The sequence below is a fragment of the Hyperoodon ampullatus genome (assembly GCF_949752795.1).
Source record: "Hyperoodon ampullatus genome assembly, chromosome: 14".
NCBI classification, from domain to species: Eukaryota; Metazoa; Chordata; class Mammalia; order Artiodactyla; family Ziphiidae; genus Hyperoodon; species Hyperoodon ampullatus.
The window spans coordinates 76,776,712-76,899,633 of record NC_136927.1 but is presented as its reverse complement, the minus strand read 5'-3'; the positions used below and the strand labels follow the sequence as shown (position 1 = coordinate 76,899,633).

Here is a 122,922-nt window from a genome sequence, read left to right as displayed (position 1 = left end):
CTACTTGCTCTGCTTTTCTAGTCACAGCACCTCCTGTCCCCCGAAGACACCCAAGTTTGAGAACCCTGTTCCTACTCTTAGAGGTGATATTGTAGGAGGTGGTGGGAACCCGCTGATTGGTTCTCAGACCAATGGTCCATCCTATCCTGGGTGCACCACCCTTTGATCAAACAGATCAGTGATGAAAACTTGCCTTTGCATCAGCTTTAGGAAAAAAAAAAAAAAGATCAAAAAGAAAAATTGCCTGGAAACTTCTATTATGATGACAAGTATTATTATTAATATTAGGTCCTGTTTATTGAGGACCCTCTAAATGCCTGTGACAGGAACAGTAGATATAGTATTTCTACTTTTCACGGCATCTCTGCAAAGAGAGGATGGTTATGCCCTCTTTATAGTTGAGGAAATGGGCTCAGAGAGGTGAAATGACTTGCCCAGAGTCACACAGCTTGTAAGCTGATAGAATTTTGCTGATAGAATTTTGCAAACAGACTTACTGTCCCAGTAGCAAATGCTAGATGGGCGGCTCTGTGCTCTTTGAGCTCAGTGGGGTGGTGGAGTGGCAGTTCTGTTTGGCATCAGAGAGCTGACAGAGCCAGAGACACCCATGGGTGGATGCATCTCATGCGCTCTGGACACACATACACACACATAGCTAGGTCCCTGTAGCTTTAGCTGGAGCGAGAAGAGAGGACCTGAGATCTCTGAATGTTCCAGGGGCTAGTCTCTTCTCAGAGCGGCACCAGGGCTTGGGGGCTTCCCCGGCCCTCAGCCTCCAGGCGGCCCCAGGATTCCCAGAGAGGCACTGTGATTGGCAGGAGGCGGGATATCCCCAGGGAAACCCATCTTCACGCCTGGGTGACCCCCACTGCCTCCTGCTTCTTAACTCTGCAGGAAATCAGGGCTGGCAGCCTCCTGTGGGAGGACGGAGCCGGTTTCCATGGCAACCCTCAGCTGCCTCATCCTTCCTGGCTTGGAAGGGAAGGGAGGAGGTCGGCAGAAATAGCTCCAGGAAGATCTCTTGTACGTGGCTGCTACCCTGATGTGCTGGGGAAAAGCCCTTCTGATTTCCCCCTTCCAAATCAGGGCTGCTTTGTCACTGAGACTAGATTCTCACCTGTGTTCAAAGAAGGGCCTTTTCCCTTTAAAGGTGACACCTCCTTGGAGCCACAATCATTAGGAAGAGACGATTCTCCCACCAGGCAGCTCCAGCTGGTATCAGAGATATTGAAGTACAGCTTGGGAGACAATGCTTTAAACCCACCTTTGTTTCAATCTTTATTATTTTTTCTTTCTTCTTTTAAAAAATATAAGCTATAGAGAAAAGAGGGAGCGATGAGTGGGTTAGCTCCTTGCTACAGGTTATTTAGGAAGGTACCCAGATGTCATTGTATTTCTTCATACCTTGCTTTAGAATCACAAAATTGCAGGACCTATGTCACAAATACTCTTAGGTTGACATAATGGAGCGTTTCTTTACCATCATCGTGACTACTATTTTTTGCTGTATTTTGTATTGTTATTTACCAGATATTTTCCTTTAAACAGTCTCATTTTTTAAACTTAAATTTGTTTAAAAAGGGGACTTTTTTTCCTCTGCCGGTAACAACATGTATCGCTTGCTGCCAGAAATAGAAAGTGACTGAAAAAGAAATCTGCTGGGGAGGGGTCCTCTGTGCTGGTGTCACCAAGGCTTGGAGCCTGAGCTCCGTCTCTTCTCTGTTACAAAATGAAACAAACACATGTTTGAGTGGCGTTAAGGCCACGCCAGCACCACCCTGAGACTCTGTCCATGACAGTCACGGGGTGGGGGGAAGGGAGAAAAAGAGGAGTAAGCTGCCCACCACATGGGTGTGCATTACGCCTGGTGCGAGGGCTGCCCAGGGTCATCTCCTGCCACCAGTGGGTCCCGCCCACAGTAAGCTGGGGACATCCCACCTGCCCATTCTCCAGATGGAAAAACAAGCTTGGAGAGTTGAATCGTCTGGCTCAGCGTCACTGATTTGGATGTTTGTTGTTTCTTTTGTTTGTTTGTTTGTTTGTTGTTTCTTAAAGATGGTGTTTCGTGAGTAGCAGTGATTATTCCACCTTGCTGTTTTAACAAAGATTTCTATTTTTATATAATATTGTCGAGTCGAAATGTGCTGAAATACATTAAATCACCCTTGTTTGTGGAACTGCCTCTGAGTGTGATTCAGATTGAGAGTTGGCTGTGTCCAGAATAGCGAGGTTAGCGCCTGGGAAGGGAGCACAGAGTCCGTATGTGCCTGGCTCTGGGACAGGGCCTTTCATGGACAGAAGTCACACATCCAGCCACCCTCCAGACCATATATTATCATCTCCATTTTTACAAAGGAGGAAACTGAGGGTCAGAAAGTGAAGTGGCTGGCCCAGGATCTCGTGGTTAATAAGTAGTAGACACGGGATTCAAATGCAGGCCTCCCTGCTTCCTGAGACCGTGTTCAGGATCTTTCTATCAACAATCCTCCTGATGGCAGAGGAGGGACTGGGTGCCCTTAGCGGATCTTGGGGAAGAGGCTCACAACCCAAAGTAAGGCAAGCAAAAAAGTGTCTTACAAGTTCACTAAACGTTACCTATCCTTCATGCAGATATATGCATTTATTTTAATATTAAAAAGAAGAGATTTTTTTTTTTTTTGCCACACCGCACAGCATGCAGGATCTTAGTTCCCTGACTAGGGTTAGAACCCAAGCCCCTGGCAGTGGAAGCTCGGAGTCCTAACCACTGGACCACCAGGGAATTCCCAGGAAGAAATGAATTATATTAGCTTTGGGAAAAATTGAAAAGGGAAAATCGTTTTTTTCTCTCAAATCTTTGAGTAAAAATAATGTCCTGGCACTTCTCTGGTGGTCCAGTGGTTAAGACCTGTGCTTCCACTGGAGGGGGCACAGGTTCCATCCCTGGTCTGGGAACTAAGATCCTGCACGCCGCTCAGCTTGGCCAAAAAAAAAAAAAAAAAAAATGTCCAGAGGCAAATGTCCTTCATCTGTGGGGGGCCATGGAGGCACAAAGTAACACAGCAACATTTTATACATTAAAATGTTTACACTCAACACAGCAGACATTTCTTTCTCGTGCAGATGCAGGAGATCAGAGGTGGTGTGGCATCTCCACAGTCACCAGGCCTCTTCCTTTGGTCCCTCCAGCATCTGTAACCAGTGCTTTCCACCTCAGGGACCAGTGTGGCTGCTTGAGCTCCAGCCATTTTGTCCACATTCCAGCCAGCAGGAAGGGGAGAGAAGGAAAGAGGAGAAAAACCTGTTTCTATCCCATTGGTCACAATTTAGTCACATGATACTCCTTTCTGCATAGGAGGCTGGGAAATGTAGTCTTTCTCTCCAGGAGACCAATATGTGCCTGCAGAAGGGCACTGCACCCCAGCTTGACAAGTGCTGCATTATGCTCTCCTGTTTACCAGTCATGGTCTGAGCCACACGCAGGGCCAAAGGGACAACACTTGGCTTCTCTGAGCCATTGACTTTCTATCAGAGGTCTGCAGCTCCAGGACTTTGACCTTTCAGACCCCTGCACTATAAAAGTCAAGAGAAAGACTCCAGAGTTTTATTTTGCCAGGTAAGGACATTAAGAAATACATTTGTCATTTGCTTCCACTGTCAATCTATGAAAGGACATTTGAATACCCCTAACACAGAAAGGTAGGTTCCATATCAGAATTAATACAACCACTCAAGAGTTGGTATTAAACAGCTCCAAAGTGGAAACAACCCAAATGTCCATCAACTGATGAGTGGATAAACACAATGTGGTATATTCATACAATGAAATACTGTTTGTCAACGAAAAGGAATGAGGTACTGGTACATGGTACAATATAGATGAATCTTGAAAACATATTCTGAGCGAAAGAAGCCAGTCACAAAAAGCTACATATTGTATGGCTCCATTTATGTGAAATGTCCAGAATCGGTAAATCAATAATGCAGAAAGTAGGTTAGCAGTTTCGAGGGGTTAAGGGGTGGGAGGTATGGGGAGAAATAACGAGTGACTACTAAAAGGTATGAGGGGCTTGTCATGTATTGTGCCCAGTTTGGAGGCTCTGAGCACAGCAGAAACGGAGACCTCAGAGGTTCTAAAACAGCCTTTTACATCCTGAAGTTAAAAATCAGATCAACTACTTCTTTGCTTAAAACCCGTCAGTGCTCTTGCTATAACATCCAAAAACCTCCAGACAGCCTCACCTACACAGTTTTTCTCTCCTCTGTTTTTCTTTCCTACTCCTTTTCAGCCCATTCTTGCCCTCATACACTCTGCCCTGGCCACCCCTGCCGTCTTCCATCTCCTTCAACCCTCCCACCTGCCCCAGGGCCTTTGCACCTGCTCTCCCTTCTATATTTATGGTTTGGTGATCACTCTGACTTAAGACTCATCAGCATCATCACTCTCTCAGGAGGTTCTTGGGCTGAAATCACTGCCTCTCCTCCCCATTATTCTTATTCTCACACTTTTACTTATTTCCTTCACATTGAGTATCAATATTAGATTATTTTTAAATGTCTCTGGTATGTCTTCCATTTAAATGGGAGCTCCAGGAAAGCAGGTTGGTTTCACCACTGTTGGATTCCCAACATGCAACCTAAGCTTGGCACCTCATAGGTGCTTGGGAAATATAAGTGCTAATAAGTGAATGAATGGCCTTTTTCTCATCTTGGGAGAGATTGTGATTTATCCTGGACAATGAGGAGTCATAAAGCATTATAAGCAGGGGAGTGATGTGGTCAGACTTGTGCCTTTAAAGGTCAGCCCTGGTTGCAGCAGGGACGTTGGATTCAAGGAAGTATAAGATGAGGGAAGGGAGATGAGAGAGGAGGCAGATGAGGTCAGGACAGAGTGGACAAGGGCGATGGAAAGGAAGTAGGAGAGTGATCAGTCTCCAAAGGGCAGGAGGGCTGGATTTAATGATATCTTAGGAGAATCGGTTAATTAGCTCTTGATCTCTGTGGCTTTTATTTCCTCCTTTTGCTGACTCACTCCTTTTCTACTGCATCTTGGAGTTCCCAGGCTTTTCTGTGGGGAAGAAGTATTAGTTTACCTGTAATTGCTCTGTTGGAAGCCCATGCCTCAGTCCATCCTCACCCTGTATTTCATCACTGTTTGACCACAGACCCTGGAAGCCAGTGGCTTTGGCAAAGTCCAGGCCATGAAGGGGCTCAATGGACTACGTGCACGTTTACCTATCTCCCTCTGTGGGGACCCTCTGGTCGTGTCCACATTTCCTCCCAGGGAAGGAGCTCAAGAGACCATGCCACAGCTTAGCACAGAGCATTATGTGTAGTAAACACTCCAAAATATTAGGTGGTGGATGGGTGGGAATGGCTGAGAAAGTGGGTAGAGTGGCTGGGTGGGTGGGTGAATGGTGGGTAGATGCATGAATATTTGGGCTGGATGAGTGATTGGGTGGTGGGATGAATGCGTATGTAGCTGCATGGGTGGGTAGATAGTAGGTGGATGAGTGATTAGGTGGGTAAGTAATTGGGCATATGGATGGATGGATGGATGGATAGATTGATCGATCGATGGATAGATGGACGAGTGAATGGGTAGATAGACAGGTGGATGGAAAGACAGATGGTATATGGATGGGTAGATGGCTGGATAATGAGAGATGGGTGAATGAGTGGGTAGAAAGATGGATAGTGGATAGAATATGTGAATGAATGGGAAGAAAGATGGATGAGTGAATAAGTGAGTGCATGGATTGATGGGTGAGTGGGTAGATAAATGGGTGGGTGTATAGTTGGATAGTTTGGTGGCTGAGTATATGGATGGATGAATGGGTGGTTGGGTTGATGGGTAGGTGATGAGCAAAAGATGAAAATAAAAATGCAAATTGTTTGGGTTGGTCAGAAAATCAGGCTCACACACTTTCCAGGAACCTGGGCCAGGAACCCCAGGGCTTGATAAAGGTTATCAGGCTACATTGAAAAAGTACTAGAATCAGACATCTGGTCACTCAAAGACCATCCAACAGCTAATAGGTACAGTGCCTGGCATATAGTAACTGCTTAATCAATGTTAGCTGTTGTTATTGTGGTTGTTAGTGTGGTTACTAAAGTTATATTAATGTGTACTTGCTAGTGTTATGTATGGTGCTAAGCACTTCCCATGCCTTATCTCATTAGTCCCACCAGCAACCCTGGGAGGTAGATTCTATCATTGACCCCATTTTACTCATGATTATGATTATTTTTATTGGGTTTTATTATTATTATTGGGGCAAAAGAGAAACGGGCAAAAAGATTGGAGTCCAAGCTGCTAGAAAAATCCCTGGGGCTACTGGAACTGTATCTGGGCAAGGCCACAGCATAGAGCAGTTGTCCTGAGTGACAGCCACTCAGAGGTGTCAATTATATCCCTTGAGCCTTTGGGTGCCCTCATAACTGAAAACAATGATTCCTTCCCAAGGGTCTGTGGGTAGAGGGGAGAAGGGATTAATTAGTTTTGCTCAGTGCCCAGCAGCGCTGAGAAACCTGAGTAGGATACTCGGTGGGATTATAAATAAGTGATGCCTGGTGTTACAGAGTCCAAGAAAAAAAATCTGACTTCAAGCGGACATGTCTCTTGCCAGCCCAGCTTAGACGGGGATTCACTTGTATTTACATGGATGAATTGGGCTGACTTGACCTCATTCAGCCTCGGAGAAAACTCTCAACACCTCTCAGTGGGAAGTCTGCCGAGAGGGCCTGAACAGAAGATGGTTTGTGACCTAGTGCTGGTACTTGGCTGCCTACTTACTGGTGACCATCAGGATACTTACTGCACCTCTTTTTTTTTTTTTTTTTTTTGCGGTACGCGGGCATCTCACTGTTGTGGCCTCTCCCGTTGTGGAGCACAGGCTCCGGACGCACAGGCTCAGCGGCCATGGCTCACGGGCCCAGCCGCTCCGCGGCATGTGGGATCTTCCAGGACCGGGGCACGAACCTGTGTCCCCTGCATCAGCAGGCGGACTCTCAACCACTGTGCCACCAGGGAAGTCCCTTACTGCACCTCTTGATGAGCTTTTTAGTTTTCCCATCTGTAGAATGAGATGGTTATACTTGAACTCTTAATGCAAGGCTCCTTCTCCATAGAACATTCTAAGTTTTATTACTCTTTTTGCACTGTTTCCTATAAGTACATTATAAGGAGATGATAAACTCCTGGTTAGTGGAGAGAGAATTGAATCACTTGGGCTCTTTGGGACTTAAATGACAAAATCACAACACAATCTGGCTTAGGTAAGAAGGGGTATTTACTAGTTCCCATAAGTGGAAAACCCAGAGGTACTGCCTTCAGGCATGGCTGGATCCAGGAGCTCTAATGACATTGACAGGACTCAGTATCTCAGTCTCTGGGCTCTATATTCCCTTCTATTGGCTTTATTTCTAGATAGTCTCTCTGCTTATGATGGTGGAAAATTCTAAGAAATGAAGACCAGGTGCTTTCAAATAATTTATAGTCTTTTCATTTAGAACATAAAATTTCTAAATTGGGCACTCTGCAGAGCCTGGGGAAACAGAGAGCGGCAAGCCAACTTCTTTGGACTTCCTTGGCCTTTGTGTGCAACAAGCATGAAATTAAATTTATACCAAGGCCAGGAAAGTAACATAAATAAGAAAAGGGTCTTGAGTGAGGAATATTAGGCAGAGGTGGAGACTGTAGCATAATAGAGAGCACATCCTGCCTAAAGGGGGTGGCTGTGATTCAAGGCCAGCCACTCCTCTTGTGCCAGCTGTAATTGCCATGTTACACAGGAATGTGGGCCAGTTTTAATCAGTTCCTCTAATTTTTCAAGAGAAGACAGAAATCCAGATTTTCATGGAAATCCCTCTGATATTTAAATATTAACTAAAAAAAAAAAAAATCTGTGATGGCCACACAACAAAAGTCTGCAGATAACCAGCTCATGACCTCTGCTATTTAGCATAGGAGATTGCCCAGAGGACTTGAACACTGCTTACATACTAACGATTTCTTTTAAAAAGATGTATACAAATATCAGTTTAGCTGACTTGAGACTATGAATCATCTCAGAGGGTCTCCTCATGAAAGGCTTGGAGTCAGAGAGGGGGCCCATAAGAGAACTCTTTGCCAGTTTTATTTCTTATATACCTTGCCCCCACCCTCACCAATAGGATTGGATACTCCTGGAGTCAGAGGTGTGTCTTATTCATAAGTTTCTTATATACCTTCATATAAGAGGATTTCTTTATTAATTCAATAAATATTTATTGAGCATTTACTCTGTACCTGGCATTGTGCTGGGCACTATGGGAACAGTGTGGCAGACACTGTTGGTTGCCTACCCAACTTTAATCTTCACTTCTTCCTTGTTAAATAAACTTCAATTTTGTAAGGGAAGTAATTAGTCTAGCCCTATAGGGTGAATCTTATTTTCTTTGACAGTGATTGGTATAGGAGTGGCCATGTGACCCATGACATGGAACTTGGCAGAGATTTTTTTTGGGGGTGGGGGAGGATAAAAGGAGAATTATTTTTGGCCACCTTAGCCATCTCCTTTCTGCCTTTGAATATGGTTTTATGGAGACTTATGCCTGGAGTGGTGGCAACTATTTTGTGAATATGAGGCAACAAGCTTGGGACAAAAAGCCAATATATTGAAGAAGACAGAGAAAAAAAAAATGGAAGAAGCCTGGGTCCTTAATAACATAGTTGAGCTGCTTAATCAACTCTCCTACCACCCTCTTCCTAAATTTTTATGTGAGATAACTAAATATTCTTATTCTTTAAACTCCTGTTAGTAAAGTATTCTGTTACTTGAGATGAGCAAGACAGACCACCTCCTGCCCTTGGGTAACCTACAATCTATCAGATAATGAGAGCTAGCAATGAGTACATGCTTTCTATAAATTCCTTATAATAATTTCCATCCTCCTTTTACACAGAAGAAAAAAATTGAGCCTCAGAGAGGTTAAACCACTTGCCCAAGGTCATTTTGCAAAAAATGGCACCAATCATTCTTACTCCAGAACTCACTCTTTGAGCCACTAGCAACACTTACTTCCTTCTTAAGTTTGCACTGAATCCTTTGCACTGAGTAAATGTATGAACAAGTAGTAGGAACAGGGCTTTTGCATAAAAGTTACAGAACTGTTTGCACTATCTGCACTTCTAACATCCAATTGTACACAGATGTTCTTTATCTGAATCTGGAGCCAGAGCCAGAACTTTGCAGGAATTGGGCCACCTGGAGTGACAAATCTGAATGACATGGAATATCTAGCACTAGCCTCGGACTTGGGGAGGACTCTCCCCTGTCAGAGCACTGTAGCTATGAAATTGCCCAGCTATTCCCACCACTATCATCCCAGTCCAAACCCCATTATCTCTGGCCTGGACAATTGCAGAAGTCTCATGATGGGTCTTCCTGCTGCTACCTTATGTCCCCCAGATTCCATAATGCACACAGCAGCTGGAAGAATCACTTTGAAATATATACCAGCACATGGAACTTCTCTGCTTAAAACTCTATCATGGCTTCCCATCACAATTAAAAAAACTCAAAAACATTCCTTAACCTTGAGAATAAAATCCCCAAAGGGCTCTGCCTGGCCTGGTTCCATCCACTTCTCTAACTTCCTTTCCCAAGCTCATTTCTATCTTAGGGCTTTTGCTTGTTTTGTTTCCCCTGCCTGTACCTGCATCCTCAGGACTTCACATGGTTGTCTTCTCCCTGCCCTCAGATTCTTGCCTTAGATATATCACCCCCCTCCAGGAAGCCTTTCCTGCCTGACCACCCTATCTAAAGTTGCTGATACCTCTCCCAGTCATGCTCTATCACTTCCTCTCACTTACTTTTCTTCATGGCATTTAACACAATTCAAATGATCTGGTTTATTTTTTTACTTGTTTATTAATTGTATCCCCCACCAGAATATAAGTCCATGAGTGGAGAGACGGCCTGTTTTATTCTTACTGTATTTCCAGTGTTCAGAGTAGTACCTGGCACATAGTAGGTGCTCACTAATTACTGGTTGAGAGAATAGCATTTCCAGACTGGGAAATACCTTTGCCTTCTATTAAATTAATCTAAGGCTTCTCAACCTTGGCACCATTGACATTCAGAGCTGGAGAATTCTTTATTGTGGGGCTTCAACCTGTGCATTGGAGGATGTTTAGCAGCATCCCTGGCCTCTACCTACAAGATGATGGCATCTTGGACACGGATCATGATGATGGAGGTGACGAGAAATGAACAGATTAAAATATATAATAATATTATGTGCAACTCCATGGAAATGAATTCCTTAATTTTAGAAATGAAGGAAAGGGCCAGATGGGGAAGGATCTTACTTTAGGGCACTGTGGCTTGCTTTTCTCCTCCAGAACAAGGGGCTCACCGCTGTGTCCACAGCATCTATTTACTTATCATGCAGTAAATATGTATGTGAAAGCATAAATGAGTAAACATGGGGCCCAACTATGGCATCCTTAGGGAGGCCTTGCTCACTTCTCTAGGTAAATCCTTCAGTTTTTTATTCATTTCTGGAGTTTATTTGATCGATTCTGTCTCCCCCACTGGACACGGGGCTCCAGGGGAGGACGTATTCTTTGTTGACCCTGGCATAGGGTCTGGCAGACAGGAAGCTCTCAATAACCAGCTGTCCAAAGTGACATGAATGAATGATTGAATCACCAGGCTTTATAAGCTAGCTCACCCTTCACTCTCTCTTCCTGTCACCTTGCTTTATTTTTCTTCTTAGCAGTTATCACCAGCTGCCACACTGGATATTTATTTGTTGATGTATCCATTGCTCACCTTCCCCTACTAGAATCTAGAATTCCGTTCTAGAATTAGATTTTAGAATCTAGAATGGAAGCTCATGAAAGCAAGGGCTATTTAAAATTGCAATCTTCTCCCCCTACCCCTGCCTCTATCCCTCTCCTCTGCTTCATTATCCCACTGTGCTTATCACCGTCTGACATATTCTTTGACTTTCTTGGTTTTGGTCTGTTTCCAACCAGCTCCACAAGGGCTGGACGTTTGCGTTTGGTTCACAGCTATATCTCGGACGCTTATCTTTGTGCCTTGCACACAGTAGGCGCTCAAGCCACGTAGTTGACCGGATGAAGGAAGCCGGGATTGAGAGGCAGGCAGTGGAGGTAGCCCAGGTGGGAAGGGCCAAACCGCTAGGCGCGCTTCCTTCGCCCAAGACCCCAGCCCGCCCCGAGCCTCACCAACTGGCTGGCCCGGGCAGGCAGGAGTTAAGCGGCGCGCACGCTTCCGACCCGCAGGTGGCGCCGTCCCGCCTCGGTGCCCGACTCTGGGCGCTCAGAAGTGCGGGACAGAATCGCAGCGAGCGCGGAGCCGAAGCTCAGCCCCGACTTGTTGATCTCGCCCAAGCAGCCGCCACCGCTGCCGCGGGAGCAGGAGAAGGAGGAGGAGGCGGCGCCGCCCGAATCCGGTCTTGCCACCCGCGCCCCCAGCGCCCGTCCGCGCCCCCAGCCTCGGAGAGCGCGCTCCGGCCCCGCAGCGCCTGCTGCTCCGGCGCGTCGCCTGCCCGTCCGGCGTAGGCCGGGCCCAGCCCGGCCCCGGGTCCGCCGCTGCCCGCGGGCGGGGGCGCCCGGGCGACCGCGGCGATGCGCGGTCCCTGGCCCCGGGAGACGGCCACCCTGGGGGTGAGTGTTGGGGCTCGCGGCGGGGGCGCAGGGGGACGCAGGAGGGGGTCTCGCCTGCCGCGGTTCGGCCTGTTGGTCCACGCAGGCTCCGCGGTTTCAGGCTGGGGGCTGGGGTGGGTGAAGGGCCTGGGCCCGGGGAGGTGCGCGATCCGCATTCTGGGCTGAGGGGTTAGGGCGTGAGCTTCACATGCCTGGGGGCTCAGAGGAGCCCCTGAAATCCCCAGTGCGCGGAGGGAGGAGGGCTCGTTTTGAAAAGGCCAGAAAATTCAGCTCACTTCCCCGCCTCCCACCTCCCCCATCCCTTCCCTTCCAAGCCCCGGGAAAGGCGCAGAACCCGGAGTTATAAAAAGCCACCGCAGGAGAGGAGCGAGGAGGAGGCGGCGGAGGAGGAGGAAGAGGAGGAGGGGGCGGGGAAGGAGCGAGGGGAGGACGAACCAGGTGCATCTCCAGGACTCTGCTCCCCCCTCCTGCCATGGGGCAGGGGGCGCAGAGGGAGGGGCGGGACCCCGCGCAGAGCTTGGCTTTGCGTCTTCAGGGTTCACCTCGTTGCCGGAGAGACCTCAAGAGATGCTCCCGTGGCTTGGGGAGAGGGGTCGCTTCAGGACAGCGGGGCTTCATGACCACCCCGTCTGTTGTGACCGACAGGTGGGCACCTGAAACCCTCCGGAATTCCTCCCGATCTTTAAAGGTTTAGAAAAAGCAATCCCGCTGCCACCCCCAAGCCCTCAAATCCTAATTATCTCGGAGCGGGGGAAGGAAAAGATGAGCAGTTTAAAAAAAAAAAAAAGTTTTCTCATGCAGCTCCCCTCTTCTCCCCATTGCGGGGCCAGGTCGAGGACTGGACGGGGAGACCTAGGGAGAAGCGAGTTTCAGCACTCGAAGGGGCGGACAGCGCCCCAGGCGGCCGGGTCGGGTCCCGGCAGCAGAAGCCCGGGGTAGGGCCTCCTGGGCCCCCGGGGCGCCTCTTGGGGACCCTCTCCCCGCCCCGAAGGGCGGCCCCTCCCTCCAGCCACGGGGTGGGGCGGGCTTCAGCACCGGCGCGAAGGACAGCGCCCAGCCTTTCTGCCGGCCTGAGCGGCTTAAGCGCCGGGAAGGTCAAGGCCGGCTGGGGCCCGGGTGGAGAGGTGGGGAGGGGCCGCGCACAGCTCCCTGTTTGCTGACCTGCGTCTGCTTTCTGCCCCGCAGCCGTCGGGATGGAGGTGAGAAGACGGCCGTGACGCGCGCCCGCGCGGCCCCCTGCACCCCCAGCAGCCCACAGCGCTCCCTGCCCCCCTCCCCCGCGGCGGCTGGCCTTGCCCTCCAGTGACAGCGGCCTGGGGGGGCAGGGGGGGCGGGGGCGGCCGGACCAGCGATGCCGGCGGGCATGACGAAGCATGGCTCACGCTCCACCAGCTCGCTGCCACCCGAGCCCATGGAGATCGTGCGCAGCAAGGCGTGCTCGAGGCGCGTCCGCCTCAACGTCGGTGGGCTGGCGCACGAGGTGCTCTGGCGCACCCTGGACCGCCTGCCCCGCACGCGGCTGGGCAAGCTGCGCGACTGCAACACGCACGACTCGCTGCTGGAGGTGTGCGATGACTACAGCCTCGACGACAATGAGTACTTCTTCGACCGCCACCCGGGCGCCTTCACCTCCATCCTCAACTTCTACCGCACCGGACGGCTGCACATGATGGAGGAGATGTGCGCGCTCAGCTTCAGCCAAGAGCTCGACTACTGGGGCATCGACGAAATCTACCTGGAGTCCTGCTGCCAGGCCCGCTACCACCAGAAGAAGGAGCAGATGAATGAGGAGCTCAAGCGCGAGGCAGAAACCCTACGGGAGCGGGAGGGTGAGGAGTTCGATAACACGTGCTGCGCCGAGAAGAGGAAAAAGCTCTGGGACTTACTGGAGAAGCCCAATTCCTCCGTGGCCGCCAAGGTGAGTGTGAAATCTAGGGGCTGCTGGGCTGGGGCATTCAGCCTGTGTCCCCAGATCGAGGACCACGGCTGGGGGACTCTGGCTTAGTTCCCAAATGTGAAGACCAGAAAAGAGGAAGGGCTATGGCTGAGATGTCAGAGGTGAGGACGAACAACCCCGTCAGACTGTTCCTCTGTGGCACTGGCCACCTCATCCTTTTATCATTCAATAATTTATACCCCAACTTTGTGGGAGAAAAGGATTTACAGAGACTTATGAAAACCCACAGCAAGAGAATGGACACTGCAAATAAAAAGGGCACAGAGAGACAATAAAGCTTTGGGATGGACTAGAGTTGAGTTTGGTCTATTCTACATAATGCTCCCTTGTGGAGGCCCAGACCCGGGCTGGAGGGGGGTGACCCTGCAATTTTAATACTTATCCCTATATTTATAACCTCATTTTGCCCCAAGAAGGGAATGAAGGCAGCTTACAGACGTACGTGGAGGGCATTGAGACACTGTCAGGCGGTTTTAGCATAAGTGAGAGAAACGAGGCAAAGGGACTCTGGGGGGTGGGTGTGTGCGTGCCTGACGCATGCAGCTGGCTGTGGATGCCTGTGGGCGAGAGGTCACCCCTGGTTTGGTCTTTCTTAATTTGGTGAGTTGATTCCAAGAGTGGTTTGATGCAGCTTCTAAAGATGCTTTGGCTGTTGGAAGAGGATGTAAATTTCGAAATAGGAGAGAAAAAAAATGAGGCAATGTGAAAAATAAAGCAGGAGAAAGAGGCAGGAATGGGTCCAATCACACTGGGTAGGCCAGGGAGTCCTGTGTGCTCTCAGGTAAAAAAGCAGAGGCTGTAAGGGACTAAGAAAGGATTGGGGTGGGGGCCAGCCCAGGCCAGGAGGTCATTTGTTGATGAGCAACTTCTCTGTGTCAGGTTGGGACTCGGGGATGCCTCAGAGAGGTGGGGGCCTGTCTTCACGTGGTCAGTGTGCTGGGATTTGGGAGTAAATGACAACACAGTGTGTGCAGTGCTCTAAAAGAGGCCATGCGGGACCCAGGGGGAGCCCAGAACAGAGAGGTGTTGATGTCAAAATCCAGGAAAACCGAGTTGGGAAAGATGTGTTGAACATAACTCATTCTCTGAGTGCAGGGCCAAAGAAGGCGGGGGCAGGTAAATGTATTTATGGCGAAAGGAAAAAGAGAAGAGGAAGTCTACATACCAGCCATGATGTATTAGCTAGGGCTGCCTCCTGTCCAGCCTGGCCTCTCACTGTGGGTGCTCCCTGGCTCAACTGCCCCCCACTAAAGGCCCACCTACAGGGCTGGGTCTGGAGCGGGTTTTGTGGGGTCCTTTCTCCAGATCTGTCTGCCCAAGGAGAGGCCTTTGCGAGTGAATGTAGGACTGAGTGGCTGGTTGGAGGGTGGAGAGAGGCCCAAAGGTTTTCTCTCTTCCATGTCGACTCTAAAGAGGACAGGGAGATTCCTAGGCCTGTTTCCTCTTCTGTGGGCTGCCTCTGGCCATAATCCTGCCCCAGGTTTCATGTCCAAAAAGCCTCTCTCTTAAGACATAGTCACTCACCCTTAACCGGCTTAGGATCAACAGACTTATTTTGCTATTTCCAGGCCTGACACGGGTTCTTCCCCTCCACACCTGGTTTAGACCCAGATATGACTCTCCCTCCTTCCTGCCCTGTCCCTAAGACAAGAGGGGCAGAGGAGGGGAGGGTCACTTCCCCAGAAGAAGCAGGCAAAAGGCTGTGTTTGGGTTGGTGCCTGACAGCTAGGCAAGTAGCTCAGGCTTGCAAAAGGCGCTGTTTGGGAATCAACAGCTTCATCTCTCCCTCAGGTTAATCCGCTCACAGGGACGAGTTTCATGACCTCTCTGTGATCCTAGGCTGGGGCTGCCAGCTAGTCCTAGCAGATGGACGACGGCCTAGGATATTCTGCAGCCAAGGCTGAAATGGTGAGGCAGGCAGGCTCATTGGCCCTCAGTATAGAAAACCTGCCATTGATCACGTATCTACTGTGTATGAAGTATAACAACACATTTAGCCTTATACCAATTCTCTACTATTAACCCACCTTTCACGAAGGGGGAAGATCAGAGAGGTTAAGTAACTCACCTAAGGTCGTGTGACAGGCAAACAGGAGGAGCCAGAAATTCAAACTCAAGTGTGATTTTGAAGGCACTGTTCTTTCCATAGTGGTTAAGTACCATAGTCTCCTCCGCAGTCTCCCTGCTTCCACCTTTGCCCCCTGCAATCCATTCCCCATTCGGCAGCCGGAACGAGCTTTTCTAAATGTATATTGGATCACATTATTCATCTGCTCGAAATGCGCCAGAGAGGTTTCCCATCGCACTCAGAATAAAGTCCAAACGCTTCACCATGAATCCAGCTTCATGACCTCTCTGAGCTCATCTCCTCTCCTCTGTTCACGCAGTTTCAGCCCCACTGGCCTCCTTGCTGTTCCCTAAACAGGTCAGGCTTTATCGTAACTCAGGACCTTTGCACTTGCTGTTCCTGCGGCCTAGAATTCTCTTCCCCATATTGTCCCATGGTTGGCCTCATTCCTCATAGGAGCTGGCCCCTGCTCAAATGTCCCCTCCTCTGAGAGACCTCTCCTGACCCCTGTTTAAAACAGCCTCCCTCCCCTTACACTCTGTCACATCTTGCAGTGTCTTTCCTGCACAGGGTTTAAGCGCCATCTGAAATTATACTTGCTTCCTTGTGTTTCTCCGTTTCTCCCCCACAAGAGTATGAGCGTCAAGAGTGGTATTCACTGCCCTGTTTCCAGCACCCAGCGTGGTGCCTGGCACAGAGGATCTCCAGATAACTACACGTGGAATGAATGAATGGAGCAGGCAGTCAGTCAGTCACTGGGTCTCAGGGTCTGGGAATCTGTCATTCCTCCCTCCCAGCCCACCTGCAGCCCAGTTCTCTGTGCCTCTGGCCTCCTTCAATCATTTGTTCTTTGCCCTCCCCACCCCCATCCAGCCCCCCAACTTGGATGCTTTGCTTGTCAGAACAGCAAGGCCTGTAGAAATTTCTCAGAGGTCACAGAATAAGAAGTCAAGTGGAGGATCATTGCTGGGTGATTGTGAGATACAGAAATGACCATACCTCATCCATACCTCATATATTTAAGAGCAAGGACAGACCTGGGTTCCAAGCCATGTTCACCCCCTCCCCAGTTTCTGGCCTTAGGCAAGTTCTTCATCTCTCCAAGCTCTAGCCTCCCACCAGCTAGCCTCCTAAAGTATAGATAAAAGGCCCACCTTGCAGGGTCATCATGAAATCATGTTTGTCAAAATTTAGCACAGTGCCTAACCTACAGTACATAGGGCTTATTGTTATAAATAATAGGGGGCAGAGGCCTTTCTCTATGCCTGGGTGGCTGAGTTGCAGCAAGCCCTTTCCTTCTGATAGCGGTCCTGGAAGGCTAAGCTGCCACTGTTAATAATTGATGGATGTTCTGGCAACACAGAGACAAACCAAAGCACAGGCCCTCGCCTTCCCCGTCAGGGGAGTGAAAATCAAAATCCATTAGGCAAAGGGCAGTGTGGTTGATTCTTGTTTGGAAGCTGGGGTCAGCTTCATCAGAGTGACATGATTGCAGTGCTGGGCCACCACTGAGTTTCTGCTTTCTGGGAAAACTACAGGCTTTTCTCAGTAGGAGAGACAGGGAACTAATTTGCCAGGCCAGGAGTGTCCGTGGTCCCTGGAAAAGTCTCAGGGTTAAAGCCTGAGATAATTTCCAGAGTAGCTGCTGTTTATTGTGCCAGGCACTGATTAGTGATACTTTATATGCACTATCTCATTGAAGTCCCTTCAACAATTCAATCAAAGTAATCTGCCAGTTTGGGCTACAAGTCACAGATAGAAACATGGAAGTGGCTTCTGTAAGGAGGAAGATGCATCTTCTCACTTAACGGAAAGTTCCACGTAGCTGGTTTTGTGTTAATGGTTCCATGATGCCAGTAGGATTCTAGATTCTTTCTGTCCTTCTGCTCCTCCAATGCCTGCAGGTGGCTTGGTCCTCAGGCTGGATGCCTCATCTCACAAAATGGCTACCTAGTTCCAGCCTTCAAATGTAGACACATGATATCTGACCATTGAAGAAGAGCGTGCCCTCTTATGTGCCTCTTTTTTTTTTCTGCAAGGCAAACCTTTCCCAGCAGCCCCCTGGCAGACTTCTTTTTAAATCCCATTGGCCGGCATCAGGTCACATGCTCATGCTCTATCTGCAGGGAAGCCTGGAAAAGCGCGTCTGGCATTTTCAGATGAGGGAGGGAATGGATTTGATGAGTGGTATTAATATTCTTTTATAAAGAGGAAATGGAAGCTCTGAGAGGGGCAGTCACTTGCCAGAGCTCACACAGCTAAGTGCTCAGTCAATATTTGTTGAAGGAATGAAAATAGCAGAGCAAGGGTCTGAACCCAGGTTGGTCTGGTTCCCAAACCTGTGCTGCTTCAATCTGGAATCTTGGACAGCTCATTCAAGCTCTCGGAGCTTCAGTGAGCTCATCTGCCAAATGGTGATGGTATAAGTGCCCACCTCTTGGGACAGTTTTGATGATTCAATGAGATTTCAGATGTTGAATGTAATTTGCAAATGGAAAGTACTTTATACATATGAATTAGTATTATTATATTCCAGTGTGAGAGTATTCTTTATTTAGAGACTTTGGTCAGTACTTTGCCCACCACAGAATTAAAAATCAGCTCTGGGGACTTCCCTGGTGGTCCAAGTGGATAAGACTCTGTGCTCCCAATGCAGGGGGCCTGGTTTCATTCCCTGATCGGGGAACTAGATCTTGCATGCATGCCTCAACTAAGAGTTCGCATGCCATAACTAATACCCAGTGCAGGCAAAATAAATAAATAAATAATAAATAAATAAATATTCTTTTAAAAAGCCTTCCCCCCCACCAAAAAAAAAGATTCAGCTCTGGAGTCCAACAGATGTGGTTCATTTCTACGTTGCTTACCAGGAATATGACCTTGGGTAAGTTCCTTTCCTCCTCTGAGTGTTAGTTTCCTCCTCTAGAAAATGAGAATTATAATGGAGCCCGCCTCTTAGGGCCATTAGGAGATAATTTGCATAAAGAGCTTAACCCAGTGCCCGGCATGTAATAAATGTTCTATATGTGACCACAGTGATGATTAGTATTATCACCGAATTCCTCTCTTCTAGCTACTCCCCTGGTTGGCAACATCCCCTATTCCAGTGTTGTTGATTGTAGGATCACCGCCTGCCCCCTTGGGATTTCATGCCGTTAGTGTGATGATGCTTCTACTTCCTTGACTTGATCCAGGAGGGATTCATGTTTTATCATCAAGAAAAATGAGGGAAACCAACTCAGAATCCATGGGGCCCCTCCAGTGCTATGAATCGTCTGGCTGAGGCTCTTGCTGGCCCGGGTCAGTCATCCTGGATGTTTGTATTGGGTTGGCCAAAAGTTCGCTCAGGTTTTTGTTATGGAAACCCCGAACGAACTTTTTGGCCACCCCAATATGCCAGAGATTCAGAATCCCGGCTGTGGGGTCACACAGACCTGGGTTTGATTCCCAGCCCTGACATTTCCTAGCTCTGGATTTTGGACAAATCATTTCATTTCTCGTAGCTTCCATTTCCTAATCTGTAAATGAGGATGATAAGCAAAGCTACCTCCCAGGGTTGCCTGGAGGATTAAGTTTGATCGTGCATGGAAAGCACTGAAGCCACACTTCATAAATCCAGTGTCCTGATTTGATAAGGGGAAACACGGAGGATGCTTCAAGGACTTGCCTGGGTCACACAACAAGTTGGGGAAAGATCAGGGGCCATTTTCAGGCCTTTCTGGCCCTCCCTTGCCACCACCCCACCCCCCGCCCCCGTTACCCTCACTGAGGTTCAGGGGTATTTCCATTCCTCCCGGATCATACCTGGGCAGCTGGTCTCCCAGGGGTTTTTGAAAGGCTACAAAAAGCTAGAGATTGTGAAAATGTTTAGGAAGGACAAGTGCTGGCCAAATGAGCAGTTTGGCCAAAGCTTAATTAACTGAAAGAGAACAAGCACGCATTAAGCACCAACCCCATACCCAGCACTATGTGTACTTCCTATACTTGATAGTGTCGTGGATGGGAGCCCTGTTTTTAGGGCTGCCCAAGTTCAACCTGTCGTGGATGGGACCAAGTTCAAAATTTGACTCCCCTGTTACTCACCATGTGACATGTGACAAACTACTGCACCTCCATGTGCCCCGGTTCCTTCAATCATAAAATGGGGGCAACAGCAGGGGCTGCCTCATTGAATCGCCACCAGAATTAAATGAATTAATGCATGCAAAGCATTTCAAATAGGGTGTGACACGTAGAAAGCCCTCAGTAACTGTTAGCGGTTTTTTTGTTTTGTTTTGTTTTTAATTGTCGTTTCATTTAACCCTCCATACTCTCCTGCCAGATCCTTTTCAAAAATTCATTATTCTTATACAAAGATACATGCTCATTATCAGGTGAGGCTACATAACTTTGCTCAATGTCACATAGGCAATTGGAGCAGAACGGGGACCCAATCCTGATGGGGAAGATATGGTCAGCGTCCCACCCATATCCTTTTAGCTCTTACCTTTTCAGTGCCACTAGCCCAACTCCCAGCTGCAAGCACCTGCAGTTCTTTGCCTAGAAGCTTCCTCTGGCCTGTGGAGTTCAGTAAAGAGAGGGAGTTAAGGCCCTACCTGGAGGCAGAAGCCCTCAACTGATGACTGATGGGGAAGGTGTATAATACTTCAGCTCCCTCCCCCTGGATGGGGATATAACTCAGAGGTTCACGGTCCACACTGGCCCCAGAGTTCCTCAGCAGAATTCAGCCCCAGGTGCCCACAGCGGTTCCTTGCCTGATAGTACACTCTGTTTGGCCTCTTCCCTGTCTCATGTCCCCTCTCCCCTACCAGTGTTTTCTAGGATCACTTCCTACATAAGCCACTTTACTCAGATCTTTATCTTAGGATCTGCTTCTAGGAATACAACAAAAGACCTGTGGGAAACCTCAAACTCCTATCGGGGATCATCTTGCAAGAAAAAATTCCAGGGCTGGTTGGGCTCGGTCAGCCTCATTTCCAGCTCCTGGAGAAAATAAAAACAATAGCAGCCGCAGCTACCACTGTGCCTGACGCAGTGCAAGGAGCATTAAATGCAGTGTGGTATCTGATTCCCACAGTCACCTCACGAGGGAGGGATAATTATCCTCATCTTACAGCTGTGGAAACTGAGGCCCCGAGAGGTGAAGTGGCTGGCTCAGGGTCACATAGAGAATGGGAGGACTGCAAGCCCATGATCTGGCCTCTGTGCCATGTGAATGACCTTCAGGAAGTGAGAAAAGAGCTCCAGGATGCCTCTTCACCTTGGTGAGAGGCCTTCAGTGTCTCCCTCCTAACTTGGGAGTGTTCCTGGCCCCAAAGACTACGGGATGGGACCATTGGAGACACAGGGTTAGCATTAAGCATTATTTTAATAGATAATTTAAATGTTAAGATAAGGCCTTACCTGACATGGGATATTCTTGATTTTGGTGTCTCTGGTAGAGGTGGGCTCGACCGGATGGGGGCAGGGACAGAGGCACACCCCTGCCCCCAAATTGGAGGCGGGTGGGGCGGGAGCCGGAATTCACATGTTCGTATCCAGAGCACCAGCTCTCCTTTAAAATTTCCCTGATGACATAAATAGCAAATAAGACGTAATGTTACCACGTGAGACATATTCCTGCGGGTACGGGTATGGCCTGGGTTCCAATTCCACCCCCACTGCTTCCTGGCGGTATAAGCCCACAAGTCACCTCACCCGTGCTGGGAATGGGAATAAGAAATAGGGCACACTGGGCTTCCCTGGTGGCGCAGTGGTTGAGAGTCCGCTTGCCGATGCAGGGGGCACGGGTTCGTGCCCCGGTCCGGGAAGATCCCACATGCCGCGGAGCGGCTGGGCATGGCTCCGTGCAGCCCGTGAGCCATGGCCGCTGAGCCTGCACATCCGGAGCCTGTGCTCTGCAATGGGAGAGGCCACAAGAGTGAGAGGCCCGCGTACAGCAAAAAAAAAAAAAAAAAAAAGAAAGAAATAGGGCACACTTCACAGAGCAGGGTGCTCACCACTGTCTGAACATTTGGGTCACCTGAGCTTCGACAAACACCCATACTTGGACCCCACAATTGAAACAATCTCTGGGTGATTTCTTTTTTATTTGTGGTAAAATATACATAACATGAAATTTACCATCGTAACCAGTTTTAAGTGGATAGTTCAGTAGTGTTAAGTATATTCACGTTGTTGTGCAACCACTCTCCAGAACTTTTTATTTTGCAAAATTGAAACTCTGTACCTATGAAGCAATAACTCCATTCCCACCCCTCAGCCCCTGGCATCCACTCTTCTACTTTCTGTCTTTATGTATTTGACTACTCTCGGTCCATTATTTGTCTTTTCGTGACTGGCTTATTTCACTTAGTGTAATATCCTCAAGGGTCCCCCATGTTGTTGCATGTGTCAGAATTTCCTTCCTTTTTAAGGCTGAATAATAATACATTTTGTGTATATACCACATTTTATTTATCCGTTCACCTATCAATGGACACTTGGGTTGCTTCCACCTTTCGGCTGTTTTGTGAATAATACTGCTAGGAACGTGGCTGTACAAATATCTCTTCGAGACCCTGCTTTCAGTTCTTTTGGGTGTATATCCGGCAGTGGAATTGCTGGATTATGTGGTAATTCTATTTTTAATTTTTTGAGGAATCTCCATACTGTCTTTCACAGCAGCTACACCATTTTACATTCCTACCAACAGTGCACAAGGGTTCCAGTTTCTCCACATCCTCACCAACATTTGTTATTTCCTGCGTGTTTTTGGTTTTGTTTTGTTTATCGTAGCCATCTTAACGGATATGAGGTGGTATCTCATTGTGATTTTGACTTGCATTTCCCTAATGATTAGTGATGTTGAATACCTTTTCGTATGCTTGTTGGCCATGTGCATATCTTCTTTGGAGAAATATCTATTTAAGTAAGTTGCCCATCTTCTAATCGAGTTGTTTGTTTTTTATTCTTGAGTTGTAGCAGTTTCTTTATATATTCTGGATATCAATCCCATATCAGATATATGATCTACAGATACGTTTTCCCATTTGGTAGGTTGCCTTTGTACTCTGTTGACTGTGTCTTTTGAGGCACAGAAGTTTTAAATTTTGATGAAGTCCAACTTGTCTATGTTTTCTTTTGTTGCCTGTGCTTTTGGTGTCAGATCCAAGAAGTCATTGCCAAATCCAATGTCATGAAGTGTTTTCCCCATGATTTCTTCTAAGAGTTTTATACTTTCAGCCTTGCATTTAGGCCTTTGAGCTTTGTTTACAAACTTTGGGACTCTCATCATTATCACTAACACATTTCTAGAAGTCTGACTCTCATCTGCTTCTGCCATGCTCTGGGTGCAGGACGTCTCTGGCTTTTCAACCTCAGCGCTGTTGACATTTGGGGAGGGATAATTCTCTGTTGTAGGGGGCTGTCCTGTGCATTATAAGATGTTTAGCAGCATCCCTGGCCTCCACCCCCTAGGTGTTGCATGAAGAGTGGACATTAGAGAAATAAAAGATGAGCAGCTGCCAGGAGGATGTTGCAGCATTGCAGTCAAGAGAAGATGGCGGGGGACTCCCTGGTGGTCCAGTGGTTAGGACTTGGCACTCTCACTGCCGGGTCCCGGGTTTGATCCCTACTTGGGGAACTAAGATCCCCCAAACCACACGGCGTGGCCAAAAAAAAAAAAAGAGAGAGAGAGAGAAAAGATGGCAGCTTGGAAGAGGGAAGTAAGTCAGTGAAAGGTGGCTGGATTGGGGATACATGTGGGATGTGGGGGCGGTTCCTGGGCAACCACAAAACCTCAGCCTCCACCAGCAGCCACAGATGCCCAGTCCATGTGATGGGTCTTAGGCCCTGGCCACTTTCTAGCTGTGTGTCCTTGAGCCAGGTGGCTCAGTTTCCCCATCTGGAAAATGGGCCCAATCACAGCCCTTACCTTATAAAGAGGTTGTGAGGATTAGATGATGTAATATAGTAAATAACAATAAACAGATAACACCCACAAGCTCAATAGCAGCTGTTATTATTAGGATTGGTCGTATTCATTTATTCAGTAAGATTTATTGAGCACCTACTGTGTGCTGAGCACTGTCCTAGGTGTTGGGGACACAGCACAGAGAACAAAACAAAGATTCCAGCCCTCATGGCACTGAGATTCCAGTGAATAGAGAGATTAAGACCATTCAAAAAAGAAACAAATACAGATACTTCCTGGAGCTGAGAAACTGTGAAAAACAAATCATGAGACAGTCAGAGGAAGATGAATGCTAACTGGATATTTGATGTTATGGCGAATGAATGCTATTTTTTAGGTGTAATAATTGCTATTGTGATTATGTTTGGAAATATTTTAGAGATACATACTGAAGTATTCATGGATGAAATGACAAGATGAAATAAATATGCAATATTTTGGTTGTAACAGGTGACACGGAGAAAGGTTAGCAGGGAAGGGGGCGGGAGTGTTTGGGTGCAGGTTGTTTAACCAGGATGGTCAGAAAAGGCCTCACCAAGAAGGTGCCAATTAAGCAGAAACCTGGAGGAAGGGAGAGAGGGAGGCATGTGGACTTTGGCAGGGGAGAGTGTTTCTGGTGGAGAAAACAGCATGTGATAAGGCCCTGGGGCAAGAACATGTCTGGGGCAGTCAAGAAACAGCCAGGTGGCCAGTGTGGCCAGAGCAGAGTGAAAGCAGGGGAGCTGGGGAGGTAAGATCAGAGGGATGACTTTGTTGCTGTTGGACTTTGGTCTTTCCTCAGAGTCTGAGCCTCTGCACTGGCCTCCCTGCCTCCAGCTGTCCCCTTCCAGTCCCTTCTCTGCAGGGAACCCAAGCCATCTTTCTCAAGTGTAATCTGCTCGTGCTAATCATCCCCTTCCAAAAACCCTTCCATGGTTCTCACTGCCCCCAGAATAAAGTCCAAACCCCTCAGCCTGACCTTCAAGACCTCAGCCAACCTCTCCACCTTCGTCTCCCCCTGTCCTCTGTCCATGGTACCCTCTGCTCACACCACACCCACCTTCTTGCATTCCCTGAATACACCATCCTTCCTGGGTCCTGCTCCACACTTCTGCCCAAGCTGATTCCTCTGCTTTGCACTCCCTTCTCCCTCTTGTCTGCCTGCAGCCTCTCTCTCCTCACCCTTCAAGGCCCAGCTTCTCCCTCCCTCCACCACCCACACCCCCATCAGGCAGCACCGCCTGCTCCCTCCTCTGTGCTCCAGAAACCTGATGTTCATAACTTCCTTGCACAAAACACTCTGAGGACTAGCTTATGAGTTTTTCTGTGGATGCCAGGCCTGGCCCACAGAGAGACAGGAATGCTTAAGAGAGCAGGCTCTGCAGCCCGACTGCCTACATTCAAATCCTAGCTCGATGATGATTCAAACTGTGTGCCCTTGGGGGAATGAATTTCTCTGGGCTTCAATTTCCTGATCCATAATTTGGGGAGACTCCTAACAACCAGAGTAACAATTCTATTTCTTTCTTTCTTTTTTGGCCGCACTGCGCAGCTTGTGGGATCTTAGTTCCCCAACCAGGGATTGAACTCGGGCCCTCGGCAGCGAGAGCTCGGAGTCCTAACCACTGGACCTCCAGGGAATTCCTGTGACAATTCTATATGAAGCACTCAGCGATCCCTGGTACTCAGCATGTGTTCAGCACAAGTTAACCATTGCTGTTATTATTAATTTTTATTGTAGTTTAGTGTTAGTAAACAATTGTTGAGTGAATGAATGAGCAAACTTGCATGATCTTATGGTGATTGATCAGAGGGGTCTCCCATACAAGGCAAGGGTCTCCCAGGTGTACCCCCTCCAATCTCCTCCCACCTTCCTTATCTCTACCCGCCCACTACCATCCCCATACTTCCTGGGCCAGGAAGAAGTGACTTCTGGCCTTCCATTCACAGCGAGGAGGTGCAATTGAATTAGACACTTGAGGTGTTCCTTCACACCCTGTCTGCTCCATTTTTGCTCTGCAGCAGGGCTGGTCTCCACCATAATTGCCCACCATGGCCTGGCAGACACACACTGTCTTTGAGAGAATAATGTTATATTGGCCAATTCCACATCATCTTTCACATCCGCCAGGTAATGCACCTGGAATCAAACAGCTTCTAAACATAGAGCATTATATTTCACTAATTGCTACCTAAGGCCCATCCCTGAGTCTTTCCAAGGCCTGTGTGATCCTTGCGGCCCCTTACCTTGGCCAGCATTGCTTCTCAGTGTCTTTGTAGACCCAACTGTTCGTACCGAAGAGGCAGTGCATGATCGCCCTGCCAGGGGCATGTGAAAACAGAAAGAAAGGTGGGGATAAGAGAATGTTGGGGGACTTCCCTGGCGGTCCAGTGGTTAAGACTCTGTGCTCCCAATGCAGGGGGCATAGGTTCGATCCCTGGATGGGGAACTAAGATCCTGCATGCCGCAAAGTGTGGCCTCAAAAAAAAAAAAAAAAAAAAAAAGATAATGTTGAACCAGCCTTCAACATGTCTAGAATTCCCACTGAATAGATCAGTTTTCTTTTATCTCTTATGCTGTGGGTATGTTTACACATCCCTTATTGTTCCTTGAAATACTGACCGAAATTTGATTCAGTCATTCCCTCCTATTCCTGGGACAATCCTATTGGATTCAAAGTTAGTTTCCTTTCTAGGCTTCTCTGGTCCTTCTAACTTCATGTGGGTATATGTGCGTGTTTTGAGGTCCTCCTTCAATGCCACCTGTTGTCTGTGTGACAAACATTTTACTGCATGTTACCATATGCCAGGCATTGTGCAGGGTGCGTGAGAAGCACTTGTGTATCTATTGGTTTAGGATTCCTTTGGTTGTGGGTGACAAAAATGCAGTTCAAATGGACTTAATCAAAAATAAAAATGTAATTGAAAAGTCTTGGGTTAGGTAGGGCTTCAGGCAGGGCTGGATCTGGGGCTTAAATATATCATCAAGAATTGGTCTCCAATCCATCTAAGTCTCTTCTTATCCATGTTGGCTTCTCAGCAGGCTGTGCAAACATGGCTGGAAAGACAGCACCCAGCAACTGTAGGCTTCCATCCCGGGGAAAAAGCAAGTCTCTTCCCCAATAATTCCAGCAAAATCCCAGGGCTGATTTTCACTGGTCCATCCCTAAGCCAATCACTTAGCCAGGTCTGGGTCACATGACAATGGCTGGTTCTGAGTTGGGACTGAGAATGGGAAAGAGGTGGTTCTTCAAAGAAAAATTGAAATACTGTTAGCAAAAAAGGAGAGAATAAATGTAAGCTGGCAAAAATAATCCATAGCCATTATGGAGTTTATAGCCTGCTGGAGGGAGATAGGCATTAAACAAATAAAAAGTTAAATGAAAGAATAATCACAAAGTGTAATATGTATGCTGGGAAGGAAAGAAGGTGTTTAGATAGAGAATAACAGGCCAAGGTCAAAGAGGAGTGTGGGTGGCGCTTTCTGAGGACCTGAACTTGATTTCTCTCCTTCCTGAGCCGTAGAAGTGATCTTCTTCTACAAATTCTGTTTCTACCTGTCCTGCGCCACTTAGCATGCTCCCTCGTGTATTCTGTTTTCTTCTAAACTTGTATTACCGCCCCAGCTAAAGCAGGATATTCTCAAAATCTAGGACTGTATCGTACTCATTTCTGTATTCTAAAGCAGGGTAGGCTGCCAGTTTTATAAATAAAGCTTTATTGGAACATCAACACGTTCATTTACCTATTATGTAGGGTTGCTTTTTGGTAACAACAGCATTTACAGGGAAAGTTTTCTGACCGGTGTTCTAAAGTCACCCCAGGGCCTGATGCAGGGGAGGGGCTGGCTTTGTCAGAGGGGGTTTGTTGGAGGACTGGAGAGAGGGAGGGAAGGCACAAGTTAGCCCTGTGACCTTGAACAATCACTTAACCTTTCTGGGCCTCTGGCTCTGTATCTTGCAATGCCAGCTGCCCCTTCTCATCCTTCAGATCTTGGCTCATATGTCACCTCTTCAGAAAGGCCCTCCCTGACCTTGAACAACCAGTTTGGACTTGGTGGCATTTCCACTCTTTCAATGATAAAATGTCTCTCTGGTTTATTTTCAGATTAGGCCCACTTGGGGCAGGTGTCCTTCCCCTCCTCTTCACCAGTGTTTTTCCTCCTCTCATATGCCATCTCCCTGGTAGGATGAGTGAAAAGAGCTCTGGCTTGGAACTCTGGAGGCCTGGGTTCATAATCCTAACACCGCCACATATGAGCTACGAGACCCAGGGCAAACAGACCCATCATCTCTCTGGGCCTCAGTTTGCCTACCTGGAAAATGGGCATGGTAACTTGCCAAGCAGGACTACTGGAAAGACAGGTGCACTCATCTGTGCCAGAATGGCCAGCACTGCGTTGGCCAGGCACGGATGCTCTCTTCATGTTGTTGGTTTTCCTTCTCTCTTCCTTTTGTCAAGAGGGAGAGAGGAAAGAGAGGCTACCCCAAACCTTGCCTTAATCAGGCCTCTTATGACACCTTTGCTTGCTTGAACCCTTCATGCAATGGCTGTGCCAAGGCATGACTGGAGAGCGGGGGGCTTAGACCCTCCCCCCAACCTTCTCCCCAGTCTCCATCACACCCCGCATCCATTGATGTGGGCACATGGAGCCTTCTCCATCTTACATAAAGCTCCATGCAAATGCAACCCAAGGCAAGTCCCCTAATTCCCCTCCCCCTTCCTTCAGGTTTCTACCCACCAGTACCCACCCCCTGCATAAAAATTTTAGACTCTTGCTGGCCTCACGACTGGGAGGATAAGCCAATCCAAAGAGGTGGTTTTCAACACTCAGTTAAGGAGGCAGGAGAGAGTGGTGGGGACTGCGGTGAACTGGAGCATATATGCCCATCCAAGGAGGCAGCTGCTATTCAGCTCGAGGCTGGATTCTGCGTCCAGACTGGGTTCTGGGCCCAGCCAGAAATTTTAGCTTTCACTGAGATATCCACATTTTTCAATGTTGCCAAATAATTTTTTAAAAATTAAAAACATTTGAGTGAGCCAAACAGAACACATCTGTGGACCACATTCAGCCTTTGGGGCTCCACTTCTTGACCCCTGCAGCATAGAACCTTCGATGGCTAGAAATAGCAGGGGGTGATCACTTCTTGCCTCTGAGACACTCTCATCCGGAAGGGAGTGGGGAGGAAGGGTATAGAGCCTGGGTGTCAGAAGTAACAGGTCCCCTCTCCTTACTGAAGCACAGCACAGGGTGGCAAGTGTCTGTTGAATGAATGACTGTCCCACACAGGTGGGACTCCAAAGCTCAAGGCAGCCCATCCCTGGTGAATGACAACATAGGTCAGGGAAATTCACAGCTAAGTCCTAAGTTTATTAGCTAATAGGATCCTAGGTCCCCCTACCCAAACTCCAAAGAGAGCAGGAGGAAAAATCTGCTGAAGTGGTTGGGAAAAGCACTGAATATTGAGTCAGCAAACCAGACTGACTCTGAGCCTCAGGTTCCTCATCTGTAAAGTGGGAATAATAAGTTCCCTGGGGTGGTCCAGAGGATGCAATGAGATATAGCATGTGAAGTGCTCAGCAAAGTGCTGCAAATAAATGTGAGCCAGTGTTATTCATACTGTTATTTTCATCTTCATCATCATCCAAGCCTCTGGCTTATTTCTGGGGGCTGTGGGCCTGTGGGAGAGTTTATTGTGTAGAATTCAACTTTATATCCTTATGAGGTGATGTTAGCTCTACAAATTCAGGCTGGAAAGCTTGGGATTTCAGAAATTCTTGGTAGAGTTTAGGATGCCTGGGATTGGAATTCTGGTGTTCAGGGTTGCAATTCTGTCACTCAAGATCACTGCTGTGGTTGATGTTCATTCTTGGAGCATTGCCATTCAAGGTCACAACTCTGGGGTTCAAGGTCAGAAGGCTGCCATCCAAGGTCAGAATCCTCAGAATTGTAATTGGACCCAAGGAGTACACGGCCAGAGTGTTGATCTTTGTGATTGAAAACTCCAGCAGACAAGGTTGGAATGCTGATGTTTCAGGTTGGAACTCATGGTTGGAGTTGGAATTCTGAGGTTTCAAGGTCAGGACACTGACCTTGGCGTTTGTGATCAGAATTCTGTCAGGCACATTCGGAACGCTGTTGTTTAGAGTCGGAACTCCTATTTCCAGCGCATTATTTGTGGATCTCTTCCCTTGTGTGTGTCATTACTGCTCAGCATCCCCCTCTGGCAGAGTTCCTGAAGAAATGCAAACCACAGAAGGTTCCCAAATCTCCATTTAGCCAGGGGGGTTCTGTTACACCTCTTTCTGTTTCTGACGCCCATCCACTCGGGTGGTGCTGGCAGAGGTGACGTGATCCTCAGGAAGGCGGCTGAAGAATGGCTTCCCTGCCCCACTCCTGCCAGAAACCCTCGAACCTGTTGTCAACTCCACTTAAATCCACTTCTTCTTCTTGCTGGCTGGCCTGGAACAGGCCGAGGGATGCAGCCCTGCCAACCCCCTGGGGGGCACCCGGATGATCTCACCACCCTATTATCCAGAGAAAGGCAAATGGTGTCAGGCAAAGGTGAGAACAGAGTGCCTAGTGCTTGTGGCTTCCTTACTTGCGGCTGGCAGCAACACGTAGGGAAGTGGAACAGTTTTCTGGTCACTGTGGTCACCACAGATGCACTCTTGGTGCCAGGTAGAGGGGGAGCTTAACTGATTGTGGGATGGAGAGTGCTAAAAAATCATCTTTAAACTCTGCTTACAATGGTGCAAATAATGGACACTCAGGGGACACTGGGTGGAAAGGGGGTCTGCAGGGACAATTTGCTGGGTCACATCCCCTAGTAAATGGTTACAGCACCCCCTCCCCCTGATCTTCACACACTCCATTCTTTACCTTCTTTTATTTTTCTCATCGTCCTTTCCACCACCTAGAATGCTATATATTTATCTGGCTCTTGTCTGTCTCATTCTATTGCATTATAAGCTCCATTAGAGAGGAACTTGTTCAGGTTTTACTTCTATCCTCCTAGTGCTAAAATCGTGCTTAGCATATAGTAGTTACTAAATAAATATTTGTTGAATAAATAAATGAATGAATGAATGACTACTGCTCTTTCTGATATAGTCTCAGAGAGTTTTCCAAGCTCTCAAATCATTCTATGCAGAGCCCATGTCCAATCACATCCACTCTACCTAGAGAGTTTCTGAATGGGGGTGAGGGAGAGCAGCGGTAGGAAGAGTATCAACCCCTCCATGGTTTCTCATTGTTCTCAGGATAATTTCCAAAACCCTTACCTGGCCATTAAGGACCTATAAGGAGTACTACCCCACCTTCACATTACAGACACATCATATGGCTCCCTACCTCCTTTCTCAGATCTTTAGGACACCATTCCGGGTCTCATCTCAGGACCTTTGCACATGCTGTGCTGACTAGCACAAGCTTGTAGCCCCTACCCTGGCCCCCTTGGCCTCCTTAATTCAACCTTTAAAACTCTGTTTGAACACCCTTCCCTTGACTTCAGATTTTTTTTTTTTTGCCGCGCTGCGTGGCTTGCAGGATCTTAGTTCCTCGACCAGGGATTGAACCGGTGCCCTCGGCAGTGAAAGCGAGGCATCCTAATGACTGGACTGCTAGGGAATTCCCTTGACTTCCCAAACTTGATGACATTCTAAGCCCCACAATGGGCCCTGGTATTTCTTTCAAGAATTTATCATCAGGGGGCTTCCCTGGTGGCGCAGTGCTTGGGAGTCCACCTGCCGGTGCAGGGGACACAGGTTCGTGCCCCGGTCCGGGAAGATCCCACATGCTGCGGAGCGGCTGGGCCCACGAGCCATGGCCGCTGAGCCTGCGCGTCTGGAGCCTGTGCTCCGCAGCGGGAGAGGCCACAACAGTGAGAGGCCCGTGTACCGCAAAAAAAAAAAAAAAAAAGAATTTATCATCAGACCCCTTTGGTCACTGCTTTTGGATTCCAAAGTTCATTGCTCTGGGGTTAATCTTCCCTGAACTGGAGGTTCCTTAGAGGAGGCGCCCAGAAGCCCTTCCCTTTCACTCAGAAAAATGCAGAACCTGGTTCCTCCTCCCAGATATGAGACATTCTCACTCAGGGGAGGAGGAGTTTTGCTCTCCCAGGAAGATTTCTTAGCTGCCCTCCAAAGCCTGTCTCATACTAGCCCATCACTGTGGGCCCTGTGTCTCCTCAGTACTTCTCACCCTCCAGCTATCCAGGCTGGGCCCAGGTTTCCCTAGGGACTCTGAGGGCTTCAGAGGCACCATCCAGCGTATTTCTCTACCAACACCCACATAGCTAACATTCCTCTACCACTCATACAGACGTTAACTCGGATAGTCCCCTCCATGCCCTATGAGGAATGTACTGTTATTATCCCCATTTTACAGATGTGGAAACTGAGCCCCAGAGAGGCAGAGTAATACATGCAAGGTTGCAGCTAAGAGAGGGCAGGGCAGCGTCTGACCCCAGGCTGTTACCTGCAGAGCCCAGGCACTGAGCCAGCACCCCCCCACCCCCACCCCACCCCCCCGCGCTGCTCTCCTTCTCTCCATAGCTCTCCCTCACTTGCTTCTTCCTTTTATTCTTGGGCTTCTTGCCTTTCTCTTTTTGCTCTTCTCCCTTTTCTCCTTAAGTAGCTCAAACACCCCAAGTTTTTAAAGAATCTCAATTGTGTGGATATTTTGTTGTATTTTTCAAATTCCATAAATCATAAGGGCAGTGGGGTTTTTCACAGTTTTATGATGTAAAGGAGGGAGGAGGGGAAAGGTGGGTGATTTCCATTTGATTTGCTGGAGAATGGGTGGAAGGAGCGGTTACATCTCCTCCCAGTGGCCTGCAAGTTTCCATGTGGCCAGGCCCCCCACCTCTCTGACTTCATCTCCTACCACAGTCTCCTGGTTCCTTGTGTCCAGCCACACTGATCTCATACTAAATTCCTTCTTGCTTCGGGCCTTTGCACATGCTTTCCCTCAGCCTGGAATTTGTTTTCCTTTCTTCTTCACCCAGTATTGCCTGCTCATCCTGAAGCTCCCAGATCAAATGTCACCTCCTCCGGGAAGCTGCCCATAATCTCTGAACAGGTCAAACCTCCCAGTTATGGTTTTCAAAGTTCTATGTACCTCAGTTGGATGGTCCTTGTTCCCACTGTAATTTCACATCCATTTTGGTGATTATCTGATTATTCTGCCTTCCCTTGCCCCATGTGGACTATGAGCTCCCTGATGGCAGGACTTGTCTGCTGTGTTCATCTGTGTCTCCTGCACCTAGCAATGTGCCTACCTCCCTGTAAGCACTCTGTAGGATTGTGTTGAATGAACTGATGGATGAAAGAATTCAGAGGTTAGTCACAGTTGCCAGGAAGCAAATATCGAACTCCTTTGAGTTAGGAGTGGGTGAAATAGTTTTAAAGGTCTGGCCAGAATTCCAACCAGAAGGCTCTTATCATCCCAAACTGAAAGGAGGAAGGGCACCAAACTCTTTGCAAACAGCCAAATATCTTCTCTGGTGCTCGGAATGTATTGAATGATAATTCGTGTTTTCTATCAGCTTTTTAAAGGTACCTACTTGGGTTATCTTTTATAGGGTGTTACTGAGTTTTTCTAAAGCAAATGCCACATACGAAGACTCTAAACCCAGGAAACAGAAGTTCTGAGGGAGGTTTCTAAATGAAAAATTCACCAGAAATATGGTTTAGTTGGAAGTTGCACTACCTTTGGGGGCAGATGGACTTGGTTCAAATCCCAGCTCCACCACTAGTGCCTGGAGCCTCAGACAGGTCACTTCCTCTCTCTGAGCTGACATTTTCTCTGAACTTCATCTTCTGAACACCAAAGCCAGCAGAAAGAGAGGCCCTCTTCCCTGGCTGTTCCAGCAAAAGTCCCAGGGTTGGCTCTGATTGGACACACTTGGGTCATGTGCTCATCTCTGAACCAATCCCTGTGGCCAGAGGAGGACATAAGTGAGGGGACTCACTTGGGTCAGAAACCACCACTGAGTGCAGGGGAAATACCCGAAATAGGATTTGCTTAATATTCTTTAATTAATTTATTTTACTTCAATCAAGTTATCTTAAGAGGAAATTTGATATCACAAAGAATTGGTACCATTTGCCATAAATCATGTTATGAAATTCCAGCCAGATGCTGGAGCCCAACACCTGCTCTCTCTGGGTTCAAAGGGGAGACGTATGTGTGTTAGAGAGGTGTGATAGTCCCATTAGCTTCCAACAGGGACTTTCCCCTTAAGGGAGTCTGAAGGTTTGAAGGAGAATCGGAAAGGCTAACACCTTCTCACTTTGAATCAATGGGATTTGATGTCTTTCCCTGTACAGCTAACCCAGTCTTGGCTGCACGTGAGAATCATCTGAGGATCTTTGAAAAATCCCAATGCCAGCCCACCGTCCAGACCAATTAAATCAGAATCTCTGTGGGTAGGACCCAGGGACTGGTATTCTGCAAAGCTCCCAAAGTGCTTCCAGGGTGCATTGAGGTTGAGAAATCAGATTTCAATGCATCTGGTACTGGTGGTATGTGTCCCACATTGGCACCCATAGGGGTTCAGCAAGTCCACCGGGCTGTAGAAAGGGGCTCACTGGGAGGCTAGGGTGCCCTGGGCTGGTCAGAGTGGTCCAAGGGCAGGGTTCCTTTTCTCTAAGGAATTAACTGAGCAGGAGTCTGGGGAGGATCATTTACCAGTCTCAGATGGGAAGGAAACACTCATCCATCCCCCAGTCTAGCAGGATAAGATTCCCGGGATGAAATTCAGCTCTCACTCGGCCCCTACCCCCAATACCTGGGGTCTGACTGCTTGTTATCTGAACCAGCTGTTACCTCTCCATCCAGCTGTCAGCCATCCCAGACCTAGCTTTCCTGCTGTGTGGCCTTGGGCAAGTCACTTAGCTTCTCTGGTCTTCAGGTTCCTTGTCTGCATACTGGGAGCACATTGCTGGGTTGTGTGATCTTTAAAGGCATTTCCACTCTGGGGACCTGTGAATCTTCATCAGGGAGGCAGCCACAGGCTCCTTAACCCCACACCCAAGCCCAGGTCAGGGATTCTCAAACCCCAGCAGAATTCAGATTCCCAGGTCCATCACTCAGACCACAGAATCAAAGTCTCTAGACGCAGCCTGGGATCTGCATTCTAACAGGGATCTCAGTGGATTCTGATGCCGGTGGTCCTCGAAGTACACTTTAAAAGCATAGTGCATCTGCCTTGGGGCTCACCATAAAAACTCCTTCTTCAGCCGTGCCGTTCTCACAGCAGCCTCCTTTTTATAGGTGAGGATACCGAAGCTCAGAGAGGCCAAGTCTGTGCCCAAGGCTCCGCCCTGAGTACCTAACTCCAAAGCTGGAGTTCTTCTCCTCTTCTCCTATCTCTCACCTTCCATCTTTTTTTTTTTTTTTTTTTTTTTTGTGTGTGGTACGCGGGCTCCTCACTGTTGTGGCCTCTCCCGTTGCGGAGCACAGGCTCCGGACGCACAGGCTCAGTGGCCATGGCTCACGGGCCCAGCCGCTCCGCGGCATGTGGGATCTTCCCAGACTGGGACACGAACCCGTGTCCCCTGCATTGGCAGGCGGACTCTCAACCACTGCGCCACCAGGGAAGCCCTCACCTTCCATCTTTAAATGGCGACTTCTGCACCCTGCACTCTTTCTCCCTTCCCTGCTTTATTTATTTATTTATTTTTCCATAGCAGTTATTCCCTTCTGGCCCACCCCACTCCTGGCCTACTTGAATATAAGCTTCATGTGAGCAGGGCTTTCTGTTTTGTTTATTAAAGTATCCCCAGCACCTGAATTAGTGCCAGGCACAGAGTAGGTGCTTAATCAACACTTGTTCATGAACGAAGTCACTGCATCTCTCTAAGCTTCCGTTTCCCCATGCGTAGAATTTTGACTCACCCACTTCAGAATGCTGAACTAATAGGTGTTTTGCTCACTGTAGAGAGCGCTGTGCCCAGGTGAGGGGGTTGGAGCTTGGCATGGGTGAGGGTGAGGTGTGGCCCTGCCCTTGGGCCTGCTCAGGGCCGAAGGGTCTGGTGCCTTTCGCGGCTGGGATGGGGGCTGCAGGCCAGGCCCTCACCTGCCCAAGGATCCTCCGCCCCACATCCCTGCTCCACCACCTCCCCTTCTCACAGGATCAGATCTCGCCATCGGTGCCGGGGCCTCCCCTGAGGCCTGGCTAGGCCGCTTTGTCTTTCTTCACCTTGTAACTTCATCTGTACAGCCTGGTCCTCCAGCTGGGCCCCATCCCATCTTCCCTTGGTGAGGCCTCCCCAGCAGGCAGATAAGCTCATGGCGCCTGAAAGCAATGATTCTGACACGCCACCCTGAGGGTCTCGCAGATTCTAGAATCCTACAGACAGAATAGTTCTAACTTGTACTCTGTGAGCTCAGATGTATGAAGTGCCGTTTCTTTTTTAATTTCTTATTTTCCAAATACTAGATTCCATGGCCTGCAGTGGAGAGGGGATGGTGGAAGCTTAACCTCAGCACTATTCAGTCTTTTCCTCATTTTCTTCTAAGCGTTGGCCCTAAGCTGGGGAGGTTTAGGCCGTGATGAGTTACTGCACTAAGTCAAGATGGATGCTGTCGGTGCCTCCCCTACATCCCCTTTCCAGGCTGGTGCACCTGTACCTCTCTCCCCCTCCCCTCATACACCCCACCCCTTGCAACTGCTATGAGTACCAGCTGCTGATAAGTTACAACTGCCTCCTTCTCATAACTGCCCCCGTCTCACAACTGCCCTTGGCCAATGGGAGTCACCTGCTTAGGGGACTACACCCTACAACAGCTGTCCTCCTGCCACCTCCCCCCATCACTGGCAGCCTGTAGCCAAGGACTCACTGAGTCAGGGGTACAAAAGCTCTGCCTTGGGCTTCCCTGGTGGCGCAGTGGTTGGGAGTCCGCCTGCCGATGCAGGGGACACGGGTTTGTGCCCTGGTCCGGGAAGATCCCACATGCCGCAGAGTGGCTGGGCCCGTGAGCCATGGCCGCTGAGCCTGCACGTCTGGAGCCTGTGCTCCGCAACGGGAGAGGCCACAACAGTGAGAGGCCCGCGTACTGCAAAAAAAAAAATTAAAAAGCTCTGCCTTCTTACTTTAAGGTGAGATCAACTTCAGGTGCAGTTCACGCTCCCAGGTTCCCCGTGGGGGGATCAGGCTGAAGCTAGCTTCCTGTAAGACCCCATCTTACCATAGCTCCTGCCCTGCCGGGTCCTGCTTCCCTCGCTTGCTGTCTCCTCAATAAATCTTGTGCATAAGGCTCTCAATCTCTGCTTCTAGGGACACCCACTTAACGGTTATGAGGGGAAGTCATTGTGTGTTTAAAATGTACATCCATGTACAAATGCTAAGGATTTATAACTAAAAGTGACCCTCGGTCTCGGGCAGTCTACTCTCTCCCCAGCATTCCCACCCTCCTCTCATTTCTCCATCTTCAGGATGGGCTCTCACTGACCCTGTCCCCACAAGCACAGACCTCAGGCCACTCCCCACTGTCCCGCTGGGCTGAAAGCTTTAGCTTCTTCGGCTGACTTGGTGGGGACGACGGCCAGAGTGGGCTGCAGTTCAAGCATTTATGCACAGAGGGCATTTAAGGGCTGGCCTGGCCTTGCCTTCCCTCCCGTCCTCTCCGCCAGGAATGCTCCCTATCCCCAGCACGAAAGCCCTGGCAAGCTGGGCCTTGTTTCCCTTCTGCTCGGGCGTTTTCTGAGGTTTAGCTTGGCAGCCTTCCACGCCGACCTTGGACAGCGTAATGAATTTAGGAGAGGCTCTGTGCCAGCTCCCCATTAACATGGCCTTTGAGGGTGTTTCATGGGCTCCCAAAAGCTTTTGGCCTGCTCAGGTCAGGAAGTAGAGAGAGTGAACCAGGCACGGAGAAAATGATAGATTCAATGGTCCTAAGGCGCAGTGTGACCTTGGACAAGTCACACCCCCTCGCTAGGTCCTGGATCCCCCAACTATAAAGGAAGACATTGGACTGGGTGATTCCTCCCAGCTCCCTGCTGTACCCATTCATTGGAAAAACATTTATTGAGTGCTGAGTACATGCCAGGCACTCTTCTAGGTTCTGGGAACATGGTAGTAAACAAAACAAATTCTCTTCCTCGTGGGATAGGATAGCCCTACTGGGGAGAATAAAAAGAATGTGGGATTTAGAATCAGAAGACCTGGATTTTTTTGCCACTGACTTCTCTGAGCCTGTCTCCTCGTCTTTAAAATTGGGTTCTGGGCTTCCCTGGTGGCGCAGTGGTTGGGAGTCTGCCTGCCGATGCAGGGGATGTGGGTTCATGCCCCGGCCCGGGAGCAGCCAGGCCCGTGAGCCTGCGCGTCCGGAGCCTGTGCTCCGCAGCGGGAGAGGCCACAACAGTGAGAGGCCCGCGTACCGCAAAAAAAAAGAAAAAAAAAACCAAGAATAGGCAAAACTAAACTTTGGTGAGAGAAATCAGAACAGTGGTTGCCTCTGGGTCTATTGACTGGCAGAGGGCTCTGAAGGAACTTTCTCGGGTGATGGAAATATGTGTACCTTAATTGGGATGGTGGTTACACAGGAGTTTCCATTTATCAAAAGGCATTGCGCTGAAACACTTAAAACATGTGCATTTCATATGTGTACTTTATACCTCAATAACTAAGAGCATATGGGGGAAAATGATCACTTATGTGATCTCATTTACTGAGGGCTAACTAACCACGTGCCACGCACCGTTCTGGGCGCCTTACAGGTGTCTGTCATTTAATCCTCACAGCAGCCCCACGTAGCATGCCTGTATGTACCTTGTCTGGGGCTCTTTCTGTGCAGGTTTATGCGTGGTTCACAGAGCACGCATATACACTCCTTCATCCCCAAATTTGAGGGCCCCAGCGGGTAGGCACGAGGGTGCACATATGTCCACAGAGAGCAGGAGGGTGCACGTGCGTCCACAGAGACGTCCACAGGAATAGATGTCTGCTAGCACCTGTGTGCTACATGCAGGAGCATCGCTGGACCACACTCCACGCACTGTGCCATAGTTAGATGCTAACAGCATTCCAGGCCCCTGGTCTGTGTAGACAAATCAAGCGCTGTTTCAGAAAACAATGGCAAGAGATTGACAGCCAGCCGCCTGTGCCAGGGAGGAGTGTGGACTCCTGGACTCCAGGCAATTAGCATCTCTAAAGGGCGTCTTGGTTGACTGGTGGCTAATTTGCAGACATGGTCCCATCAGCCAAGCGCAGCAGGCGGATGAAGGGCCTCCTCCAACTTGTGAGCCACTCTTGGCTGCAGGTTTTGCCCTGGGAGGAGCCCACATCTCAAGAGTATAAATAGAGCCTGCCTGCCCGCTCCAGCCCTGCCTCTGTCCTGTCCACCGCCTTGTGAGCTGGGGAGGACACGGAGGCTCAGAGAGGGTAAGCAACTTGTCCAGGGCCAAACAGCTAGCAGGCCAGCGACCCAGGAACTTGCAGGCATGTGTGTCTCCCACGACTGTCAGGCACTGACATGCAGCTTTCATGATGCCTTCTGGCCATTTCCTTTCACTAAAGGTACTATTATTTTCTTAGTATTTTTCCTGTAAACGGTCCACTTATTAAATTTAAGTAAGTTTCTTTTAAAAGGAATCTGCTATTAATGGAAAACCAATATCAGATACCCCTAAACTGAAGTAGAGTGACCAACCTTCCCTGTCCCCATTTGCCTGGGACTGAGGCAGTTCTCTGGACATGGAACTTTTCAGTTTTAAAATTGGGATGGGCCCAGCAAACTGGGTTGCGTTGCTTACCCTAAATGGAAAGCAAGTTTAAAAATGCATGCTGTGAAAACGAGCTAGATTATTAAACTGTAACCTGCCACGGTGGCCTGCCACAGGCTCTGAGTGTACAGTTGTAGACTTGGAGCCCCTCTTTTCTGTAGTCCCCCCCAGCAAGTTCCAGGGTTCACTCTGATTGGCTTGATTTGGTCATGTGCTCAAACGGAGCCAATTGTTGCTGCCAGGGGAACGCACCGTTCTGATTGGCCAGGCCTAGAGCTAGAGGTGGGCTCAGCCTCAGCCAAGCCACCTGGCTCCAGAGCAGAGGGACAGTTCGTCTAAAGAGTGAGGGGATTTGTTACCAAGAGGAAGCCCTCCAGGCAGACACGAAACAGCAGATGACCCGTCCATTATTTTTTTTTTTTTTGCGATACACGGGCCTCTCACTGTTGTGGCCTCTCCCGTTGCGGAGCACAGGCTCCTGATGCGCAGGCTCAGCGGCCATGGCTCACAGGCCCAGCCGCTCCGCGGCATGTGGGATCTTCCCGGACCGGGGCACGAACCCGTGTCCCCTGCGTCGGCAGGCGGACTCTCAACCACTGCGCCACCAAGGAAGCCCGACCCGTCCATTCTTGCAGGTACAATCTCCTCTTGCTCTCGCAGACCCTAGTTCCCAATCTGCTTCTTTCTCCCTGTGTCCCTTCCTCTCTCTGGGCCTCGGTCTCCCCATCTACAAAATGGAGGGTTGAGGGAGGTTAACGTGAATGATCTGTAAGAATCTTCCAGGCTTTGACATTTTGAGATTTGTCTTCCCTGGAACAATTATATTATTGTTGTTTAGTGGTTGTTACTGTTTTTCTCCCTTTCAATTGCTCAGAGGTAGATGAGAAATGGGGAGGTCATATAGCATGAAGAAAGGAACATAAGGCATTTCCAGATTCAAATCCCAGCACTGACACTTTCTGCCTCTGTAATTTTGAGCGAGTCAATTCATTTTTCCGAGCCTCAGTTTCCTCATCTCTAAAATGGACGAATGATAGTATCTATTTAGAAAGGTCACAATGAGGATTAAAACTGGTGGAAAGTCTTTGGTAAAAGAGATATGTCTGTAAGGATGCATTTGGGGGCAAGAAAAAGAAAACCAAATCAAACTGGCATAAACAATGAAGGGCATCTATTGGCTGGTGTAGCTGAAAAGTCTCAGTGAGTTTTGATCCAGGGGTAAAAGAGGGGTCACAATGTCTTTTCAATGTCTATGATTCATTCTGCTTTGCCTTTCTCTGTGAGTCAGCTTTGCTCTTGGGCTGGCCCCCCTCATGGGAGCCCTAAAGGTAATTCTAGGCTTCGCATTTGCACACCATGTCGTCCAGAAGAAGAGAGAACTCCCAGCATTCCAGCAAAAGTCTCAGAAGTCAATCTCACCGGACTAGTTTAAGTCACACGTCACACTCTGAGCAATCTCAGTGGCTAGAGGATGCAATGTGCCTATCCTGGGGGATGCAATGTGCTGATTGGCTTATCCCTGGGGCAGGGGCGGAGTCAGCTTCCTGAGGACCAGATGGATCCCAGCTGACCAGGAAGTGGTTGGCAAAGGGAAAATGCATGCTGGGAATGATGCAATCAGATGTTGAAGATCACCAGAGACTCTAATGATGACAGCAATGAAAGGGCTGGCTCTCAGGGATATCTCTTTTTGTCCTAAACTATCATTTACACAAGGGGAAACTGAGGCTCAGAGAGACGAGGTTCCAGGTGGGTGTCACCTAGAAAATGTGCACTGAGATCTACCTTTGTCTGGGTTGCTGTAAGACCGCACTGAGATAAGAATAATGCTTTAAGAAGGAAAAGAAAGACTAAAATGCATTGTACGCCTACTCCGTGCTAGATTTTCTACCCCCATCATGTCATTTAATCCTTGTAGCCACCCTGGAAAGTAGGTTCTGTCATTGTGTTACCGAGTCCAAGCTCGTTCTGCTCGCCGCACAACAGGCCAATGAATCAGAGATGAGGTGTTGAGACAAGGAATACAGCTTTATTCGGAAAACCAGCAGACCAAGAAGATGGCAGACTAGTGTCTCTGAAAAACCATCTTATTTGGGTCTGGATGCCGATTTCTTTTATAGAATCAGAGAGGGAGAGACGGTGAGGAAGTAAAGTAAAAGGGCCATCGGTCTTGCAAAACATCTCCTCGAATGACCAGCCTCAGTGAGGGGATGTGTTAATTTCTTCTTTCTTGCAGCCTTTCACAGGTGGGCAGGGTTCCCCGAGGTAGGCCATTATGTATGATTATAGTAACAAAAGCAATGAAAAGCAAAGGTTAAAGTCAAAGAAACAGATCGAACATGGAGTCCGATTTAGCTCTTCCTGTTACAATTCCCCACTGTCAATGCCCATTCCACAGTCTTGTGGCAAAAGGGGTGACAACGTTCTAACAGCTCCCTCAGATGGATCTTTCTGGGAGTGTCCACCACTGGTGTCAGTGTTCCAAATGGTGAGATTTGTCTTTTGTTCCGCTTTGGACATGTCTATTTTACACCTGCATACTTAAAAATATTCACAACCTAAAAATTGAGAGTTATCAGGAATTTTGAGGGCTTCAAGCCCAGGAGGCCACATCTCAAGTTCAGGAATTTAGCATTTTTCTTTGTATGGGAAGATACAAGAGTCTGGGCTCACTGAAATCATTTCTTTGATATGCACCACAGCTATCTGGGGCCTGTATCCTGTATTTTCACATCCTGAGTTTCCTCAGGGCTCGCCATGGGGAGTGGCTGCAGTCTGATGGCTGCTAGGTGGCAGGTATTCTTCTCCTTCCTGAGTTTCCTCAGGGTTCACCGGCTCACATTGGAGGGCTGCAGTCGCCAATGACTGATCCTCTCCTCTTGGTCAGGAATTTGACCAATATTTGAGAGATATCTCATGATAAGATTTTGTCCCACGGTGCTGGGCGGCTCATCCCAGGTCAGGGGAAAATTCTTGATATGCCACTCCAGGTGCCAATTTTCAGATTAGGCCCTATTGATAATTAAAGATTCTCTGGATCCTCTAATTATGATCCAGGAGACATTTTCCCTTGTTGCTTCTCCCCATACTTAGAATCATATTATTAAAATTATTTTTTGTTATAAATGTGATGTATTTCCTTAAGATGTTTAGCCATAGAAGTTTTGTTGGAGGCCTGGTTACACACTGGGTACTGCAAGAGACAACGATCTTATAAAATAGGATATAAGCAATGCAGCTAGTAATATGGACAAAGATAGTACAGTGGGGAGACACAAAGCACAAACAATTTGGAAATAAAGAACAAATTAAAACAATGATTAGCATAATGTCAAGTCCACAGGAGAGCCAGCTGGAGACAACAAATTCTGGCAGGATCAGGTAGAGAGAAAAAGATAAATGTTTCATCTTTGTTTACAAAGGCATACTTTATCAACTTGTAGGTCATAGCACAAGAGAAAAAGTTTTTCCGAAAAACAAAGATTAAAGCCAATATATTTCCCAAAGTCGTAAAGTCATAAATCGTATTTACCAGTTTATTCAGTCTCATGTAATTAATTCCCGTTGATCTGGATGAAATAGGTTTCCCATTAGTTTTGTCATTTGTTACCCAGTCCAGTGATATTATCTAAAGGCTATCAGAAACTTGTATTTCTTTTCCTCTTTTTTTTTTTTTTTTTTTTTTTTGCGGTACGCAGGCCTCTCACTGTTGTGGCCTCTCCCGTTGCGGAGCACAGGCTCCGGATGCGCAGGCTCAGCAGCCATGGCTCACGGGCCCAGCCGCTCCGCGGCACGTGGGATCTTCCTGCACCGGGGCATGAACCCATGTCCCCTGCATCGGCAGGCGGACTCTCAACCACTGCGCAACCAGGGAAGCCCCAGAAACTTGTATTTCTTAAAAAGTTCCTTTTTATCAGTCTTCTTGAAAATCTTCATTTTGTAAAAACATCAGAACAAAACAAAATAGCATGGATAAAGATTTGAGTACAATGTAATTAGCAGGAAAACTTGGATATACCATTTTAGAATAGCTAGTATGATGATTGATAACATATCAGGACATATCAGATGTTAGGGATTCCATATACATTTTGGAATATCGATATAAATGGCATATCTCCATACACTATAATCTAAGGTTCATCTCCAATCACTTGACAATGTTTCTGAAGCAATTTAACATATCAAATAAACTTAGTTTGACATCTGTCTCTGAGATGTCTCAGAGATGTTCTTTCACAGTATCCCCGAGTCAGCTGGAGGCTAAAAAGCTTGAGTCAGATTTTGATATTTGGGAAGTTTGTCAAAAATATCAAAAAGGTTTTAAAACACAACAGGATCGTAGGTCACCGTGAAACAGTACTTAACCATTTAACCAAAGTCACAAAACGATTAAAAGAAAACAAATACGGATCACCTAAGGGCACAGAAACTTATATAATCTGTTATCAAAAGAAGCACTTCTAACAGATCAAATTCCAGTTTTGTATTAGCTTACTTTAAAAAATCCATTTATTGGGGCTTCCCTGGTGGCGCAGTGGTTGAGAGTCCGCCTGCCAATGCAGGGGACACGGGTTCGTGCCCCGGTCTGGGAGGATCTCACATGCCGCGGAGCGGCTGGGCCCGTGAGCCATGGCCGCTGAGCTTGCACGTCCGGAGCCTGTGCCCCGCAACGGGAGATGCCACAACAGTGAGAGGCCCGCGTACCGCAAAAAAAAAAAAAAAAAAAAATCCATTTACTTAGTTAACTTCAATCCAAATTTTGTTAATCCTGACCATGTGCAAAACTTTCTCAGTAAAATGTAATTCCATTTCTCATACCTTCTTAACTGAAAATACACATTCCACCGTACGGATATGTTTTATTATTTTCAGTCGCTTTAATTATATATTTAAATTAGAATCCCTGACTCTTAAAAACCTTAATTTCTAGTGACAGCAAAGAGGCAAGTAATAGTTACCAAAATCTGGAGAAACTATTTTAGATGATTTTTAGAACATAAAAATATTTTTATAGTTTACCTAAAAGCTCTTATCTCATTTATAATTACTTTAAAGTTTCATCATATCAAGTTACTTTTCTTGCTGACAAATTTGTAACAGATATAACAAGATTCCATTTAACTTCTATTAGACCTAGGTGCAGTGAAAGTACTATACTTAATGCTGATGGCTCTAAAGACATGTCTATATTAATTAGATCAACAAACTTAAACATTAATACCAGATATTAATTTAATACTAAATATTTTCCAGTTCAAGTGCACAGGAGACTCATTTAGCTTAATTTCTCTTGTATGTAGAATCATTTGGTTTGAAAATGCTTCCTTTTCTTTAAGACAATTAAATAGAGCTCATTTACAGATTAACCTCAGCAATGTTATCCAAAGACAAAAACACATACAAACACACAAACAGAGAAACATCATAGTTCTCATTTCAAAATTTCAGCCCTGAGTCAGGCACGGCAGTGTAAAATCCATCAGTTTACAAAAGAGGTTGGATTAAAGTTGGGTTTCTGGCAGATGGAACAAATCAACTCCCTTATCTATATGGCTAAACACTTTCTACTAAAGTTTATGGAAAACAAGTCAAGTTCTAAATTACTGTACCCTCTTTTTCAAAATTTGCATTTTAAAAAGATGGCAGAGGGGCCTCCCTGGTGGCGCAGTGGTTGAGAGTCCGCCTGCCGATGCAGGGGATACGGGTTCGTGCCCCGGTCTGGGAGGATCCCATATGCCGCGGAGCGGCTGGGCCCGTGAGCCATGGCCGCTGAGCCTGCGCGTCTGGAGCCTGTGCTCCGCAACGGGAGAGGCCACAACAGTGGGAGGCCCGCATACCGCAAAAAAAAAAAAAAAAAAAAAAAGATGGCAGAGATAAAGGTTTCTGAGAAGACCAGATAGAACATTTGTATCTCAAAGATACAGGCAAGTTTCTCCTAGGATGACTTTGTTCCCCCTTTGTTTAATATTTACAAGCCTCTTAAGATCTCCCGTATTTATTAGAAAATTAATCAACTTGTTCCCCACTGTCAGTGTTACCCGGGGCTCCTGTGGGGAAATCAGAAGTGGACGCCTCAAGTCCAAGGGAGTCCCCTGGCCTCTTACAGGATATCGGGGCAAGGGAAATTGCCCTGCTGCAGAAGTGGCTCCCGGTCCAAACTGGGTGCCCTGTTGGGTCTTAGATGGTGATACTAAACCAGGTCCCTGTGCCCCGCGGGTTACCATAGAAACTTCTATTTGATCCCCACAGGTAGGGGAAACAGGAGGCAGTGAGAATATGTTGGCGGCATGGGGTGGCGGGGGGAGTTGGAACAACTGCCGGTGCAGCCTGCTCGGCCACTGGGGGAGCTGGATTCGCTGGAGGGGGTGTTAAGTTTTGAAATAACATGTCCCCACTCTCATTTTCTTCCTCTTCTCTTGTAGAACAGGTTTTCCTTTGTGTTTCCTTTTAGACCACGGCACCATTAGGGGGCAGCCCTCTGACTCCTTTTCCCCCTGATGCAACAGCATAAATGCTCCTACATTTGGAATCTTATCTCTTTTCCCTGCTCTTTTGCAGAACATTTCTAACTGTGGGATTGTATAATAATTGAGTGAGTCATTCAGGGGCCATCCTAACATATACTGGGTCCACACCCTATTACAATAGTACATCATGTCTTTCTTAGTCATAGGCTCACAGCTGTCTTGCCCATTTATCTAATATACGCACAAAAGGGCTCTCCTTCAGGATAAATGGAGTATTTCCCATTTTTTTAAGTTTGATAACACCAAAACACAAAAGATGCAGACAAATTCCAACACAAAAGCACAAATTCTAGCATCGATGCACACAAAACCAAGACAAAACCAATGAACTAGTTTCCAGATCGGGTAGACTTACCCAACAAAACCAACGAACTAGCTCTCAGCGAACCGGTTCCCAGAATCAGGTAGAGTCCAGCAACAATTCTCCCCTCCAACAGGGTACCCCAACCAGACTGGCTTGTCCCGTAAGGGAAAAGCCCAGATTGAGGGGGGAATATGTTCCTGGCGTGCACGCCGGAGTGACTTACCCTCCAGAATCTGAGTTCGTCAACTTGTAGCCCCAAATGGAACCGAAGTTCCCCAGATGGAACCGAAGTTCCAGAATCGAATCGAGCCTGTCGACTCGTAGCCCCAAATTGAAGTTGGTCGGTTCCTTGCTTCAACTGCCAAGTGCTGGGGTAGCTGGTGCCGCTTCAGGGAACTTTGAAGGGACGATCCTCAGGACAAATGGTCCTGGCAGCTGCTAGGGCCTTGCCCCAGTATTCCCTGACCGGGGCCGGCTAGCCATGAGCAGCAAGGCTCCTGGCTGGCTAAGCCAAATTTGTTACCGAGTCCAAGCTTTCTCTGCTCACCGCACCACAGGCCAGTGAATCGGAGACAAGGAAAGCCGGCAGACTAGTGTCTCTGAAGAAACATCTTATCTGGGTCTGGATGCCAGTTTCTTTTATAGAATCAGAGAGGGAGAGGCGGTGAGGAAGTAAAGTAAAAGGGCCATCAGTCTGGCGAAACATCTCCTCGAATGACCAGCCTCAGTGAGGGGATGTGTTAGTTTCTACTTTCTAGCAGCCATTCACAGGTGGGTAGGGTTCCCTGAGGCAGGCCATTATGTATGATTATAATAACAAAAGCAACGAAAAACAAAGGTTAAAGTCAAAGAAACAGATCCAACGCGGAGTCTGATTTACCTCTTCCCTGTTACAATTGCTCCCATTTTACAGATGTGAAATGTGACATTGAGCAAGTTGAAGTGACTTGCCCAGGGTCACATGCTAGGAGGCAGTGCAGCCGGGGTACAAAGCTGACTGCATTTGAATTCCCATCAGAAGGACACTTGCATTTCCTGTGTACCACCTGTGTGCTAGGTGCTTCCCTGGCCACCATCTCTTACTTGAGGGGTCAGTGGGTCTGCCCCCATTTTGCTGAAACCCTGTTTGCCTGTGGGAGGGGCAGGTTCTCAGGAGATACCAGAGATCCCTTCTTGCCTTCCAGACATGGTCTATTTTTCAAGTTGTCTTTGCCAGCGGGGAATCTGTGACTTCTTTCTTCCTCTTTCTTTATCCTGCTCCCCATACCATTCCCCCAACCTTTTCTGGCCTGGCAGCTCCCCGCTGGGAGCTTCTGTGTCTTCCAAGTTCCTGGGACCTAGCCCTGGGGCTGGCTGAGGAAGATTTTCGGGACACCCAGGCCTCTGTCTCCCTGCGCTCCAGGGCTCAGCCCTGCCCTCAGCTGCCCCCTCCTGGGCCCCTCCCCAGCACTGGTTTGGGGCCAATGTTTGGGCTGCTATGGCCCAGGCCAGGCTCGAAAAAGGAATTATTTCTGTCTCCTTGCATAGTTCTCAGCCCAATTCCCAAAATGGGAAGTGGCCTGGGAGTGGGAGGTCCTCCCCAACCCCAGCTCCAGGGGAGGAGGGAGGAAGAGAAAACTTGGCAGAGCTGTGAGAAAGGTGGGGGGCCGACAAGGACTACAGACACACACACACACACACACACACACAACAGCCCTTCTGTAGCCCTGCAACCTGTAAAAAGTAGGAAGCTTTGGGGTGTTCCCAGGTCCTGGCAATGTGTCTGACGTGCTTCAGAGGGAGAAAGGGCTCCTGGGATGGGGCAGGGCATGGTGAGGATAGAAAGGTTGGGGAATGTGTGGACCCCATGCCCAGAGCTAGAAGAGGACTGGGGTTAAGGAAAGAGGAGACACAAACTGGAAAACTGCCTCCAATCCTGGCTGGGGGAGGGGCAGCTAGCCTACCCAGAATGCTTTGCTCTTGACTGCTAAGCCTGGTCCTCTTTCCTCCTCTTCCGGGAAGCTTTCCCTGACTGTTTAGTGTCTGTGTCAGGGTCTTGCGAAGGGTGTTCAGATCCCCAGTTGGTTATTCTGTGACCACCTGTCCCATTTCCCAGCGTCCCTCACAGGGTCCAGTTACTACACTGCCTGGCCTGGATCATAATGACCAGCTGGGTCACTGGCCGGGGAGCAGGTTGGGTCTGACTGTCTGATTTGCCCACCACACCACTGACTGGAGGAGGAATGTCTGAATGATTGGCTTGGCGGTTGCCTGTCTTCCTGATGATCTGTCCATCTAACAAACTGGTTACAAGCCTAGGTCACTGTTGGTCTGTCTGCCTTCCTGCCTGGGTGTCCAACTGACTGGTTGGTTGACTGGATGAATGGTTGTCTGGCTGTGTCTTTCTGTCCACCTAGGTGTCTGCCTGACTCACCTGTGCTGACTGAGTGGGTGATCACCTCTTTGTCTCCAGACTGACTGAGTGGTTGTGAAACTGAATGGCTCCCTGTGTGATGACACTGTGAGACCTCTGACTGAATGGATGACTGAGTGACGGTCTGTCTGTCTGCCTGTCTGACTGACTGTTGTATCTAACTGGATGGGTAACAAATTGTCCATCTCCTTGTTTAAATGCCTTTATGAATGTCTGACTGACTGTCTGTCTGTCTGTCTGTTCTGCCTGGGTGTCTGACCCAATGGCCGAGTCACCACCTGGTGATCTGCCTGCCTTCACGTCTGTCTGACTGGCTGACAGCCTGTTGGGCTGTCTGTTTTCCAGGGTGTTTGGCTGGGATTAGATGAATGGCCGAGCCTATCTCTTCATCTCCTGGTCTGACTGCCCTCCTGGCTGTCTGTCTCCATGTCTGACTTGCAAGAGGGTGGACAGTCTGTTTGTCAAGCTGACTGCGGGCTGGATGTTGTGTATAACAGATGATGACAGGACGTCTCTCTGTCCATCTCCTTGTCTGACTGACCATTCGTCTCTCAGCCTGGTTGTCAGACCGTGTGCCTGATCAAATAGCTGACTGACTGACTCGTATCTGCCTGTCGCTGTGTCTGACTGACAAGATGGCCGACAGGCTGACTGACTGCTTTTCCACCTCCATGTCCCACTGACTGGCTCACTGGATATTTGACTCTTGACTCCCCAACTAGGACACAACTCACAGGCTGTCCTAGGTAGTGGTGGGGTTTGAAGGATGCCCAGCTGAAATACCCCCCAGCCGGCCTCAGCAACCACGCTTCCCTCCTTCCCCCCATGTACCCCCATGTACCCCTCCATGTACCCCCAAGTACCCCCATGTACCCCTCCATGTACCCCCGTGGACCCCCATGTACCCCCATGGACTCCCTTGTACCCCCATGTACCCCCATGTACCCCTCCATGTGCCCCCATGTACTCCTCCATGTACCCCCATGGACCCCATGTACCCCTCCATGTACCCCCATGGACCCCCAAGTACCCCCATGGACCCCCATGGACCCCTCCGTGTACCCCCATGGACCCCCATGGACTCCCTTGTACCCCCATGTACCCCCATGTACCCCTCCATGTGCCCCCATGTACTCCTCTATGTACCCCCATGTACCCCATGTACCCCTCCATGTACCCCCATGTACCCCTCCATGTACCCCCAAGTACCCCCATGTACCTCCATGTACCCCTCCATGTACCCCCATGTACCCCTCCATGTACTCCCATGTACCCCCCATGTACCCCCATGGATCCCCATGGACCCCCATGTACCCCTCCATGTACCTCCATGTACCCCTCCGTGTACCCCCATGTACCCCTCGATGTACCCCATGTACCACATGTACCCCTCCATGTACCCCATGTACCCCTCCATGTACCCCCATGGATCCCCATGGACCCCATGGACCCCTCCATGTACCCCTCCGTGTACCCCCATGTACCCCTCGATGTACCCTCATGTACCCCATGTACCCCTCCATGTACCCCCATGTACCCCCATGGATCCCCATGGACCCCCATGTACCCCTCCATGTACCCCCATGTACCCCTCCATGTACCCCCATGTACCCCCCATGTACCCCTCCAGAGGAGGGAGGGGAGTGGGGTGGACAACTCAGCATCTGCTCCATCTCCATGATTTCACGTTTGCACTCTGGGGGAATGAGGAAGGTGATGAATGTGTGCTCCTCACCCCGTCCCCCACCACCATTTTCAGGGAATCCCCCCACCAGGGGCCTGATGGAGGAAACATCATTCTTCAAGGAGACCACAGGGACATGCTCCCAATGTGTCATGCCCTGCCCAGGCCCTGCCACCGTTGGAATGGGGGACCCTTTTCAAATCTTTACACTATTGTTGTTCAGACACGGGCTGATTCCCAGGCCCAGAGGCAGATCCTGGCCATCTGAGGGGCAGACAGCTGCTGCTGGGGAGACAGGTTCCTTCTGCCAGCAGGCCTTCTCCACCCGCTGGGGACTCCACAGCTCCTCAGAATCAAGCCAGGCTCAGGGGGGAGTGGGTAATGCTTGGCGGGGAAAAAGAGGGCACTGTCCTTTCCTGCTGGCGGCACTTCCTCCTGATAATAGAATTTTGCCCAGCTGCTGGGTGGCTATCTGACCTCCCTTCCTTAAAGACAGAATTCTGCTGATGGATTTTATTTCAAGATAAATGTGTGCATGAACATGAAAGAAGGAGATGGGCAGGGAGAAGTAGGAGGGGTTTGAGATCCTCTGGATGGAAAGGGGCCTCCCACCCAAGAAGTTAGCTGTATCTAAATCATGCCTTCCTGGTCTTTCTTAGGGCTCCCCAGGTCCCCCAGACTGGCCCTTTGAGATGGCAGTCCGGACGATCCTCACACAGGTGGAGGGAATGACTGGTCCAAGCTCAGGGATAGGTGGGAAGAGTGCATTCTAGAAGTTTTCCAGACCCTTGGACAGTAGAAAGCAGCAGGTGGAGAGGGTGCTCTCTGCCTGAGGCCAAGGTAAAGCTCATTGTGTGACCAGGGTCAGGACTCAGTGCGTGATGAGGGTCGGGGCTTATTCTTGACAAGGATCAGAGCTAAATCTGAGCCTGAGGTCAGTGTGTGACCTGGATCATGGCTCAGCCTAAGACTGGGTCTGTGACCAGGACCAGGGCTCAGATTGTGACCGAAGTGAGAGCTCTGTCGTAACCAGGGTCAGGGCTTAGACTAGGACCAGGGTCGTGAAGGAATCTGTGGCCAGAGTCGGGATTCAGCGTGACCAGGATTAGGACCCAGTCTGTGACCCAGGGCAGGGCTCTTTCAGGGTCTGGAATTAGATTCAGTCTGGATCCTTGGGCTCTAAGAGTCAATGTAGGTCCTTATCCCTAAAGGACAGGCAGGCAGAGGCACCATGGGCTGTTGGTTGTTCCTGCCCGTTCTGACCCCTCTTCCCCCTGGGCTCTGAGGGCAAAGCCAAGATGCCACGTGTGCCACGGAGGAAGGTGAGGGTGTGAAGGGATGTTCCCTCATCCTTGCATGTTCTGCTGGAGGTGGGACCAGAGGGCCATCCTCAGTCTGGGGGAGGGCGTGGAGGCAGAGGTTGGCCTCTGATGAGCAGGGGAGAGGAGGGAAAGGAGTCATAAAAGGGAGTATTTACAAGTTTGGGGTCTGGAGGTTTCAGTTCTGATTCTGCCACGTACCAGCTGCATGAGTGACCTTGGGCAAGTTACTCATCCTCTCTGTGCCTTAGCTTTCTTTTCTGTAGCATAGGGATAAATATCCTATTTACTTCATAGGGTTGTAGTAAGGATTAAGTAAATTAATATGTGTAAAGTGCTTACAGAGTGCCTCGTAGGTTGTACGTTCTCAGTCAGTTTTAGTTGTTTTAGCTCCGGAGCCACACGGGGCCACACCCTGTGAACAGTGCGGGGCAAGGAAGTTGTGTCAGGGGAGAGAGGGCTAGAGCCCAGGCTCCTGACCCCTGGCCAACTCCCCAAATCTGTAGGCCTCCCCTCTGTTAAGAGCTGATGCCTCTGTAATCCCCTGGACGTCATCACTGTAACACGAATGACACTTGTCATTACTTCTCCAATGGGTCTGTGCCCCACAACTAGAGCACCTACCCCTTGAGGGCTGGTTTCTCATCTTTCCTGCTCACCACTGTGTCCTCAGCACCCAGCATAGTAGCTGCACATACTAGGTGCTCAAGAAACAGTTACTGAATACGTGATCATAATAAAGGCAACCGGGCACTGTGCTTTGCCTCTAATTTTTTGATCCGGTCTTTTAAAAACTGATAATTAAAATGAATGCATGCACCCAGTGAAGACTAGTTCAGGCAATACCAAAGGGTATACAGTGGAAGGTTAGCAATCTCACTCCCACGTCTCCAGGCTCAGAAGAAACCATTTTCTTGTACTTCTTATAAAATCTTCATGTGTTTGAATCTTCATACTCACATTCCACAAGCTCTGAGGAAATAGGGATTTGTCTATTCTGTCCACTGCTGTATTCCTACTGCTTAGAGCAGTGCCTGGCAAGTAGTAGGTTTTCAATAAGGATATGCTGAGCATTCAATTTTTTTTCTAATACCAATGGGATTATTTCGTACATCCTGCTCTATACCTTGCCTTTTAACTATTAATAAATTAATAAACCTTAGAGCTCTTCCCACATCAGCAAAAATACATTGATCTCATTCATTTTTAATGGCTACATAATCTTCCAGGCCATGGATGAACCATAATTTGTTTAAGTAGACCTTACATTGAGGTTGTTTCTGGTTTTCATTTTTCTTCCCCCATAATGTGACACCTGCTTCACACCTCAACTCGGCAAGTGGTTATCACTGATTTTGACTGAGAAGACGGCATCCCAGAGAAGTTAAGGCACTTGCCCAAGGTCACCCAGCTGACCACCCAGTGACCTCCACCACGCTGCTGTCCACCAGTGACCCTCACTGAGTTTTCCCATCACCAGTCTCAGAGAAGGCTGCCCTGCAACACTTCCATCACCTACACAGGGCATGGACCTCCAGCAAGGGTCTCTCAGATTTCTCAGTGCCTCCCAGGAGCCTAATCTGGGCTCAGGAGGGTAAGAGCCCCCAGATGGACCCAGAATCCATTCCTCCAGAGCTGTAGTTAAGGCAACAGTTCTCAGCCAGGGGTGTTTTGGCCTCCAGGGGACACTTGGCAATGTATGGGATATTTTGGGTTGCCACACCCAGGAGGATGGGTGCTATTGGCATCTAGTGGGTAGAGGCTAGGGATGCTGCTAAACATCCTACAATGCACAGCCCCCTAGACAAGAATGCTCCAGCCCAACAGTGCCTTGGTGGAGAAACCCTGTGTTAAGGGCATGGACTCTGGCCCAGGCTTCCTGGAACCAAACCCTGGCCTGCCACTTACTGGCTGAGTGATCCTAGGCAAGTTGTTTAACCCCTCTGTGCCTCTGTTTCCTCATCTGTAAAGTTGGATAAGGAAAATAGGATAAGAATAGGCTCTCTCTTCCAAATGTGTATATGTTATATTTGTAAAACACTTTGGCAAGTGCCTGACCTATGGTAAGCTCTCGGTATATGAAGCCATAATTAGAATCATTGCCCTCAGAATCCAGGTGTCAGAGAGAGCTGGAAGAAGATGTGCTCTGAACAGAAAGCAGGACAACCAGGCCGTTCTCTGCTCCGCAGCCCAGACTCCCCCAGGGAATGTGACTACGGTCCACAGATAGAAATAGAAGCCCCTGGATGCTACTGACCTCTGATTGGTCAGGAACGGAGGAAAAATTGCTCAGAAGACTGTTTCCATTTTGGGGGCTGAAAAAGTGGTTCCCTGGAGACCCTCAGACATTGGGGATTTTCCAGAAGCTGAGTATTAGAAGGTCTTAGAGACCCACAACTCCAAGCTACCTGTTTTACAGATGGGGAAACTGAGGCCCAGAGAGGGGGCAGGACTTGCTCACACAGCAAGGTAGTGGCAGATCTGAGATGAAAGCCAGCCTGGGATGTATTCTGCGCAGCTCCACCCAAAGGCCCTTCTCAGGCACAGACCAGCACCCAGGTTATATTCACTCTTCCCTCTTTGATGAGAGTCTCTGGAATCCAGCCTGCCTGGGAAGCAATGTCATGTAAGTGTTTAAAAGCACAGCTTTGACATCAGACAGACCTTGGTTCAAATCCCAGTTCTACCAGTTGCCTGCCATGACCTTGGGTAGGCCACATACAATTCCCTAAGTCTTGGCAAAATGGGCATTAGCAATTTTTGTCTTGCAAAGATTGGAGACAATGCATGGGGTCTCTAGCACATTGCGGATGGAATGCAAATTGGCCAAACCTCTTTGCAGAGCAATTTGACATTTGGGAACATTTAAAAGGCATCTACACTTTCTGCTCCTGTAGATATGCCCTCACATGTGGGAAATATATATACCTGGATAATCTTTGTAAGGTTGAGAACAATCCAAATGAGGCCTAAGAGAGGACTGGTTGAAGGACTTATGGGGCATGAGTACAAAGTCTTTGACACAGTAATTTAATTACGTTTGGGGCTTTGTGTGTACTGATTAGTAACAACTTCCGAGATACATCATTAAGTGAAGAAGTAAAATTCTGAAGGGTAGGTGTAAAAAATGCTACATTTTTGTGGGGAAGAAAGAATACAGATAAATATAAATGCCTATGTATGTATAGTACATCAGCTAGGGAGGCATGCTGCTGCAAGGAACAGAAAATTCAACAGACAATGGTTTGAACAAACACAACAAAAGTCCAGAGCTGGGTGGACCAGTGCCGACCCAGATGCTCAAGGACTCAGGCATCTTCCTTCTTCCTGTTCCAGAGCACGTGGCTTTGATCCTCATGGTTTCAAAATGCCTGCACTGCCTCCAGGCATCAAGTCCACATTCCAGGCAGGAAGGAAAAGGAAGAGAAAAGGGCAAAATGTGCTTTGTCTTTGGGGGGAAGTAGAAAGGAATGACTTGCCCAGGGACTTTTGCACAGAACTGGGTCACATGGCTGCTCCTAGTTGCAAGGGAGTCTGAGAACATGAGTATTTTTACCTGGGCACATGGCTGCCTGAACAAAACTGGGATTCTGTTAGTAAGGTGGAGAGTGGATATTGGGTAGGCAAGTGGGGTCTGCCATTCATAGCTCATCACTGGAAGGATCCATAACAAACTGGGACAGTGGCTGGCTCCAGGGAGGGGAGCTGAACGACAGGAATGGGGACAGAAGGGAGATCCCCCCTTACCTGTATGTAGACCCTCTTGTACCTTTTTGATTTTCAAACTGTATGCATGTATGACCTTCTCAAAAAAACATAATTTTTGTAAAAATACAATTTTAAAAAAGGCAATGCCTACAAAATGCCTGGAACATAATAGGCACTCAGTAACACCAGCTTTCTATCTTTAAACAGTTGCTTTAGCATCAGATGTGGATTAAATTCCCAGGTCTGCCACATCTAAGTTTTGTGACTTTGGGTGCATTTCTCCATCTTTCTGTGCTTCCATTTCCTTAAACAAGATACAGAAAAAAACATTCTTTGAGCGGCTGGCAGGGGAATTCCTCCCAGGAGCCCAGTGCTACTGGGGAGATGGCTTCTTAAGACCTCTAGAAATGAGTGAGCCTCTCGGTGGTTGGGGGTAGAGCCAGTGCTTCCCAGAAAGGGAGTGAAATTATGCTTCTTGAGAAGAAGACAGGAATTTGCTGGTGGGAATGGGGCAAGGGAAGAGAATTAGCTCTGGGTTAGCATCCTTTAATACCTGAACCCCCCACCCCATGACCTGCCACATACCCCTTACCACTAATCATAATACAGCAATAATAATATACAATAATAATGCATAATATACAATAATAATAACAGCCAACATTTATTGAATGCCAACCATGTGCCAGGCACTGTTCTAAGTGCTTTTACATACATTATTAACTCACTTAACCCTGACAACGGTCATTCAAGTTATCTATTACTATTCCCATTTTATAGATGAAGAAACAGTCTGCAGTTAAGTCTGCCAGAATGATAAAGTGTTGGGTGAGGTTGGGTTTCTCATGAAATTGGTAGTGGAGGCTGAGCCAGGGCCCAGACGGGGTCAGGACTCTTGGTCACAGGAGAGAGAAGAAGCAAGGATCCTGAGCCTAAAAATCCATAGGAGTTTTCAGGGTTCTGGGTAAGGGCTGTGGATTGGGTGTTGACCTTGGACAAGTGCAAGTTCAGACTGTTCATTAGGTAGGAAGGCCCCTCTCCCAGCTGACCACTGGGCAAGTTAAATGGCAATAAAAGTGCCTGCAAATGTCAGGGCTGTGGGGAGGTGCAGACAAGACCAGGGATGGGATGGTACACTCCACACCCAGCACCTGACCACTTCCCGCACCTCCATCCCCAGAGCCAAGCCCCCATTATCTCTCACATGGCCCATTATGGTAGCCACCTCCCTGGTTTCCCAGCTTCCACCCTGCCCACTTCCACCCCCGAGTTCATTCTCCATTCCCAGCCAGAGGGAGCCCATGAAAACTTTAGTCAGAACCCACCCCTCCTCTGCTCTAAACTCCCCCATGGCTCCCACCTCGCTCCGAATAAAGCTACAGTTCTTACCGCAGCCCACCAGGCCCTCCGTGATCCAGCCCCCATCAATTCTCTGACCTCACCTCCTGCCACCCTCCCTCTGGCTCCTTACATTCCAGCCCCACTGGATTATTGCTCCCGCCTCAGGGCCTTTGCACTTGCCGTTTCTCCAGGTGCTCTCCCACCAGATATCTGTGACTCCCTCAATCTCTTCATTCAGGTCTCTGTTCAAATGTCGCCTCCTCAGAGTGGCCTTCCTGAACCACAGTGCCTCTCTCCTGCCATCTATCCCTCTCTTCCTTTCCTGCTTTATTTTTCTTATCACCAAGAGTCAAATTACACTTTTATTTGTTCCCTTGTCTCTTCCTTGTTAGCTTCCTGAGAGGGCAGGGGTTTTGCTTTGCTCACTTAGCTCATAGTAGATATTTCATAAATATATCTATCTATCTACATGCATATCCACATACATATAACAGCTCTGTTGAGATATTGGGATGTATAATTCACCCACTTAAAGTGCATAATTCAATCATTTTTAGTATATACAGAGCGGTGCAACCATCACCATAATCCATTTTAAAGCATTTTTATCACCCCAAAAGGAAACCCCGTACCCACTAGCAATCACTCCCTATTTTCCCCACCCCTTTCCAGTCCTAGGCAACCACTAATCTACTTTCTGTCTCTATGGATTTGCCTCTTCTGGACATTTCACATAAGTGGGGTCATATAATAAGCAGCCTTTTGTGTCTGGCTTCTTTCAGTTAGCATAATGTTTTCAGAGTTCTTCCGTGTAGCATGTATCAGTACTTCATTCATTTCTATGGCTGAATAATATTCCACTGTATGGAGAATACTGCATTTTGTTTATCTTTTGTCAGCTTATGGATATTCAGGTGGTTCCCACTTTGGGCTATGATAAATAATGCTGCTGTGAACATTTGTATACACGTTTTTGTGTGGACATAGGTTTTCATTTCTCTTGGGTGTATACTTAGGAGTGGAATTGCTGGGTCATATGGCAACTCTATGTTTAACCTTTTGAGGAGCTGCCAGACTGTTTTCCACAGTGGCTGTGCGGTCTTGCATTCCCACCAGCAATATACCAGGGTTCCAGTTCCTTTACATCTTCAACACTTGTTACTGTCTGGTTTTTATTCTGGCCATCTTAGTGGGTGTGAAGTGGGATTTCCCGGTGGGTTTGATTTGCCTTTCCCTGATGGCTAATCATGAATATTTCTTGAGGGAGTGAATTGAATGACAAGGGTCTCCATGGCCCAGCCCCCTCAGCTGCCTTCCAGATCAGGGCAGGGCTGAAGTCTAAAGCTCAGGGGACGGGGCTTCCCTGGTGGCGCAGTGGTTGAGAGTCCGCCTGCCGATGCAGGGGACGCGGGTTCGTGCCCCGGTCCGGGAGGATCCCACGTGCCGCCGAGCGGCTGGGCCCGTGAGCCATGGCCGCTGAGCCTGCGCGTCCGGAGCCTGTGCTCCGCAACGGGAGAGGCCACAACAATGAGAGGCCCGCGTACCACACACACACACACACAAAAACCAATAAAGCTCAGGGGACGCCCCGCCCCCTCCCAGGATGCTATTTGTGGCTGGGCAGTCTGCTGGGTCAGACCAGACAGCCAGGGCAGCCCTCTATGCCGACCGGCAGCCATGGCCAGCTTTCGGGACTAAGCTCTAGGGACCGTCACTGCAGTCCCCTCCCCGGTATCACAGAACCATGGCTGGGTCTCCCCTCCTTCCATCTGCTCCTCAGCCTTTTTGGGAGCTGCTGTTACCTCTTGAAAAAAGTGAGGCTCAGAGAGGTGACTTCCCGGCCCTGGGATACCAGCTGAGCCCTGTGCTAACTCGCGGGGTCCAAAGTGACTGAGTCCCAGCCCAGTGGAGCTCGCCCTGTAGTGGGAGAGACAGATGGTACACAAGTAGACAAACGTGTAAGATAATTTCAGGAAGGGATAAGAGCGGGGAAGAAGAATAGAGGGAATTGAGGGACAAGTTGAAGGGCTGCAAATTTAGATGGCAATAGTAGTACTAGACAGTACTGTGGTGTTTACCAAGTGTTGGGTGCTGTTCAAAGCAGTTTACATATATTTCCAGGTGAGGCAGTCAGAGAAGCCTCTCTGTCACAGAGAAGACAGATCACGCTCTCCACACCCCACCCCACCCCACACATGCTTCGTGGGCCTTGACTTTAAACCAGAAAAATAAGGAGCCATGTGAATCACTGCATGAGGGCGCTCCGGAAATGAAAGCAGCAAGTGCAGAGGTACTGGGCTGGGAATGCATTGGGTAGAGTCTAGGAATGGTTGAGAGGCTAGTGTGCTGCTGTAGGAGGGAAGGGAGGTGAGGTCAGCAAAGCTGGCAGGAGGCGCACATCAGGGTGAGTGACCTTGCAGGTTGACATATCGGTAGAACCCAGACTATAACCCAGGTCTCAGGACTCGCAGCCCAGCGTGCCCCCAGGGGCCACACACTACTCTTCGGCCACCCATACTCTCTACCCCACTCCCAGGAGAAAGCATCTCGTAGGGGTCTGTAGGTCTCCTGCCCAGAGGCTGGGAACAGGCAACATGACCCCCCTTCCTGTTCCTGCTCTGAACCAGCACCAGCCTTCACTGGAGCCCAGGCCTGCCACATCCCCATTGTGTGGCCTTGGGCAAGGGACCTGACCTCTCTGTGCCTCAGTTTCCGCCGCTGCCGAATGGAGATCATCATAGGACCCACCTCAGAAGGTCCTTGTGAGAATTAAAAAAGGTTGAGATAGACCCAGAGCTTGGACCAGCACCTTGTAAACGCTTTATAAATTCTGGCTTTTCCTATTTCATTTCATTTTTATTCCTGGCCTATGCTGTGCGCGATTGGCAGGGGTGAGGGTGCTTATGGCCAGCATAACTTGGAGCCAGGGATCTGAGGGAAGCTGGAAGAGGGAGGAGGGAGAGGGTCCGGGGCACAGCCCCCCGGAAGGGGTCTCACCTGACACTGTAGGTCCAATGCTAAGAGGATAAATGAGTGAACCATGAGTAAGTAAGAACTTGCAGGGCACCTGCTGTGTGGAGTGGGGGTGTGGGGAATCAAAGAGAGTCAGCATCACTGCTGTCACCTCCCATTCCCACCGCCACACCCACCCCCAGGCCGGCAGTCCCAAGCTGACCCCAGGCACTGTCCCGAGCCCCCAGCTCCTGCGGTAGCACTGGGCTCCGCGCTTAGAAGGGCCCCCTCCTTTGTTTATGCTCTGCTGTCACTGTCTGGAAAATCATAATAATTTCTGAACACGAGGCCCTGCATTTTCACTTGGCACTGGGTTCTGTAAATTATGCATCCAGTCCTGGCTGACAAGGAGCTGGGAGGCCCCCCTCCCTTGCCAGAGCCAGCCAAATGGGTGCCTGCTTTCTGTTGGGATTTGGAGGCATTAGTTGATCTATCTAATCAAGTGCCTTGTGAGTTTTCTCGGAGGGTCAAGAGAAGCCTTTATCCTTAAGGGGAACAGGGGAGCCCAGGAAACAGGGAGAGAGAGAGAGGGCCTGATGATGCATTTAGCAGGGGGGAGGTGGGGTGCATATGACCAGGGACTTTGTCCCCTGAGATTTTCAAATAAATCACACCTCTGACTCCCAGGACTCCAGAACCTCCTGGAAAGGAAGGGAAGTACCACTGCTGAGCACTGCTTTGTGTCAAAAGCTTTCCCTGATGTTATTCCACTGACTCGTCATTACTGTTCATTACTGTTATTAGCCCATTCTGCACAGGATGAAACTGAGACTCCATAAGGCAATGCTGATTGCTTAAGACCCCATGGTTAGTGGGAGGAAGGGGAGGAGTTGGAGAAAGGGGAGAAGGAGGTTGAGGAGAAGGAAAAAGGAGGAGTGGGAGGAGGATAAGGAAGAGGAGGTCGAGAAGAGGGGGTGGGGGCAGGGCTTCCCTGGTGGCGCAGTGGTTGAGAGTCCGCCTGCCGATGCAGGGGACGCGGGTTCGTGCCCCTGTCCGGGAGGATCCCATGTGCCGCGGAGCGGCTGGGCCCGTGAGCCATGGCCGCTGAGCCTGCGCGTCCGGAGCCTGTGCTCCGCAACGGGAGAGGCCACAACGGTGAGAGGCCCGCGTACCGCAAAAAAAAAAAAAAAAGGGGGGGGTGACAGAAAGCAGGACCACGTTATGCATTTCAGGGGCCCTGGGTACTTTCGCCTTTCTCCATGAAAATTATTCAACATTACATTTGATGGCTGCATTGATATAAAGATGACTAGATTAAGATTACCTATTGAAACATCTTCTGCAATCTAAAAGTTCATTGTTTTCTGGGGAATTCCCTGGTAGTCCAGTGGTTAGGACTCGGAGCTTTCACTGCAGTGACCCAGGTTCGAGGCCTGGTGGGCAAACTAAGACCCCACAAGCCACACGGCACGGCCAAAAAAAAAAAAAAAATTCATTGTTTTCCTTCTAATTATAAAGAAATGAGAGCCCTGGGGAGGGGACCTTAGAAGCCGTGTGAGCCCCACGCTCTGTGTCTCTGGCGTTTCATGGAGAAGTCAGCCCTGGCAGGTGTAGAGGCAGAGAAGGAAGATGAAGAGATGGGGCTGCATCACGTGTCGAAGAGATCAAGGCTGCAATGCAACAGGATGGGCACCAGCCAGAACTTCCGCCCTCGACCCTCAGCCCAAGCGTTTGCACCCTTGGGTCACCTCCCCGAGACCCCCCCCTCCCTGCCCACCTGGCCTCACCTCTCCCTGGAAGCTTTATCTTCCCAGACTTCACTGTCTGAAGCTGCATCTGTCAGATCAGCTTTGCCCCACGACCCTGCATGGAAACTGCAGACATTGAGAGGGTTGGCCACACCCCCTGCCCCCTCACCCCACGTGTTCTAGAAGCCGCTGCCCTACTTCACAGATTGGACCTGTTTTGATTCCTGCCATCACCTTGGCGGGCCACACCTGGCATGCAGCCAGCCACACGGTTACCTTTTGCTGTCATTAACACGGCTATTGACTCCCGATAAAAAAGACCTTAATTTACAAGGCATATGACGAATACCAGATGATTATGGCCATTAATATTTATGGTTTTCACTCCCAGGAGGGGACTTGGGGGCTAATTGGCACTCTTCTCTTTGCTTCGTTTCTCAATGAGGCTTCCGATTTCCGCTGCAGTTCTGGGTTTCAGCTTCTTAGTTTCAAAGGGAACTATTGCGTGGGGCATTTCCTTATTTCTGGATGATTCTCTCATTTCATTCCCTTCTGATTCTGTAAGCAGTGTAGAAACATGCCGGATGCACTGGGGACTCCAGGATATTGGCAGAGTGCTGGGGTTATGGCTGAGGGGAAGGCGGCGTTGAGCGGCCGGGAGAGTCTGTGCTGCTGCCCAGAGGAAGGGGGGAGGGAGGGGAGGGGAGGCAGCAGGGAATGTGTACGTTTGCCCAGAAATAGAGCCCCGTCTCAGACACCCACGCTTTCCTCTATCTCTAATCAAACATTTTCTGGTCTTTTTATATAAGATGGAATCTAAATCAGCCCCTCCCTACCCCCCATCTCTGGGTTGGTTGAACAAATGGGGGTGTTTGGGGGCATCTGCCTTTGGGGTCCAGATTGGAGAAGACAGATCACACTCTTCCTCCTGCTGGCTCTTAGGTTTGGGGGGCATCAGGAGTTGATGTTGCCTGAGCCAAGAAGAGAGATGTACTTGTCGTCTCTCCATTTCGAATGGAAGATGTATTACAAATGGCAGCATGTTGCCATGGTCACCCAAGCGCTTCCTTCCAAGAGAGGGGAAGAGTGTCCGGCCCGGGGTCCAGTGCAGCCTCGCCCACTCACGCTTGTGCCCCATCCGCTGGGGCTGGATTGTAACCTCAGAATGCCTCTCCCAGCCTGTACGTGAGTGACATGCCAGGAGGGCCCTGGGCTGGGATGGAGCGCTTGTATCCCAACTAAAGGGGCAGCCACACTGCAGCTCCAGGAAATGGCTGCCAGGCAGAAAAATGGGCACAGCGCTGCCAAACCTTCCAATTATCTAAGAAAAGTGAGAAATTTGGATTATAGGCTCACTGTCCCAATTACTTTTATTGTTGGCAAAGAAGGCGAATCATAAATTCTTTGAGAACTGTGTGGTCCAAACAAAACGTGCATCAATACATGGGCCGGCCATTTTGCGATCTGAGCAGGGAATGTGAGTGACAAAATGGCGGCCCTGCTCAGCATCCTTTTGGGGTCACGAGGTAAGCAAATCCGGGGAGACCGCTTTGTGAGGAGGTGGGGCATGACCAAATCCCCCAAATAGACTTGGCTTTAGGAACTAGAAATTGTGATCGGCTGCATCATGTGTCTCTAAACAATCATTCCGGTTCTACCAGTTGGTATTGATCCTGGGCTCGGAAAGGGGCACGTGGCCTGCATCTGCCGCCTGCTGAGGGAGTTTGGACTCTCCCCTTCCCAGTGTCTCCCCATCTGTACAATGACGGGATTGAACCGTTTTGGGGGGTCTTGCTACTGCTGACTGACTGCACCCCCTATGCTTATTCATTCTGTGTGATGTGATGTCCGCTCTGTGTGATGCCCAGAAATTCCCAGAGATTTCACAGTCAAGAGTCTGCTACCTCCATTCCATTCACATCTTCTTTACCAGTGACCTGCTGAACAACCTCTGTGACAGTCACTGAGCTGGGAATGGGGATAAAGCACTGAGTAGGACAGGCAAGACCTGTACCCACATGGGCTTACCTCCTGCTGGTAGAGGCAGGAAAAATGGAGGGGGTCATCTGCGTTTCTGCTGGTACACTGGCCAGATGCTAGGCTTGACTCATTTCCTGGATTGGTCTGGCCAATGTCCATCTTTTTAGACTGAGCTGAGCTGTTACAGCTCAGGAAGCTTCCCTAACCAATTTCCCACCCCCTGCCACCTGCTGAGTCAGGATTTGCTTCTGATTGGGCTAAGACATGGTTTTTCAACCTGAGCACTGTTGACATCTGGATAATTGTGCTGTGGGGCGGTCCTGTGTGCTATAGGATGTTCAGTAGCATCCCTGGCCTCTACCTGCCAGATGCCAGTAGCACCCCCAACACACACATTTATTGCACCAAAAGTGTCTCCAAATGTCCCAAGGAGGAAAAAAAAATCACCTTTGGGTAAAAACTGCTGGTTTGAGACAATCATGGTGGCCCCATTACTTTTAACAGTGATGGCTTAGGTGAGGATATATGATGCCCACATCAAATCTGCTGGGGAGTTTCTGGAAAGGTTTTTCTCTACTTCAGAAAATGATAGGAGGATGAGAAGGACTTTTTTTCCTTTTCTTGTGTGGCCATGTCTTCATATGATGGCCAGAGCAGTGGCAGCCATCTTGGGTCCATGAGGTGAGTGAGCCTGAGAATGGAGCCAATCCTCTGAGGATGGTAGAATGGATGGTAGAGAACTTGGATCTTTTATGATATTGTTGTGAACCTCAATGATGGGGTACCTATCTCAGGACATTTTGTTATGTGGGATTATAAATACCCTGCTGGTTTGAGTCTCTTACGAGTCAGCATTTTCTACTTCTTCAACCAAGAGCATTTCTCACTGATAAATTGTAAATCATATTTATGTCACATATCAACTTCCTCAGAGAGATCTCCTCTGCCCCCCAGTAGAAATTAGGTCCCCCTTATTATTCTGAACTTTTCTCTGGTGGCATTCATCCCAATTTGTGTTGCTATTTTGTGGGTCTACTAAGACCCATCTTCCTCCACTAGTCTGTGAGCTCCATGAGGACAAGGAGCTTGTTTTATCTTTTCTTCCATGGTACCCAGTGACTAACACAGTGCCTGGCACATAGAAGGCCCTCAATAAGTTTTTGTTGAATTAATGAATGAATGGGGAAATGGATGGATGGATGGTTGGATGGATGGAGATGTGAAAGGGCGTGTGTTTGCAGCTTTGTCTGTACACTTTGGTGGGAAATTCTTCTCAGGTCTGCAAACCCCAAAGCTGAACTTCAAAAGAAAAGGGAGGGCCTCTGAAAAGCATCTCATTTAGCTCTGAAGAAAGCAAGCCTGTGAAATCGCATCATGCAAATTCTTCACAAGGCTGCAACCTTGTCTTCTTCCTTGAACCCCAGGATCAGGGCTATTTGAGAAGTGATTATAGAGGCCACAGTGCAGAGTGGCATGCCAAGCGTGAGAAGGACAGAGTTGAGAAAAACAGCACAGATTTAGCCTAGAATCCCTGGGTGGGTGGGGCCCTGAGAAAAGATGTTTGGCTTTGTTCAAACGAAACCTGATGAAATGTGGAGAATCATTATATCAGAGGCAGTTAGGGGTGGTCCGGCTGAAGCCCCCACCAAGACAGGGAAGGGGACAGTGAGCTGGGATTTCGTGGTACAAATGGGGAAACCAAGGCCCACAGAGAGTGAGGAACTTGACTGGGGTTCCCCTGCAAGTGGCCCCAAGTCTGCCTAGGCAAGTCCCTTGTGCTATGATGTAGCTGAGAGCATCACACACTATGTGACCTTGGGCAAGTCATTTCCTTTCTCTGAGCCTCCATTTCTTTGCCCAGATAATGGGGGTGAGGAAGTTCTCTCGCACTCAGCAAGGCTGTTGCGTGGCTTCAGTAAGATATCAAAGGCAGAGCACCTGGACACCAGGTGTTGCCCAGTCATCATGCTGGGTTCCTTTTCTCATCTGTGGTTAGGATATCTGGAAGGGCTTCCTGAAGGAAGTGTCCTGCAGATCCCCAATTCTCTAGGAACAAGCCCTAAGGTGAATTGTTGGGGCTTGGGGTTGGAATTCTGTCTTGAAATCCTTCTTGAGACATCCCGGAAGACAGCATGGGGCTGCCCATGCTGGGGACGTCTTCTCATTTGTGTGTTCCTCCTTCTAAAACTATGTTGTCATGGAAATGCTTCTCTTGGTATTCTTTTAAAAATGGTTTGGTTGGGATATAATTCATGTGGCATAAAAATTCACCCATTTAAAAGGTATAACTCAGTAGTTTTTAGTATATTCACAGAGTTGTACAGCTATCACCACAGTCTGATTCTAGAATATTTACATCATCCCAAAAAGAAACCCATACCCATTAACAGTCACTCTCCATTCCTGCTTTCCCTCGGCCCCTGACAACCACTAATCTGCTTTCCATTTGTATAGATTTGCCTCTTCTGGACATTTCATATAAATGGAGTCATACACCATGTGGCCTTTTGTGTCTGGCTTCTTTCACTTAGCATAACGTTTTCAAGGTTCATCCATGTTGCAGCATGTATCAGTGCTTCATTCCTTTTTATAGACAAATAATGTTGCATTGTATGGATACGCCACATTTTGTTTATCCTTTGTCAGTTTATGGGCATTTGGGTTTTTTCTACTTTTTAGCTATTATGAATAAGACTGCTGTGAACATTCATGTACAAGTTTTTGTATGGATAGAGGTTTTCAGTTCTCTTGGATATATACCTAGGAGTGAAACTGCTGGCTTGTATGGCAACTCTGTTTAACAGTTTGAGGAACTGTTCTCTTGGTCTCTCTCTCCCCCCAGATTGTGGAGTATAATTTAGGCCAGAGCTGCTCTTGTGGATCAAGGCTTTTACCTCATAGCTGGGCATTCCCAAGGTCTCTTCCTCCACTAGAATATTCTAAGGGATCCTCAGCCCACAGTAAGATGTTATGGATTTAGGTCTGCTCTTTCCAGGCTATGTGATCTCAGATAGGTGACTAAACCTTTCTGAACCTCCATTTCCTCACCTACAAAATGAGGAAAAATACCATTACTGGCTTGAAAGATAATGATGACAGTTGAAATGAGGGAATGTGTGTGAGACTTATTTGTAAAAGCTTAAAACAGCTGAAGCGATGTTATTTATTTATTCAACATATATTTATCAAGAGCCTGTTACTTGCCAGGTACTATGTTGTGTGGTGGGGATGGAATTGTGACCAAGGCAAACAAAGTGCATGCCCTCTGAGATTTTACATTCTGGTCTTTTCAGATTGTGGCCAACTGCGCTATAATCTTGAGCAAACCATGCTTCCTTTTCAGGCCTCAGTTTTACCACCTGTAAAATGGGTGAGCTGGATCCACCCAGGTGCAGTAGAGTTCCTACTTCTCTCAGCCCATCAGTAAAATGGGCACAAATGTACCACACAATACAAACTCCCAAGCTCCAGGGAGCATCTTCAGGAGACAAGGAGAGCAGGCTCTTCCTAGCTACTCAGAATAGTTAAAGACGGTCCGTCTAGGATGGGCATGTGGACTGAGACGAGCTTCCTTCCCCCTCACCTCCACATCCCTGAGACTTAATGATACCACCATCCCCAGGCAGCTTCCAGGCTAATTGGCATGATTCTGCTACATCTGCTGGTTCTTTCCTGTAATGGAACCCAGCCTGGTGGTCTAGACCTGGCTGCTGGGCCACAACTGAAAAAGAGGCACCCTGGCGGGGGGGGGGCATGTCCCTCATGGAGATCAAAGATGTCGACATCAGTCTAAAACAGACATGGAAAAACACTGCTCTTTGTTTTCTCTCTGGAAGGGTGGCTGAGTGATCCACGACAGGGGACCCAGAACATCTGTATTGAAAACAGTTATTATCAGACAGCCAGAGGAAGGAGCTGGGAGCTGAGGGGCTGATGGAAGACACCACCCCTCTCACCCCTGAATGCTCTCTAGGCTGAGGTTTGGCCCCAAGAGAACGCTGAGCCAGACTTGATATCATAGGGGATTCTCACTCCTACTTCCCCACACCCCTGCTGACTCTGACCGTGTCCCTTGCCTTGCTCCACAATCTTCTGTGGCTCCCCACTACCCTCAGGAGAAGTTGAAGGACCTAACAAGGCAGTCAAGGCCCTGCAGATTCTGGTCCCAAATGACTTTGCTGGCCTCTTCCCACTCCATACTACTTCTTGGCAGTCCTAGAACTTGCCCTACATTTTCATGCCTTTGCTTACTCAGTGCCTTCACCTAGAATGCCTGCATTAGTCCAGAAACTCAATTCTAACTGATTAAGGTAAAAAAAACCTGTGATGTCCCACTCCCTCCATCCAAAACCAAGCTTAGTGACCTCAGCTTGGAGACCTGGATTGCGAGAGTAAAGACCCCCAGAGGCTGCACGTGGCTGTGTAAATAAATGAAAGGGGCCAAATGGTGCACCTGGCAGACAGGAATTCTCACGTTCTGTCTACAGGGGTGGCCGCTGCTCAGCCCCCGCCAGTGGCTGAGATGCAGGAACGTGTAGCTTGATCCTCCAGTTTTGCAAGAGAAGTTGAAAATTGGTATTTTAAAATGAAATCTCCCCAATTTTATGAAGGTTAGCAAGTAATTCAATGTTTTGGAAACACTATTTAGACCAAAGAAAACGTATCTGTGGGCCAGATTCAATTTACAGGCCACAAATTTTCAATTTCCCTTTCCTTGTCACAAATAGAAGAATCTAAGTCACAATCTGTGTTGTACGTGATGTAGATATATTTGGTCTTATCCTTGAGGCTGGATTGGGAGCTTTCTCCTAGGGTGGTCTTGACAGTGTCTCTCTGAGGAGATGAGATCTGTGCAGGGACGAAAAGGGAGTGAGGGAGTCAGGCTGTGGTTATCTGGAGGAAGTTAGAACTACAAGTGCAAAGGCCCTGAGGCAGGAAAGAGCCTGCTATCTTTGAGGCACAGCAACAAGGCTAGTGGGCTGGAGTGGAGTAAGAAAGGAGGAGAGTGGAAGGGGATGAGGATAGAGAGATAACCAGGTCCACATCTATACAGGGCCTGTAGGAGCCTGAATTTAATTCAGAATGAACAATTAAGACAACAAGTTGATGAATGAATGAATTTATGAATGAATGAATGAATGGGCTCCAAACTGCTTTCACTAGAATATTGATATTTGGTGTGGGAGTGTGGGTGTAGCTGCTTTGTCTTAGGCTCTGAAGTCTTCAGAATCATCCTGGAAGATGTTGGTCTGTGGGTAACATCCCCAGGTTGCCATCAGTCTGTAGCTGTTGTAATCATGCTTTGTTAGAAGCCTCAGATGGAGAGGGGTCTTCATGAGGGTGGGTATGTATGAGAGAGACAGACAAACCGAGAGGAACAAAGGCAGAAAGAGATGGTGCTCACCAGAGTACCCATCGAGTCAAGTACCCTCATCCCAGCAGGCCAGGGACATCAGGCCTCCATGGGGGGACTCTGAGCTCACCAGCACGCCTATGAGACTTCCTGATCACCAAGTCCTCAGGACTCCTGAAGCAACCCCTGGTGAACCCACCAGTGATGGCGTGTGGCAGGCCTGCTCCTGAGACTATTTTCTACCTTGATTCAGGCACTGGCATCCCAGCTGTTGGCAAGCGAGTTGGGTGGGGTTGCCATGGCGACCCTCAGGCTTGGATTCCCAGAGATGCTCCCTGCATCCTCCTGAGCCTGCCACTGCTGATTGCTGGGGGAGAGCGTGACTCACCGTTAAATATATCGCGGCCGTCCCAAATGGCTGCTCAGCCCCAGCAGCCGGATGTGGGGACAGGCAGCATCTGGGGGTGTGTGGGGTTGGGAGGCTGAGAGGCACGACCTTCTGTGTATCTTCTGAGCTTTCAGCTCCTGTCACTCCCAGGTGTTACCTTCGCCAGTCCCCTGCTCAGATCTCCTGCCTTTCCCAATCTGTCTGGGTTTCAGTCCCAGCTCTGTCACTTTGCTAGCTGTGTGACCTTGAGCAAGAAGCTTTAATTCTCTGGGTCTCAGAGTCCTCATCTGTAAAATGGGGGTGATGTGAGCGCCAACTGTCAAGAACTGTGGAGGGTTCTGAGATTTTACTTTGCTTGCAAGCAGACAAGTGAGCCTGCCCCAATTTAATAGATACCAGCAGGAGACACGAGACCCCTGGGTCAGAAGACAAAGGACTGTATTACTCACAGCACAGCAGGTGGCATGAACTTCACATTCGCATCAGCTCTTTTTGCTCCCAGGTTCCATGGGAGCACTGCAACTTGACCCAGGTGGATGCTGCACCACCTGGACTTGTCACAACTGAGGATCCCCAGGCTTAGGAAACCCCCAGTCTTATAAGAGGGCTGCTGGCAAACCCACCCAGCCTTTGCTCTGGAGGGAGACCTTATCTTTTTTTTTTTTTTTTTTTTTTTTTTGCAGTATGTGGCCTCTCCCGCTGCGGAGCACAAGCTCCGGCCGCGCAGGCTCGGCGGCCATGGCTCACGGGCCCAGCTGCTCCGCGGCATGTGGGATCCTCCCGGACTGGGGCACGAACCCGTGTCCCCTGCATCGGCAGGCAGACTCTCAACCACTGCGCCACCAGGGAAGCCCTACCTTATCTTTATTATAGTGATTGGGAAACAACTCTCTGCCCCAGAGGGAGATACTCTTTCTATCTTCCAAGGCTGCTTGCTATGCAGACATCCTTGAGAAGAGAGTCCAGTACAAAGCTCTCAGTGTCTCTCGCTCAGAAGACACGCAGACATTGAGTGACCCATGGAGAATTTTCTCCCAGCATCAGTTCATAGGGCTGCTGCAAAGGAGTTCGTGTGTGTAAACTGCCTCGCACAGCACCTGGTGAAGAATAAGCACTTAATAATGTCAGCCGTTATCATTATGATTCTCAGCTTTTATCCCTGTCACAATATAACCTCTTTTTAACTAGTAGGAAGTCAGAGGCCTTCTGCTCCTTGGTTTCCCCAGTTAGGTGACTAAGAAAATCACAGCTTCCATCCCTTCTAACCAGTACATACCCATTTATCTCCTGTGCTCCACGAGGCCTTAAGTACCCCCAGTCCCCACCCCCCGTTCCTCCGTCTGACTTCCCTGGGTTTTTTAAATGGCTCTATTGGGGACTCATTTATATACCATAACATTCCATTTTAATAATATTGGGGAATCATTTATATACCATAACATTCCATTTTAATAATATTGAGGAATCATTTATATACCATAACATTCCATTTTAAATGTACAATTCAATCATTTTTCGTAAATTTACGGAGTTGTACAGCCATCGCTATAATCCAGTTTCAGAACATTTCCCCCAAACCCCTCCCGCCTGCTTGCATTCACTCCCCATTCCCACCCACAGGCCCAGAAAACCACTAATTTACGTTTTATCTCTATGGATCTTCCTCTTCTGGACATTTCATAGAAATGGAATCATATGATATATGGCCTTTTGTGTCTGGCTTCTTTCACTTAGCACAATGTTTTGGAGGCTCATCCATGGTGCATCAGTGCTTCATTCCTTTTTATTGCTGAGTAGTATTTTATTCTTTGGATAGACCACAGTTTGTATCTAGTCACCTTCACCGGGTTCCTGAGAGAATTTTCCAAGGTAATGCTGACGAGAGCTTTTTGGGTGCTGTCAGTTTCAGAGCGGGCCTTGACTGTCATGGCTAGGATCCCTCTCCTGGCACTCCTTGGGCCTGTCCTGTCATCTTGGCCCTTTGGGGAGTTCAAGCTAGCTTGAAATAAGAGAGGGACAGTTTGTCAGACAGAGTTTTAGAGACTTTTAAAACCACATGACAAACCCACTTCCATGAAAAGCAGGCAAATGACTTCCATGGAGCCAGTCCAAGCCCTAGAAAAGAGGCGTTCATGAAGATTTTCCAGGCCGAATTTTCCCCATCTCTTCCCAGTTCCATATCCATGGCAGCCCCACACGGTCATTAAAAGAGAAAAGCAGAAGGAGAGGTTTCTGGAGCTTTCCTATACAATGGTCTTCTTTCCTTTGATATTCCAAATAGGACTATAGCTACCAGATGATTCCATGTTCCATGAAAATATCTAAAATCCTGAATTAAAGGAAAACATCTATTCTCCACCTTTGCCACCTTCACCCCTGACTATCGAGGATCTGGGGGGTGGGTGTTGGTTAATAGAGGATTCTATCTCAAATAGGGAAGAGTCCAAGACTATACTTAGCTATTCTAGTTGATGAGACTGGAGAGAGATGGGGGAAAGTCAGCAGGTGAAGTTTCTGGCCTGATTTATTAGCCTTCTTTGCAATAACCAGGCCTCTCTGTTGATATTAATGTCCTATACCTGGATTTGGGGTTCCTGCAACACACAGGAAATGTCTTCCAAGTTGGGGAGGTGTTCTGGTTATCTATTGTTGCAAGACAAGCCACCCTCAAAATTTAGTGGCTTGGGCTTCCCTGGTGGCGCAGTGGTTGAGAGTCTGCCTGCCGATGCAGGGGATGCGGGTTCGTGCCCTGGTCCGGGAAGATCCCACATGCTGCGGAGCGGCTGGGCCCGTGAGCCATGGCTGCTGAGCCTGCGCGTCCGGAGCCTGTGCTCCGCAACGGGAGAGGCCACAACAGTGAGAGGCCCGAGTACCGCAAAACAAACAAACAAACAAACAAAAAAAACTTAGTGGCTTGAAACAAACTCAATCATTTATTTGTCCATGAATCTTCAACATGTGCAGGGCTGGGTGGGGCTAGTATATTTCTCCCCTGCACGTGGTATCCACTGGGGCACCTCACCTGGGGCTCACTCACACAGCCAAGCCCGGGGCGTCATTCCCGGCTGTCAGTTCCTCTCCATGGAGTAGCTTATGCCTCCTCACAGCGTGGTGGCTGGGCTCCAAGAGTGATCATTCCAAGAAACAGGAAGTGATAGATGCCAGTTTCGCAAGGTTTGGGTCCCAACACTGGCACCACATCATTTCTGCCATACTCTACTGAACAAGCAATTGCAGAGCCCAAATTCAGGAGGAAGGGACACAGACCTCACCTCTTAATGGAAGGAGAGGTAAAGATCATGAGGGCGATGTTTAAAGACTCAAGCGACTGGTAAGTTCATGGCACGTCAGTAGGTCATGAGGTGTTTTTTTTTTTTTTTTTTTTTTTTGGCGGTACGCCCGCCTCTCACTGTTGTGGCCTCTCCCGTTGCGGAGCACAGGTTCCGGACACGCAGGCTCAGCGGCCATGGCTCACGGGCCCAGCCGCTCCGCGGCATGTGGGATCTTCCTGGACCAGGGCACGAACCCGCGTCCCCTGCATCAGCAGGCGGACTCTCAACCACTGCGCCACCAGGAAAGCCCATCATGAGGTTTTGGAGGAAGACGCACCATGGGACTATTAAACCAGAAGGGCCTGCCCCAGGACAAGACACTCCTTTCCACTTCATGTTGGCAATAGTTTTGAGCTATGGCTCAAAGCTCAGTAGTTTTGAGTTTTGGCTCAAAATGGTTTGAGCCAAATTTCATTTTGCCTCATGGGCTAAGCGTGAAGCAGGTCCCTACCCTGTCTGTTCTATGCCCCTAGGCCAGCGTCCCTGCCCTCCATCCCCAAGGGATTGTGTACTTGGAAATCCAGGCCTTCTTGCCCAGCCTTGGGTCACAACATCCTCTCAGAAGTGAGTCGGTGGGGCAACATGCACTTGGCTGCTCCAGGCCCCTAAGCACTTGCTTTAATGGAATCCAAAGAAGCTTCTCCAAACACATCTTTCCTCACCTTTCACCAGAGCTTTTAAGGGGGAATGGCCAGAGCTCTCTGGCTGTCTTCCAGGAACACACCAGCAGTGAAGTGTAACCCCAGACCGAACTCCGGGTACTGCATGACTGGCTACCCTTGTCATCTGGATGATCTAGAATCCTTTTTTTTTTTTTTTTCAGACCCTGGCCAGCAGGCCTGTCCTTATCTACATGGTTGTCTTAGCAAATTGCTAGTGCCAGTGTCCTTAGAGGATCTTTTCTTGGATTTGGGGTGAGAAGACCAGGGTTTGGGTGCTGTCTTTTGCTCTTAGTGACTGTGGGACATCAGACAAGTCACTTCACTTCTCGATCCTCCGTTTCCTTTGCTGGCAGGCAGGAATACTCTTCAGGGATATCATGAGAATGAAGTAGACAGTGTACTTCATACAGTGCCTTGTCCATAATAGTTGCTCAGTTAGTGGTAACTATCATTATTATGAATGATTATTTTCTGCCTAATAATGGTCTTTTGAAAAAGGGAGCCAACCCCAAGGAAAGCCTATTTTACATAAGATCTCATTTCCTGTTTACAAAGAAATAATTCCTGGTTCCTTGTAAACCATGCATTTGGAGCAACATTTCACTCTACAAATTTTACCTTGAGTCCCCAAAAGTTCTCATTGTGTTTGTGTGAGTACCTTGAGGAAACAGAGTGTGCTTTGCCTTCAATCACAGAAACACACCGAATGGGTATTGTCACTGCGGTGACTTGGGCATGTGGCCAGCAAACTACCCAACCCCAGTGGGAAGCAGGGTTTTCGTTTCTCGGAGAGAAAGATCCATGGGGCATTTCAGAGCTCCTTGGCCCAGTCGGAGTCCTGAGGAGTCTGTCTGGAGACCTGGATTCATTTGTTTGTTCTCCAACAAATCTTTATTTAGTGTCTACTGTCCACTAGCCCCTTGCTAGGCTCCGAGGATACAGTAATGAAGGAAAAGAACCAAGCCTCCACAGCTCGTGAAGCTTGCATTCTAGAAAGGAGAGAAGAACAAAAACAACAGGACACAAATATATAATATCTATGCATAGATGTAATATGTCAGGAGTAAGGGCACAGATATTCATGGGAGGTTGGTGCCGCTTGAAGTAGGTCAGGGTAAGCCATTCTGGGGATGTGACGTTTAAGCAGAGACCTGAAAGAAGAGAAGGAGATGAGTATGTATGTCAGGGTGGAGTGTTCCAGGCAGAGGGGACAGCCAGCGCAAAGGCCCTGAGGCTGAAGAGTGCCTGGTGTGTTCCAGGAGCATCGAGAAAGCCAGCGTGGCTGGAGCCAAGTGAGCGAGGGGAGGAGTGGAGAGAGACGGGTCAGAGAGGGAAGGAGGGCCCAACCACGCAGGGCCTTGTGGGCCTTGTAAGGACTAAGGCTTTTGTTCTGAGCGCACTGGGACACATGGCAGTGTTTTGAGCAAAGAAGAGTGAAATGACCCTGCTTAGGTTCTGACGGGCTCCCTCCAGATGAATGTGGAAGATGGAGTGGGTTTCTTGTACGGATCAGGACAGAGGCAGGAAGATAGTGAGGAGGTGACTGCAGCCATCCAGGCAGAAGAGGATGGTGGCCTGGCCAGGGGGCATCTGTCGGGGTGGTGAGAGGTGGGTACACTCCAGACACCTCTTGAAGGCAGATGTGACAGGTCTCACGGATCCATTAGATACTCTGAGATTCCCTGTCACTGGTGCCTCCACGTGCCTCCCCCACCACCCAGGCTCAGCAGCACAGTCTAGACTAGGTCACCTGGTCTCTGCCCACCTGAGGAGGTGGGAGCCTTGTCTATCCGTGCCCGGGGGACCCAGGCACTGGGTGAGGCCCACCCTGGCTTCCCCCAGGCGCTGTCTCAGAGAGAGCTCTGGACTGGAGACGCTTACCATGTATGATACTCCCCCGCTGTGTGACCTTAGACGAGTCCCCTCCCCACTCTGAGTCTCAGCTTCCCTGTCTGTAAAGTGAGAATTACGAAACCAATCCTGCTACCTCCTAGGGTGGCCGTGAGAAGTAAGACGCAGGCTGGGCACAAGCTTTGAAGACGGTGAAGGGCAATGCTCACAAAGGTGTTAAACTCGTGTACATTATTAGTAGTGACATTTGGTCATCTCTGCTGTCCTGCAGGCTAGTGGGAAACTTTGACCTTGGTTCAAGCCAGGTCACAGCCACGCTAGATCAACATATCTCACTTTTTCTTATTGAAGTATAGTTTATTTGCAATATTATATTAGTTTTGGGTGTACAACGTAGTGATTCTATGTTCTTATAGATGATACTCCATTTAACGTTATTATAAAATATTACCTATATTCCCTGTACTGTACATTACATCCTTGTATCTTATTTATTTTATACCCAGCAATTTATACCCCTTAATCCCCTACTTCTATCTTGCCCTTCTTCCCTCTGGTAACCACTAGTCCATTCTCTGTATCTGTGAGTCTGTTTCAGTTTTGTCATATTGATAAGTTTATTTCATTGTTTCGATTTATAAGTGAAAACATACAGTATCAACATCTCTCATTTTGATCTAGTGGCTACAAAGCCTGGGCTGTGGGTTCAGACAGAACTGGGAGGAGCTTCTAGCTCAGTTCCCAGAAAGGCAGCTAAAAAACAAGATGGTCCCCCCAGTTCGTAGCCAGACCAGCCTCCCAGGCTGGTATTCCCTCCTGCCCCCGTTCACCAGGGGCCACGTTCCCAGGGGCGGGCCTGACCCAGCCTCTGCATCCTGGTGAACTTGTCGTCGTCCCCTGGGAGTGGCTAAATATGGGATTGTGGGTTTACTGTTCCTGGTCTCTCCCTGAGGAGAACTGGGACAGGGTCCCTCAGGCCAAGAGAAGCTTGGAAGACTTCTATTTTTTGAGACTCCTGGAATATTAATTTATTTTCTTAAAAGCCCCCAAATGAAGACATCCCAAAAGTTATGGTACATTTCAAATATTAGGGGCTTCCCTGGTGGCGCAGTGGTTAAGACTCCAGGCTCCCAATGCAGGGGGCCCGGGTTCGATCCCTGGTCAGGGAACTAGATCCCACGCGCATGCCGCAACTAAGAGTTTGCATGCCACAACTGAAGAGCTGGTGAGCTGCAACTAAGGAGCCTGCCGGCCACAACTAAAACCGAGCGGAACCAAATAAATAAAACAGAATAAAAATTTTTAAATATTAAATTGAAGAAATTCATGCTTTTGGCCCACCAGCACAAAATTACAGCACAATGTATGTGTGAGGCTCACAAGATAACCACAGGATTTGTTTTATGTACTTATATATTTATATTTTAAATTCATGCTGTTCTCGAGGCATGAGCCAGTAATGGGATACAAGGATGGTGAGGTTTGACGAACATGGCCTTTTTTCATCATTGTCACTGTGTCCCTGTTTATGTGTGTAACCCATCTGGAGTTAAGGTCAAAATTCTAAAACTATTGGGATGCCAGTTTTTTGAATAGGTGATATATTTTCTTGGTATGAACGTCAAAGTGTCCAAAGGGGCACACAGTGAAAAGTCCTTCTCCTTCCCCTTCCCCCAGCCCTCCTCCCCAGAGGCAGCCACTGTTACCAACTTCTTCTGATCCCTTCCAGAAGCAATTTATCTATATACAAGTTCATCCCAATCCATGTAGGTGTAGATCCTTTTTTCTTTGTTTTACTGAAACGGGGACTGGTTACAAACATTGTTCTCATCTTGCTCTGTTTGCTAACGTCATTCCTCAGGGATTATTCACTATTCATGTGTATTGAGCCACCTTGCTCCTTTTTACAGCTGCAGAGTATTCCGTTGTGTGGCTGACCCACTGCTGATTTAACTTTTCCCCTGTTGATGGACACTGAGGTTGTTTCTGAACTTTCTGATCTAATAAACAATGGTGCAGTGAGGAACCTTATGTCTATATCATGAAAACGCTTGTTTAAGACCCTTAGGGGGCTTCCCTGGTGGTGCAGTGGTTGAGGGTCCGCCTGCCGATGCAGGGGACACGGGTTCATGCCCTGGTCCGGGAAGATCCCACATGCCGTGGAGCGGCTAGGCCCGTGAGCCATGGCTGCTAAGCCTGCACATCCGGAGCCTGTGCTCCGCAACAGGAGAGGCCACAGCAGTGAGAGGCCCGGGTACGGCAAAAAAAAAAACCAAAAAAAAGACCCTTAGGGATTATGAGGTCTGGGTGGAATGGCCCCTCTTTTGCACACCTCCAACCCCTTCCTGGAAGCTGAGGCTCGATTAGGGATAGCATCACAAAATGGACGAAGAACCTTCCAGGCAGAGGGGACTGCAGCGCAAAGGCCCTGGGGCAAAAATGAGCTCAATATATTGGGAAATGGCAAGAAGGCCCTTGAGGCTGGAATGGAGCATGTCGGGGGAGAGGAGTAGGAGATGAGGTTAGAGAGGACTGCAGAGGGCAAGCGGGCCATGGTGAGGCTGGAGCGGGCGAATGAATGAACGAAGCCATTCTTTTTCACATTTTTTTAATTTTTGGTCGCACCATGTGGCACGTGGGATGTGGGATCTTAGTTCCCCGACCAGGGAGCGAACCTGTGCCCCCTGCAATGGAAGCGTGGAGCCCTAACCACTGGACCACCAGGGAATTCCCAATGAAGCCATTCGTTCAGTGACAACTGAAAAGGCATTATATCCCAAGAGACAGGCATGGCCCTCCCCTAACCTCTGGTTGCTGGAAAGACTGGCGGCCCCTCCCCTCTTGGGTCCCCTAGACCTTTCCCCAAGGTCACCCACAGAGAGGAAAGAGCCTAGTGACCTGCCTCAGGTCTGGAACTCACCAAGGCCTGCAGTGGACTTGACTGTGGCCTCTCCCAGTGCCCGCACTGGCCTGGGGCAAGCACATTTTTATTTTTATTTTTATTTATTTTATTTATTTATTTATTGCAGTACGCAGGCCTCTCACTGCTGTGGCCTCTCCCGTTGCGGAGCACAGCCTCCGGACGCGCAGGCTCAGCGGCCATGGCTCACGGGCCCAGCCGCTCCGCGGCATGTGGGATCTTCCCGGACCGGGGCACGAACCCATGTCTCCTGCATTGGCAGGTGGACTCTCAACCACTGCGCCACCAGGGAAGCCCTGGGGCAAGCACATTTTTAAAAGGATGGGAACTCATGGGGTGCTGAGGTGGACTGGGCTCAGAACATCCCACCGTGCAGCTACCCTGGAATACGTTCCTCCATCTTTGCACGGCCAGCCCCTCTCTGTCTCTGAGCGGATCACCTTCCGAGGCCACCAAATATCAATTGCCTGCCTCTCCTTGTGCCCACCCACCTGCCCACCTTGCCCATCTCCTCACTCTTTGGAGCCACCCTGAAGCCTGGTGGTTTCAAAGCCAGACTTCCCGAGCGGAACCCAGCTCTGCCCCGACAAGCTGCGAGCAGCCTGTTTCACTGCTCACAGGGGTGAAGACAATACTAACACCCACCTTTTGGGGCTGGAGCAAGATGCAGTAAACGCACGTAAAGCATTCTGAGCAGGGCTTGGCGCAGAGAGCGCTCAGAAGGTCGGTCATTGCTTTTCCACTCAGTGCCTCAAATCTTATCTCCTTTTATTCATGACTTGTGTGCGCTCCAGCTTCCGCTCTGAACTGTGAGCTCAGGAAGGGGGTGTTGCCAGTCGGGTTCAGCCCTGTGTCCCCAAATGATATTTAAGGAGACCTTGAGGGAGCAGCCAGTGTTATCGGAGGCAAGAGGAGTGAGGAGAGAGCAGAGCCCGTGTACGGCCCCTCGGAACAGCCCAGTGTGGGGACGGGGAGAGGGGACCTGGGCTGTGGGGAGGCGAGGAGGGGTGTGGGGACGGAGGCAGCGGGAGGGGCAGCAGGGGCCACACCTTTCGGGGCCTTGAGAGCCACAGGTAGGAGTCTGGGTTTATTCTGAAGGCGCTGGGGAGCCACAGAAAGCTCTAAAGCAGAGGAGTGACAAGTTCAGGTCTTGTAGAAGATTCTGATCCTGGGATTCTCTGGGAGGAGGGCTTAGAGGAGGCAATAAATGTGAGCAGCACCAACTCAAAACATGATTGGCCTCTCAGGTCTGTCTGTCTGTCTCCCCCATCACCCTCTCCCCCCCACTTCCTCCTCCTCCTTCTCTTGCTCTCTCCCACTCTTTCCTCCTCTTTCTTCTTTTCTCTTCTCTCCTATCACCTACCCTCTCGTACTCACTCACCATCCTCTCCTTCCCTCCCTTCCTCCCTGCCTCCACCCCGAACGAAACTGTAATTCATCTTCCCCACTCCGGCTGGCCCTGGCGCCCTTCCTCTGGCACGACTCATTATTTTAATTAAACTCTGGGATCTGTTTTACTGACCTGACATCTTGCTTAGGAAAACCAAAAGAGGAGCTGCCTGGGGCCAAGGAAGGGAAATTGCCAGGCGGGGATTGTGGAAAGGTTTCCATCGCCCCATCCCAGGAAGGGGCCCTACTTACCCAGCCCAGGTCTTAAAGGGGCAGCTGAGCACAGCAGTTAAGATTTGAGGTCTGGCTTGGCCTCAAAGCCCCATTACTTACTACGGCAAGCTCTTTCCTGATTTATAAAATGAGGTATTAATAGTTCTTCTCTCATAGGGTTTTGAGAGGTTTAAGTGAGTTAACACAGTACGGCGGGTCAAACGGCGGGTCATAGAATCAAGTTAGTGGGTCACAACCACCATTGAAAAAACAAGAACAAAAAAGGCCAGGGAGGGCTTCCCTGGTGGCGCAGTGGTTGAGAGTCCGCCTGCCGATGCAGGGGATACGGGTTCGTGCCCCGGTCTGGGAAGATCCCACATGCCGCGGAGCGGCTGGGCCCGTGAGCCATGGCCGCTGAGCCTGCGCGTCCGGAGCCTGTGCTCCGCAACGGGAGAGGCCACAACAGTGAGAGGCCCGCGTACCGGAAAAAAAAAAAAGATTATTCGGAGTAGAGAAAGGACTGCGGGGTAAGGGAGGACACGCGGACACTGTGCGGAGGCCACTGCCGTCCTTGCAGGATACCTCAGGGACCTGGACCAGGGTGGTGGCGGTGGAGGTGGGGAGAAGTGGTCAGACTCCGGATCCGTTTTGAAGGTGGAGCCCACAGGGCAGCGAGCAATCAAGCAGGGCTCCCAGGTTGGTGGCCTAGGGATTTGGGAGCATGGGGGTGCCATTTGCCAAAACAGGCAAAATCCAGTAAAGAGCAAGTAGGGGCTCAAGAGCACTGCTTGGCCTTGTTAAGTGTGAGACGCCCATGGGACAGCCAAGTGTCAAAGCAAACCTCTTCCCACCCAGCCAGGCCCCGCCAGCCCAGATGGTGAGTGGAGGGGAGCCCACCTTGTGGCCAAGATTAATTCCCATGACCCAGTTCTGTCTGCCTGTGGCTATCTGGGTCACCTGGACTGCAGGTCCTCACCCCTCAGGGCCTGTCCTGCACCCACCCTCCCCTCTCTGGTATTTTCAGTTCTCTGGACCTGCTGCCCCAAGAACACTGAGGGAGGGAAACCAGAGATTCCTCTTCCACTGGCCTTTCTGTGAACCCTGGATTTCCCTGCCTCTGCCTTTGCTCTTGTTATGCCCTCTGCCTAGAATTCACTTTCCCCTGTTAACTCTCACGTAGCCAGATTCCTTCCATCCTTTTACGTCAAGCCTAGAAGCCTCCAAGAAACCTTCCTGTGCTTCCGCTTAGAATAATAGGAACCATATTGTAAATGCCTATTACGTGCCAAGTTCTGTAAGAAGTACTTTATCTTTCTGGTCTCATCTAATCTTTGGAGATAGGGATGATTGCCTCTGTTTTACTGATGAGAAAGTTAAGGTTGAAGGAGGTAAAGCCACTATCTTGAGGTCATGCAAGAGAAGTGGCAGAGGTGGCAGAGTGGAAATTCAAACTCTATACTCTCTGTCATGTTTTACAAAGCAGCCGAGGTACTTATTTGCCTAAGGGACTTGGAGCTCCTCAAGGGCATAGATTGAGTTTATTTAGTTTCTGCATCCCCAGAATCTGGCACAGGCTCTCCATAAATGTTGGCAGGCTGGCTGGCTGGCTGGCTGGCTGGCTGGCTGGCTGGCTGGATGGATGGATAGATGGATGGATGGATGGATGGATGGATGGCTAGATAGATAGATAGATAGATAGATACACAGATGGATGGGTGGGTGGACATGTGGATGTGTGGATAGATAAACAATAGATGAACAAGTGGGTAGATGATGGACAGATAGGTGGTGGGTAAGTATATAGATAGTAGAAGGAAGGAAGGAAGGATGGGTGGGTGGGTGGACAGATGGATGATGGAGGGAGTAGAAAAAGAGAGACAAGAAAGGTGTGAGAGATAGAAAATTTCCACATGAGAAAGCTGTTCTTGCACATTAAGTCATTGGTGACGCTCCCCTCTGACTTGGGAAGCATGCAGTTCCAAGGCCACCTCTTTTCAGAGAAGACAGGAAACAGATCCACCATTTATTGAGCACCCATTGTGGACCAGGCACCACTGTAAGAACCAGTTATGCATTCATCAATCCTCACAAAAGCCCCATGAAAAGAGTGCTATTCTTATCTCATTTCTCAGATGAGAAATCAAGCCACTTGCCACAGGAGTGAGAACCCCATGGATGATCACAGCACAGCCTGTTAGTGGGATGTGAATTAAAAGGTAGGGTAGCCCTGAAAGTTCCTCCGACCCCAGGGCCTTTGCACTTACTGATCTCTGCCTGGGACTGTCTGCCAGGGCTCTTCCCATGATCAGCTCCTTCTCACAGTCAGATCTTAGCTCAAATGTCTCCTTTCAGAAAGGCCATCACCAACCACCCTGCTTAGTAGCCACCCTCCCCCCCCACAATTATTCTAAGAATTACTTACATAAGATACAGATTTGGCTGCTGTGATAGAGACCCAAATGGCAGTGGCTTAAACAATATCAAAGTTATTTCTTCTCTTTCTCTCTCAATAAGGAGAGGTCACTGGTTCTTGAAATGTGGTATATACATCTAAAGTGTGTGGAGCCCCAACAGGGCAGGAGAGCACAGTGTTTACAGTGAGGGCTCTGAACCCAGCTCTGCCTGCATCCAAATCTCACCACCATCTCTCGCAACAAGGGTCAGATGGACCTGGCACAAGGATCTTAGCCTCTCTGAGCCTCCATTTCCTCATCTGAAAATTCAGTTGTAATAGCATATGCCTATTTCATAAGGGTTCCAGGAGTGAATACACACAAAGTGTCCAGAGCAGGGGTCAGCAACCCAGGGCCCACAGGCCAAGTCTAGCCCACCACCCCTTTTTGTATGACTTGCAAGCTAAGAGGAGTTTTTATATTTTCAAGTCACTGAAAAATATCAAAAGAAGAAATTTCATGATATGTGAAAATTATATGAAATTCAAATTCCACTGTCCATAAAGTCTTACTGGAACACAGCCAGGCTCATTTGTTTCTGTTTGTTTCTGGCTGCCTTTGTGCCAAGTGCAGAGTGGAGTGGTTGCGACAGACCATGTGACCCACAAAGGCTAAAATATTGGCTGGCTGGCCCTTTAAAGAAAAAGTTCGCCGACCCCTGGTCTAGGCAGCATTGCCTGGTACACAACAAACCTCAGTGTGTTAACTGGTCTCATTTCAGGCCCTTGGGAAGCTGCTATGGGGTGAGGACCAGACAGGGTTTATTAAGCACGAACTGTGGGCCACCCCCTGGGCTAAGCACATTATGTGGACAGATCTCCTTCACAGCACTTCAAGTTAGGTGTGACTATGCCCATTTTATAGATGAGGAAACTGAGGCTCAAAGAGATGATGGCACTTGCCCAAGATCACCCACCTGGGTAAGCAGCAGAGCTGAGATTTGAACCCAGGGTCTTCTGGTTCGACTGACTGCCCCCTTCCCTCCCCTGCCATATACACACCACCCACCCTACTGCCTGAGGTGGCTCTGGGAAAATGCCAGCAACTGTCTCTCTAAGGCCCAGTAACGGAATCATCTGGAAGAGTTTGTTAAAAATGCAGATTCCTGGGCGCTACTGCAGACCTCCTGAATCATTCTCTGTGTGGAGGACCAGGAATCTACATTGTTAGCAAAATTTCCCAGAGGATTTCAGTGTCAGAGGGGTGGTCAGGGAGGAAGAGGTCCCCACGGGCTCAGCTGTCAGGGAGGGCTTTCTGAGGAAGGGTGGGCTGAAGAGAAGCTGGACAGGTGAGGGGAAAGGAAAGGGCATTCCAGGCAGGCAAATCTGCCGGAGCAAAAGTGAGGAGGCAGCATTGAGGCTGGTATCCATGAGCCCTGGCACTCCCAGCAGAAAAGCAGCTCTTCCACCCTGCACCCAGAACCTCCTCTTCCTCTGGGTTTTTAGAAAAAATTGGAAGCTCCTCACTCTGGCCTTCAAAACCCCGTGTGATCTGCTTCCTGCCTGCCTCTCCATCATCATCTCTGACCTTCCTTTCCCTTGCTTCTTCCACACTGGCCTCTTTCTGGCCGTGAAACATACCTTGTTCCTGCCTCAGGGCCTTTGCGCTTCCTGTTTCCTCTGTCTTGATGTACTCATCCTCAGACCTCAGCTGTGTAGGTACCTCAGAGGGGCCTTTTTTTTTTTTCTTTTAAAAAATTTTTTTAACTTTTAATTTTTTTATTATTAATTTTATTATTTATTTAATTTAATTTATTTATTTGGCTGCGTTGAGTCTTCGCTGTTGCGCGCAGGCTTTCTCTAGTTGTGGCGAGCGGGGGCTACTCTGTGTTGCGGTGCACAGGTTTCTCACTGCGGTGGCTTCTCTTGCTGTGGAGCACGGGCTCCAGGTGTGCAGGCTTCAGTAGTTGCAGCACGTGGACTCAGTAGTTGTGGCGCAGGGGCTTTGTTGTTCCGTGGCATGTGGTATCTTCCGGGACCAGGGCTCGAACCTGCGTCCCCTGCATTGGCAGGTGGATTCTTAACCACTGTGCCACCAGGGAAGCCCGAGGGGCCTTTCTTGACCAGCTGCCTCCCTCCCACAAGCACCTCTCCCCATTGCCCGTTAACCCCCTCCCTGCCTGCCTTTATTTATATGCTTGTCGGCTCCTCCTCTCCCCTGAGGACCGTGACTTCCTGCCTCATTCACTGTTGTGGCCCCAGCACAGTGCCGGGCCCGCATAAAGTGTCCAGTACGTGACGACTGAACGGACATAAAATGTGAAACGTGCCGCAGCCAGAGAGGAGCCGAGCAAAGCTTCTAGGCTCCTCTCTTGGTGAAGTACTCAACGCCCTGGGGGCTGCTGGCTAAGGTTGGGGGATGAGAAATTTGTGGCATGAAAGTGGGCAGAGAGGTGTGTGGGGGAGAATTCCTAAAAGAGAAAGCAAGGCAGTTGAAAGAGCCTTTTCCTTCCTCTACCCTCTGGAGGGCAAGATACGCTGTCACCTTCTAGAATTCTCCAGTCACCCTCCTGCCTCCACAGACCTTGGAGCTAACAGCCACCCCAGCTCCCCTCATTGAACAGGCCCCGGGCCAGCCCTCCACATGCATGTTCCCGTCAAATCCTCACAACTCAATGATTGAGGAAGGATCACTGCGCCCATTTCACAGACAGGGAAACTGAGACTTGGAGACATAAAGGAATTTGTCCTAGTCTAGGGTGAAACCCAAACACTAGAAGTCAATTCTGTCTCCAGAGCCTGTTTTCTCAGCCCCCGTGTTGTGTGCCACCTTATCCCCACCATTCATGCCATTCCTTCGTCCCACCCTAACATACCATTGTCAGAAAGTCCTTCTGAGATCTAACTCAAAGCCTCAGCACATCACCAAGAGGGAGGATTCAAAGATAGCTTTTGTTTCTGTTTCCAACGTAACTTTAAGGCTCAGTTCTAACCAGAAAGGAGTAGAGGGTGGTGAGCAGAGAGGACATAGAAAACCTGAACCCCCAGGAGGTCAAATCTCAGAAACAAAGCTTCAGAGAACGAGCTGGGGCTCAGGGTGCCTGGGTTCAAATCTCAGCCCCAGCACTTCCTTCACTGTGTGACTTTGGTCAAGCCAGTGTCACCCTCTGTGCTTCCACATGTGCCCATGTGGAAAAGAAGGGTCTTAACATGCAGGCCTTGTGTCCAAGGTGCCTCGAAGTCAGGTGAAGTCAAGAGTGAGCAGGAGAGGCACGCCCTGCTCCCAGGGAGCTGGAGGCTAGCAGGGAGTCTAGGCCTGAAGGGAAAAAGCATAGTAACAAAACAGAGAAAAATTCCAGACTACCGAGAAAGGCTGGTGATTAATTGCCAAGTAGAAAGACAATGGGATCCGGTGGGACCCTCCCAGGAGCTGGTGTGGCCCAGAAAAAGGCCTTGATTTTTAGCCAGGGCATCCAGCACCGTGGGAGAATTCTTTGCTGGTGGGGTGGGGTAGGGGTCTGCACTGTCGGATGTTTAGCGGCATCCCTGGCCTCCGCCCACTAGATGCCAGTCAGGCCCCACCCCCGCCCCCACTCCACGCCCACTGTGACAACCAAAACCTTCTGTAGGGGGTACATTGCCAAATGTCCCCTGGGGAGTAAAATCACACCTGGTTGAAAACCAGTGCTTTCAGGTGTAATCTAAAATGTTGGCATCTAATTTATAAAGTTTTTAGCCTTCGTGAAGACCTCAGACATAGTTCATCAGCTCAAATGCATCCTGGCATCAGGCAGGTAACAGCCATCAGCAGGTGAGATTCAGCCTGAGAGCTGCCGGTTTAAGACCTCTGTCCCACAAGATAGGCTGACCCTGGAGGTCATTCATTGTACAGATGGGGAGAGTGAGGCCCAAAGAAGGGGAAAGACTTGCTGAGGTCACGCAGCAGGGCAGTGGCAGAGCTGGACCTAGAACCAGACTCGGTTCCCTCGTCTATAAAATAGCCGGTTAGACTGGATGGTGGGTGGCTGCCTGGCAAACTGCTCTCCCCCAAGACTCAAGTGGTGCCTCCTGTAGAAAGTCTTCCCCCTCCCCACCCCCAGATGGACTTGGTTTCTCCCAGGCTGCGGGCTCCCCCTTCTCCCTGGGACGCCCCACTCTGCTTTGCGATAATTTGTATGTCTGTCTCTCTGCTACTAGACAGGGAGGAGGATTGCGTCTTACTTGCTTTTGCAGACCTGGCGCCTGGTCCAGAGCTGATCAGTTTTCGTCCTGCCATAAAGTTGAAATGAATTCATTTTAATTTACATATATATGAAATATGCCAGCCCTTTATTCCTTCAGCCAGTGACCACAGGGCCTCAAGCACCACAGTGCTAGGCGCTGCAGGATCATGGCTGAACCTGGCAGACTGGGCCCTGGACTGGAGCTCCCAGTGAAGCAGTGGAGACAGGCGTTGCAGCTAATCATACAAATATTCAAAATCGTGTTGGCAGGGCCAGGAAGAGAGTGAGACGAGTGAGGTGCCCAGGGCATAAAATTTAAGATGTTCACTCTCAGGGCTGTACGGTGCATGCCTCAGCCTGGCCCTGAAAGCATGAGCGGAGAGACAATGCCCTCATCGGGGAGGGAGGAGAGGGTCAAGGAAGGCAGCCCTGAGAAGGGAATATGTATAAACACACACATCATTCAGGGTAATGCCCAACCCCCAGCCCCCTTTACATATAACAAATATTTTGTTAACTCCTCTCACCACTTACTGCCCTAAAATAAAATTCATAGATAGTACACTTGACTTCCCTGGTTAAGACTCCATGCTTCCACTGCGGGGGGCTTGGGTTTGATCCCTGATCGGGGAACTAAGATCCCGCATGCCACACAGACAAAAAGAAAAAAAAAAAGTAGATAATATACTTTACCTGTAAACGTAACTCCCCCCGCCAAATCAATATATGTAATGCCCTAACTTTAGTAGAAAGGAGAATTATAAGGATAATAATTTATATTAAACTCTCATGCATTTCAATATACAAATGCCTGGTCATGACAATGACACCAGAAAACACGATGAAGTGTCAGGTGCTTACCCTATACATAGAAGCACTGTGTGACAGTGACAAAAACAGAGAGCTACAGGTATGTCGGCAGCCCAAACGCCACAAGTGGCGTTGCCATCAGCCACGTGGTTTTTCCAATGTGGTGAGTAACTTAGTACCTGAACAGATGAAAGCACAGTTCTTCAGCTGTTTTATTGAATGGTTGCATTTCTGGAAAATTCAGGGTATGTTAAACCTTGGCATTGGCAGAAAATATTTGATGTGTTTAGATGGAGTCAGGAAATCATAAGCAGCCCTGCCTCGTGTGTGCGTTACAGGTCGCCTGGCATGCCAGCCTCTGCCCACTGAGTGCCTGAGTGTTCTCCCCCATCCTTGGGACGTCCTCGAACTTTTCCAGCATCTGCCCATGTGGGCAGTCCCCCCAACACACACACAGAATCACTGGCGCCAACCTACAACTAACAGCCAGTCTCTGAGCAGAAGGCCACTCTGTTATCTGTTGGTCCTTCTATCCTCAGCCTAATGGTTTATTTACACTTTATTTACATTATCAGGGGCCTTGCACACTGAGAGCAGCTTGTGTTTTTTTGCAATCTGTGCACATCCTCAGCAATTAGCCTCGGAAATAAAGGAGGCAACACCAGCACAGATTCCCTCCTGACCAGTCTGAATGAGCCTTGCTACTCATTCCTGCTAAAGCTACCAAGGAAGTCAGCCGCCCCTGGCTGAATCCACTGTGAATTCTCAGCCACTCCAGACTAGCTCTGTAGACATTAACCAGTTCCCATGTGTGCTCACAGCCAGAAATAGGCAGCTCAGGAAGTCTGGAACCCCGGCAGTTGTTTCTTCAAACCAGAACCATAGCGAGTGCTTCTATGAGCCACAGACTTTTAGCTAGAACAGGCTTTCTTACCCAAGCATCTAATACATGAGAACTGGATTTTTCTCGCTTGAGAAGGAAGAGAGACAGAAAAAGAACAATTCTTTATTTCCTCCTTCATCCTTTCACCTTCCCCTGAAGGCCCCACTTTAGACATGCGCCTCCCGGTCACAAAGCGGGAGACCACATCTGAAGTAAAGGATGTTACTTCTTGCCTTTTGAACTTCCAGGGTTTGGGCCCTTCCAATTTAAAGGTAGGCATTTTCAAGAGTAAAGGATGGTGATTCATGATTCACCTTACGTGGTTATCCTTGGAACCAAACCCATGAGGGGTATGAACCTACTGTGTATTATTTCTAATCATCCTCACCACCAGCAGCATAGGTCTTTCTCATCCTTGTGTTGCAGGTGAGGAAACAGAAGTTCAGAGAGGGCTGTGACTTGCCCAAGGCCACACAGCAGGCCAGTGGCAAGGCTGGAGTTTGTCCCGGACCTACTGCCCCCAGAGCCCACCCTTGTTATGGTCGCCCTGCTGCAGAGTCGTTTTCCTTCTCCCGGGGTAGAAATAGCTGTTTACCCTAGTTTTTGTGAACAGGTTTCCAAAGAGGCCTCCAGAATGGGTGTGATCAAGCCAGAGAATTCAAAAATACAGCTCTTATTACGGAACTTAGTATTAGCCAGCCACCCACCCGCCTGGCTCTAATTAAAGGCCTGTCTGTCTTCTGCTTACAAATCATGGCTTTCTGGGGCCTATAATTTAACCAGTCGCAATTAAGGCCTGGCGAGTTGTGGGTGGAAGACTGGCCTCCTCATTCCCCGTCTTACTGAGGCTAGTGATAGAGAGACAGGGTACCTACCATTAGTATGGCCTCGGGGCCGGGGCTTGGGGATGGCAGCCGAGGCACAAAAATCCAGAATCAGTATTATTGATTTTTTCTTTTCCTTCAGACTCCAGGATGGTTCAACATGGCAGATCCTGTCTTTACATAAGATATAGATGCTTAGTTCATCATGCATTTTTTTGCATTAAGTTTGATTTTCTAAAATATTGCATTAAATTATTATTTATCTTGATTACTGAGTTTTGAGGGACTCCCTTCCATTTTGCACCCTTAAATTTTTTCACCTTAGTCTTGGCCCTGGTGCCACTTCATGTAACCTTTGTCAAGTCACCACCCACCCGCCTCCAAGCTGTAGTTTTCTCATCTGTAAAGTGGGGTTACTGACAGTACCTACCTCATTGGGCTGCTGGATCTCAAGTCCCTGGCATACAGCTGGCATGTAATAATAGCTACCAACGTGGGGGAAGGGAGAAACTGGGGGCACCATTGGCCCTGGAGGCAGGATGAGACTTTGATGCAAGACTGTGCATCACAGGACTTCTCCCACCCCTGGCTCCCGCCCACTGAACACCAGTAGCACACCCACCCCATCACGTGACAATCAGAAATGCCTGCCCACCCTCAAATTTCCAAAATACCTCCGAAGGGACAGCGCTGCCACCACCACTGGGCTAGATCACCGTCTTGGAGTCACACAGACCTGGGCTCAAATCCAGGTTGTTGTTTAGCTGTGTGACCTTGGGCAAGTTCCTTAACCTCTCTGAGCCTCTCGTTTTCTTCATTTGTAAAATGACAATATCTCATAGCGGTGATTTGAGTGTTTGGTTATCAAATTTGAGGTAGCTGCTACTGTTATGATTATGTCATTTGTATTCAAAGCAATAAGCTCTTCTTGGAGCGAGGCTCTCTTGTGGCAATTTGTGCGGGAGGAGGGAACTATGTACCAGATGAGATTGTGAAGAGAGAAGCAGATCTAGCCTGCTAATGTGTATTGTCTGAATTGAACTGCATTTACATATTTTAATCAGCTGCCAGCATTAACAATTTGGAAGATTTCAGGGGAAAAACTAGATTTTTTTTTGGTTCTCTTAAGAAGTTGGAAAATCAGGCCACCTTTGGGTCACCTCTGTTCCCTCCTGGAGCCGGTGAGAAGTAGCCTGAACACCCCTCCCCGCTCCTGGAATTTTACATGCAGCCAGCTGGAGTTATTTGCACTTCCTGCCTGGGCCCTTGTAGACCACTGCGTTTTCCACTCCTGGCTGGCTCTAAGGGGGAGGGAGAGAAGCACTCCTCAGGACACCGGAAGGAAGAGTTTTAAAAGGAAGCGAGGGATTGGGCCTGGGTTGTCAGGGAAGATAAGAAGCCTTGGAGGAATGCGGAATGGCTCAAAAATGGCCGAGAGAATCAAGGTTTTGTTTGTTTGTTCAGTCTTGCAAACTCATCGCAAATTGCTAAGAGCCAGGAAAATGTTAACATTCTAGGGAAGGAGGCTGGGATGAGGCATAGCAAGAGCAAAAACCTGGAGGCTGGAATCCACCTAAATTACCCAAGGACAATGGGTAGAGGCGGGGACCAGCCAGGAAGGGGCCGGAGCACCAGGTCAGCAGACCCCTAGTCTAATCCCGGTTTTGCCACAGAGTGGCCTGGCGACCTTGGTTAGTCACTCCCTCCTCTGGGCTGTTCCCAGCCTCTTACCCTAGAATGGGTGTAAGGAAAGGGTTGTACCAGGGAGCAGCCTTCGGACTCTGAAATTCTAGGTCATCTTCTTCATTACACCCCTCATCACGCCAGTACTCAGTAGGCGCTTAAGCAGTACTGTACTATTTTTGTACACAGCTGCACAGAGCTGTGTGGCAACTTGGCCCTGTCCAGGGCTGTGTTCTCTGAAGGCAGGGGTTGAGAACAGCTCTAGGAACAGCCGGAGAAAGTGGCTGTGTTTATAATCTCTGCTGGGGCTGTGGGCTGGAACTCTAGGGAAGATTCCAAGCACAGGCAAGAAAAAAATGCCTGGATGAGAGCTGGGGTCCCTTGGAGGGTTCAGGAGACAGACTATAGGGGCAGCGAAAGGGAACCTGGTCCTGAGGAGCCACCGGTCTGGTTTAAATGTGATTTCTCTGGGGAAGGAATCAAGTGGTGATTACCTTACCCGTGGCAGCTGACACAGGGCCTGACATGCTTGAGGGATGGATGAATAATTGATTAAAAGAAAGATGGAGACAAACACAGGAATTGAGAGAGAGGAAAGGATGGATGGATGGATGGATGGATGGATGGATGGATGGATGGATGGTAGAAAACTAAAGGATGGTGGACGCTGGTTAAGTGGAGAGAAGATGGATGATTTTAAAAATGGAGAATGAGTGGAAGGAGGAAAGAATGAAGGGAGGGAGGGAAGAGAAAGAAGAGAGAAAAGGAAAGTGGAAGAATTGACAGATGGAGGGACTTCCCTGGTCGCCCAGTGGTAAAGAATCCACTTTCCAATGCAGGGGACGCAGGTTCGATCCCTGGTCAGGGAACTAAGGTCCCACATGCCACGGGGCAACAAACCAGCCTGCCACAACTACTGAGCTCTTGCACCTCAACTAGAGAGCCTGCGTACCGCAAACTACAGAGCCCGTGTTCCCTGGAACCCACACGTCACAACTAGAGAAGAGAAAGCCCGCACGCCACAACTAGAGAGAAGCCCATGTGCCACAACAAACAGCCCATGTGCACTGCAATGAAAGATCCTGCATGCCTCAACGAAGATCCCGCGTGCCACAACTAAAGACCCAACACAGCCAAAAATAATTAAATAAATAATAAATCCTAAAAAAAAAAAAAAAAAGAATTGACAGATAGAAAGCTGGCTGGATGAATGAATAGATGGATGGAAGGAGAGTGAGAGGGAGGAAGATGGACAGTATATGGTTGGGTGAATGGATGCATAGAAGAGTAGACAGATAAAGGTAGACTGGTAGGTGGCCGGCTGGCTGGCTGGCTGAATATAAGAATGGAGGATAGGGCTTCCCTGGTGGCGCAGTGGTTGAGAGTCAGCCTGCCGATGCAGGGGACACGAGCTCGTGCCCCGGTCTGGGAGGATCCCACATGCCGCGGAGGGGCTGGGCCCGTGAGCCATGGCCGCTGAGCCTGCGCGTCCGGAGCCTGTGCTCCGCAACGGGAGAGGCCACAACAGTGAGAGGCCCGCGTACCGCAAAAAAACAAAACAAACAAACAAAAAAAACGAATGGAGGATAGGTGAAAGGAAGAATTAGAAGTATGTTAGATAAATGAATGGATAGAAATTTGCGTGGATGGAAGAAAGGAGGCTTAGTTCTGCCTCTGAAAAACAATCCATTAATAAGCATTTATTGAGCCCCTACTATGTGCCTAGCCCTATACTAGACACTGTGCAGAGACAGAGAAGTAAAGTCAGGCTCTCTCCCCACCTCACCCCGTACTCCCCAAGCCCCGCGCGTCCCCCCGCCACACACACACACACACACACACACGCGCAAGGAATTCACTGTCTAGTTGGGGAGGAATGTTGAGGGGCTGAGACCATTGGCCAAGGCAGCTCAGGTAAGAGGTAAAAGACAGCAGTCCTTCAGTTCTGCCTACAGACAGGGCTCCTCCACTATAGTCTCAGAACCCTGCATAGGAGAGAGTGATCCTGGCCAGGCTTCTTGTGTGGGCTGTGAGGAAACTTCTTGGAATGTCTCCCTGACTGGCAACCCAGCGAGGGCAGGAACCAGGTCAGTATTCACTGCTGCATCCCAGCATCTAATGGAGCCCATCCTCATGCAGAAGGCAGTCAATGGCATTTCTTCAATAAATGAATGAGTAGGTGAGGGAGTGAATGAATGTTCATCTGAGTAGCCTTGCCTGTGGCTGTAGGCAGACTCCATCACCTTTGCAAACCTTCATGTCCTTGCCCTTGCAATGGGTGGTGAAAAGGCTTTGTAAACAAGGGAGGTTTCCAATGGAGATTGTGACATTAATAGAGGTAATAGTAGTCATACCAGCACCAATCATAGGAGCAATAATGGCCCCAGCAGTCATATGTTCATGGTGGTGATGATGGTGTTATTACTGGCAGTGGTAATAGAAGTAGTAATGAAAGTAGTAATTGCATTAGTGATGACAGTGATGGTTATATTCATGGTGGTCGTAAGAACTGTACTATTGGTAGGAGGAGAGAAGAGAAAAGAGGACATTCCAGGAGGAAAAAAATATTCTGATTTCAGTGGCAAGTGGCAAATCCAATTCAGACTGACTTAAGCTCGAAAAGAAAGGGAGAGGTGATTTATTGGCTCAAACAACTGGAAAGTCAGGAAGTTGCTCTGGCTTCTGACCCAGATACACAGGCCCTTGAACCATATTGTCAGGACTTGTCATTGCAACTTAGGCTCTCTCCATCTTTGGTCTCTGCCTTCCCCTGGGTGAGCTTCACTCTCAGGCAAGCTCTCTGGGCTTCCTGGTTCCTCATCTCCCAGCTAGACATTCCCCTTCGAAAGAGAACTGCTCCTCTCCAGCCCAGGATTACATCCAAAGTCCCAGGACTTGCTCTCATTGGCCCATCCTGTGTAACATGCCCATCCTTCCAGCCAATCACTGTGTCTAAGAGGGTTGAAATATGCTGATTAGACCAGCCTGGGTCACATGGCCACTCCTGGAGCTGGAGATGGACAAGGTCATAACAGGGGAGGAGGAAAGAGATGGCAGGAAACCAGTGGGTGGACTTCAGAGGTAGGGCCAGGTAAAGATGACAGAGGTCAAAGGGCCTGGTGCTTAATAGGTGCTCAACAATTAATTTTTCTCCTCCCTGTGCTCTGAGGATGGGGTAAAACTCATCCTAAGTTGGAGGATAGAGCAGACCTGGGTTCAAATCCCCGCTCTGCTATTTGCTAGCTGTGTGGCCTTAGGCAAAGTACTTAACTTTTCTGTGGCTCAGTTTCCTCATCCATAAAATGGGACAACAATAATGGATTGTTTTAAGTGTTAAACAACTTATTGCTTAGAGCAGGGCCTGGCATATAGTAAGTACTCAATAAATGGAGGTAATGCTGCCAATTTATATAACTTAGGAGGATTAAAATCTCTTCCCTCTGACTGCACACTCCTCTGCTAGATCTTAAACAGCTGAATCCTTCTCCTTCAGGTCAGATGTCACCTCCCCAAAAAGCCCTCCCTGACCACCACAGCTAACGATGCCCTCCCTACACCCAGTCACACTCTATCTCATTAGCCCATTTTCTTGTCTTTGTGGTATCTGAAATAATCTTGTTCATTTATGTTTGCTCATTTAATATCTTCTCCCCCGACCCAAATGTCAGAGACATGAAGACAAGGTCTGTCTTGGTCACTGCTGTCCTGAGAATCTAAAACAGGGCTTCACACATAGTTTAGGCTCCATAAATATTTGCTGAATGAATGGATCCTTCTTTTCTTCCCTGACACAATGTTTTTGTACAGTGTTTCCCACATCAGGGAGGACTCTGAGACAGAGATGCAGGAATGGGGGAGGGGTGCAGAGATGCACTCCCACATTGGCAGGGCTGGAAGGTGGGGGAGGCCTGGGTGAGCTTGTCACTCTCTGCCTTCAGAGAAGGGCTCCCTTTTGTCTTTGTCCCTGGCTGTGTGGAGGGTCTCAGCTCTGGGGGACCTTGGGGGGGCCGGGGTGTCCACCTTGACTTGGGTCATCCCAGCCAAGGTCAGGCTAAAGCCGGAAGGACAGTATGTGCTCAGGCCTCGGATTACACATCCTTACATGTCTGGCTGCTTAGCTGGGATTAGTTCACACACCACGCCTACCTGTCCAGTCTAGGCCCAGGAGGGTGGGTCACAGGCCACCTCTCTGTCCCCACCCCTCAGGCCCATCCTGTACTGGGGAAGGCCTCAAGACCCACCAGACACTGGGCCAGGGCTGCACACAGTGTGCCTGTATTTTCCATGCATTTTCATCACCATTTGCTGAAAGTCTGCTGTGTTCCAGGCCTGAGGCCGGCACTTGATAGCCTCTCACTTGGTCTTTCAAGATGGCAGACTGGGGCTTTTTTAAAAATTTAGTTCCTCAATAAATAGTCATGGAACACCTACTGTGTTCCCGGCACAGGTCTAAGCATGGGGGACACAGAAGTGACAAAGATGGTCACTACATTCATGGAGCTTTTAGAGGGGAGGGCAGACAATCAGTGAGTAAATGAAGATTTTTAAATGCACGTTGGCTCCTAAAGCAGGGGATGGAGAAGGAGGGGAAGGGAGCCCATGGATCAGCAGGTGAGATCTCCTTATCGACGCTCTGGTCTCAGGAATGTGATTTGTGCCCCTAAACCCACTGTTGGCTGGGGGGAGCATCACTGTCTGGAAGAGAGCAGAATGTGGATCACCTCGTCCCAGAAACGTTTGTTGAATGACTGAATGAATATTCTGCTATTGCTCAAAAGCCCTCCGTAGCTCCCCATTGCCTGCAGGGTCTCCTCCAGACCCCTCAACCAGAGTTCACAGCCCATCGTGATCTGGCCCCAGGTGCTCCTCTGGCCTCTCCAGCATGTTCCTCCCAGTCCTCCCCATCTCAGAAAAGGCCACCACGAGCCTCCTGGTTGCTCAGGATGGAACCTGGAATTCCTCCTTGATTCTTCTTTCCCTCACTTCACACGTCTGAGCCATCAGCAATTTGGTTAGTTTCACATCCAAAATATGCCTTAAACCTTTCTTCTGTATTCTCAACAGCCACCACCATCTCTCACCTGGACACCTGCCAGGCTCCCTCACTTAGATTCCTGCTTCTATTCCTATCTCCCTACAGGCCGTTACCAAATGCAGATGGAGGATCTTAAAATCTACATTAGGCCGCGTCACTAGCCTGCTGAGAAACCCTCTGTGGCTTATGTGGTTCTCAGAATAGAAACATCCTATCAGGTCTTCAAGGCTTCCTTCACTTCTCTCTTGGACCTCATCTCTGACACGCCTTACCTTTCTCCCAGCTCCGGGTACACAGCTCTCCCTTCTCTTCCTCTTACAATCTCATCTCTGCCTCAGGGCCTTTGCACTCGCTGTTACCTCTTCCTGGAACACCTTGTCCCCAGGTCTTCCCATGCCCGGCTCCTTTGCATCCCTCAGATCTCCACTCAAATGTCAGCTCCTCAGAGAGGCCCTTCCTGGCCACTTGAACTGAAGTAGTCACTCCTCCCCTCCCTATTTTTTTAATCCCATCACTTTGTTTTATTGGCAGAGTGGGTAGTGGAGAATGGGGGTGGGGAGGGCTTCAGAGAGGTCTGGAAGCAGGGGAAAAAATGCATCAGGGGCTCTAAGGAAGCAACAACACGGCTTTCCTACAGACCAGGAAGAGCAGGCCACAGTATGGAAGGGGTGAGGTGCTAGAGCAGGTGGGGATTCCAGCCCCACATCCCTGATTCAGAGCATCCCATGGAGCCAGCTGCAGACCCAGCGTTCCTTAAGGAGCCCATGACTGTTTCCCTGGCACTGTTTAATTCTTTCCCTCATCGCTGGCCACACTTCTAATGATTTATGCCTAGGCTAACAAACTGAGATCCCTGCAGAGGCCAAGTAGGCCTCATAAACAACTTGCGGGGGCTGCTTATAAGACTGGAAAAGCACAGGCCTGGACTAGCTGGCGCTCAGCCCCAGCCCAGCATTCACAGAGGAACAGGGGCCCAGAGGAGCCAGAGCTTCAGATTGCTTTTTTTTTTTTTTCCTTTTGAGAAACTGGAAATCTGGATTTGTAGCGGAAATAAATTTTGGCAAATAATCCCCTGTGTGGGCCAAAACCACCTGCTTGTAGGTAGGCGGAGCCCTCCAGCCCTCAGTTCATATTTGTCACAGACACTCACCCTTCACTGGCACCAAGTGGCAGTTTGGGGTACACATGTTCCCCCCATGATTTCTTCCCTGCCTCACAAACACCTGTGTGGTGGAGACTATTCTGAACCCCATGTTACAGATGAGAAAACTGAGGCTCAGAGAGATGACATGATTGTCTATGCCAGAGCTCAGCCTGTATGTAGAACTGACTTGTGTGGCCCAAAAGCTAGAGAGATTCTAAACTCTGAACTAAAAGCTTTTACCTGCTTTGCCTGATTTCTTCCTCCATTCCTGTCCATTTCACACAACGGGAAACCAAGGCTCAGAGAGGTTAAGAAGTGTACCAGAGGTCACCCAGCTGGCAAGAGCCAGGATTACAACCCAACTCTGTTCAGTGTCAGAGCTTGCAGGTTAAACCCTTTATTCTTTGTCCAGCTCCAGAGAAAAGGAGCTCTGAGAAGTTCAATGACCACAGAATCCTTGGCAATACTGAAACCATTATCTGCACACGCTCCTACTAAGTATAAGTTTCTAAGTGCTAGGATTTCAGGCCCTCCCCTGGAAGCCTTGGGTTGCAGCCAGGACCCTCAAATGGCAGTTTTTGGAGGGAGTGAGATCCTCAGGTGTTTTGTTTAAACCCTGACATCCTGGCAGCTGATTCACTTTATTTGCCAACTCCTAAGCCTTGGTTCCCACTCCTGCCAGACCCCAACACAGTTTGGAAGTTTCCAGATGGAATCCGGAATCTGACCAGCAGCTTGGAGCTCCACATGGCATATCTCTTCCAGTCCTCTACTCTGCCATTCTTTGGTTTGTGGGGACGGGAACTGACATTTATTGAGGACCTATTAGATGCCAGGCACCTTCTATGTTATATCTCAGTGTGATTCAGTCACTTCCTGGCTGTGTGATCCTGGGTGAGTCACTTTACCTCTATGAATCTTAATTACCTTGCCTGTTAAATGAAGTTAAGAATTTTGTTAGCCACTTCACTTTTTATTTGCAATAGTCATAAACCCAAATCAAAAAAAGGGCACTGGTTGGTTCATATTATTTGACAGTCCAAGGAGAATGGCTTCAGGAATGGCTGTATCCAGGTGCTCAAATAGTGTCATCAGAAACTTGCCTTTGTCTCTTAGCATTGAGTCCCTCTACATTGGCTATATTCTTGGGCAGATTGTTTCCAGAGGGCCAAAGATTACTTTCTGGCCCCCATAGGTTGATATCCTGTCAACTCAGCAGTCTCTGATGAAAGAGAGTACCTCTTTCCCAATAGTTCCAGAAACAATCCCAGGATGAAAATTAGCCAGTTTGAGTCATGCCCACACTGCTAAACCAATCACTGTGTCCAGGGGGAGAGATGATCCTAACCGGAAAGCTTTGATCTCATTCTTACCCTCCCTGGGACTGAGGAATAGGGTCAACTTCACTCAATACATAAGAGTGGAAGAGGGTTGATTCTCCCCCAAAAATGCTAAACAGTCTCAAACATCAAAAACTACATGGGAATTCTCTGGCGGTCCAGTGGTTAGGACTCCGTGCTTCCACTGCCGGGACCAGGGTTCGATCCCTGGTAGGTGAACTAAGATCCCATAAGCTGCACGGCGTGGCCAAAAAAACAAAACAAAAAAAGGCTACAAAAATACCTACCGCCTGGGTACTTGTGAGAATTAGATGAGATAATATGCTGTGCCTGGTGCTGTTAAGTGAGTACATGCTCACTTAACAGCTTGCCTTTGTCTTCTCTCTTCTCGACCCCTGAATACCTCTCTGACCCAGCATGCCCACTCCAGAGTTAGGCAGGCCTCAGTTCAACCCTAATTCTGCTGTGTGACTTTGGGCAAGTTATTTAGCTGCTCCAAGCCTCAGATTGGTCCTCTGAAAAGTGGAGGTGATAAAACTTAACTCCTGGGGTGGTTGTGAGGAAATGCCTTGAGTGAGTAAATGGCATGCAGTAGGCGCCTAGTAAGTGGTGGCTTCCACTCTTGCCAGCCTCTCTCTCTGTGCACACCTGCCCCAGCCAAACTGGGTTGACTCTCATTCCCCACCTCCAAGCCTTTGCACGTATGGTTACCTCCACCTAGAACACTTCCTCCTCTCATCTCTGCCTGCTGGAATCCATCTCTAGCCCTCAAGGTCCAGCCCAAAGGATTCCTCCTCCAGCAAGCCTCACCTCTCTGTGCCTTGGTTTTCCCAACTACAAAACAGGGATTATGAGAGTATCTACATCTTAGGGTTGACTTAAGGAGTTAATGAGACTGCCCATGTAAAGCAGTTGGTACAGTGCCTGGCATGGTGAGTAATCAATAAGTACTAGTTGTTTTTATTATGTCATTATTATTAGATGTTCAGCTGCTAATTCCAGCTTGTGTTTCCCCATAGTGTCTCATGCAGGGTGAGTACTCAGTAAACTTGTTACATTTGGGTGGTCTAGTTGAGGCCATGGCTTCTAAACCCACCCACCCATCCATCCATCCACCCAACAACCATCCACTCATCCATCCATTCATTTGTTCGTTTACTGCACCAGTACTTGTTGAGTGTCAACTCCATACCAAGCTCAGTGCCGGGCAACGGGGGATCCAGCCTTGCAAGATAGACATGGTCCCTGCCCTCATAGTGCTAACCAAGGTCAGTGGGGAAGAAAAAAATAAATGAGTGAGCACATGAAGAAACAAGATGACTGCAGATTGTGGCAAATCCCCAGTGAGGTAAAACAGGATGGCAAGATTGAGTGAGTAGGGAGGAGTTTCTTTTGGATCAGGTTGTCAGAGACAGCCTCTCTAAGGAGGAAATGTGAGGGATAAGAAGGAGCCAGCCATAGAGAAATCTGGAGGGATGGCATTCCAGGGAGAGAAAACAGCAAGTGCAAAGGTCCTGAGGCAGGAATGGTCCTGGCATGTTGAGGAGCAGATAGATGGCCAGTGTGGCTAGAGGAGAGGGGTTGTGTGGGAGAAAGCAGAGGAGAAGAGATCTGAGAGGCCAACACGGATGAGATCAGGCAGGGTCATGTAAGGCCCATAAGAGATGGAACCTTATTTTGAGCATGGTAGGAAGCCACTGGAGGGCTGAAAAGGGGAGGGACAAGGCCTAGTTTCTACCTTAAAAAGACTGCTATGACAGGAGCAATAAAAGAGTTGAGAAACACACCAGAAGGGTGTTTAATTCAGTCTGGGGAAAGTTGAAAAGGCTTTTTTGAGGAGGTGACATTTCTGCTGAGTCCTGAAAGAAGTCAGAAAGCAAACTGTGTGTAAGAGAGAGGGAGTGGGGAAAGGGCTCTCCAGGCCCACAGAGCAGCAATCGAGAAGGTGCCAAAGGCTCTGTTGACTCCCTTTTATAATAGGAAAATGAGAGGCTACTGGGGTCCAGAGAAGGAAGGTGTCAAAGAAAAAAAAATCAATGACACTTGTTAAGATGGCAAGGCAGACTTTATTCAGGACCGTTGAGACATGTGTGGGGACCACTGCAATGGGATTTTACAGTAAGAGAGAGATTGGGCTCAGCTCTGAATACAGCATGAGGAAGTGGGTGTTTTTTGTTTTTGTTTTTGTTTTTTTTTAACATCTTTATAGGAGTATAATTGCTTTACAGTGGTGTGTTAGTTTCTGCTGTATAACAAAGTGAATCAGCGATACGTATACATATATCCCCATATCCCCTCCCTCTTGCGTCTCCCTCCCACCCTCCCTATCCCACCCCTCTAGGTGGTCACAGAGCACCGAGCTGATCTCCCTGTGCCATGCGGCTGCTTCCCACTAGCTATCTAGTTTACATCTGGTAGTGTATATATGTCCATGCCACTCTCTCAATTCGTCCCAGCTTACCCTTCCCACTGTCCTCAAGTCCATTCTCTACATTTGCGTCTTTATTCCTGTCCTGCCCCTACGTTCTTCAGAACTTTTTTTTTTTTTTAGATTCTATATATATGTGTTAGCATACGGTATTTGTTTTTCTCCTTCTGACTTACTTCACTCTGTATGACAGTCTCTAGGTCCATCCACCTCACTACAAATAACTCAATTTCATTTTTTTATGGCTGAGTAATATTCCATTGTATATATGTGCCACATCTTCTTTACCCATTCATCTGTTGATGGACACTTAGGTTGCTTCCACCTCCTGGCTATTGTAAATAGAGCTGCAATGAACATTGTGGTACATGACTCTTTTTGAATTATGGTTTTCTCAGGGTATATGCCCAGTAGTGGGATTGCTGAGTCGTATGGTAGTTCTATTTTTAGTTTTTTAAGGAACCTCCATACTGTTCTCCATAGTGGCTGTATCAGTTTACATTCCCACCAACAGTGCAAGGGGTTCCCTTTTCTCCACACCCTCTCCAGCATTTATTGTTTCTAGATTTTTTTGATGATGGTCATTCTGACCAGCATGAGGTGATACCTCATTGTAGTTTTGATTTGCATTTCTCTAATGATTAGTGATGTTGAGCATCCTTTCATGTGTTTGTTAGCAATCTGTATATCTTCTTTGGAGAAACGTCTATTTAGGTCTTCTGCCCATTTTTGGATTGGGTTGTTTGTTTTTTTGATGTTGAGCTGCATGAGCTGCTTGTATATTTTGGAGATTAATCCTTTGTCAGTTGCTTTGTTTGCAAATATTTTCTCCCATTCTGAGGGTTGTCTTTTCCTCTTGTTTATGGTTTCCTTTGCTGTACAAAAGCTTGTAAGTTTCATTCAAGTGGATGTTTATAGCCAAGGAGCAGATGGGGGTCAGTGGATGGAAAATTACTAAGAGGAAACATCAGGGAAAAAGGGGATTCTGGCTAAATTGACCTGACAGGATTCTTGGCTGAATATCTGAGGGACTCCTCCAGAATGATTGTCTTTTCCAAAACGGGTCCTTACTCGGGCATGAAGAAGGGAGTCAGAAGAAGACTGCTGCTAATAATACCACTAATAATCATGACATGTTCTACATTTAGTGTGTGTGGCCTGGAGACCCTTTAACACCTGCCCCCATTACCTCTCTCACCTCACCTCCTCTTCCTCTCCCTTTCAGTAGCCCTACTTCACACTGGCACAACACGTTCCCACCTCAGGGCCTTTGCACTTGCTGTTCCCTCTGCCTGGAATGCTTTTCCCACTGATGGTCACATGGCAACTCCTCCTATCATTCAAGTCTCAGTTTCAGTGTCACCTCCACAGAGAAGTGCTCCCTGACCACCTCAGCTAAAGTAAACCCATCTCATGGTCATTCTCTTCCCCACTGACCTGCTTCATTTTTTCCTGGCAACTTTCACCACCTGAAATTATCCTGTTGACTTGCTACTCTTCACTGTGTATCCCTTCCCTCTACAAGATGGTCAGCTCTACACAAGCTCAGATTTTTGCCTGGTTTGTTCACTGCTGTATCCCTAGAGCCTAAAATGGTACCTGGCGTCACTGAATGAATGAATGAGGTCAATCTTAATAAAAACCTGACCATGTCGGTATTATTATTCCCTTTTTTTGTTGTTTTGCGGTACGCGGGCCTCTCACTGTTGTGGCCTCTCCCGTTGTGGAGCACAGGCTCCGGACGCACAGGCTCAGCGGCCATGGCTCACGGGCCTAGCCGCTCCGCTGCATGTGGGATCTTCCCGGACCGGGGCACGAACCCACGTCCCCTGCATCGGCAGGCGGACTCTCAACCACTGCGCCACCAGGGAAGCCCTATTATTCCCTTTTTACTGACAAGGAAACTGAGGTGAAGTTCCTTGTGTAAATTTACACAGCTGTGTAAGGGATACCCACCCTTTGGCCTCCCTCCAATGAAAAATAATAATAACTAATTGTAACAGCTGCCACCTTAGTACAGTCTTACATCGAGCTGAAGTCTTCCTCCCAGTTTTTAAAAAAATGAGCAGTTAACATTCACTGGGCCTCTACTGTGTGCCAGCCATCGTCTCAATGAATCCTCAGTGAAATAGGAACTGGTTATCCTCATCGCAGAGATGAGGAAATTGAGGCTCAGAGAGGTTAAGTAACATGCCCAAGGTCTCATGGCTGGAAAATTAAGAAGCTGGGATGAAAATGCAGGTCTAGTTCTTAACCAGTACATTCTAGTACCTCCGTCCCGCTGGACCTAGCCCATTCATTCATTTTTTTTTTATTCACGTATCCTGCCTTCTTCCTCTATGTGATGAGTGAATGAAGCCAGGGCTCACCGTGAAAGAGAGTGGATGAAAACCCATATTACAGAGTCTCCCTGATAATGATGACATGACGAGATCATCATTGTTTTTAACCTCACATTGTTACTGTTGAAGGACTCATACCAGGAGGAGAAGTATCAGTTTAGCTATTGTCTTGATGTTCTCCTGGGCTTGGATTATTCATACCATCTCCGAGCAGTTGTTTCTTTGCGAGGATCTTTGTAAGCCTTTCATCTTTGTGTGCAAGGACTAGTTCAGCTAAAACCAGAGGATAGAAGCTGCACTCCAACTCAACCGGATGAATTAGAATACCCTAGATTATGCTGCAGTGCGTACGAACACACAGTCTCATGACTGTATACGTCAAAGTTTATTTCTGACTCATGTGATTCCCACTGAGGATCCAGTAACAACCCCGCACAGCTCTCTTCCAAGTGGTGACTCAAGAATCCAGTAGCTCCATCCTCTGAGCATGAGACCTCCATTCCGGCAGCTACAGACCCTCAGTAGATATTGCATGAAAAAGATCAGAGATGTGAAGACACTTGGCCTAAGGATGCCCAGCCAGAATTAGAAAGTAGGCCTCAGGACTATCCACACATCCATTTTACCTCAATATGAATCTCTAGTGAGACTAAAATGCTATATGAAAAAGAACTATTGTTAAGTCACCCAAATGACTCTTTCTAAATGTATATTGGGCATTAACCAGCCAAACCGGCTATTGTCAGAATGACCACTCACAGGGCCATCATTCTGACATTAGCCAGAGTGGTACCCAATCCCAGCATCCAGACTAACACATTTAGTTACTTTCAGCCACCCAACCACCTCAGCCAAGCTCTCAGAGACTACCCTTCCCACTCCCCATCCTGTCAGACGCAAGGGGCAAGAGGACAGGTTTGTGGCTGAGCAGAGCCTGTGGACACTGCCCTTGCCTAACATCTCCTACGCTCCTTGTTTTTTGGGGTTTTTTTTTGTGGTACGCGGGCCTCTCACTGCTGTGGCCTCTCCCGTTGCAGAGCACAGGCTCCGGACGCGCAGGCTCAGCGGCCATGGCTCACGGACCCAGCCGCTCCGCAGCATGTGGGATCCTCCCGGACCGGGACACGAACCCGTGTCCCCTGCATCGGCAGGCTGACTCTCAACCACTGCGCCACCAGGGAAGCCCTATGCTCCTTGTTTTTTATTCAAAACACTGCTCTCTGCAGCAGGGATGGACTGATGCCATTCATCACTGTTAAGACTGACAGTCCCTTCCTCAGGTCCGCATGCCCTCAGCAAATATCAGGACTCGGCGATCACTCAGGCAGGAAGGACACTGCCCCACGTTTCTCGCCATCACCTCCTCCCTCTATAGGGATCAGAGTCAAGTTCCCACCCCCATCGGAGACATTGTCCTCAGATGGGCAGGAGGTTGTAACAGCACCAGCTTCTAGAATTCCTGCTTTGGCAAAGCTTATGAGAACTTAGTTGACCCGTTAGGAAAAGGGTACCCAACCCAGAGCTTTTTTGGAAGAGTCAGGTCACCTAGGGAAGATGGTTCAAGTGAGGGCATACATTAAAAACCATAACCCAGACCCCAGGATGCTGGGATAAGAAACGTCCTCAGTGTTTAAAAAAAAGGTGGGGTGGGTGCTTCAGAGTCTAGTAGACGTGGATTTAAACACTGCCTCTGCCACTTCCTTAATTGTCGCTTTGGATATAGTCTTTCTCAGCCTCAGTTTTCCCAATTATAAAATGGAGGGAGGGAACACAGCACACCCTGCAGATTGTTTGGGGGATGAAATAACATTCTTTATTTAGACACAACCCCTGCCCTCCAGTTGCTTACATTCTACAGAGGTGAGCATTATTGTAAAATTGCAACTTGGACAGCATTATGAGGAGAAGGGCATAGTACTACTAGAGCCTGCAGTTAGGAATTTGACCTGGTCAGGGATGGCTTCCCTGAGGAGGTGATGCCTGAGCTGAGCTAAGAAAATCGGATGAGTAGGAGTTAACCAAGCAGAGTGGAGGGAAAAGCATTCCAGGCAGAAGGAACGGCATGAGCAAAGTCCCTGTGGCAAGAAGGATCATGGAGACTATGAGGGACCAAAGGAAAGCTAATGCGCCTGAGATGAGAAAGCAAAGGGGAGCATGGAACAAGACGAGGGTGGAGAGTTAGGCAGGGTATAGACTAAGTGACTGGAACTGTGAGACCCCAAAATACAGTGGCTTAAACAAGATGAATGTTATGAGGTAGACCGGGAGCTGGCAAACTTCTTCAGTAAAGGGCCAGTCCAGGGCTGGGGTTAGCTTCCCTCTCAGATCCGAGATAGTCGCTCCAGCTCTGCACATCACATCTGCCTCCCCTCCAGCAAGAAAGAGGAAGAGGAGAGAGGGCAAGCATCATTTTTGCTCACATTCCATTGGCCAAGCTTAGTCACATGGCCACATCTAACTACAAGGGAAGCTGGAAAATGTAGTCTTCATTCTGGGTAACCCTTTGTCCCGCTAAAACTCTATTACAATGAACGAAGGGAAGAATAGATATTGGGGACATCTAGTGGCTTTGGGGACACCAGAAAGAGGTCAGTTTGCAGTGATCCAATGGGAGGTGAAGGTGACTTGGGACAGGGTTATGGCTTAGCAGGTGGAGAGAATGGAACAGATCCAGAGATGTCTGTGAGCCAGAATGGACAGCACTTGGTGACAGTTTGGATATGGAGGCAAAGGATGGGGTTGGATGTGGCAAGTGTGACCCTTAGGCTCCTGGCATGTGCAATTAGATGCAGGTCTTGTCTGGAAAGTTCTTCGTATATGGTAGCAGGTCAGGTAAGTGCTGCTGTCTTCAATATCATATCAGTGGGTCCGGGGGCAAACCCAACACCTACAGAGACCTGACAGATAATGAAAGGAGTGAAGGGGCCTGTGGACACTGGGGAGCCCGTGCCCTGTCTAAAGGGACAGCTACTCCTTAGCGCCAGCAAGTTGTTGCCATGGGGAATGCAGGTTGAACGTGTAGACACAGCATGTGACGTTCCAAGGGAAATCTGAAAATCTAGATTTTTATGGGAAATCTCCTAATTTGGAAACTTGGACAAATAAGTAAAAATAAATTTCTCAGCCCCAAGGCCTCTGGTTTATAACGCCTGGGACACCCCCAGCAATGTCACTGCACCCTATTTCCACCTTTGTGTCTCGGTTGCCTTCTCACAGTGAAGGCCTCTGTTGCCTGGCTCACCCCAAGGCCTTCATCCTCTATTGTCCCTGGATTCCTGTCCCTTTGTGCCCATGAGCACCCCCTGCAGGCTCCCGACTCCAATTTCTCACCAACCCCCCCACCAGAGGCCCCTACCTGTAGAAGAGGGAGCCAAACCCATCAGCCTGCTCCCAATCCCCTTAATCGGATCTGCGCCAGTGACCCTTCTGATTAAAACTCCCCATCTGTAATCCCCCCTTAAAGCTGGGGAAGCGGAAGCACCATAAAAGGAGCGAAAGGTTTGATGGTCCAGAAACTGCCACCTCCTACGTCCTTGAAAAAGTCTTGGGGAGACGCACAGACCTGAACTGGAGTCCCAGATCTACTCCTTGCAAGTTGTGTGGCCCTGGAAAAGTCACTTCATTCTCTGAGCCTCCATTTCATTCGTTTGCTTGATCATTCATTTATTAACTATCTAGGGTTCTCCTGCTCTGTGCCAGGCACTGTTTCAGGAGCTGGAGTTACAGCAACGCAAGACAAATCCAGCCTGGGCCCTCATGCAGCTGAGATTCTATGGCGGGACACAGAGGAGAAAATTCCAGCTTGGAAAGATCAGTGCCATGAAGGGCCAAACTCAAGGGCTGTGAGAGTCCAGAGGGTGGGTGTTCTCAACCCACAACTGGGAGTCAGAGAGGGCTCACTGGAGCAAGTGGCTTCTGAGCTGAGGCCAGAACAGGCTGTAGGAATCAGCCAGGAGAAGTAGGGGAGGAAGGGTACTCCAGGCAGAAGGAACAGCATGGACAAGGATCTGGAGGTGTGAGCAACCATGGCAGCATGGCTTGGGAATTGTAAGTGGTTTTGCCAGGATTCATAATGGAATATGCAGTGGGAAATGGAGGAAATGGTCTGGAGAGAGAAGAAAGGTGGACTTAATACAAAAGCCAAATCTCCTTTTTATGCCTCCTGCCTCTCTGACCTCATCTCCTCCCACTCCCCGCCTTGCTCACGCAGTCCCACCCACACTGAGCTTCTTTCTGTTGCTTGATATGCCAAGCTCATTTCCACCCCAGGGCCTTTGCACATGCTGTGCTTGTACCTGGAATGCTCAGATCTTTGAATGACATACTCCTCACCTTCAAGTCTCAGAACCAGCACATCTCCTGTGAAAGGCCTGTCCTGACCACCCAACCTCATGTGGACACCCCCAGTGCTTCTCTACTGATACTCCTGGTTTGTTTTTCTCAGTAACATGTAGCACATAATACTATCTGACATCATCTTGCTCCTTTATTAGTTTATGGGTTTTTTTGTCTGCCTTTCCCTACCAGTTCCTTAAGGCCAGGGAAATTGTCTTTCTTATCCATGCTGCATCCCCAGCAAAGAGCATAGCACTTAGTAAGTGCTCGGTAAATATATGCCAACTAAATGCAAAGGGATCGGAACTTCATGGGGAGCCATTTCAGGGTTTACAGCAGGGCTGTAGCTTGCTCAGATTTCTGCTTCTCTCCTGTGACCCATCAATGTGGTTGTGAGGATTAAAAGCAATGGGATACTCTTTATGGAGAGCAACTTTTTATATAACTTATATTGTGGCTAATTTTATATAGCATATAATTCACCATTTCCAGTAAACAATTCAATGATTTTTCAGTAAATTTGCCAAGTTGTACAACCATCATCCTAAATCAATTTTATAACATTTTCATCATCCCCATGAGATCCTTCATGCCCATTAACTGTTAATCCCTGTCCCCACCCTGGCAACAACTAACCTGCCTTCTGTCTCTATAGGTGTGTCTTATCTGGTCATTTCATATAAATGGAATCATACACTATGTGGTTTTTTGTGTCTGGCTTCTTCCACTCAGCATAATGTTTTCAAGATTCATCCATATCGTATCATGTATTAGTATTTCATTCCTTTTTATGGCTGAATAATATTCCATTGTATAGATAGACCACAGTTTGTATATCCATCAGTTGATGGACATTCAGGTTGATTTCACTTTCTGCCTCTTACAAATAATGCTGCTGGGAAGATGGATGTGTATGAAAACAGTTTGCAGGACCTGAACACTAGGTGCAGCTCTCTGCTGGCCAGAGCTTCTAGTGTTGCTGCACAGACTTGACCCCAATGGGCTGTGTGACCATACACTAGTCCCTTCCCTTCTCTGCTTGAGTCTCCCCATCCTTCCAGAAAGGAGCCTGGACCCTTTTCTGCACAGACGTTCTGTGCCTTGTCCATATTCCTGGAAGAGCAGGGAAGTGTTCAGAGCAAATGATAAACAGCCTGTTTATTGCTGGAGCCAAAGGTAGGCATCCTGTGATTAACCACCAGAGCCAACAATTTTTTTTAGAATGAGAAAGGCCTGGCTCCAGAACCCTTGATTCCCCCCTGGGTACCCCTACCTGCTAATCTCTTCTCTCAGAGGACCAAAGCCCCCTCCCATGCTTGGTGCAGACAAGTAGGCTGCAGGATTCAGAACCTCGTCGCAGGGAGGGAATTTGGGGACAGCCTCTGAGTCCTGGTCCTGTTTCCTGCTTCTGCTCCCTGGGTTCCTGGAGTCCTGCCCAAACCCGATTGGGCTCAGATCCAGGAAAGCAAGGCTGAAAATGAAGGGACCTGGCCAGGGGTTTGAGCTGGGGCTGGGAGGACTCATTGCTGGCCTGGCTGGTCCCCCATCCCTGCAGCCCATCCCAGAGACCAAATCAACACTGTTCATTTGGGTTCAAGACTGTTTAGAGGATGTCTGCTGCCTTAGCCAGGCACTGAGGTCCACAGACCTAGTCCTGGACCTCCAGAAGCAACCAGTCCAGAGGCTGGAGGTAAGGGTGACAATAAATTATCCAAATAATAATTTAATAACATAAAAAATATATTACGTGGCTGTTATGTGGTAGGTGCTCAATTACTTTCATCTCCATTTTAGAGATAAAGAAATGGAGTCTCAGAGAGAGGAAGTGACTTGTCCAAGGCCACTCAGCCAGGTGGGAATAATAACACTACTGCTCAGAGCCAAGTCCAACCGGCTTATAAATAAATATAATGCTGTGAAATAATAAAAGCAATAAAGGTTGATCTAAGGGCCTTATGAATTCATTGAATTCTCTTTGCCACCTTGCAGAGTGACCCACCCCCGTCTTACAGATGAGGAGACTGAGGCACAGAGGGTTTAACTCATGTTCAGGAGCTCCCCAGTCAGGAAGTGTAACCCTGACCCTAAGGGCTTCAGCGGGTCTGGAAGAGAAAGCAGTCTTGTGGGCAGGGCTAGGAAGGGTGGGTCACACTGCATTAGCACAAGTGCTATTTGATGAGCGCATGTGCCAGGGCAGGAGGCCTGGCACCCTCTGACCCTCCCAACCCAACCCTGAGCAGCGGACACCCCCCTCCAGGATGCAGTGAGGCCTCTGCCTGCATTTTCTTCTTTCCTAAGCATCCTCAGGCTGAGAGGACGGGAGGGGAGTGCACTTTCTGGGGTACAAGGAGGGGGTGCCCGCCTTAGAATAACAGCGCTAAGGACTGTACGATAGGTGGGTGCATAATTCATGCATCTGTCAGCAGACATCAGTTATGTGGGCCTTCCCTGGAGTTGTCTGGGGGTTAGAAACTGGAGCTGGCTTCCCCTGCCAGCCTCTGGAGGAAATGAGATCTCCCAGCTCTTAAAGGAACAGACTCCCCAGGAATCTGCTCCGTTCTCCTGCAGCTGCCCTCAGGGCCAGGAGTCAGAAACCGTAGCAGCTCCACTGCAGGGGCTCAGCCCGAGGTCCCAGCTGGCTGCTCTGTAAGGTCAGACCCACTCTGTGCCTAGCTCTGTGCTGACAGCTCTTTTCCCTCATTCTACAGCTCCTGAGGGGCTGACTACTGGTATATCCCAGAACTTCTCAACGTTGGTACTATTAACATTTGGGGCCCGATCATTTTCCTTGGTGGGGACTGCCCTGTGCATTGTATTTAACAGCATCCCTGGCTCCACCCACCAGCTGCCAGTATCACCCCTCCTCCAAATCGTGACAACCAAAAATTTCTGCAGGATTTGCCAAATGTCCCCAAGGGAACGGGGAGGGGTCAAAATCATCCCCAGTTAAGAACTACTGGAGGATCCCCATTTTACAAATAAGGAAACTGAGGCAAGGAAAGTTGCAATGCCCAAGGCCACCGGACCCATAAATGGCCGTGAACTTGAGCCACAGCCAAGAAACACCATGAAAACCTGTTGCCTTAGGCGCTGTGGGTGCAGAGGTGAATCTCAGAATCCATCCCTGTCCCCCCAAAGCTTACAGATTCTGGGCAGTGATGGACACATTCACACATACACACACACACACACACACACTCCTGTAATAGGCTGTAGTGTGTGTGCTAAGAACCCCAAGGCTGGCAAAATGACGAGGGAGCCCAGAGAATGGAGTGGCTGGCCCCTCCAGGGATGACCTCTGCAGGAAAGGGCCATGTGGGCTGGGTTTTAAAAGATGGATTGGAATTCACTGGACAGAGAGGAAGAGGCACAGACCTGCAGAACTGACCAACAATAGTGTGTGATTAGGGGAGCGTGAAGTTTGGGAACCTGTGGCAGGAGAGGCCAAAGAGAGGGGTCAGAGTCAAACTCAGAGAGACTCGGCAACCATGTGTCCTGATTGGGGATTTATTGCAGGGGACAGAACCCTCTCACGCTCACCCAAGCAGCAGCGGCATTTACTTTCAGGATACGGCAGGCAATTTCAGAACAAGGGCGAGAAGCAAAGACTAGCTGGCCCCTCCGAGGCTGGGTGTTCTGGGCTGACAGGGTGTGGGCTGAGCTATTTCCCCTGTGATGACAGCTAACATTTATTAGACATTCACTAGGTGCTGCTGGAACCTGTCCTGAGTGCTTTGCATGTGTTAACACATTTAATCTTCACAGCAGCTCTCTGAGATAGATATTGTCATTATCATCCCATTTTGCAGATGAAGAAACTGAGGCTTAGAGAAGTTAAATGCCTGACTAAAGGTAAGGAAGTGGAAGCACTGAGACTTGAATCCAAAACAGCCTGACAGCAGAGCCCAAGCTTTTAACTGTGGCCCTCTACACCCTTTTCAAATCTCCTGTGTCCTCTCTGCTCCTTCTCTCTGCCTCTGCCCTTTAATCTCTGGCTTCTCTAAAAGGTTCAGCTTTCTCTGATTTTTTTATGGTTTTTCTGATCCCCTACAACGTGGGTGAAAAGTTGCTTGAGGCTTGGGCTTATCATGAAGCTGGTTCAGGCCTGGACTGTACTTGACCATTTAATTCAGAGGCTCACCACCCCCATAACCCACTCACCCCCTGGATCCCGGAACTCAAATCTTCCATGGTGGACTGGTTCAGCCCAGCCTGGGTTTTCTGTCCCTCTCTGGGCCACTCAGAGGCAGCCAGGATCAAATGATACAAGCATGGAGACCCCACCCCCACCCACTGCCCTTTAGCAGGGGCAGCAGAAAGGGAGGCACAAGCCTATGAGAAGAGGACAGCTTTTGGGGGGTGGTGAGGAGGGCTGATAGATAAGTTCAGGAGTTTAGATTTTTTCCTGAAGAGTCCTGGAAATTTATTAAGCAGGAGAGTGATGTGACTGGATTTGTATTTTTGACAAAAAGACCCTAGAGCAATTTATTACATCTGCTTGCATTTCTGCGTAAGCTGTAGACTAGCCTAGGCTCCATTAAATTCAACAAACATCCAGTGAGCCCAAACATCTGGACCAAACCCTCTTCTTGATCCAGGGGACTCAAAGGTAGTTAAGCTGTGATCCTTAGCCTCAAAAATTCATAGTCACACTCAGGAGTTAATAACATGAGACCAGGGTGTCTAGGCCTCCCTGAAAATCATCTGCAAAACCTTGAGCGTTTAGCAAAAAGGTCTGTAGCTTTCATCTCATTTCTAACACATTCTTAAGAGCTCACGTATTGGTGTCAGACAGACCCAGGTTAAAATACTGGCTCTGCAACTTATTAGCTTTGGAGGCCTAGGTTTCCTCATCTTTTCATTGGAAGTACAACTTAATGGGGTTGTTGTAAGAATGAAATAAGGAATTGCATGGAAAGTGACAAGCATCGTGCCTCGAATACAATGAATGCTTGATAAAGGGTAACTATTGATATTATCATTAGTATAATGTCGGGAAAGCAGTACCCCACCCCATAATAGTTTTGAACCACTGGTCTAGATCACGAGACGGCCAATTATGGCTTGCAGGTCAAATTCAGCCCACTTCCTGTTTTTGTAAATAAAGTTTTATTGAAACAGCTATGCTCATTCGTTTATGTATTATCTAAGGCTGTTTTCATGCTATTAACTGCAGAATTAAGTGGTTGCAACAAAGAATTCATGGGCTTCAAAGTCTAAAAGATTTACTATCTGGCCCTTTATAGAAAATATTGACTGACCCCTGGGCTTGATGATTAGCTTTAAATCATTTCAATTCTCTGGGCCTCAGTTTCCACGTCTGTATGATAAATGGATTTGAATAAATAATCTTTTTAGCTCAAACATCCAGTCATTAGGTAATTAGTGAGCTATGAAAATGCTCTTGAATGTTGAGGAATGTCCTGCAGACCCAGAGTATTAGGGTGACCATCCCATTGGTGGTTGATAACTAAATTCCACTCTCTTCTCCTCACAGATCCTTGCCATAATTTCCATCATGTTCATCGTCCTCTCCACCATTGCCCTGTCTCTCAACACGCTGCCCGAGCTGCAGAGCCTTGATGAGTTCGGCCAGACCACAGACAACCCCCAGCTGGCCCACGTGGAGGCCGTGTGCATTGCATGGTTCACCATGGAGTACCTGCTGCGGTTCCTCTCCTCCCCCAAAAAGTGGAAGTTCTTCAAGGGCCCGCTCAACGCCATTGACTTGTTGGCCATCCTGCCATATTATGTCACCATCTTCCTCACTGAATCCAACAAGAGCGTGCTGCAGTTCCAGAATGTCCGCCGCGTGGTCCAGATCTTCCGCATCATGCGTATTCTCCGCATTCTTAAGCTCGCACGTCACTCCACTGGCCTCCAGTCCTTGGGCTTCACTCTGCGGAGGAGCTACAATGAGCTGGGCTTGCTCATCCTCTTCCTTGCCATGGGCATCATGATCTTCTCCAGCCTTGTCTTCTTTGCCGAGAAGGATGAGGATGACACCAAGTTCAAAAGCATCCCAGCCTCTTTCTGGTGGGCCACCATCACCATGACGACCGTTGGGTATGGAGACATCTACCCCAAGACTCTCCTGGGGAAAATTGTGGGGGGTCTTTGCTGCATTGCAGGGGTCCTGGTGATTGCTCTTCCCATCCCCATCATTGTCAATAACTTCTCTGAGTTCTACAAGGAACAAAAGAGGCAGGAGAAAGCAATCAAGCGGAGAGAGGCTCTGGAGAGAGCCAAGAGAAATGGCAGCATCGTATCCATGAACATGAAGGATGCATTCCCCCGGAGCATCGAGATGATGGACATTGTGGTTGAGAAAAGTGGAGAGAACATGGGTCAGAAAGACAAAGTGCAAGATAATCACTTGTCTCCCAACAAATGGAAATGGACAAAGAGGACACTGTCCGAAACCAGCTCCAGTAAGTCCTTTGAAACCAAGGAGCAGGGATCCCCTGAGAAGGCCAGATCATCTTCTAGTCCTCAGCACCTGAACGTCCAGCAGTTGGAAGACATGTACAATAAGATGGCCAAGACACAATCTCAGCCCATCCTCAATACTAAGGAGCCAGCAACACAGAGCAAACCAAAGGAAGAGCTTGAAATGGAGAGTATCCCCAGCCCCGTAGCCCCTCCGCCCACTCGTACAGAAGGGGTCATTGACATGCGAAGCATGTCGAGCATTGATAGCTTCATTAGCTGTGCCACAGACTTCCCTGAAGCCACCAGATTCTCCCACAGCCCTTTGGCATCACTCCCCAGCAAAACTGGAGGTGGCCTGGCCCCAGAGGTTGGCTGGCAGGGAGCTCTGGGTGCCACTGGTGGTAGGTTTGTGGAGGCCAACCCCACCCCTGATGCCAGCCATCCCTCTGCTTTCTTCATTGAGAGCCCCAAGAGTTCCATGAAGACCACCAACCCCTTGAAGCTTCGAGCACTTAAAGTCAACTTCATGGAGGGGGATCCCAGACCGTTAGTCCCCGTTCTGGGGATGTACCATGACCCCCTTAGGAACCGGGGGGGTGCCGCGGCAGCTGTTGCTGGGCTGGAGTGTGCCACACTCTTGGACAGGCCTGTGCTGAGTCCAGAGTCCTCCATCTACACCACAGCAAGTGCTAAGACACCCCCCCGGTCGCCAGAGAAACACACAGCAATAGCGTTCAACTTTGAAGCAGGTGTCCACCAGTACATTGATGCGGACACAGATGATGAGGGGCAAGCGCTCTACAGTGTGGACTCCAGCCCCCCCAAGAGCCTCCATGGGAACACTAGTCCCAACTTCAGTGTCAGGACAAGATCAGAGAAGAACCACTTTGAAAGCTCCCCCTTACCCACCTCCCCTAAGTTCTTAAGGCAGAACTGTATTTACTCTACAGAAGCATTGACTGGAAAAACTCCCAGTGGTCAGGAAAAGTGCAAGCTTGAGAACCACATCTCCCCCGACGTCCGCGTGTTGCCTGGAGGAGGAGCCCATGGAAGCACACGGGATCAGAGCATCTGAACCACCTCCACACGGAGGAGAGACTTGTGGCAGGGTCCAAAGAGGAGTGCTGTTCAGCTTACCTGCCGTGGAGCTTTTCTGCATGACCTCTGAAACAGAAAGGCTCTGCAAAGCCCCCAGAAAGAAGAGAGACCAGAGAAAGCTCCCGTAAAACCTTGAGAGCCATTAACGGGTGCATCAGAGTGAAGTTGGCCAATCCACAGGGTATGGCGCCTCCTTGTAACAGCTCCACGGCCCTCTTTGGAAGATGACAAGAGCAGAACTCACAGCCACCACTACCACGTTCTAGACATAACCAAGGCCACCTACTCCCCATTCTTCTCCCGTGGCTTTCCATCACAGCCTCTGAGGGCAAGATCTCCATCCCTCCTGGCTTCAGCTGGAGAAGGATGCAGGAACAAGTGGCTGGTGTTAAAAGAGTGGGTTGACCAATTTGGTTTTGGGTGTTGCCTTGCCACCTCTAGGAACTTCTGTCCATCACCTGCTGGATGGATCCCACTGTTAGAAGGCTACAGGGAATGCTTGTGTCATGGGGAAAACTGCACCATAAGCCACGATCCCAGCGCAAAACCCTTCCTCAAATGTCTTCATTGACTTCAGTATTCCGTAGTACCTGAGATTTTATTTTGAGATATCATCAGGGTGAGTTGCACCACTTGTACTCAATTCTAATTGCCCCCTGGCAATCTGGGAAGGGTTCAGAAGGTGGGCACTCTGCCAACAGTATGAACTCTGAGCATTGCTTTAGGGTTATAGAAGGAAAATGCTTTCTGTACATCGCTAGTGTAGACTCAAAAGGTATGCAAGTGTCAAATATGCAGAAGAATAGCTTATTCAAAGAGACTGTATGTTACCGAAGAACAGAATAAAATCTGATTTTTTTTTTACCTGAAAAAAACGAAAGGAAAAAAAAAAACCCAATTGAAATGCCCAGTTCAGACTTTTGAATACTTCCTGCTGGGGCAGGGAAAGCATTTACTATAATAGAAATTCTTTTTTGTTTCCTGTGATATTCAAGTTTGAAAAAAAAAAAGTTAAAATAAAAAGCACTTTATGTTTTTCAAAAATAGGTTCTACCAGGGACAGTGTCAACATCTTGCACTTTAAAACAAGCATGATTTCCCGTGGGCCACTTGTTGGGACTGCAGTTGGGTTTTTGCTCCAGGCATGTGTCTGGCCACGGTGAGTGATACTGTGCTGGTATTGCTGTCTGCTGTGTCAAAGTCTGTGGGCTCCTTCCCTGCCCCCCTGAAGCTTCCCCTTAACCCTCTTGCATCAGGAAGGGTACTTGGCCCCTGCATGGGGCCTCTTATAAAGTCATGTGTACAGGAAACAGGAACATCTCAGAAGAATGAAGTAGACGGTTGGGCATTGGGTGTTTTACTCTGTTCTCTTTCTTGTCAACCAGGTGTTGGTGTGTTTTCAGTGTCACTGTCTGTACTAACAGCTCAGCTCTCCTTTCTGCAGCCATCAATGCAGCCAGTACCGACAAAAGCAATAAGTATTTGTGTGCATTGTGAGCGGTTCTGGTCTATCTCTTGGTGTTGGTCTTCCTGTCTTAGTTTGATGACCTGGCGTTGACCTGCCTGATTTTAGTCCAACAGCATGTTGGTGTTGGCCATTCCTCAGGGCAGTAACACTGAGTGGAGCCACTGGTTAGCAGGATGCCAAGCTGTTGGCCCCTGTGTCAGTAAAGATGACACACTGTGGATCTGCTTGTCTTTAGGACAATGAACCGATGTTGTTCTCCTAATACAATTTTGAAGGATGGTGTCCCAAGTACGATAGTGTACATCTGCCGATCCTTGATACAGTGCCAGGCATGTGTCTTCCTGATGGAACAAAACGTGGTTTCCCTGTCCTTCATAGAATCTGTTGTTGGTCTGCCTGTTAGTACAATGGCACAATCCACCTGTCAGTGCACAGACATCATGGCGTCATTCTGCCTGCGCTCCGCACAGTGGCATGAGGTTGGGCAACCTGTCACAGGTATGATGACATGGGATCATTCCACTGCCCTTAAAAACGCGTGTTCTCTGCTGCGTATGCACCCGGTTCATACTGCTTCTCGGCACCTCCAAGGATTGTAGCTCCCTCCAAGAGGGTGCAGTCCTGTTTTTTGCTGCATTAACAAAGTATCTTGACTCTGGAAGTATCTTTGGAGTACTCTCGCGGCAAATGCAAAGGGATTTAAGGGGCAGGGAGTATGAGGTCAGCCTGTGCTGGTGGCACACCAGAGAGAGGAAGCTCCCAAGATGCTTTACTGAGCACACAGTACAAGCTGGGGGCCTGTGGAGGAAAGGCCGCAGAACAGTCCTCCCTCACGTCTCACATTTCTTTGTTTCCATCACCATTTACATTCGCCATCAGCACAAATGTGAAAATTCAGGGAAAACAAACAAATGCTTTTTGATAAAAGTAAATAGTTGTGATTTCCGATTCAGATTTTTTAGAGCTGATGCTATCTGTAAAAATTAATAATAATAATATAGTCTATTTTACATATCAGGAAAGTGAACATGTTTCAATATAGCCATAGAGAGAGAGAAGGAACTTCACCCCTTCCTCACATCGAGGCATTTCATTTGCTGGTTGAAGCAGACAAGAAGTGTACAGATTAGAAATGATTTCTTTCTTTTGTTTTCAACTAATAACCAATTGGTGCAACTCTCCTTGTCTCTAACCAAAGGCCCTTTCTGCCTTGTGTGCTCGTGCAGGACCTTCCTTCCTCGTGTATTTCGTCTGAACTTAAAGTAGCATTTTATTGAGTCACTTTTGAAGGATGAATTCAGAAGTATCATTAAGAACCTACCTTTTCAGGCTTAATAGCCAGAGTCCTATAGAGTTCTTATAGAAACAGAATAACTGAAACTCAGCATATACTATGCTTAGAAAGTATTGCGTTTTGTTTTGGGTTTTCCCTTTACTTGTGGATGTATTGTAGGAATATAGCTTTTACCCTGTGCCGATTCAAAATAGAGTATTGTAAGTTCTCCCAGGCCCCCACCTGCCAAAAAGAAACATACCCAGATTTTTAATATGTGTACACCCTACCTGTACCTGTGTATGCGCACTGGGATATCTACCTGAGTCTCCAGTGAGAAGCTAAGCTTGATAGACGGGTGTTGATGGAGGAGAGGAAAGCAATGGTTTGGAGGCAAATACTGCTTTAACTTGATGGTCCATGTACCACCCATTCCTAAACCAACGAAAGTGGGAAAAAAACGAGTCCTCCCAAAGAAATGAATCTAGGGGCTGGAGGTGAATGGATGCCTGGTCCCTTTGGCAAATTCAGTAAAACTCAGCAAGAACCCCACCAAACTTACACCATTATCAAAAAGGGCTAGGGACCAGGTAGCTCTGTGTCCTGATCACACAGGGGACTGTCCACGACCAGCAGAGAGAGGTGGGAAAGCTCTGGAGGAGTCCGTTTATTCACCTTTTTATCTTGGGGTAAAGAAGAGCAATAGGACTTCGGTGCAGTAGATTTCTCAGTGCCTTCTTTAGGAATTTTACCTTAAGCACACTTAATGGGGAAAGACAAAAGAGGAAGAACATTCATTCCCATGAAGCCCCTTTCTCTAAAAGCACTGGGGATCAAGAAGGAAGACAATGACGATGGGGAAACGGCAAAATCCTGAGGAGGCCATTTCCTTTCAACCCACCTGGCTTGCCCCTTTGAATTGCTGGTGATACAAACTTTTTCAGACTGATTCCTGACCTCTCCTCCGCCGTGTCTTGGTAACTGTAAGCCTCACCCCTGCCCTTTCTCTGAATAAGATCCACGTTTCTAAGGAGAAAAAACAGAACCGTATTCCCTTCTGTAAAACTGTAATGTATTGTTGATGTTTGTAACTGTTGTATATTTCTGTCTTGCTCCAAGTTATGGCTGGAGTGTATAGTCCATGGGCAGGGGGAAATTTAAAATTCACCATGGACCAGGGTCACTAATGCCAGGTGTCTCTCTCTCTCTCTCTCCTTTCCTCATTTCTCTGCCAACTAGTCTCAAGTAACATGACCCCGGGCTTCAGCCTCCAGTCAAGTAACTTTGAATCCAATGTGGTGAGAAGCCTCTAGCATGTGATCCTTTGAGAAAGGACTTTTTCTACTGCTGCGAAGTTGGCAGGCGTTAAAAGGGGGCTTCCCCTGACTCCCCCAGCAGGACAGTGGAGAACCTGCAGCCCTGAGCTAAAATTTCCTCACCTCCCACTGCTTATATGACAGCATCCAGATGCTTTCACTCAACCCCGGGCGACTCAAACCAGCCCTGGCTACACCCAGAAATAAGAGTTACCTCTGCATTTTCTGTTGGCATTTTTCTGGCTCTAGAAGTATCTGATGCGTGACTACATCATAGGATGTCCACGCATCTCAGAGTAGTCTATTTTTCTGTTCAGATAAAAAATATATATGTGTATTTTTAGCAAATTTATAATTGGGCCATTGAGTCTAATTTCTTCTTTTGTAATACAGAATAACATCTTAGGGGTTTTATTGTTGGTCATAATCGCAGCTGATATCTTCTGGTCTCCTTCACTTCCTCCTGTTGCTCCTTGGATCGTTTTTTTTTCTTCTTCTTTTTGTTTCTGATTTCCTGGAGGTGGGGAAGGACTTTGGGGTCTGACTTCCTCATGCAGGCATTTCCTGACACAAGGCCTAGAATCTGTTGACCTGTTACTTTCCTCATTCTGTCTGTTCTATTTATTGTTCTTAAAAACCCAGAACACAGATGCAGGAGGGAAACCAGGGGAAGCAGGGCTACAGATGGCCCTCAAAATCAGGATGGGATGTGGGATGGTTTAGCTCATCCTCCACACCGTTCCGGGGATCTAAAGGGACTGAGTTTGTTCATTTCCAGAGATCTTGGAATCTAAAATCTCGTGCGAGAAAACCTCCCTCTGGCATTTCTGAGATTCAGAAGACACCTAAACCCCTCTTGGCTGGCCTGTTGCCACGCCCAGCGACCTGCTCTCCTGTGACATCAATTGGATCTGAAGGTCAGGGCACTTTCAGGTTCTTACGAAACTTAGAGAAAATCCTGGGCCTCAGATCTCATCAACTTTTTATCAGTTCTTCATTTCAGTCCATTTCCAACAGCCTTACCAAAAACCAGTGGCCAGACGAGCTTGCAGCCAAATCCTGAGAAGATGTGTCCCCAGAATCTGCCATCTCATCTCCCCTTCCCTTTCCAGCTGCCTGGCTCCATAGAGCCAGAGATTCGTGGCAAGGGCAGTGGTATTTTTCCAGCTTCGGCCTATCCAGGCCTCGGGGAGTGTCTGGACTATCCTGATAATTAATTCCACCAGGAGGTTTCCAGGCGTCGGGTAGGCAGAGGACATCTCACGAAGCAGTATCTTCAGCAGGAAATGATTCTCCATCCATCAGCTCATGCAGGAAGATGAAGTAAGCCCAGATGATCTCCATCTTGCATCTATAGATTTTCATATCCCACCTGCCTCGCTGTCAGCTACAGGGCTCTGGCCTCTGCCCAGGTCAGAGATCTGAGCCAAATCAGGACCCCCAGATGGCAGTGAGCCATCCCTGTTGGGTCAACCCCAAGAGGAAACCATCCGAAGTACAAATGTGTCATTCTGGGCTAAGATTCTAATCAGCGTTTTCCCACCGCCCCCAAATTCCTGGTAATCTGGTTTGAACCAGAGCCAAATAAAACAGACAAGATTTTTTTAAACTACTGCACAAGAACAACAACAACAACAAAATTATCTCCCAGTCATTTGCTAGGCTTGATGCCCAGATAAGCAAAGCCCCTTGCCTGTGGCCGTTTTCATCTAGAAGTTGTGTAGTCTGGGTTTCTATCCACTGACCTTGATATTGGCTTAACCTGGAATTTCTCCTGAACTCCCCAAAATGCCATCTTGAAGACATGGATTTGGAAGGGACTCTGTCAATCGAGTGACCCCTCATCTTCACTGCTAACTAACTCTCCATTCCTTCTTGCAAAGGTCCTGGAAAGATCGAAAGGTTGGCGGGGATGGGGATGCATTTCGCCTGAGGGAGAGCCCACCTGCCCACATTATGTCTGCATGCCAGTCTCTGAAAGTTTCTCCTGCATGAAAGGGACAGGGCAGTCAATTTCGGCTCAAATTAAGGAAGCACTCTAATAGGTGGGCCTGCCTCACCATGGAACTCCATGCCCTGTTGGGTAATGAGCTCTCTGACAGCACAGGTGTTTGTTTAAAGACAGGCTAGCTGATGTACAAAACGGATGTTGCTGAGGGAACCTAGCACTGCATGCTGACCAAACTGAACGTCTGGGGAAGTTCTCTTTCCAGCACCTCCGCCCCACCCCCTTCCAATATATGCATGTGTGCGTGTGTGTGGTTTGAACATCTGAGCACAAGTTCAAGCCACTGGGGCAAAGGCAGAGAGCACGGTTAGCAGAAACTCAGATTCTAGAATGTGGAGCTTTCTGGGGGAATGTCAGGGAGGGAAGTGGCAGCAGCATACCCTGATCCTCTCTGCTCCCCATCTTGGACAGTTTTAGTGACTCTGTTGGTCGCTTATCCACCCCCAGTTCCCTGACAGGGACCACGCTGTGTGGGATGAGGCTCGTGCTCCCCTCCCCGAGGCCAGCCAAGGAGCAGTCCCCCCGTTTGGGTGGCCTTCTCACGGTGCTTCAGCCCTTCTCCCCAGGCCCTGGGCCCTCGTAGGCCTCAGGCTTTCTGTACAAGAGATACAATTTTCCTTTGCCCACTCGCCAGCTGCCTAATGAACAAACTGGCCAGGCAATAGCAAATGGTACCATCCCCAAAGGGATTTTTTTTTTTTTTTTTTTTTTGGCAAATAAAACAGGAAATCCCATTCAAGACCCTTGAAAGTCCCCACCCAATGAAGTAAGTCCAGAAGGGCCAAAAGAAAGAGACAGCCGCAATCTAGTTTTACAACAAAACGAGGCTTCGGCTACCTGCAGGTTGAATGCTCACTCTCCCACCTCTGTAGCCCCTTCCCAAGTGAGTCTGGATACCGCATTCTCCAAGGACAGCATGTGACAAAGAGGTTTTAAAGCTCCATCTAATTGTGTATGGTGGGCTTGGAGGAAGTGAGGCTTCATCCTCAGGGTGACCCCAAGTCCAGGAAGTCTCAGGTTGCTGCATTATAGGATGAGGCAAGGCCATAGGTTTTGATGGATAGTCTGAGCAGCTGCCTTCCTCCCAAAATTAAACAAAAACCCAGTTTCCAAGATCCCCCTCTGAGGCTCTGCCCTACAGAAATAGCTCAAGTTGCTGGCTGCAACGAGATGACAATTCTGGAAAATGAAGAAAACTCCCAATTCTGTCCCATGAGGATGCTCTGCAGAGTCCTGCATGGATTGTTGCATACTTCCTACCTCCCTAAACTAATCCAGGTTTGGAAAACAAGGAGGGAAGCACATAAGAAGATGCCCGTGAGGGGCTTCCCTGGTGGCGCAGTGGTTAAGAATCCACCTGCGAAGGCAGGGGACACGGGTTCGAGCCCTGGTCCGGGAAGATCCCACATGCCATGGAGCAACTAAGTGTGCCGTGTGCCACAACTACTAAGCCTGCGCTCTAGAGCCTGTGAGCCACAACTACTGAGCCTGCATGCCACAACTACTGAAGCCCCTGCGCCTGGAGCCTGTGCTCCGCAACAAGAGAAGCCACCACAATGAGAAGCCCGTGCACTGCAGTGAAGAGTAGCCCCTGCTCGTCTCAACTAGGGAAAGCCCACGCGCAGCAATGAAGACCCAACGCAGCCAAAAAAAAAAAAAAAAAAAGAATAAATAAATTTTTAAAAAAAGAAGATGCCCATGAGATCTGGACTTCTCCACAGCGGGGCTCAGACTCCCTGGTCTTCACCAGGGCTTTGGGGTCTCTCTCTGATGAGCTTGACATCTGAGCTCTGGATGCCTGCAGGGTGGAGAAGAGGAAGATCGGCAGCTGCTGGGTTGTGCAGCTGGCCCCTTTGCTCTCCAGGCCTGTCCTGGCTTCAATCCAAGGTCAAGGAACTCAGGGTTATCTCCCAACATATGACTCTGGCACATAGTGGTCACCCAACCTGTGGTTGTTTTTTTTTTTTTTTTTTTGAGTGATTGTGTAAATGAGTGACTTCTGAGTGAATGAATGAATGAGTGAATGTGTGAGTGGAGAGAGGAGTTCATTCGTTCTCACCTGGCTTGAGGTTTTCCTAACTGGGAAGGAAGGAGAAATGGGAGGCTCCTCCCACTGAAGCCCGTAAGCCCCATCAGTGTCATCTGTTCTTTGACTCAATTGGGGGTCAAGATGACGGTCAAATTTTCTGCCCTAAGGGTCTTCTCAGAGCTACACTTCCAGGGGGCTATGGGGACAGCCCCAGCCTCTTTTTGACCCTCCTGCATTTTCAGCCTCGTGCTCTAGTTTAGCTCACAGTAGCCCATGGGAGACTACAAGGTGTTTTTCCAATAGGCTAAGCCAAGGGTCCAAGGTAACAGTTTCCCCTGGTCTGGGACTTGCTGGGGGCAGGAATGTGGGAGCTGATATCTGGAAACTGGATCGCATTCCCTGAGCCGTGGGAGCTGAGCTGGAA

The 122,922-nt window shown here is 48.7% G+C and overlaps 1 protein-coding gene across 1 annotated transcript; it reads left to right on the top strand.

Annotated features, from left to right (window-relative positions):
• Positions 1–13,010: 13,010 nt before the first annotated feature.
• Positions 13,011–114,381, top strand: KCNB1 (potassium voltage-gated channel subfamily B member 1; the record flags this gene model as incomplete). The annotated part of the gene is made up of 2 exons (XM_079719333.1): positions 13,011–13,577; positions 112,372–114,381. The coding sequence occupies 2 exons, from the start codon at positions 13,011–13,013 to the stop codon at positions 114,379–114,381; spliced, it is 2,577 nt and encodes an 858-aa protein (XP_079575459.1).
• Positions 114,382–122,922: the final 8,541 nt, after the last annotated feature.